Here is a 126,199-nt window from a genome sequence, read left to right on the forward strand (position 1 = left end):
TTGCTATAAATCAAATAAAAGACACCTTAAAGATGAAATATAAAACATACAGTATATAGAATAATTCTTTTTATAAGTGTCAGAAAAAAATGTATAGCACCGTGGTACCGTGTTAGCCAGAAAAATCCACATTGTGGCAAACACCCGTGACCAAAGTACTTCAGGAGCGACACCCCCACTGGCCAACAAAAAGAATCGCCAGAGCTGCTCTTATCAGTAGGCCGGGCAGAGTGCTCTGCGCCTCACTTCTAACCTTGAGCAGTAAAATCATAGATTACAAGAGTGGAGACTTCTTAGTAACTCTTGTGATTAAATTATCATACGTTCAGGTTGATTCAATATATGATCTTATACAGGTTATACTTATCCCCACTCGGCCTGTTCAACAGAAATTGCAGGGGAGACTCCACTTGTCCTAAATGTCAGAGTGAAGGGGCTGACTTTTTTCACCTATTGTGGGAATGCCCAGTAGTTTTAGATTTCTGGGAATCAATTAAGAACTATGTAAAGAGGAGGAAAAAATTGGAGTTGGGGGAGGATGTAGGTAAAATTTTGCTGTTGGGGTTCGGACATGATGGGAGGAGTGGTACTCTAATGAACAAACTTACAGCCCTGGCTAAGGTTTTAATAGCGAGGAATTGGTTTAGCGTTCGTGCCCCGGTGTTAGAGGAATGGATTGAGCTAACGGAAAGAATATATAATTATGAGGAATGCAGAGCAAAACTCATTTCCCCCAGGGCTTTTAAAAACCATTGTAATATTTGGGAAAGATGGAAAACAGTGTAACCCTATCACCTCTTTTGTATTGGTGTTGTGAATTATTTTTTGTTGAAGGGTTGTTTTTTTTTTATTTATTTATTTATTTTTTTTTTATTTATTTATTTTATCTCTCTCTCGTCTTTTCGCTCCTCGTCTCTCTTGCTAGGGTGGGGGGTTGGGGTGGTTTTTTTTTTTTTTTTTTTTTTTTGGGAGGGGGGCGGGGAATATGATGGTTTAATTATTATTTTTTTGTTGTAATTACTGTTAGGGTTATATTTGTAAGGAAAAAAAGGAATGTTTGGTACTTTTTATGTATCTATGTAGAAGTTAATAAAAGATATAAAGAAAAAAAAAAAAAAAAAAAAAAATTATCATACGTTGGGGACCACACACAAAGAAAATCTGCTTACAATATATTGGGATAGATATATCTAAAAAAAATTTTTTTACATAAAGTTACATAGAACTATGTAAGTTATGACAACAAAGTTACTCCGGACTCTCATACTATCGGGTTCTTAATAAGTGCACAAAATTCTGCGTTTGATCTTTACCAATTAACCCTTTCCTCTTGACATTCCTAATAAAACGTGCTTTTTCTCTCTGACTCCTCCTGACACTTCTGTACAACAATCTTATAAACTAATAGGTCTTATAGACCCTGCTCTTTCAAACAGTCTCATTGCTTTTTCTTTGAACAAACCTTTGTCTAACTTTCCTAACCATCAGGTAATAACATTCATTAATAAATGGAGAGGCGGAGCATGAGGCGGTGCTAGTGTTGGTGGGACATTGCACCGAGTTGCAGTGGGACATTTTTGAGAAACTCGAGTCAGGTTGCCTTGAGATGGGTAGCTGGTGTAAATGGCCGATGATTGTTAATTTAGTAAAAGTGTGGAAGAAATTACAAGAGCTCTTAAGTATTGACGGTTTTCTGGACTTAACCCCCTTATGGAAAAACAAAATATTGGAGGGTGGAATCGGAATGGGTGTTTTAGAAAAGCTAAATAAGAAAGGGGTAAGAACCATTAAGGATGTACTAGTAGAAGGGAAAGTAAAAGAGTGGGCCTTGTTGAGGATGGAGTACAAGCTAGCGGAAACAGATTGGTTTGAGTACGCTAGAGTCAGAAATATGATTATGGCCACTTTAAAGATAAGAGAGCTGGTAGAGACAGCGGACCCCCTAATAACTAAACTGAGAAATGAAGAGATCAGAAAGTCCAGTACAGCTTTCCTGTATAAGTACTTAGTCGTTAGGGAAGGTAATATTTAAGAGTCAAAAGGGGTGCACGTGGCGGCATGACATGAACGCACGGCCGTCGTCCCTCCCCTTGTCCGACTCACCCCTGAAGCTCCAGTGGCCTGTGGGGACCGAGATACAGCGGGACCATGGCGTTGTGACCTGCCGGGTTGAAGGCGGCGGTCGGTATTCCCCCCATTTGCGGTGGCTGTCCTGGATGTCGGCCGGGATCTCTGGATGGCGGTGGCCTGGATGGAGCCGGCGCGGCGTTGTTGTGGTGACGCCGCGGCGTGCCGGCATGACGAGGAGGACGTGGGAGCCGGGTGATTGGATGGGACGTGATGGGAGGACCCAGCCAGTGTGGTGGTCAGGTGACTCGACAGCTGCAGCGGTTTATCGCCGAACAGCATAAAAAGTCACATGGCCGCAGCGGTGAGGAGACCACGGCGTCTTGCCATCTTGAACTCTCGCAGGCAGCAAACAGAGGTCTGCTGTGGCCAGCAAGGACCTACGGGCTGAGACATTTCTACGCTGCGGCCGGTGGCTTACTCTCGGTCCGTCAGACCAGCACATCAGCCATAAGGTACCAAGGGGACTTAAAAACCTCAGCATGTGTCTGCTCAGAATAGGGGGGCATAGCTTCCTTCCTCACCAAAGCCATATTTGGTTATAAGAGCCTACATAACCTCCACATTCAGTGGGGGGATGGACCTATGGCGAAAGAAACATGGCATTAATGGATCCTTGGCTTGGCCTTTTTCATAAAATGCTGACTGCAATAACCTCTCTCTGGCTAAGGGGCGCCCTCTTTTATCAAATGGATTCTGGCTGTATGTGCGATAATATGGGTCTTTTTTCCTTTTTAAATTTCCAGGCCTGGCCGCCGAACTGTTATCCCTAAGCAGGGCTATCTGCATCGAGGCGAGGTAGGCTGACTACCTAATGCTCTGAGGTACAGATTTTATTGTAATGAGTGCCATGACACAGCATAGCAATTTACACAACTTTTATGACTACATCCAATCCCTCCTTTAATACATGCAGATTGCTGCTGGAACCCTGGGAGGTAGCTGTACCCTTAGGCTCGCATACTGGGAGAAGATGTGGAGGAATAAGGCTCATTTATATTGTCGCACAACTAGAGTAAAGAACTTTCCACTACAGTGAGCGAGACCTATTGGATGTATAAGCAGTCCGGACCTTACACCCTCCCTTCTTCTTTTTTTTTTTTTTTAACAAACTTGTTTGGCCCGGGTGGAGCTCTAACAACTACGATCTACAAACTAGCCCTTTTACGGCCCTTTTACTATATGCCCATCTATTCCGGCCCTGTTGGTACTTGAATAACTGGAATCTGATAAAAGGACCTTTTCCCGTACTATGCTATCCTGAAAACCTTTCTGTTTAATCAATAACTCAGTGTCTAAAGGGTTGCTGTAATAATTCAGTAACGCTGGTTGACATGCTATATGGGAATGAGAGAGATTTGGGTATAACTTGATATCGCAGTGGTTTATGTGGAATATCGGATAAGTTCTCTGCCCACTTAATAAATTAGTGTTTTAAGGGGTGCTGTAATGCATGCTATATGCTAATTTGGGCATAATCTGATGTTATAATGGTTTATGTGAAATATCTGATAAGCTCTCTGCATACTTAATAATTCAGTGTCTAAAGGGTTTCCGTAAATAACTCCGGTTGATATGCTATATGGTAATGAGAGAGATTTGGGCATAATCTGATGGTATGGCCCTAGTAGGTTTTTTAATATATAGCTTTATTGCAGTGAGAGACACACCTAAATAACAGGGTTTTTGATGGCATTCTAATTATAGGGGGCTAGCAAAACGGATCCTACTTTCTACTGAGGTACTCTAATAAGATCCTCCTTTAGCTAACAACTGGGTTCCCCTTTGTTGTCACTACAAAAATTGATCTCACTTCTTACTGAATTTAATAAGCCCTCCAACCATTTAATAACTTGGTCTTTGTTCAGGTGCTCTTCGTGTGCAATTACAGATCCCCTGGGGGTGGCGGCCGTCTGACGCTCGGGTTGTTTTTGTACGGCGTGGGCGCCGGACTGCCGACACCCACCGGACTGGTATAGTAGCTGACCAATCACCCTCGGAGCCACATAGGGAATATGGCATCTAGAGGGTATAACAAAAAGACAGGGGGCGGCCGCCTCTCGGACGCAGGGACAGGAGGTTTGGATAAGTTCCTTAAATCACCTGTCCAACCTTCCCAGCCTGCCGCTAAAACTCGTAATCAGAAAGGGGCCTCACCCAAAACTAACGTTCCTGGCTCTGGATATGCGGCATTACAGATAGAGGCAGAGGCTGATACAGAGGGGGCTGGAGATATATCCGCAGGAGTGTTAGATAAAATCTTAGAAGAAGTCCAAAAATGTAATAATGGTTTGTCAGAAGTGAAAGAGCAGATTGAGAGCCTAGTTATGGACTCTTCCATAATTAGGGACGAATTAAATAAAATCCGTGATAGAGTATTGGGTATGGAGAAAGCAGTCCCGGGGTTGGAAGGCCAAATGCAAGACGCAGGGAAAAAACTAGACACACTAATAAAAGAAAATGCAGCATTACAGGACAAGCTTACGGATCTGGAGGATAGATCAAGGCGGTCCAATATCAGAATCCTAGGGCTCCCTGAGGGAAGTGCTCTATACGGATGATCTTCTCCTGTTTGTACGGGAACCAGCAAAGACTATCCCCTTAATAATGGAGAGATTAAATGAATTTGGTAGGGTTGCTGGGTTAAAGGTAAACTGGAGCAAATCTTCCCTATTGAACATTGGGCATGGGGGTGTACGCCCGATTTCGGGCTGAAGGTGGTTGCATCTGAGCAGGGATTTAAATAGCTTGGTATCTGGATCTCAGCTGAAGTAACCAGATTCACAGAACTAAACCTTAAACCTTTGTTGCATAAAATGGAAAAAAAGTAGAAATTTGGGCCAGATTGCCTTTATCGATGGCCGACCGGTTGGCTTTGATAAAGATGGTCCTCCAACCACAGATCCTTTATAAGTTACTGTTCCCTTTACTTTCTTGTGTATGGTCCTGGGTTTATCTATGGATCTTTTGGGTAAAAAACTGTTGATTACCAAACTGTTACAGTCGGCACGGGTCATCCTTATGAGAGCTTGGATTGATCATAAACCCCCGTCGGTCAAGGAATGGGAAAATTTAATTAAACAGACTCAGCAATATGAAAAGGTCTATTATTATCGCACTTTAAAGGTCCGAAAGAATTTCCACTTTATATGGGACTCTTGGGAATAATGATACTGTCACGGCCGCGGCGGCTTCCCGCGTTCCGGGTCGCCGCCGCGACCGCCTCCTGTCCCATGCAGCCGCCGGGGTCCTTTTGTAGGGACCCGGCGCTGCTGCTAGTTCGGCCCCTGGGGCGCCTCACCTCTCCTCCGTTCCTGTCTCCGTCTGTGCTGGCCGGCGCGCGCGTCCCCGCCTCCTAGGGCGCGCGCGCGCCGGCTGTCTCAGATTTAAAGGGCCAGTCCGTCCCTAATTGGTAGTTGCACCCAATCACTCCCTATAAATCCCAGCATGCCCTGTCCCTCGTGTTGGAGCCTCTACATGCTTCCCATAGCGTTTGGCCCAGCTCCCTGTTGTTCCTGTCCTTAGTCCTTGTCCCTATCCTTGCCCGCTGCCTTCCCATTGTTCCTGAGTCCTGTCCGCCACCTGCGAGCACGCCTTCTGTCCTCTGCCTGTGCGATCTCCTGCCTACTGCTCCTGCCACGCCTCGCCTGCCATCACCAGCAACCAAGCCAGGGGTAGCGACCTGGGGGTCGCCCGCCGCAGCAAGTCCATCCCGCCTTGCGGCGGGCTCTGGTGAAAACCAGCGGCCCCTTAGACTCCGCTCCCTGGTGAGGTTAGTGCCATCGCTGGTGACGGTCCAGTGGATCCACTACTCCAGGCGTTACAGTAGGCTCCAACCATGGATCCCGGCGAGGTGCCTGATATCCGTGACGTAGCCCGTGTGGTCGCCCAACAGGCGCAGCAGATCCAGCAACTGACTGCCGCCTTACAGCAGCATACTACAGCCCAGCGCACACCACCTCCTGCTGCTTTTTCTACACTCCGACTGGCTCTCCCAAGCAAATACTCTGGTGACTCCAAGTTGTGCAGAGGATTCCTGACTCAGTGCACTATGCATATTGAACTTTTAAGTAGTCAGTTTCCCACCGAGCGCTCTAAAGTGGCTTTCATCATCAGCCTATTGGAGGGTAGAGCTCTGGCCTGGGCCACGCCGCTGTGGGACCGAGATGACCCTGCTGCTGCCAATCTCCGAACCTTCTTAGTCGAGTTTCGCTCCGTCTTTGAGGAACCTGCCCGTGCTTCTTCAGCTGAAACTGCTCTCCTCAACCTCTCTCAAGGGAGCTCCTCTGTTGGCGACTACGCCATCCAGTTCCGTACCCTGGCGGCAGAATTAGACTGGAATGAGGCCGCTCTAATAGCCACCTTCAAGAAGGGCCTGTCCAGTCGGGTGAGAGACGTGCTTTCCGCCCGAGACCTACCTACCTCCCTGAACGAACTCATCCTACTGGCCACCAGAGTTGATACTCGTTTTTCGGAGAGGGAGGAGGAGGTTCGGCATGAACAAGGACTAAGCCTGTCCCGTCGCCATCACCAGCTGGCGCCGGTCTTCCAGAATCCTGACATTCCGGTGTCCCAGCCCTCTCCAGAGATTCCCATGCAGGTGGAACTGGCTCACCTGACGCCTGATGAAAGAATTCGTCGTCTGGAGCTGAATCTCTGCCTCTACTGCGGTGGTTCGGATCACTTTCGGCTGAGATGTCCCCTACGTCCCCAAACGTCCGGGAAATGCTCGCACCTAGGTCCGGTGGGACAGGTGTCCCTAGGCGTGAATGCTACCTTTCCAAGTTTGTCTATGCCGGTTTCCATCCAGACACCCTCAGGACAAAATCACCAGACTACTGCCTTTCTCGATTCTGGGTCAGCAGGCAGTTTTATTGCGGCAACATTGGTCCAAAGATGGCGGCTACCCGTGATCCAACTAGCCAGGCCCTTGACTATCTCCTCGGTCACGGGCGAGATTCTTACCGACCAGATATATTTCCAGACCGCACCTCTAGTCCTCCAGGTGGGTCCTTTACATCAGGAAAAGATATCCTTCTACGTCCTGCCCCATTCATCCCCCGCCATCCTCCTGGGACTCCCTTGGCTGCAATTACATGCTCCTAAGCTGGACTGGAGAACCGGGGGGATTATCAGTTGGGGTCAGGACTGTTCCAACCAGTGTCTCAAGTCACCTCAGACCAAGTACTCGGTGTCGTCACCTGACCCGCCAAGCCTCTATCCGGCCTACCGGCAGAAGACCAAGACTTGGCGGATGCCTTCTCTGCCGAGAAGGATCTCATCCACAAACCCACATCCCCTCGCCACAGTATACCTCCTGATCGCCTAGTACCAGTCGTCACCTCTACTCTTCAGAGAATACCCCACGGAAAGACCCATGTTCACCCTGCGCTTCGAAGAGGGATTTTGAAGTGGGGACATTCCTCATTGGAGGCCGGGCACCCTGGAGTCCGGGCAACGGATCTCCCGCCACTACTGGTGGCCCAGTTTGTTCCAAGATGTCAAAGACTTTGTGGCTTCCTGTGCCATTTGCAGGCAAGAAAGAGGGGGAGGCCAAAGGGGGGGGTACTGTCACGGCCGCGGCGGCCTCCCGTCCCATGCAGCCGCCGGGGTCCTTGTGTAGGGGGCGCGCGCGTCGGCTGTCTCAGATTTAAAGGGCCAGTCCGTCCCTAATTGGTAGTTGCACCCAATCACTCCCTATAAATCCCAGCATGCCCTGTCCCTCGTGTTGGAGCCTCTACATGCTTCCCATAGCGTTTGGCCCAGCTCCCTGTTGTTCCTGTCCTTAGTCCTTGTCCCTATCCTTGCCCGCTGCCTTCCCATTGTTCCTGAGTCCTGTCCGCCACCTGCGAGCACGCCTTCTGTCCTCTGCCTGCGCGATCTCCTGCCTACTGCTCCTGCCACTCCTCGCCTGCCGTCACCAGCAACCAAGCCAGGGGTAGCGACCTGAGGGTCGCCCGCCGCAGCAAGTCCATCCCGCCTTGCGGCGGGCTCTGGTGAAAACCAGCGGCCCCTTAGACTCCGCTCCCTGGTGAGGTTAGTGCCATCGCTGGTGACGGTCCAGTGGATCCACTACTCCAGGCGTTACAGATACAGATAAGAGTCTTTATTATTTATTTATTTTGGTAAGGGGGTTTATTTTATTTCATTTATTTATTAATTTATTTATCTAATTATTTAATTTTTGCTTATTTCTCCCCCCCCCCCCCCTCTTATCTCCGTTTCCCCTCATCTTCCTCCACGGCATGGGTGGGAAGGGTTGGCTGGATTTTTATAGGGGCTAACAAAGAATCAGACTTAGTTGCATGGTATTAGGGGTTGCAGATAACAGTCCGTATACCCTGAGGGGAATATGCTAACGATAAGATGGACTGAAGAGTGGTGATAGTTTTCTTTTTTTTTTTTTCTTCTTTTTTTTTCTTTTTTCTTTTGGATTTGTATTATGTTTATCATGTATATTTATTGGAATCAATGTACTGCAACTTACTAAACATGTACAAAGAATTGTTAAATGTATATTGTTGAAAATAAAAAATAATTTGAATTAAAAAAAAAAAAGTCAAAAGGGGTGGGAGAAAGAGTTAGAAGGGGTAATTGAATGGCCAAAGGTGTATGGTAATATAAAGACTGTATCTATATCAGGAAAACACCAGATGATACAATTTAACATAGTACAAAGAATTTACTATACCCCATGTTTTATGTGGAAAATTAAGAGAAGAGAGAATAATCTATGTCCGAGATGTGAGTTGGAGGAGGGGTGTTTTATTCATATGCTTTGGGGCTGTAGTAAGTTACACGAGTATTGGAGATAATTATTGAGAAGATTACACGGCTACTAGGGGTAGTGATACCAGAAGAATAGCTAAACAGGCCCTTAGATTGTTGTTCTATGCAAGACTAGTGATAGTAAGAAAGTGGATAGTTAGTGTTCCACCGAATTGGAAAGAATGGGCGAATTGTGTGCGTATATATGAGAAACATTATGGCTTGGAACTTGATGATTTATAGGGAAAATAATAGGAAGTGTGGGTGTTTTTCTTTTTTTTTTTTTCTTTTCTCCTCCTTCTCTTTCACTCTTCTGTTGGCTAGAATTGATTTTCATTGATTTGGGATGGGGGGTGGGGGAGGGTTGGTGGGGTGGAAATTTTATGTGAAGGCTAATTTCCCATTCAGGTGAAGGAAGAAGTTTTATTTTTTTTTTCGCGTGTAAAATATACAAGTTAAGACCGTTATATTGAGTAGTAATTAACGAACGTAGTGTAACCTGTGAGGTACTTGTGGGGCGCCGGGTGTATAGATTTATTGAGGGGTGATTGGTGATGTGGGCGGGGTCGTGGTGTGTCCGCGCTCCTGCTGGGTTGGGGGGGGGGGGGCGGGGCGGGGCGGTCGATCCTACCTGCCAATAGAATTCTGGAAATGGGTTAAGCCATGAAGCCAAGCCGTGAGAGAGTTGATGCTCCAGCTTGGAGGCCATGTAGTTGAATAGCTTTTTTTTTTTAAAGAATTTTAGTATGGAGGGGAATGTGGTTTACCTGTCTATCTGGAGGGGACTATAGTTCATAATATATGGGCGGTAGGAACCTTTGGTTTGGACAGGATTGTCGTTCATTGGATCTGGTGACTCGGATCCGTGAATGACAGGAATGACTGAGAAATGCTCCGTCCCAGGCTAGTGTGGCCCTCGAACAGGGCTGGGCTGGCAAGGGGTGGAGCTTAATGATGGTGGCTGAAGTGTTTAGTTTTTTTCTTTTTTTTTTTTCTTTTCTTCTTCTTGAGTTTTAATGGCATTTATATATCTGTAAATTTTAAGGTGGTGGGTGGGGCGAAGTTGGCTCCGCCTGGCGGGCCTCTCCTGCCCCCGGCGCAGCGGGTGGGCGGACATGCTGGGACCTCGGGGGGCTGTGGAGTAAGATATTGGTAAGAATAGATAGGGTGGAGGAGAAAAAATGTTAGGGTAATTACTAGGTCTGGCGCCATGCAGGTTTAACCACACAGAGAGAGTGAGCAATATGTTAAAGACGAGGAAAAGGGGTAGTGTGTTAGTACTTCTCAATATATTCTAACTCTGTATGGGAAAAGTGGAGAGTGCTCTTTTCTAGTTTTAATGGGGTGGGTGGGGAGGGTAATATAGTAATAATTGGTTTGGGGTGGGGATTATGTATTCGGTTTGTGATGTTTGTTACATAATAAAAAAAAACAGAAGTAATAAAAAAAAACAACAGTTAGTTGTCTAACATCTTCTACCCCACTAGGGATAGTTCCAAGGACCCATTTGCCCTGCATGTTACATATAGGTCTGGTTACCTACCCACAAGGCAAAAATAACTGCGCAGGAGTGTGAGGAGTTTCCCAGGTGTTGGTTGGTGGGGCTAAGGAATGTATCTGCCTTTATATCAAACCTCCTTAAGATCTGCTCTAGGTCTTGCACAGCATCTTTTCATGCCCGTCTCTAACTATCTTCCTTAGCAGTTCAATTTCCCATAGCCCTCCCATAAAGATGATGGGTTCCTCTTTTTAGTGAACATCTGTCCCATTCTCGCACCCAGCCCTAGGTAGCTTATTGGGGATTGTCCAGACCTATCTAGGTCTTATAGGTCTTTGCCGTCCTCCTAAGCGGCGAGAATAATCCACGGGTCTACTGATCCATGGCGCCTACATCTTGTACCGAATCGACAGGGCACAAGCAAGGAGTGGAACTAATACAAGTACTATTTCCACCGGTCACCGAACAGATTGTTTTCACTCCAGGAACCAACTCCTTCAAAGAGTCTATGTTCCTACTGTCTGTGACCTTGCAGCTGTTCTCGATGTTATGCTGTATTACAAGGGTTAAGCAATAATCACAGCCTCCCCATAGGGATGTACAAGTGATCATGTTCGGCAATCCCTTTCCTTAATTCAGCACAAATACAGCAACAGTTTATCTCAATCACACAACAGTTTGCGACGGCAATGCAGCACTTTAACCTTGTCCTATCCTGGGTTACAGAGTTCTTTGTCTAACAAATTAGACCCAGCATTGCAAACATATAGAGATCCGCCCCTCTGAGGCACAGAAAGTCCGTAAGAAAAGAAGTTTTTCTTACCTGCACAGATATATCTGTGCGTCCGAAGACGGATAAATCACCACATCCTGTCTCTCTGTGTTCTGTTTTGCAAGTGGCTGGGTCCCTGCCAAGGGCGCCAAAAATGATAAGACTAAATTTAGATGTTGACCTGACTTTATGGAGACAAATCACTACCCAGGTATAGGATGGTTTCAGATTTAGGGTTTCAGATTTAGAGTTAGCAGCTGCAGTTCTGCTTACACCTTTAAATCACAGACACAGACATCTGATGTACGTATCAGTAGTGTAAGTTTGGGAAGTGCGCCCTTTATTAATTTGTGTTAACTTTTATAGACAGAATATGGGGCGGTACTACTCATGCGCAGTGTATTCATATGAAATATGTAAACTCAACACAGGAGGGGTCTCAAGTCACAAGACTCATACATGTCACACTCTGATAGGTCAAATCCATAGATGGTAGCAGTTTCCTGTACTGCGCAGTCCAGCTGGTATAACGTGTTATTTTCCATAAATTGTTTATAGATTACTGTCTTTCTCTTGCTAGTGTATTGTGGCTACAATGATAAGTTCAAGGAGCTGTGCTCATTGGTGTGCTGCCAGCATTCCTTTCCTTCTTCCAGACCATCTTTCTGTCACCCTCTGATCATCTCCTAATTCAGAGGCCTTTATATACACTCACCGGCCACTTTATTAGGTACACCATGCTAGCAATGGGTGGTCTTCTGCTGCTGTAGCCCATCTGCCTCAAAGTTGGACGTACTGTGCGTTCAGAGATGCTCTTCTACCTACCATGGTTGTAACGGTTGGCTATTTGAGTCACTGTTGCCTTTCTATCAGCTGGAACCAGTCTGCCCAATCTCCTCTGACCTCTGGCATCAACAAGGCATTTCCGCCCACAGAACTGCCGCTCACTGGATGGTTTTTCTTTTTCGGACCATTCTCTGTAAACCCTAGAGATGGTTGTGCGTGAAAATCCCAGTAGATCAGCAGTTTCTGAAATACTCAGACCAGCCCTTCTGGCACCAGCAACCATGCCACGTTCAAAGGCCTCAAATCACCTTTGTTCCCCATACTGATGCTCGGTTTGAACTTCAGGAGATTGTCTTGACCATGTCTACATGCCTAAATGCACTGAGTTGCCGCCATGTGATTGGCTGATTAGAAATTAAGTGGTAACGTGCAGTTGGACAGGTGTACCTAATAAAGTGGCCGGTGAGTGAGTGTGTGTGTATATATATATATATATATATATATATATATATATAATATAGTGTGTAGTTATACAGGTATGGTGCAAGTATGTAAAATCACATCACCTAGCCTTATCACCCAGCTCATCCGGCCCCATCACTTACACTTAGAGGCCGCAGGCAGCTACTCACCTATGGCATAAAGGAGGGACTGACATCTGGTAAGAAGTGATGAAGTGTCCCCAAGTAGAATCGACCTCCTTCCCATCAGCCTTTCTCTTTGTTCACTTTTCTAATTCTGTGTGCTACAGAGGCCTGGATGGGTCAGATATTCCATATGTAACCCCTAGGGAGAATTTATGGGGAGCAGCAGCCACAGTTTTTGAGAGAGGCATCGAAATATATATATATATATATATATATATATATATATATATATATATGTATATACTGTACATGACCCTTGTTCCTCTGAGTTTGTATCTTTGTGTGTGTCAGGTTCCTATAAGGTGTCAGGACGTCACCGTCTATTTCTCCATGGAGGAGTGGGAGTATGTAGAAGGACACAAGGATCTGTACAAGGAGGCCATGATGGAGGATCAGCCGCCCCTTCTCATCAATGACCCCCCAAGGCTGGAGAAGGCGGGAGACATGATGGCGGCCAGGATATTAGAGCTCACCCTAGAGATAATCCACCTGATCACCGGAGAGGTGAGCCATGCGTCACATCCCCTCCCTCTTATCCCTATAGATAATACAGGGAGATGACTGGAGAGGGGAAGGATTGTTAGACTCTCTGTAGTGATCAGTGTCTCACCATACACAGGATTACACAGTAGTGAAGAAGTGGTGTGGTGAGTGTGTGGCGCCCCCTGTGTCAGGAGGCTGGAGCAGCAGCCCCATCACAGATCCTCCACCTCCATCACTGATCCATGAGCAGAAGATCCTAGAACTGACCACCAGGATGACTGAGCTCCTGACTGGAGAGGTGAGCAATGCTGCTGGGAATGCTGGGACATATAACACCAAGGTGGGAGGTGTCTGGAGGATGACGCCATCATTGTGTGTGTCAGGTTCCTATAAGGTGTCAGGACGTCACCGTCTATTTCTCCATGGAGGAGTGGGAGTATGTAGAAGGACACAAGGATGTGTACAAGGAGGCCATGATGGAGGATCAGCCGCCCCTCACATCACCGGGTAAGAGGAGACCTACTGATTATAGAGGAGACCAGGGGGGAGGGGCACCGAGACCCCCATCATCCCTCATCACATATACACAATGTACTCAGTCCCTGTGTCTTCCCTACAGATGGATCCAGGAGGAGAAATCCAGCAGAGAGATGTCCCCGTCCTCTGTATTCCCAGGACTGTCCAGAGGGAAATCACAGGATTAAAGAGGAAGAAGAAGAAGAAGAGAGGATGAGGAGCGATCCCCGATGTATGAGTGAGGTGAAGGAGGAGGAGACGCCGGGAGCTGCTACCCCAGGTATGGTATAATGGAGGTACACAGGGAGGTGACAGGGATATAAGGGGGGGCCCCACCTTACAGCTACATTACAGTAACCCTTCAGGCCCCGGTGACCCCCTGTGTATATATGTATAGTGCAGTATAGTGAGGGAGGTGACAGGGATATAAGGGGGGGGCTCCACCTTACAGCTACATTACAGTAACCCTTCAGGCCCCCCCCCTGTGTATATATGTATAGTGCAGTATAGTGAGGGAGGGGACAGGGATATAAGGGGGGGCTCCACCTTACAGCTACATTACAGTAACCCTTCAGCCCCCCCCTGTGTATATATGTATAGTGCAGTATAGTGAGGGAGGTGACAGGGATATAAGGGGGGGCTCCACCTTACAGCTACATTACAGTAACCCTTCAGCCCCCCCCCCCTGTGTATATATGTATAGTGCAGTATAGTGAGGGAGGTGACAGGGATATAAGGGGGGGCTCCACCTTACAGCTACATTACAGTAACCCTTCAGGCCCCCCCCCCCCCCCCCGTGTATATATGTATAGTGCAGTATAGTGAGGGAGGTGACAGGGATATAAGGGGGGGCTCCACCTTACAGCTACATTACAGTAACCCTTCAGGCCCCGGTGACCCCCTGTGTATATATGTATAGTGCAGTATAGTGAGGGGGGTGACAGGGATATAAGGGGGGGCTCCACCTTACAGCTACATTACAGTAACCCTTCAGCCCCCCCCCCCCCCCCCTGTGTATATATGTATAGTGCAGTATAGTGAGGGAGGTGACCGGGATATAAGGGGGGGCTCCACCTTACAGCTACATTACAGTAACCCTTCAGCCCCCCCCCCCCCCCCCCCTGTGTATATATGTATAGTGCAGTATAGTGAGGGAGGTGACAGGGATATAAGGGGGGGCTCCACCTTACAGCTACATTACAGTAACCCTTCAGCCCCCCCCCCTGTGTATATATGTATAGTGCAGTATAGTGAGGGAGGTGACAGGGATATAAGGGGGGGCTCCACCTTACAGCTACATTACAGTAACCCTTCAGCCCCCCCCCCCCCTTTTTATATATGTATAGTGCAGTATAGTGAGGGAGGTGACAGGGATATAAGGGGGGGCTCCACCTTACAGCTACATTACAGTAACCCCCCCCCCCCCTGTGTATATATGTATAGTGCAGTATAGTGAGGGAGGTGACAGGGATATAAGGGGGGGCTCCACCTTACAGCTACATTACAGTAACCCTTCAGCCCCCCCCCCCCCCCCCTGTGTATATATGTATAGTGCAGTATAGTGAGGGAGGTGACAGGGATATAAGGGGGGGCTCCACCTTACAGCTACATTACAGTGACCCTTCAGCCCCCCCCCCCCCCCCCTGTGTATATATGTATAGTGCAGTATAGTGAGGGAGGTGACAGGGATATAAGGGGGGGCTCCACCTTACAGCTACATTACAGTAACCCTTCAGCCCCCCCCCTGTGTATATATGTATAGTGCAGTATAGTGAGGGAGGTGACGGGGATATAAGGGGGGGCTCCACCTTACAGCTACATTACAGTGACCCCGCTGTTACGTATAGTGAGGGAGGTGACGGCACGTATATTTCTCTTCTTGTACATGAGATTTGTCTTTGATGCGCAGTATATTCCTGTAGATCGGAGCCGGGGTGGTTTTTATCCCATAGAATCGGGGGGAAGGTAAATGCACATTGTGATGAGGTTTATAATGACAGAGCGAGGGAATCTAAGAAGTAGGAATAAAAACCAAGAGTGAGTGCCGAGAGTAAGGTTCCGTTCACACTATGGAATTTTCAGGGACTGCGCGGACTCTGCTTGAAGTTCCGCCTGTCGCATTCGTTCACTAGGATGTCTCACGTGACATGTCAATTCTTTGGGCAGATGGCGGAGCGGGTGTGAGACATCCTAGTGAACGAACACGACTGGCAGAAGTTCCAGTGGAGTCTGCTGTGCTTGAAAATTCTGTAGTATGAACAGACCCTTAGGGTAAGATACATCAGAGTGATGTTACCGAGTATTAGGGAAGATGCCGCCTCTCCTCTCCATGTCAGAACAGCAGGGATGGGGAGGGTTGTACTTACCCGGATACTCATGTGCTCATGGCTCTGGCTTAAATACAAAAGAGAATAAATTCCTCACTGTAAAGAGTCATTTTATGGTTTATTTCCTGGGAAAATTTTTCTGGGGCGGCACAGCTCCAGACCAAGTGGCCAGTGATCCAACAGCCGTACCGGGACCAACACTAATGTAGCATTACAACACGAGGCATGGTAACACATTGGTCTCCTACTCTAGCCAACATGTTTCAGAGGTGTCAATTCTTCCTCATGGCAAGTTCTCCTCCCTACTGAACCCCCTGAATGTTAGACATTTGTCAATGTTGTGGGGGGGGATTACAGTTTTATCAATTTAATTTTTGATTCAAACAGAGAATCCCAGTAATGCGGCTGAGGGAAACTCTGAATTATTAAATTATAAAGTAAAAGATGAAGAAGTGGAGCAGCACTCCTCAGGAGAAACCCGCCGGGACCTTACTGTACATCCAGGAGGTCACAGGACAGATCTATCATATAATCCCCCTAATCATGAGGAACCTTCTCCTGACCCATCACCGGTTGTTACCACAAGGACAGATCAGAAGGAAGGAAAAAAGTTGAATCGTAGTGAATGTGGAAAAGCGCTTACAAAAAGCTCAGATATTTTAACACAGAGAAGTCACACAGGGGAGAAGCCATATTCATGTTCACTATGTGCAAAATGCTTTACAGATAAGTCGGAGCTTGTGTCACATGAGAGACTGCACTCAGCAGAGTATCCCTATTCATGCTCAGAATGCTGGAAACATTTTTCCAAGAAAGCGGATCTTGTTAAACATCAGGAAACTCACTCAGGAAAGCAAGCATATGGATGTTCTGAATGTGGGAAATATTTTATATCTAAATTACGTCTTGATACTCATAAGGAACGTCACGCAGTAGGGAAGAAACATTCATGTTCAGAGTGTGGCAAATGTTTTCCATTTAAATCAGCTCTTGTCATACATGAGAGAACTCACACAGGAGAGAAGCCGTTTTCATGTTCAGAATGTGGAAAATGCTTTTCATATAAATCGCATCTTGTTAAGCATCAGAGAGTTCACGTAGGAGATAACCTGCCATAACATTCTTTATGGGAGAAAATGATTTACAAACAAATAAAATTTTGATCTTCTCAGAGAATTCACACTGTGACTATATACCTGTGTCTGGATTTTCTTGTTCATGAGAATAAAGACAATGTTTATCTAAATGTTTTTCTATTTTCCATAAACTTTTTCTTTCCTCCATGACTTGGTTCTTCCTCCGGCTAGAGTGGACGTTATACTGTGATTGTTGTGTGTTATATGGCGCTTCTAGATACTCCGCGTACCAGGGAATTATCGGCTTTCAGTGTAACCTGACAACCTGTTAGTAGCACATAATCGCTTTTATGGGTCACTGCTGGGTGACAGAGAGAATCCCTCCTCCATCTAATCACTAATAGGCTGCAGCCGTGATTGCAGAAGGTCGGGGGATAATCCACTGGTGTCAGAAAATTATACAGATTTGTATCTTCGTTCTGTTTACAAATCCCCAGTCTTCCAGTACTTATCAGCTGCTATACGCCCTGCAGAAAGTTGTGTATTCTCTCTAGTCTGACACAGTGCTCTCTGCTACCACCTCTGTCCATATCCATGAGCAGGAGGCATACGCTATATACTGGGCAGGAGGTATACACTATATACTGAGCAGGAGGTATACACTATATATTGAGCAGGAGGTATACACTATATACTGAGCAGGATGTATACACTATATACTGAGCAGGAGGTATACACTATATACTGAGCAGGAGGTATACACTATATACTGAGCAGGAGGTATACACTATATACTGGGCAGGAGGTATACACTATACTGAGCAGGAGGTATACACTATATACTCAGCAGGAGGTATACACTATATACTGAGCAGGAGGCATACACTATATACTGGGCAGGAGGTATATTCTATATACTGAGCAGGAGGTATACGCTATATACTGAGCAGGAGATATACACTATATACTGAGCAGGAGGAATACACTATGTGCTGAGCAGGAAGCATACACTATATACTGAGCAGGGGGTATACACTATATACTGAGCAGGAGGCATACACTATATACTGGGCAGGAGGTATACACTATATACTGGGCAGGAGGTATACACTATATACTGAGCAGGAGGCATACGCTATATACTGTGCAGGAGGTATACACTATATACTGATCAGGGGGTATACACTATATACTGTGCAGGAGGTATACACTATATACTGAGCAGGGGGTATACACTATATACTGAGCAGGAGGCATACACTATATACTGGGCAGGAGGTATACACTATATACTGAGCAGGAGGTATACACTATATACTGAGCAGGAGGCATACACTATATACTGAGCAGGAGGCATACATACCTCCCAACTTTTGCTGAGAGGAAAGAGGGACAGTCACGGCAATGCACCGCACCCCTATAGCCACGCCCTCCCCATAACCACGCCCCCATAGCCACACCCTCATATCCACGTCACCTATTACCATTATATAAAAAACAAATATCACCATATCATGACTTATACCCTCCATACCATTACTACATAACATCCACTATATAAAGACCAGTACCTCACTACACTGACCCATATGGATGTAGATACAAATGGTGCACAGGCTCTGCACACCATCTACATGATTACAGTACAGCTACATTCAGTGACTCACAGGGGGCGTCTTCTCTGATTGGAATTGCTCACTTTTTCTCTTCTTCTCCATCTGGTACAGTCCATCATGAAAACCACTCCTGGCAATGCCTCGTCCCTGAAGAATCTGCCAGACTAATATTTTAGGCTTTTTGCTTTTGCACCATCCTCACCATCTATACAAAGTCCCCATCTATATTGCTCTGCACTGTAACACTGCTCACTCTATGCCACCCTGTAGTGTTTAGGCCTACTGTGGACCCTCAAATAGTACTTAGGCCCCTCTGTGCCCTCATATAGTAGATACACCACCTCTGTGCCCTCATATAGTAGATACCCCACCTCTGTGCCCTCATATAGTATATACCCCACCTCTGTGCCCTCATATAGTATATACCCCACCTCTGTGCCCTCATATAGTATATACCCCACCTCTGTGCCCTCATATAGTATATACCCCACCTCTGTGCCCTCATATAGTATATACCCCACCTCTGTGCCCTCATATAGTATATACCCCACCTCTGTGCCCTCATATAGTAGATACGCCCCCTCTGTGCCCTCATATAGTAGATACACCCCCTCTGTGCCCTCATATAGTATATACACTCCCTCTGTGCCCTCATATAGTAGATACCCCACCTCTGTGCCCTCATATAGTAGATACACCACCTCTGTGCCCTCCATAAGGAGATAAGCACAGGGGGCACAGAGCTGGTGGAGATAAGCACGGGGGCACTGAGAGCTGGTGGAGATAAGCACGGGGGCACAGAGCTGGTGGAGATAAGCACAGGGGCACAGAGCTGGTGGAGATAAGCACAGGGGGCACTGAGAGCTGGTGGAGATAAGCACAGGGGCACTGAGAGCTGGTGGAGATAAGCACAGGGGCACTGAGAGCTGGTGGAGATAAGCACGGGGGCACAGAGCTGGTGGAGATAAGCACGGGGGCACAGAGCTGGTGGAGATAAGCACAGGGGCACTGAGAGCTGGTGGAGATGGGCACAGAGCTGGTGGAGATAAGCACAGGGGCACAGAGAGCTGGTGGAGATAAGCACAGGGGGCACAGAGAGCTGGTGGAGATAAGCACAGGGGGCACAGAGCTGGTGGAGATAAGCACAGGGGCACAGAGCTGGTGGAGATAAGCACAGGGGGCACTGAGAGCTGGTGGAGATAAGCACAGGGGCACTGAGAGCTGGTGGAGATAAGCACAGGGGCACTGAGAGCTGGTGGAGATAAGCACAGGGGCACAGAGCTGGTGGAGATAAGCTCAGGGGCACAGAGAGCTGGTGGAGATAAGCACAGGGGGCACAGAGCTGGTGGAGATAAGCACAGGGGGCACAGAGCTGGTGGAGATAAGCACGGGGGCACAGAGCTGGTGGAGATAAGCACAGGGGCACTGAGAGCTGGTGGAGATAAGCACAGGGGTACAGAGCTGGTGGAGATAAGCACAGGGGCACAGAGCTGGTGGAGATAAGCACAGGGGCACAGAGAGCTGGTGGAGATAAGCACAGGGGGCACAGAGCTGGTGGAGATAAGCACAGGGGGCACAGAGCTGGTGGAGATAAGCACAGGGGGCACAGAGCTGGTGGAGATAAGCACAGGGGCCACAGAGCTGGTGGAGATAAGCACAGGGGGCACAGAGCTGGTGGAGATAAGCACAGGGGCACAGAGCTGGTGGAGATAAGCGCGGGGGCACAGAGCTGGTGGAGATAAGCACAGGGGCACAGAGCTGGTGGAGATAAGCACAGGGGCACTGAGAGCTGGTGGAGATAAGCACAGGGGCACAGAGCTGGTGGAGATAAGCACAGGGGGCACTGAGAGCTGGTGGAGATAAGCACAGGGGGCACTGAGAGCTGGTGGAGATAAGCACAGGGGGCACAGAGCTGGTGGAGATAAGCACAGGGGGCACAGAGCTGGTGGAGATAAGCACAGGGGCACAGAGCTGGTGGAGATAAGCACAGGGGCACAGAGCTGGTGGAGATAAGCACAGGGGCACAGAGCTGGTGGAGATAAGCACGGGGGCACAGAGCTGGTGGAGATAAGCACGGGGGCACTGAGAGCTGGTGGAGATAAGCACAGGGGCACAGAGCTGGTGGAGATAAGCACAGGGGGCACAGAGCTGGTGGAGATAAGCACAGAGCTGGTGGAGATAAGCACAGGGGCACAGAGCTGGTGGAGATAAGCACAGGGGCACAGAGCTGGTGGAGATAAGCACAGGGGCACTGAGAGCTGGTGGAGATAAGCACAGGGGGCACAGAGCTGGTGGAGATAAGCACAGAGCTGGTGGAGATAAGCACAGGGGCACAGAGCTGGTGGAGATAAGCACAGGGGGCACAGAGCTGGTGGAGATAAGCACAGGGGCACTGAGAGCTGGTGGAGATAAGCACAGGGGCACTGAGAGCTGGTGGAGATAAGCACAGGGGCACAGAGCTGGTGGAGATAAGCACAGGGGCACAGAGCTGGTGGAGATAAGCACAGGGGCACTGAGCTGGTGGAGATAAGCACAGGGGCACAGAGAGCTGGTGGAGATAAGCACAGGGGCACTGAGAGCTGGTGGAGATAAGCACAGGGGCACAGAGCTGGTGGAGATAAGCACAGGGGCACAGAGCTGGTGGAGATAAGCACAGGGGCACTGAGCTGGTGGAGATAAGCACAGGGGCACAGAGAGCTGGTGGAGATAAGCACAGGGGCACAGAGAGCTGGTGGAGATAAGCACAGGGGCACAGAGAGCTGGTGGAGATAAGCACAGGGGCACAGAGCTGGTGGAGATAAGCACAGGGGCACTGAGCTGGTGGAGATAAGCACAGGGGCACAGAGAGCTGGTGGAGATAAGCACAGGGGCACAGAGCTGGTGGAGATAAGCACAGGGGCACAGAGCTGGTGGAGATAAGCACAGGGGGCACAGAGGGGGGAAGGAGGGGGGATAAGCACCATGCACAGCTGAGGGACACCTGACAGACCCCCCTCCCCGGAGCACTCACCACTGCTCTCCCTCGCTCCAGGCTGATGCAGGTCATGTGCTCTGGACCCCGGCAGCCTCCTCCTCCGGCCCCAGCTCTCACTGCCAGGTACTGATACTGTATAGGGGGCGCACCATAGACCTGTGATAATCCGGCCCTGGGAGCTATGGGGGAGAGAGCGGCCTCTTGTGGCCGGAGGCAGAATGACGCCTTCAGCCACAAGAGTTTTAGCAGAGCAGGAAGCTGATGTTTCCAGTGCCAGTGTGCGGGGGCGGCGGGACACACGGGGGCTGTACCGGGACAGCGGGACGTGACCCCAAAATCGGGACCGTCCCGCTGAATCCGGGACAGTTGGGAGGTATGGGCATACACTATATACTGAGCAGGGGGCATACACTATATACTGAGCTGGAGGCATACACTATATACTGAGCAGAAGGCATACGCTATATACTGAGCAGGTGGTATACACTATATACTGAGCAGGAGGCATACGCTATATACTGAGCAGGAGGCATACGCTATATACTGGGCAGGAGGTATACACTATATACTGAGCAGGAGGCATACGCTATATACTGAGCAGGAGGCATACGCTATATACTGGGCAGGAGGTATACACTATATACTGAGCAGGAGGCATACTCTTTATACTGAGCAGGAGGCATACACTATATACTGAGCAGGAGGCATACGCTATATACTGGGCAGGAGGTATACACTATATACTGAGCAGGAGGCATACACTATATACTGAGCAGGAGGCATACACTATATACTGAGCAGGAGGAATACACTATGTGCTGAGCAGGAAGCATACACTATATACTGAGGAGGGGGTATACACTATATACTGAGCAGGAGGAATACACTATATACTGAGCAGGAGGAATACACTATATACTGAGCAGGAGGAATACACTATGTGCTGAGCAGGAGGCATACGCTATATACTGAGCAGGAGGTATACACTATATACTGAGCAGGAGGCATACGCTATATACTGAGCAGGAGGCATACTCTATACTGAGCAGGAGGCATACTCTATATACTGAGCAGTGGGTATATGCTATATACTGAGAAGGAGGTATAAACTATATAGATGAGTATATAGACAAGTATATAGTCTTCCCTACAGATGTATCCATGAGGAGAAATCCAGCAGAGAGATGTCCCTGTGTGCTGTCTCACCACAGGTCTTGCTATTGGTTACACCCTTCGCAAAGGTGTGTACTTTTAAGTGTAAGTGGTAATGTAGCAGTACCAGAGTTTTGCCACAAGATGTCGTTATTGCAAGTATGTATATCCAGATATTGCACAGCTGTAGGTACCAAAGGGTTATTCAGGGCCATTTCTACAACTGGGCGGGCCGGGCCACCCGGCAGTGCCCTACAGCGCCCTACAGCGCCCAGCCCCCGCGCACTCATGGAATCCCTCCAGTAAGTCGCCGGGGTATCCCCCAGCAGGTGCAGCGACGCCATCACTGCCCCTGCCGGAGGATCCCTCAAATATCATTTCCAGGTTACATCCGGGGGTTGGAAGTTGGTGGTCCTTGCAGCGCCAAGGAGGCAGGCGGCAGGGCCGACATCTCACAGTGCTCTGGGGTCTGCGGTCCGTTGCACCGCCCTCCGGAGGGGGGGTGTGTGCAACGGACCGCAGACCCCAGAGCCTGCCTCCTCGGCGCACAGACCACCAACCCTCCGGATGTAGGGGGGACATTATTACTATATGGGGACAATGTAGGGGGTCATTAATATTAGTAGATGGGACATTGCAGGGGACATTATTACTATATGGATACAATGCAGGGGGCATTATTACTATATGGGATACAATGCAGGGGACATTATTACTATATGGAGGGCACAACAGGAGACATTAATACTATATAGCGGAAAATGCAGGGGGATATTATTAGTATGTGGAGGACAATGCAGGGGACATTATTACAATATGGGGGCACAGCAGGGACATTATTGCTATATGTGGGCACAATAGGAAATATATGGGGGGTACAGCAGGAGACATTATTACTATATTGGGACACAATAGGAAACATTAATACTATATAGAGGGCACAGCAGGGGATCCTACATACAGGGGGTCACCCGCATACCTACTGACTTTAGTGCACATAACAGCAGAATCACTACAGTTTGGGAGCCTATAAGAGAGGAAAAATGAAGGAAGTTGCTGGAAGTGCGGAACCTGAGATGTTTGTCAGGTTCTGAAGAGATGAATTGTAGCTGCAAGAAACTGTCATGGAGGCCGGGGCCGAATGAAGAAGAAAAGGAAAGTGACGCCTCAGATCAAAGAAGACGTCACCTGTGAGTCACTGAATGATGTTTTTGTATTCAGTAGAATATTATCTGGTAGGGGTGCCGCACTGCTCTATGCCGCAATACACACACTGCTTCTTCCTAGTAACCCAAATCCTGATAAAAGCTTTTATCAAGATTCACCCTGTTGCCAAAATGCCCTAGAAACTGCCCTGGGGTTATTGTTTTGTTTATGTGTCACATGGATCTGTGTCACATGGATCTTCTCACCTATCATCTCTCTCTTTACTTTTACACACGCACTCCTCACCCACTCACAGCACAGTTTACACATGCTGTAGGAAGGAAGTCACATGGGCAGAGGAAGTGTGAGGTCTTTTGCCTTGGATTCTGTAGGGGAAGGATGCTCTGCACAGTTTCTCTTCAAGTTACCTTATTCTACACTATGCAGTGTTTAGCTCCTACTAGAAAGGACAAGTCAGGGATCATCCTAACCCACACTGTGGACCAGAGGAGCACAGTGCAGGACAGTATCCACACAGAAGTAAAGGAACTGATCCGGATAGAGTAAAGTTTCTAGAAGCCTATGCACTCGATCTCGCAATGCAGGTGTAATCAGAGAATTCTGACCACTCTGCTCATCCCAGGTAACAAGTACTGGGGCTTGTGTCACCCTCTAGGACAGGTCACCTGACACTGGTGGGCAATAGGTGGTGCAAACACTAAAGAGTCAAAACACAGGCACAAGTATTCTCCTTATTCTACCTCTGAAGTTCTGGCAGAGCACAGTACTACTTGGGTTGGGACTCTCTTGACATCCTCCTCTATACTCTTCTGAACTCTCTACCTCTCAGCACGCAGCTCAGTCAGCACGGCTGTATCTTCTCTAACACTCTCAGTACAGATTTGGTCTATCATTTGTAAAGTATTATACCAAGGTAAAGCTGTATTATCCGCTGCCTATACCAAGTATCTTCACAGTAAACAAGATTATATTTATTCTAAAGAGACTCTGTGATTCTTCACTAAGCACTGACACAGTAATCACTTCCTTGGATCATCTCCCCTTTCTGTGGGTGGCAGTGCCAATAGTCCGGGTGTGTCACTACTCCACTCCGGACCACCATGATAATTGCCCAAGGGACCCCGCAACAACCCGGCAGGTCACTGACCATTGGGCAAAAATGTATTGCCAGCCCACTGAAATAAAAGCAGGTGTGCCAGCATACCTGTGTGCCCAACCGGCACTGGCGTCACAACAAATTACCACCGGGCAGAGCTAACCACTACATCAGTAGAGTCACGTTGTTCCACCTAACTTGTGACCGTCCGTCTGTCCCTGCTCACCGGCGGGGCAGTCACCACACCCATCCTCTGTATTCCCAGGACTGTCCAGAGGGAAATGTCCCAGAAAATCATCAGGTAGATGAGGCTGATCTCATACCACATCTCTATAGCGCCCCCCGGAGAGTTATTCGGTGTCTGTGCTTCCTATGTAATACATGAGCTGTCATTCGGATTCCTGTCAGTGTGACCATGTGGGGGCGCTATTGCTTGTGCCGCTATAGATAGTTCCCTATAGAGAGCGGATTAGTGATGAGCGAATAGTGAGGTATTCGAATATTCGATCCCATTAAAGTCTATGGGAACAAGTATTCGATCAGTGAAAAACATCTATTTGACCATTTGGAGGGTGAAACCGGAAGCTGGGGGATTTGAACGCTTATCGAATATTTATCGAATATTCGCACGAATATCGAATATCTCACTATTCGATCGAATATCTATTTGATCGAACAGTATTCGCTCATCACTAGAGCAGATTGATTAACTATCTGAGGACTGAGGGGCAGTCGTCTTCTCATGTAGGTTGTAGCTGACTCCTCCCACCCATGTGACTGATCACATGACTGTGACATCACTAAAGGTCCTTTACACACCCGGAATCTTCCTTTTACAGAGAGGTAAGTGATGAGAATTTTTATACTGAGTATTGTCTATATATTATATATACAGTTTATATCTATAGTGTGTGTATTATATATAGTGTATATCTATAGTGTGTGTATTATATATAGTGTATATCTATAGTGTGTATTATATATAGTGTATATCTATAGTGTGTGTATTATATATAGTGTATATCTATAGTGTGTATTATATATAGTGTATATCTATAGTGTGTGTATTATATATAGTGTATATCTATAGTGTGTGTATTATATATAGTGTATATCTATAGTGTGTATTATATATAGTGTATATCTATAGTGTGTGTATTATATATAGTGTATATCTATAGTGTGTGTATTATATATAGTGTATATCTATAGTGTGTGTATTATATATAGTGTATATCTATAGTGTGTATTATATATAGTGTATATCTATAGTGTGTGTATTATATATAGTGTATATCTATAGTGTGTATTATATATAGTGTATATCTATAGTGTGTATTATATATAGTGTATATCTATAGTGTGTATTATATATAGCGTATATCTATAGTGTGTGTATTATATATAGTGTATCTATAGTGTGTATTATATATAGTGTATATCTATAGTGTGTGTATTATATATAGTGTATATCTATAGTGTGTGTTATATATAGTGTATATCTATAGTGTGTATTATATATAGTGTATATCTATAGTGTGTGTATTATATATAGTGTATATCTATAGTGTGTATTATATATAGTGTATATCTATAGTGTGTATTATATATAGTGTATATCTATAGTGTGTGTATTATATATATAGTGTATATCTATAGTGTGTATTATATATAGTGTATATCTATAGTGTGTGTGTATTATATATAGTGTATATCTATAGTGTGTATATTATATATAGTGTATATCTATAGTGTGTATTATATATATAGTGTATATCTATAGTGTGTATTATATATAATGTATACCTATAGTGTGTGTATTATATATAGTGTATATCTATAGTGTGTGTATTATATATAGTGTATATCTATAGTGTGTATTATATATAGTGTATATCTATAGTGTGTGTATTATATATATAGTGTATATCTATAGTGTGTATTATATATAGTGTATATCTATAGTGTGTGTATTATATATATAGTGTATATCTATAGTGTGTATTATATATAGTGTATATCTATAGTGTGTATTATATATAGTGTATATCTATAGTGTGTATTATATATAGTGTATATCTATAGTGTGTGTATTATATATAGTGTATATCTATAGTGTGTGTATTATATATAGTGTATATCTATAGTGTGTGTATTATATATAGTGTATATCTATAGTGTGTATTATATATATAGTGTATATCTATAGTGTGTATTATATATAGTGTATATCTATAGTGTGTATTATATATAGTGTATATCTATAGTGTGTATTATATATAGTGTATATCTATAGTGTGTATTATATATAGTGTATATCTATAGTGTGTGTATTATATATAGTGTATATCTATAGTGTGTGTATTATATATAGTGTATATCTATAGTGTGTGTATTATATATATAGTGTATATCTATAGTGTGTATTATATATAGTGTATATCTATAGTGTGTGTATTATATATATAGTGTATATCTATAGTGTGTATTATATATAGTGTATATCTATAGTGTGTATTATATATAGTGTATATCTATAGTGTGTATTATATATAGTGTATATCTATAGTGTGTGTATTATATATAGTGTATATCTATAGTGTGTGTATTATATATAGTGTATATCTATAGTGTGTGTATTATATATAGTGTATATCTATAGTGTGTGTATTATATATAGTGTATATCTATAGTGTGTATTATATATATAGTGTATATCTATAGTGTGTATTATATATAGTGTATATCTATAGTGTGTATTATATATAGTGTATATCTATAGTGTGTATTATATATAGTGTATATCTATAGTGTGTATTATATATAGTGTATATCTATAGTGTGTGTATTATATATAGTGTATATCTATAGTGTGTGTATTATATATAGTGTATATCTATAGTGTGTATTATATATAGTGTATATCTATAGTGTGTATTATATATAGTGTATATCTATAGTGTGTATTATATATAGTGTATATCTATAGTGTGTATTATATATATATAGTGTATATCTATAGTGTGTTTATTATATATAGTGTGTATATCTATAGTGTGTGTGGTATATATAGTGTATATCTATAGTGTGTATTATATATAGTGTATATCTATAGTGTGTGTATTATATATAGTGTATATCTATAGTGTGTGTATTATATATAGTGTATATCTATAGTGTGTATTATATATAGTGTATATCTATAGTGTGTATTATATATAGTGTATATCTATAGTGTGTATTATATATAGTGTATATCTATAGTGTGTATTATATATAGTGTATATCTATAGTGTGTATTATATATATATAGTGTATATCTATAGTGTGTGTATTATATATAGTGTATATCTATAGTGTGTATTATATATATAGTGTATATCTATAGTGTGTGTATTATATATATATAGTGTATATCTATAGTGTGTGTATTATATATAGTGTATATCTATAGTGTGTGTATTATATATAGTGTATATCTATAGTGTGTGTATTATATATAGTGTATATCTATAGTGTATATTATATAGAGTGTATATCTATAGTGTGTGTATTATATATAGTGTATATCTATAGTGTGTATTATATATAGTGTATATCTATAGTGTGTATTATATATAGTGTATATCTATAGTGTGTGTATTATATATAGTGTATATCTATAGTGTGTATTATATATAGTGTATATCTATAGTGTGTGTATTATATATAGTGTATATCTATAGTGTGTATTATATATAGTGTATATCTATAGTGTGTATTATATATATAGTGTATATCTATAGTGTGTATTATATATATAGTGTATATCTATAGTGTGTATTATATATAGTGTATATCTATAGTGTGTGTATTATATATAGTGTATATCTATAGAGTGTGTATTATATATAGTGTATATCTATAGTGTGTGTATTATATAGTGTATATCTATAGTGTGTGTATTATATAGTGTATATCTATAGTGTGTGTATTTTATATAGTGTATATCTATAGTGTGTATTATATATAGTGTATATCTATAGTGTGTGTATTATATATAGTGTATATCTATAGTGTGTATTATATATAGTGTATATCTATAGTGTGTATTATATATAGTGTATATCTATAGTGTGTATTATATATAGTGTATATCTATAGTGTGTGTATTATATATATAGTGTATATCTATAGTGTGTGTATTATATATAGTGTATATCTATAGTGTGTGTATTATATATAGTGTATATCTATAGTGTGTGTATTATATATAGTGTATATCTATAGTGTGTGTATTATATATAGTGTATATCTATAGTGTGTGTATTATATATAGTGTATATCTATAGTGTGTATTATATATAGTGTATATCTATAGTGTGTGTATTATATATAGTGTATATCTATAGTGTGTGTATTATATATAGTGTATATCTATAGTGTGTGTATTGTATATCTATAGTGTGTGTATTATATATAGTGTATATCTATAGTGTGTGTAGTATATATAGTGTATATCTATAGTGTTTATTATTATATATAGTGTATATCTATAGTGTGTGTATTATATATAGTGTATATCTATAGTGTGTATTATATATAGTGTATATCTATAGTGTGTGTATTGTATATATAGTGTATATCTATAGTGTGTGTATTATATATAGTGTATATCTATAGTGTGCTAATCATTTAGGGTTTTTCCACACCGTTCCTTCATTTGTTGGGATCAGATGGAGTAAACGATTGTAGTAACGACTATCGTCCTGTGTAATATGGTGAATGGGTTCAGGTAGATCTCGATTGCGATTATCGTTAATTGTTAAAAATTGCTTTGTCTAATAGGACCCTAAGAGAAGGGGTGAGAGAGGGTAGCCCACGTGCCCCCCAGCATAGCACAACACCCGCTCACCACCCCGGCTAGGCTGAGACCCCCATATCACTGGCACCACTGAAGAAGGCGCTGCAAGCCCGGGAGTACTGCCACCACATCCACATTACATATAAGCCGGCCCTGTTCTTGGGATTATATCGGCCCAGAAACCAGCCATGATGCATTAGTGTCAGACTGAGAAGATGGACGTGGGGATTAATGGACTGATATAATAGAACAGCCCAAGATAAAATTTTATATTTAATTGCCTTGAGGGCGCACTAAACAAGATACTATGTACATGCTAAATATATATATATATATATATATATATATATATATATATATATATATATATATATATATACACACACACACAGTGATCAGATATGCAAAAACCAGTAGTGATACAAGCAGATACTCCGTACTGGGCCTTAGTTGCTAAGCTGACACATTGGAGCTGTGTGATGATGGTGGTTTCCAGTTTTCCACAACACAATGCACAGCGTGACCTCCCTCAGAAGAAGAATAAGTTAATAGGTCAAACTCTATTTCATATCCCTCATACACTATATATAGTATATACTACAGGAGCTATATACTATATATAGTATATACTACGTGACCCTTGTATCTTTGTGTTTCTCAGGTTCCTATAAGGTGTCAGGACGTCACCGTCTATTTCTCCAGGGAGGAGTGGGAGTATGTAGAAGGACACAAGGATCTGTACAAGGAGGCCATGATGGAGGATCAGCCGCCCCTTCTCATCAGTGACCCCCCAAGGCTGGAGAAGGCGGGAGACATGATGGCGGCCAGGATATTAGAGCTCACCCTAGAGATAATCCACCTGATCACCGGAGAGGTGAGCCATGCGTCACATCCCCTCCCTCTTATCCCTATAGATAATACAGGGAGATGACTGGAGAGGGGAAGGATTGTTAGACTCTCTGTAGTGATCAGTGTCTCACCATACACAGGATTACACAGTAGTGAAGAAGTGGTGTGGTGAGTGTGTGGCGCCCCCTGTGTCAGGAGGCTGGAGCAGCAGCCCCATCACAGATCCTCCACCTCCATCACTGATCCATGAGCAGAAGATCCTAGAACTGACCACCAGGATGACTGAGCTCCTGACTGGAGAGGTGAGCAATGCTGCTGGGAATGCTGGGACATATAACACCAAGGTGGGAGGTGTCTGGAGGATGACGCCATCATTGTGTGTGTCAGGTTCCTATAAGGTGTCAGGACGTCACCGTCTATTTCTCCATGGAGGAGTGGGAGTATGTAGAAGGACACAAGGATGTGTACAAGGAGGCCATGATGGAGGATCCGCCCCTTACATCACCAGGTAAGAGGAGACCTTCCTGGCCCAGTCGCCCCCGGCAACCAATCAGATTACATTTTTCATTTCTCACAGACTCTTTGGAAAATGAAAGGTGGAATCTGGTTGCCAGGGGCGATTGAGCGGCTCTACTTTACACCAGGGTGATAAATCTCCCATAGTTCATTCAGTCACTCTGCATCTTCCCTATAGATGGATCCAGGAGGAGAAATCCACCAGCAGAGAGATCTCCCCGTCCTGTATATTCCCGGGATTGTCCAGCGGATCAGCACAATGTCCCCCTGGATCAGCAGGTAGATGAGACGTCTGTATCTCCTCTATAGATGGATGGGATGGCGCTGTATACTATACATCCCCAGCAGCAGAGCAGTATACGCTCTATGGCTGGGGTCGCGGATACTGATGGCGGTGTACCGATAAGGCACTTGTCACGGCGGCCAGGAGTAGGATGTACCGACACGTGGCCGGTAATGGGCTGGTGTAGTGCAGGTGTTTGTGCAGAGGAACCACAGAGCCCAGCACATAAACTTAACCACTTGTAAACCTTACTGTAGAGAATTGTCTTAACCCCTCAGTGACCGCCCATACGCCAGTTACTAATGGGCCTTATCCTGATATGCCCCCTGTGGCGGCAGAGCGGGGGATCAGCTGTCAGTGTGACCGCTGATCTCCCCTGTAACTACCTGGAGCGGACATTCTTCCACATTTACAGTACATACATATATAGTAGTGTGTCAATGTATTGTATCAGTGATCAAAGATGATTGTGTAGTATTACACTAGTGTACAGTAATGGAGTGTAAAATTAAGAAAAAAAGTGCAACAAGACACAATAAAGCCCCCTAATAATAAAAATGCATTACATTCCCTATAAGCAATAAACGTTACATAAAAACTGCTCAAAAACACAAATCCTATACGTTTGGTATCGCCACGTCCATAACGGCCGATCTATAAAACTATATCATTATATCGCACGACACACGCTGTAAAAAATAGCCATATTTTATCAATCTGCTTTAGAAAATACTTCATAAAAGAGATCAACAAGTCAATAAAATAAGCCCCAAACCAGCTCTGTCGCACAAACATAAGAACGCTATGGATCTTGCAATGTGGAGACAGTTTTTTGGGTTTTTGATAGGAATAAAGTTTCTATTACGCCAAAGTGGTAATAGTAAAAAAAAACCTACACAAATTTGGTATTGTCGTAACCGTAGTGACCCAGAGAATACGTTTATTATTAGGGACCGCTGATACAGATTTTTACAGCAGTCACTAATGGGCTGTATTCTGCTGCCATCAGCTCTTTACGGCGCTGGTAAGGCCCGCAGCCCCCTCCTCTAACCTACCGGAGGTGACTGCGGGGTTGAGGCCAAGTGTCGGGTCTGTCCCAGCCTGTCCCTATGCTGTAACCGCCACGCATGACCTGTAACCACCCCGCATTACCTGTAACCACCCTGCATTATCTGTAACCACCTCGCATTACCCATAACCGCCCGCATTACCTGTAACCGCCCGCATTATCTGTAACCGCCCCGCATTACCCGTAACCACCTCGCTTTACCCATAACCGCCCGCATTATCTGTAACCACCCTGCATTATCTGTAACCGCCCCGCATTACCCGTAACCGCCTGCATTATCTGTAACCGCCCGCATTATCTGTAACCGCCCGCATTATCTGTAACAACCCTGCATTACCCGTAACCGCCTGCATTATCTGTAACCACCTCGCATGACCTGTAACCACCCCGCATTACCCGTAACTGCCCCGCATTACCCGTAACCGCCTGCATTATCTGTAACCACCCTGCATTATCTGTAATCGCCCCGCATTACCCGTAACCACCTCGCATTACCCATAACCGCCCCGCATTACCCGTAACCACCCCGCATTACCCGTAACCGCCTGCATTATCTGTAACCGCCCGCATTATCTGTAACAACCCTGCATTACCCGTAACCGCCTGCATTATCTGTAACCACCTCGCATGACCTGTAACCACCCTGCATTACCCGTAACCGCCTGCATTATCTGTAACCACCCTGCATTATCTGTAACCGCCCCGCATTACCCGTAACCGCCTGCATTATCTGTAACCGCCCCGCATTACCCGTAACCGCCTGCATTATCTGTAACCGCCCGCATTATCTGTAACAACCCTGCATTACCCGTAACAGCCTGCATTATCTGTAACCACCTCGCATGACCTGTAACCACTCCGCATTACCCGTAACCGCCTGCATTATCTGTAACTGCCCCGCATTACCCGTAACCGCCTGCATTACCTGTAACCACCCCAGATTACCTGTAACCACCCCGGATTACCTGTAACCACCCCGGATTACCTGTAACCACCCCACATTACCTGTAACCACCCCAGATTACCTGTAACCACTCCGCATTACCTGTAACCACTCCGCATTACCTGTAACCACCCCGGATTACCTGTAACCACCACAGATTACCTGTAACCACCCCGGATTACCTGTAACCACCCCGGATTACCTGTAACCACCCCGGATTACCTGTAACCGCCCCGCATTACCTGTAACCACTCCGCATTACCTGTAACCACCCCGGATTACCTGTAACCGCCCCACATTACCTGTAACCGCCCCACATTACCTGTAACCACCCCGGATTACCTGTAACCACCCCGGATTACCTGTAACCACTCCGCATTACCTGTAACCACCCCGGATTACCTGTAACCACTCCGCATTACCTGTAACCACCCCGGATTACCTGTAACCACTCCGCGTTACCTGTAACCGCCGCGCATTACCTGTAACCACTCCGCATTACCTGTAACCGCCGCGCATTATCTGTAACCACCCCGCATTACCTGTAACCACTCCGCATTACCTGTAACCACCCCGCATTACCTGTAACCACTCCGCATTACCTGTAACCACCCCAGATTACCTGTAACCACTCCGCATTACCTGTAACCACTCCGCATTACTTGTAACCACTCCGCATTACCTGTACCCACCCCGCATTACCTGTACCCACCCCGCATTACCTGTACCCACCCCACATTACCTGTAACCACCCCGGATTACCTGTAACCACCCCGCATTACCTGTAACCACCCTGCATTACCTGTAACCACCCCGCATTACCCGTAACCACTCCGCATTACCTCTAACCACCTCGCATTACCTGTAACTATCCCGCATTACCCGTAACCACCCCAGATTACCCGTAACCACTCCGCATTACCTCTAACCACCTCGCATTACCTGTAACCACCCCACATTACCTGTAACCACCCCGGATTACCTGTAACCACCCTGCATTACCTGTAACCACCCTGCATTACCTGTAACCACCCCGCATTACCCGTAACCACTCCGCATTACCTCTAACCACCTCGCATTACCTGTAACCATCCCGCATTACCTGTAACCACCCCGCATTACCTGTAACCACCCCGCATTACCTGTAACCACCTTGCATTACCTGTAACCTCCCGCATTACCCGTAACCGCCCCGCATTACCCATAACCACCCCAGATTACCTGTAACCGCCTCGCATTACCCGTAACCGCCCCGTAACCACCACAGACTGCCGTGACCTTCCTGATTGCCCGTTAACACCTCCAGATTGACCGTAACCACAACCACACCAGATTGTCCATAAACATCTCCAGTTTACCCGTAATCACCCTAGATAGCCACAGACGGCCCATAACCACCCCAGATTGCCAGTAACCACCCCAGATTGCCACAGACTACCTGTCACCACCCCAGATCACCTGTAATCTCGATTATTTATTTTTTTAGCATCTGCGCTATAACTGTGTGCCAATACAGTGGTTTATGCCCACATATGGGGTACGTTTCTACTCAGGAGAACCTGTGTTACAGATTTTGGGGTGCCTTTTCTCTCCTGTTCCTCGTGATATTGAGAAATTCCAAACTAAACAAACATATTAATGGAAAAATTTTATTTTTTTCATTCATACTGTCTAATTTTGAATACTTTCCTCTCATACCTGTAAAAATGCTCACCACACCCCAAGATGAATTCTTTGAGGGGTCTACTTTCCAAAATGGGGTGACCCATGGGGGGGGGGTTCACCCTGCTGACACTACAGGGGAGGTGCAAACCTGGTGCTCAGAAACTTCTTCAGAAAAATCTGCACTGAAAATGTTAATTGGCGCTCCCTTCCTTCTGAGCCCGGCTGTGTGCCCATAGAGTGGTTTATGCCCACATATGGGGTACCATTGTACTCAGGAGAACCTGCGTTACATATATTGGGGTGCCTTTACTCTCATGTTGCGTGTGAAAATGAAATACTTCAATCTAAACAAATATATTATTGGGTTAAAAATGCTCATTATACCCCTAGATTCTTTAAGGTGTCTAGCTTCCAAAATGGGGTCACTTATGGGGGTTTCCAGTATAAAGCCTAGTAAAACAAAAAAAAGAACTGGTCCCTAAAAAAATCAGTTTTGGAAATTTCATGAACATTTGATAATTTGCTGATACATTTCTAAGCCCCGTAACACCCTAAAAAAGTAAAATATGTTTACAAAATGAAGCCAGAATAAAGAGGACATATTGGTAATGTGCCTTGGTAACTAGTTTATGTCATATGACTTTCTTTTTTTCTTTTTTTTTTTTTTTTTAGAAGCAGAGCATTTTAAAGTAAATAAAGTGCAAATGTTTCTAATTTTTCATATTTTTCACAAAAAACACTCAAGATGGTGACCAAATTTTACCAATATCATAAACAACCATATGTTATGAAAAAACAGTCTCAGAATCGCTAGCATACGTTAAAGCATCTCTGAGCTATAAGCGCATAAAGTGAGACAGGTCAGGTTTTGAAAAACGAGCGTTGGCCATTAAGGCCAAAATAGGCTTGGTCGATAAGGGGTTAAAGATACAGTACACTGAATAAAGTCTTTCTTAAGTAAAGGTACTATATACAGAAAATACTTTTATAGACTGGGATCCCTTGAATAAGCTGGGTACTTGAAATTGGATACTCTATAAATCCCAGTGTCTCTGGATACCTGGATAAATTGACTTTATTTACTTGAAGTTGTAGCTAGCGGTGATCAGTAGGATGAGGAGATAGGGGCCCTATTCAGACCCATAGGCACTCCGCTGAGGGAGCTTTAAAAATACGGTACCTACGCCCATGGGTATGAACATCTTCCTAATGCTGTCTGCGAGTACTGAGTGACACAAGATCAGGGATGTAGGCCCCACTTAGTGGGTACAGCTAGCCATTGGGGAGACCCCTAAGGAAACCTATCAAGAGCAGTAGAGTTTTCAGCTTGAATTGCACTTACCTTACTACTGACTGAATTATGTCTAGTTATCAGGATGAAGAAGGATAGCTGCCCAATGTGGATAGGGTTTTCCTGTTTACTTCTACCGTAGCCTCACTGTGAGGTGCATTAGCTGGATATGACTAGGATAGGTGCTTGAAGCAGAATAACAAAGTCTTCCACAGAAATAGTCCTGCAAATGGGTCCTGGCCGCCAGGCCAGGCCCTGGAATAGGCTGCAGCAAGAGCTTTCTCTTGTGTGTCGTGAGTGTGATAGTAGGGTACACCCCAGAGTCATGTGGTACAGTGAAGACTATGAGGGTGATGTGCGTCCATGACAGTGAGCATCTCCTGACTATGGAACTATCCCTGATGACAAATCCTCACACAGATCTTTCTTTGCTTTGGTGACTTGTTTCTTGTCGTCCTCTCTAATGTTATAGTGAGAGATCAGTGATTACCCCTGACTATAGTCACACCGGCCCGGACCCTCCATCTATACCATATGGGTTATCACCCATCAGGTTTATATCCAATCACACATAGTTACACATAGTGATATATCAGTCACCGTACTCACCTGTAACCAGACGTTTTCTCTGACAGACAATGGTCAGTGACCCCCCAAGGCTGGAGAAGGCGGGAGACATGATGGCGGCCAGGATATTAGAGCTCACCCTAGAGATAATCCACCTGATCACCGGAGAGGTGAGCCATGCGTCACATCCCCTCCCTCTTATCCCTATAGTTAATACAGGGAGATGACTGGAGAGGGGAAGGATTGTTAGACTCTCTGTAGTGATCAGTGTCTCACCATACACAGGATTACACAGTAGTGAAGAAGTGGTGTGGTGAGTGTGTGGCGCCCCCTGTGTCAGGAGGCTGGAGCAGCAGCCCCATCACAGATCCTCCACCTCCATCACTGATCCATGAGCAGAAGATCCTAGAACTGACCACCAGGATGACTGAGCTCCTGACTGGAGAGGTGAGCAATGCTACTGGGAATGCTGGGACATATAACACCAAGGTGGGAGGTGTCTGGAGGATGACGCCATCATTGTGTGTGTCAGGTTCCTATAAGGTGTCAGGACGTCACCGTCTATTTCTCCATGGAGGAGTGGGAGTATGTAGAAGGACACAAGGATGTGTACAAGGAGGCCATGATGGAGGATCAGCCGCCCCTCACATCACCGGGTAAGAGGAGACCTACTGCCCATTACTGCCGGCACAGGCTGCCACTGGCAGACATGTTGTAGACTTATTACTGACATGTTGAGAAGCTGTCATGATATGTTCTCCACCCTGTTCCCCCTGCAACCTCCATGCTCCAGAGAAGGATGAGCCGGTAAGCAGCAGAATGTGGAATCTTTCTCGTTAACGACTGAAACCTGAACGGTTGGACTGGATTATCTGGTGTTTAGAGGAAAGCTAATGACTAGGGATGAGCGAATTTAGAGACTAGCGGAGTCAAGCGCGAGCCTAGTGACGCACTAGTCTCTAAATTCGCTCATCCCTAGTCATTAGCTTTCCTCTAAACACCAGATAATCCAGTCCAACCGTTCAGGTTTCAGTCGTTAACGAGAAAGATTCCACATTCTGCCGGCTACCGGTCCATCCCGTGCAGCGCTCCCATCCCAGGGAATGCAGAGGGTAAGCAGTGATCTATACTATATTGCTGCTTACCTCAGGGTGGTAAACAGGAGTCCCTGCTTCTCATCGGCTTCACCTCAAATCACAAAATGAAACAATTCTCTCATCTCTAGTGAGAAGCAGAAGTGTACAGTATATAGAGGAGTATACGGGAGGTCTTATATTCAGTCCCTGTGTCTTCCCTACAGATGGATCCAGGAGGAGAAATCCAGCAGAGAGATGTCCCCGTCCTCTGTATTCCCAGGACTGTCCGGAGGGAAATCACAGGATTAAAGAGGAAGAAGAAGAAGAAGAGAGGATGAGGAGCGATCCCCGGTGTATGAGTGAGGTGAAGGAGGAGGAGACGCCGGGAGCTGCTACCCCAGGTATGGTATAATGGAGGTACACAGGGAGGTGACAGGGATATAAGGGGGGGCTCCACCTTACAGCTACATTACAGTAAGCCTTCAGGCCCCCCCCCTGTGTATATATGTATAGTGCAGTATAGTGAGGGAGGTGACAGGGATATAAGGGGGGGCTCCACCTTACAGCTACATTACAGTAACCCTTCAGGCCCCCCCCCCCCCGTGTATATATGTATAGTGCAGTATAGTGAGGGAGGTGACAGGGATATAAGGGGGGGCTCCACCTTACAGCTACATTACAGTAACCCTTCAGCCCCCCCCCCCCCCTGTGTATATATGTATAGTGCAGTATAGTGAGGGAGGTGACAGGGATATAAGGGGGGGCTCCACCTTACAGCTACATTACAGTAACCCTTCAGGCCCCGGTGACCCCCTGTGTATATATGTATAGTGCAGTATAGTGAGGGAGGTGACAGGGATATAAGGGGGGGCTCCACCTTACAGCTACATTACAGTAACCCTTCAGGCCCCGGTGACCCCCTGTGTATATATGTATAGTGCAGTATAGTGAGGGAGGTGACAGGGATATAAGGGGGGGCTCCACCTTACAGCTACATTACAGTAACCCTTCAGCCCCCCCCTGTGTATATATGTATAGTGCAGTATAGTGAGGGAGGTGACAGGGATATAAGGGGGGGCTCCACCTTACAGCTACATTACAGTAATCCTTCAGGCCCCCCCCCCCTGTGTATATATGTATAGTGCAGTATAGTGAGGGAGGTGACGGGGATATAAGGGGGGGCTCCACCTTACAGCTACATTACAGTAACCCTTCAGGCCCTGGTGACCCCCTGTGTATATATGTATAGTGCAGTATAGTGAGGGGGGAGGTGACAGGGATATAAGGGGGGGCTCCACCTTACAGCTACATTACAGTAACCCTTCAGGCCCCCCCCTCCTGTGTATATATGTATAGTGCAGTATAGTGAGGGAGGTGATAGGGATATAAGGGGGGGCCCCACCTTACAGCTACATTACAGTAACCCTTCAGGCCCCCCCCCTGTGTATATATGTATAGTGCAGTATAGTGAGGGAGGTGAGGCCAAGATGTAGAGGTTGGACTTCTGCTGTTAGAGGATAGAGGTCCCGGTACGGATAATAAGAGGCCAGGTATCTGTCTGCCATCAGTCTTCTATGTGTCTGTGATGTCGCTGGTGCCAGTGCTGAGCATTAAGATCACAGGAGTAGATTGGAAATGAGCAGGAAATCTATCCCCTGGCAAAAATTATGGAATCACCGGCCTCACCGGACTAAAGTCATGTCACATGGCAACATTCTGGCTTTAAGAAACACTAACAGAAGTCAAGAGATAAAAATGTGGTAGTCAGTAACGTTTAATTCTTTAGACCTGGCAGAGGGAAAAAAATTATGGAATCACCCTGTAATTTTTCATTCCCACAACTTAACACCTGCATCGAATTAGGTCTGCTGGTTACTCTGCATCTAATAAGCAGCGATTATACCCCGGAGAGCTGCTGCACCAAGCGGACCGACATGAACCCTGGCTCCAACACACGAGATGTCAGAGGAAACAAAGTAGAGGATTGTCAAACTCTTACAAGAAGGTAAATTATCACACAACGTTACAAAAGATGTTGGTTGTTCTCAGTCAGCTGTGTCTAAAATCTGGACCAAATACAAACAACGTGAGACGTTTGTTAAAGGCAAAGATACTGGTGGACCAAGGAAGAGACCAAAGCGACAAGACAGAAAACTTACAGCAATATGTCTCACAAACAGAATTTACATCAAAACAGTTAAGGAAGGAATAGGAGGAAACTGGAGTCACCGTCTGACCGAACTGTAAGAAATCGCCTGAAGGAAACGGGAAAAGCTAAACGAAAGCCGACATTACCACCGAAACAGAAAAGAACAAGGTTCCAATGGGCTACGGAGAAGCAATGGAAGACTGGATGAAGGTCATGTGATGAATCGCCAATCTGCATTGGGCAAGGTGATGATGCTGAGATGAGATGTATAAAGATGAGGCCTGAAGAAGACCTGCAGATGTCCCCAGTCATTGCTGAGATGGGGCTGCATGTCAGGTATTGGCAATATGGCCGCCATGACAGCTTCAAGAATTGCACAAGTTTACGTTGATATTCTGGACACTTTTCTTATTCCATCACTTGAAAGGATGTTTGGGGAGGATGATGATGCATCTTCCATAGAGCAAAAACTGGGAAAACATTTTTTGAAAAAAGACACATCAGGTCAATGTCCTGGCCGGCAAATAGTCTGGATCTCAATCCAATTGAAAATCTTTGAAGTTGAAGAAAATGGTCCATGACAAGGCTCCCACCTGCAAAGCGGATCTGGCGACAGCAATCAGAGAAGGTTAGATCCAGATTGATGAGCAGGACTGTTTGGCACTGATTCAAGCCCCTATTCCACGGGCCGTTCCCCCCTCGCTGCCGCCACTATTCCACGCGGCAGCAGCGAGCCGGTGAGTCCAGGCAGCACATAGCATACAGCAGCGGTCTGGTGCTGCCTCCTATTCCACAGAGCAACGGCAGCAGCGAGCCGGTGAGTCCGGGCAGCACATAGCATACAGCAGCGGTCTGGTGCTGCCTCCTATTCCATGGAGCAACGGCAGCAGATCGTTGCTGTACGTGTCATTTGTCTTTCAACATGTTTGAAAGACAAATGACGCAATGATCAGCCGACATGAACGATGTTGGATGATTGTTGACTTCTATTCCACGGGGCGATTATTGTCCGATATCTGCCAAATATGGCCGATAATCGTTCCATGGAATAGGGCCTTAAGTCCAGGCCTCAGAGACTGCACACTGTCATAAAAGCCAGAGGGGGTGCAACAAAATACTAGTCATGTGTTGAAGTATTTTTTTGTTTGTTTTTCATGATTCCATAATTTTTTCCCCAGAATTGAGTGATTTCCTTATTTTCCCCTCTGCTAGGTCTAAAAAAATTAAACGTTACTGACTACTACATTTTTATTTCTTGACTTCTGTTGGTGTTTCTTAAAGCCAGAACGTTGCCATGTGACATGACTTTAGCTTTCTGTCATTTCTGCAATCTTCTTTTTTTCTACAAAATGAAACAACTGAATGAACATCCTCCGAGGCCAGTGATTCCATAATTTTTGCCAGGGGTTGTATTAGGATGAGGGAGGTCTACTCCTTCCTGCTCGACCCCCCCCCCCCCCCCACAATGACTGTGCATGTTCTCAGTATAATAAGATGTCATTTATCCCATTTGAATAGAAAATTGATCACATATTTTTTTCCCAACCGTAAACAGAATTTCCCAGTGATGCGACTGATGGAAACTTCATGTCACCAGTAAATTGTAAAGAAGAAGATGAAGAAGTCTTTCAGCTCCCCTCAAGAGAAACCCGCCGGGCCATTAATGTGTATCCAGGACGTCGCACTATAAGTCTATCGTATAATCTCCATAATCATGCGGAACCTTCTCCTGACCCATCACCGATTGTTACCACGAGGACAGATCTATCATATAATCCCCCTAATCTCAGGAAACCTTCTGATCCATCACCGGTTGTTACCACGAGGACCGATCTATCGTATAATCCCCCCGATCTCAGGAAACCTTCCCACCCATCACAGCGTATTAACACAAGTATAGATCTATTGTATAATCCTCCCAATCGTGAGGAACCTTCTCCTGACCCATCACCGGTTGTTACCACGAGGACCGTTAAAAAAGACGGGAAAAAGTTTCATTGTGATGAATGTGATAAAGAGTTTACAAAACACTCAGATTTCTTAATGCACAGAAGTCGTCACAATAAGAAGTATTCATGTTCACTATGTGGGAAATGTTTTACAGATGACTCTGAGCTTGTGTCACATGAGAGAATGCACACAGCCGAGTATCCATATAAATGCTCACGGTGTGTGGAACGTTTTGCTCAAAAATCTGATCTTGTTAAACATCAGTTATCTCACTCAGAAAAGAGGCCGTATCTGTGTACTGAATGTGGGAAATATTTTACATCTAAATCAGGTCTTGTTATCCATAAGAGATGTCACAAAAGAGAAGAGAAGTCATATTCATGTTCAGAATGTGGGAAATGTTTTAAAGGAAACTCAAGGCTCGTGTCTCACCAGGCAACTCACAAAAAAGAGAAGTCTTATCCATGTCCTGAATGTGGTAAATGTTTTAAAGAAAAATCAGAGCTTGTGTCTCATGAGGCAACTCACCCAAAAGAGAAATTGTATCCATGTCATGAATGTGGGAAATGTTTTATAGAAAAATCAGAGCTAATGTCTCACGGAGCAACGCACGAAAATGAGAAACCATATTCATGTTCAGAATGCTGTAAACGTTTTGCCGATAAATCATATCTTCTTATACATAACAGAATTCATAAAGAGGAGAAGCCATATTCATGTTTAGAATGTGGAAAATGTTTTGAAAATAAATCATTTCTAATTATACATAATAAAATTCACGCCGGAGAGAAGCCACATTCATGTTTGGAATGTGGAAAATGTTTTAAAAATAAATTAAGGCTTTTTAGACATAAAATAATTCACACAGACGAGAAGCCTTATTCATGTTTGGAATGTGGGAAATGTTTTACAACTAAACCAAGGCTTTTGAGACACAAAATAATTCACACAGAGGAGAAGCCGTATTCATGTTCGGAATGTGGAAAATGTTTTCCAAGTGACTTTAATCTTCTTAGACATAAAAGAATTCACACAGGGGTGAAGCCATATTCATGTTCAGAATGTGGAAAATCTTTTACACATAAATGTGATCTTGTTTCACATTACAAAATCCACACTGGAGAGAAGCCATATGCATGTTCAGAATGCGGGAAATCTTTTACAGAAAAGAAATATTTAAGTAGACATAACCGAATACACACAAGAGAGAAGATGTATTCATGTTCAGAATGTGGAAAGTGTGTTACAAGAAAATCAAGTCTTGAGAGACATCAGAGAATTCACACAGGAGAGAAGCCATATTCATGTTCAGAATGTAGGAAATGCTTTGCATATAAACCACATCTGGTTAGACATGAGAGAATCCACACAGTAAAGAAGCCATATTGATGTTCAGAATGTTGGAGAGTTCACATAAGAGAGACGCTGCCATGACATTCACAAAGTGAAGGGACTGTATATACTTGTGTCTGGCATTTTATATTCAAGAGGATAAGCTCCTTCTAGTGAGATTCGGGATACAAAGTCCATGAGGAAAGGAGTGAGGAGGCGGTGACAGGAGAGGAGAGAGAAGTATAAAGAGAGGAAGAACTTACCGACAGCAGAGAAATCTGTAAGAAGAATCTGAGAGGAAGAGACTGACGCAAAGTGACAGGAGGGAGAGGAAGACACTGAAGCAAAGTGACAGCGGAGGCAAAAGTCACAGGAGGAAGAGGGAGAAGGGACTGAAGCAAAGTGACAGCGGAGGCAAAACTCACAGGAGGAAGAGGGAGGAGGAGGAAGAGACCGAAGCAAAGTGATAGCAGAGGCAAAAGTCACAGGAGGAAGAGGGAGGAGGAAGGGACTGAAACAAAGTGACAGTGGAGGCAAAAGTCACAGGAGGAAGAGGGAGGAGGAAGAGACCGAAGCAAAGTGATAGCAGAGGCAAAAGTCACAGGAGGAAGAGGGAGAAGAGGAGGGAAGAGGAAGGGACTGAAGCAAAAGTCACAGGAGGAGGGAGAAGGAAGGGACTGAAGCAAGGCTTTTAACACTTTGACCAAATAAAGACAATGTTTTACCTATAAATGTTTTTCTCATTTCCATAAACTTTTTCTTTCCTCCATGACTTGGTTCTTCCTCCGGTTGGAGTGGACGTTCTACTGTGATTATTGGTTATATAGTGTTTCCAGATACTCAGCGTACCAGGGAATGATTGGCTTTCAGTGTAACCTGATAACCCCATCCTCTTGAATCCCCCCTCCTCCTCTGTCTGATCACTTAAAGGGGTTATCCAGCGCTACAAATACATGCCCACTCTCTTTCAGAGACAGCGTAGCTCTTGCCTCCAGGTCAGGTGTGGTTTGCAATTAAGCTCCATCCACTTCAATGGAACTGAGCTACAAAACCTGCACCCAAACTGGAGACAAGAGCGGTTCCAATCCTGGAAGAAAGTGGCCATGTTTTTGTAGTACTGGATGAGCACTTTAAAGGGGTTATCCAGCGCTACAAAAACATGGCCACTTTCCCTCTACTGTTGTCTCCAGTTTGGGTGGGGTCTTGAAACTCAGTTCCATTGAAGTAAATGGAGCTTAGTTGCAAACTGCCAACAAAACACAGTAATCACTGAACTCAAGGAGAACAGCGAAAAAAATTCCAATGAAGTACTCAATCAAGAGTCTCCACTGATGCCCCCAAAAATTTAAATATGCAAAACAAGAGTCCGTGGAGCCTCAGTTACGAGTTTCAAAACACGGGATAGCCAGATATCTCTAGCCTGTTGCCAACATATTTAAATTTTTGGGGGCATCAGTGGAGACTCTTGATTGAGTACTTCATTGGAATTTTTTTCGCTGTTCTCCTTGAGTTCAGTGATTACTGTGTTTTGTTGGTTGATTTTTCATTGCCCCAACTAGCCAGAATCCTACCCCACACTGACGAGGGGCAAAAACCCCGAAACGGCTGTCTGTGGGTGGAAGCCTGCCTTTGCAAGCCCTTGTCATGATCGCAATACTCGCACCTTGAGTTAGACATTGACAAAAGGGGCCACCCTGTTGTTTCCCTGTCTATGTTCCAATACTCGCAACCGAGTGGGACTTAAGGGGTTATTTATCAGGGTGGTGTGGTGCTCTTCCCATCTTGGAGGCACCCCGTTGGCAACAGGCTAGAGATATCTGGCTATCCCGTGTTTTGAGACTCGTAACTGAGGCTCCACGGACTCTTGTTTTGCATATTTAGTTGCAAACTGCACCTGAACTGGAGACAACAGTAGGGGGAAAAGTGGCCATGTTTTTTAAATGCTGTGCCAGTGATTGCAGCATGTCAGCAGGTAAGGATAAAACTTACCTGAAATTTAATTTTCCTGGTGTCCATGGGTGGCACTGAATAGGTTAAAGTTTCCATCTAGAAACAAGGCAGAAGACATGGTCATTAGCATAAATGAGCTAAACAGCATCACCTGTATAAAAGTAGATGGGAAACACCAGACACTTGAGTTTGTTAGGGGTGGGATATGTGCTGCCTATAGACAACAGGGAAATGTCAGGTAAGTAACAAATGTTATCCTTCCTGGTGCTCCTGCAGCAGCACTGAATGGGACATAAAAAGCAATACTAAGGCGAGTTCCTGCTCACAGCACTTTGCAACACTCTCTGACTTGTCCAATCTATGATGATGCCCATAAGGCGGTTCGACAAATTTCCTGTAAGAGGGTATATCCATATTCGGGCCACGAGGTTGCAGTTGCTCCTTTTGAGTGAGCTCTCACTCCTTTAGGGGGTTGCATGGAAATTGATGGCTCCTTACTAAGAGTTAGAGGTCTTCTCTTTAACGTGCTTTTCCAGTCCAGGGCTTCCTCTACTAACAGAACTAATCTGAGAGTCAAAAGAGCGTTTGACGCCTGGTGTAGCAGGACTCAGGTTTCATCCACGTCACCATCTATTGAAGAGATTCTACAGTTCCTGCAGAATGGTTTTGACAAAGGTTTAAGTCCTACCACTATGAAAGTTGATGTGTCTGCCCTGTCCGCTCTTCGAGGTAGAAGGCTATCTCAGGAGATCCTCATCCCGAGGTTCATAAAGGCTACGCAGCGCATCAGACGTACTGTCACGAATCCAGCTCCCAAATGGGACTTGGGACAGGTCTTGGATGAGCTCTGTAAGCCTCCGTTCTCAAGGTGTGCTTCGTGGTGCGAAATCCAGGCCCTAGGGTCAGTGGAGCCCTACTTACTTTTTTTTACAGGATCGAGTGGTTCTGACAACCCTGCTTCCTTTAACCCCTAAGGTTCCTTACTTAAAAAATATTATTGCCCCTCCCCCGGTAGGCGCTGGCACGTATACTAACCGCAGCTGATTGGTGTTCCACGGCGCCGTTCACATCCGCCTCTGCTGTGACTCCTCTTCTCTGTCCTGTCATTATACACCGGATCTAACACGCTTCCATGCATTCTCTATGGAAGCGTGTGACTTCCGCTGTTCAATTACAAGGCAGAGAAGAGGAGTCACTGCAGAAGCTGAAGAGTGAGCGCGCGCCGGATTTGAACGGCGCCATGGAACACCAATCAGCTGCGGTGAGTATACGTGCCAGCGCCTACCGGGGGGAGGGGCAATAATAATTTTTTGTGAACTGATTATTTAACTATCCAAAGACTGAGGGGCAGTCGTTTCTTCTCGTGTAGGTTGTAGCTGACTCCTCCCACCCATGTGACTGATCACATGATTGTGACATCATCAAAGGTCCTTTACTACCTTCAGCAGTACAGTATGACTCCTCCCACATGACTGATCACATGATTGTGACATCATCAAAGGTCCTTTACACACCCGGATTTTCCTTCTACGGAGAGGTTAGTGATGGGACCTGAGATTTTTATTCATTGTTATATAGTGTATATCTATAGTGTGTGTATTATATATATTGTATATCTATAGTGTGTGTATTATATATAGTGTATATCTATAGTGTGTGTATTATATATGGTGTATATCTATAGTGTGTGTATTATATATAGTGTATATCTATAGTGTGTGTATTATATATAGTGTATATCTATAGTGTGTATTATATATAGTGTATATCTATAGTGTGTGTATTATATATATAGTGTATATCTATAGTGTGTGTATATATAGTGTATATCTATAGTGTGTGTATTATATATAGTGTATATCTATAGTGTGTATTATATATAGTGTATATCTATAGTGTGTATTATATATAGTGTATATCTATAGTGTGTGTATTATATATATAGTGTATATCTATAGTGTGTATTATATATAGTGTATATCTATAGTGTGTGTATCTATAGTGTATATCTATAGTGTGTGTATATATAGTGTATATCTATAGTGTGTGTATTATATATAGTGTATATCTATAGTGTGTATTATATATAGTGTATATCTATAGTGTGTATTATATATAGTGTATATCTATAGTGTGTATTATATATAGTGTATATCTATAGTGTGTATTATATATAGTGTATATCTATAGTGTGTGTATTATATATAGTGTATATCTATAGTGTGTGTATTATATATAGTGTATATCTATAGTGTGTATTATATATATAGTGTATATCTATAGTGTGTGTATTATATATAGTGTATATCTATAGTGTGTGTATTATATATAGTGTATATCTATAGTGTGTGTATTATATATAGTGTATATCTATAGTGTGTGTATTATATATAGTGTATATCTATAGTGTGTGTATTATATATAGTGTATATCTATAGTGTGTGTATTATATATAGTGTATATGTATAGTGTGTGTATTATATATAGTGTATATCTATAGTGTGTATTATATATAGCGTATATCTATAGTGTGTATTATATATAGTGTATATCTATAGTGTGTATTATATATAGTGTATATCTATAGTGTGTGTATATATAGTGTATATCTATAGTGTGTGTATTATATATAGTGTATATCTATAGTGTGTATTATATATAGTGTATATCTAGAGTGTGTGTATTATATATAGTGTATATCTATAGTGTGTATTATATATAGTGTATATCTATAGTGTGTAATATATATAGTGTATATCTATAGTGTGTGTATTATATATAGTGTATATCTATAGTGTGTGTATTATATATAGTGTATATCTATAGTGTGTATTATATATAGTGTATATCTATAGTGTGTGTATTATATATATAGTGTATATCTATAGTGTGTGTATTATATATAGTGTATATCTATAGTGTGTGTATTATATATAGTGTATATCTATAGTGTGTGTATTATATATAGTGTATATCTATAGTGTGTATTATATATAGTGTATATCTAGAGTGTGTGTATTATATATAGTGTATATCTATAGTGTGTATTATATATAGTGTATATCTATAGTGTGTAATATATATAGTGTATATCTATAGTGTGTGTATTATATATAGTGTATATCTATAGTGTGTGTATTATATATAGTGTATATCTATAGTGTGTGTATTATATATATAGTGTATATCTATAGTGTGTGTATTATATATAGTGTATATCTATAGTGTGTGTATTATATATAGTGTATATCTATAGTGTGTGTATTATATATAGTGTATATCTATAGTGTGTGTATTATATATAGTGTATATCTATAGTGTGTATTATATATAGTGTATATCTATAGTGTGTATTATATATATAGTGTATATAGTGTGTGTATTATATATAGTATATATCTATAGTGTGTGTATTATATATAGTGTATATCTATAGTGTGTATTATATATATATATAGTGTATATCTATAGTGTGTGTATTATATATAGTGTATATCTATAGTGTGTGTATTATATATAGTGTATATCTATAGTGTGTATTGTATATATAGTGTATATCTATAGTGTGTAGTATATATAGTGTATATCTATAGTGTGTGTATTATATATAGTATATCTATAGTGTGTATTATATATATAGTGTATATCTATAGTGTGTATTATATATAGTGTATATCTATAGTGTGTGTATTATATATATAGTGTATATCTATAGTGTGTGTATTATATATATAGTGTATATCTATAGTGTGTGTACACTCACCGACCACTTTATTAGGTACACCTGTCCAACTGCACGTTACCACCTAATTTCTAATCAGCCAATCACATGGCGGCAACTCGGTGCATTTAGGCATGTAGACATGGTCAAGACAATCTCCTGCAGTTCAAACCGAGCATCAGTATGGGGAAGAAAGGGGATTTGAGGGCCTTTGAACGTGGCATGGTTGTTGGTGCCAGAAGGGCTGGTCTGAGTATTTCAGAAACTGCTGATCTACTGGGATTTTCACGCAAAACCATCTCTAGGGTTTACAGAGAATGGTCCGAAAAAGAAAAAACATCCAGTGAGCGGCAGTTCTGTGGGCGGAAATGCCTTGTTGATGCCAGAGGTCAGAGGAGAATGGGCAGACTGGTTCGAGCTGATAGAAAGGCAACAGTGACTCAAATAGCCAACCGTTACACCCAAGGTAGGCAGAAGAGCATCTCTGAACGCACAGTACGGCCAACTTTGAGGCAGATGGGCTACAGCAGCAGAAGACCACACCGGGGGCCACTCCGCTCAGCTAAGAACAGGAAACTGAGGCTACAATTTGCACAAGCTCATCGAAATTGGACAGTAGAAGATTGGAAAAACGTTGCCTGGTCTGATGAGTCTCGATTTCTGCTGCGACATTCAGATGGTAGGGTCAGAATTTGGAGTCAACAACATGAAAGCATGGATCCATCCTGCCTTGTATCAACGGTTCAGGCTGGTGGTGGTGGTGTCATGGTGTGGGGAATATTTTCTTGGCACTCTTTGGGCCCCTTGGTACCAATTGAGCATGGTTGCAACGCCACAGCCTACCTGAGTATTGTTGCTGACCATGTCCATCCCTTTATGACCACAATGGACCCAACATCTGATGGCTACTTTCAGCAGGATAATGCGCCATGTCATAAAGCTAGAATCATCTCAGACTGGTTTCTTGAACATGACAATGAGGTCACTGTACTCCAATGGCCTCCACAGTCACCAGATCTCAATCCAATAGAGCATCTTTGGGATGTGGTGGAACGGGAGATTGGCATCATGGATGTGCAGCCGACAAATCTGCGGCAACTGTGTGATGTCATCATGTCACTATGGACCAAAATCTCTGAGGAAGCTTCCAGCACCTTGTTGTATCTATGCCACCAAGAATTGAGGCAGTTCTGAAGGCAAAAGGGGGTCCAACCCGTTACTAGCATGGTGTACCTAATAAAGTGGCCGGTGAGTGTATATAGTGTATATCTATAGTGTGTGTATTATATATAGTGTATATCTATAGTGTGTATTATATATAGTGTAAATCTAAACCAGAGGGCCAACTAAGAGAACCAAGCCACATAATATTCTGTATTTACAGTGTTGTTCAGATAATTGTTTAGTGTGAATGCAGGCAACAATTGTAAAATGTTTTGTGTGTCGTTGATCACATCTTTTGAGCTGAACCTAAAGTCTTACTAATCGTTCAGTGTAATTTCGCACAGTTCCTTCATTTGTTGGGATCAGATGGAGTAAACGATTGTAGTAACGACTATCGTCCTGTGTAATATGGTGAATGGGTTCAGGTAGATCTCGATTGATATTATTTATTATTATTGTTAAAAATTGCTTTGTCTAATAGGATCCTAAGAGAAGGGGTGAGAGAGGGTAGCCCACGTGCCCCCCAGCATGGCACAACGCACGCTCACCACCCCGGCTAGGCTGAGACCCCCATATCACTGGCACCACTGAAGAAGGCGCTGCAAGCCCGGGAGTACTGCCACCACATCCACATTACATATAAGCCGGCCCTGTTCTTGGGATTATATCGGCCCGGAAACCAGCCATGATGCATTAGTGTCAGACTGAGAAGATCGACCAGCAGAGAGACCTCCCCAACCTCTATATTCCCAGGATTGTCCTCCCAGTAGGTAGATGAAGCTGAGATGTCTTTAAATCCTCTATAGGTGGATGGTGATTGAGCTGTATACTTTATATCTAATCACACATAGTAACACATAGTGATATATCAGTCACCGTACCCTCCTGTAACCAGACGTTTTCTCTGACAGGCGATGGTCCTTCTCATCAATGACCCCCCAAGGCTGGAGAAGGCGGGAGACATGATGGCGGCCAGGATATTAGAGCTCACCCTAGAGATAATCCACCTGATCACCGGAGAGGTGAGCCATGCGTCACATCCCCTCCCCCTCTTATCACTATAGATAATACAGGGAGATGACTGGAGAGGGGAAGGATTGTTAGACTCTCTGTAGTGATCAGTGTCTCACCATACACAGGATTACACAGTAGTGAAGAAGTGGTGTGGTGAGTGTGTGGCGCCCCCTGTGTCAGGAGGCTGGAGCAGCAGCCCCATCACAGATCCTCCACCTCCATCACTGATCCATGAGCAGAAGATCCTAGAACTGACCACCAGGATGACTGAGCTCCTGACTGGAGAGGTGAGCAATGCTGCTGGGAATGCTGGGACATATAACACCAAGGTGGGAGGTGTCTGGAGCATGACGCCATCATTGTGTGTGTCAGGTTCCTATAAGGTGTCAGGACGTCACCGTCTATTTCTCCATGGAGGAGTGGGAGTATGTAGAAGGACACAAGGATGTGTACAAGGAGGCCATGATGGAGGATCAGCCGCCCCTTCTCATCAATGACCCCCCAAGGCTGGAGAAGGCGGGAGACATGATGGCGGCCAGGATATTAGAGCTCACCCTAGAGATAATCCACCTGATCACCGGAGAGGTGAGCCATGCGTCACATCCCCTCCCTCTTATCCCTATAGATAATACATCAATATGCAAAAATTTCCGCAGAGCCTCGGTTACGAATCTCAAAACAAGGGACCAGCCAGATTTCCCTCAATCCCTCCCCCGAAACAGCTGTCTGTGGATGGTAACTTGGAGCTGATATTTCCCTGGTCGTATAATCAGACTCGTAATTGAGTCGGATATTGACAGAAAGGGCCACTGAATATGGTGGTTTTGTTGGTGGTCTCCTTACAGAAGCCATCACCTTGCTAGGTCCTTCCCTTGAGGGATATCTGGCTACTCCCATGTTTTGAGACCTGTAACTGAGGCTCTGCAGACTTTTTTTGCTTATTGATGTTTCCCAGAAGGCAATGCACCTAGGATTTTACTGAATTGAGCATTTTAACCATCAGCCGATAGTCTTTTCTTTGGCTGCTCTCCCTGAGATTAGGAATCTGTTGCCATATAGATAATACATAAGGATGACTGGAGAGGGGAAGGATTGTTAGACTCTCTGTAGTGATCAGTGTCTCACCATACACAGGATTACACAGTAGTGAAGAAGTGGTGTGGTGAGTGTGTGGCGCCCCCTGTGTCAGGAGGCTGGAGCAGCAGCCCCATCCCAGATCCTCCACCTCCATCACTCATCCATGAGCAGAAGATCCTAGAACTGACCACCAGGATGACTGAGCTCCTGACTGGAGAGGTGAGCAATGCTGCTGGGAATGCTGGGACATATAACACCAAGGTGGGAGGTGTCTGGAGGATGACGCCATCATTGTGTGTGTCAGGTTCCTATAAGGTGTCAGGACGTCACCGTCTATTTCTCCATGGAGGAGTGGGAGTATGTAGAAGGACACAAGGATCTGTACAAGAAGGCCATGATGGAGGATCAGCCGCCCCTCACATCACCGGGTAAGAGGACACTTACTGCCCATTACTGCTGACACAGGCTGCCACTGGCGGCCATGTTCTGGCTTTAATATTGTCATATTGGGAAGCTGTCATAATTCGTGTTGAGTGGACACGTGTATATTCGGGTTTCAAAGCTCATTTTAAACTTGGGGGGGGGGGGGGGGAGGGCAGCAGTGAGGATACGGAGCATGCGATGGGGTGATGATGAGGTTCCAGACCCAATACAGACTGAAGCCCATGAGAGTCTGGATGAAGAGGTGGTGGACGCGCAGCCCAGCCACCCAGTGGCCCTTAACCAGTTGGTCGCTTGGTACAGGGCACACCAAAGCCAGCCTAGAGGAGCTCACTGATGTGGCGTCTTTTCTGGTATAGGGCTGACAACAAGACATAGGTTCACAGGTTTTGCCACCAGGAAGGGGCGGAGGTCTGAATAATAAATAAAAATGGTTAAGAACAGGTAACTGCTGGGGTAGGGAGAGCTAAAACAAAACACAAACAGAGGGCGCTTCCTGGTGCAATATAGTCAATTTCAGAAAAAAAGCGAGCAATAGAAACCCCCAAGAGGGATAGACTGTACACTCACCTACTAGGGTTGTGCTGGATAGGCACAACGCTAGTAAACGCATAAGCTGCACCACCGCAGCACACAGGAGGGACCACAACGGAACGTTGAGTGGAAATAGCCAGGAAAAGTTATCTGCCAGGACCCAGCAGATAGTGGATTGTCCTCTCACATACGGGCGCGGGTGGTTAGGAGCGGCAGACTCCGACTATGATTGTTGGGGACGCAGTGAACAAGATTGCAGGGATGAATGCCGCTCGAAGTAAACCATGAAAGAATATTTATTTGTAGCAACGCGTTTCTGCCCTCTAATCCGAGAGGGCCTTTCTCAAGCTCTAACCAACATCTTACAAGTGTAGCCTTATATAGCAGCAAACAGGAAAAAAGTACTTCCGGCCGATCTACACACATCAAAAATACATAACAAGATTGCAAACAGATCATAAAGAAGTCATAAAACTATATTACATACCAAACTTCATTACCATGTGGAGTCGCGCACCCGCTTCGTACGCCAAGCACCGGTCTCTGGGTGCGTACGGAAAACCGGAAGTGACGTCTCGGCACTGGAATACGCAAACTCCGTAAGTATACGCTAAAGGGATAAGTAAACAGCGTAGTGAATATCATGTGGTCCAAAGACGGATCATGTGAATATAAGGATAAAACAATGTTACATTCATCCTAAACACAAATAAATAAATAAATAGATGCAATATAATACAATAAATAGCAATAGCAGCAACAAAGATAAATGGCTGAGCAAGTGCAACGACAATAGGTTATATCGCTACACGTGCTCAATCATTTTATTTAAACCCTCTGGAGATAAACATCGCAATTTGTATATCCAGTAGGACTCCCTTCTGTTTAGCCGGATTATTTTATTATCATCATTAGTTTTTATTTGTTCTATAGGTATAATGGAAATTTTACTAAAATCTTGCGCATGCGATAATGTAAGATGGCGAGAGACACTATGTTTTAAAAACCCTTTGGCTGTGTTGTGGCGATGGGAATTTAATCTCTTATGAAGAGGTTGTGTGGTCCGACCTATATATTGGACTCCACACTGGCAATTCAATAAATAAATAACAAACTGGGACGAACAGGTGAGTTGCTGGTTAATTTTACATTTTTTCTCCCGTGACATTTGACTTGAACTCACTGACACCATGCTGTATATTATCGCAACATTTACACATGCTCCTCCCACATTTCCAGACCCCCAATTTGCCTCTGGAAATGTTACCCATATTTTTATTATTTTCATTGCTACCTTCTCCTTTTCTTATAGGGTTCTTCACTCTGCTAGGGGCAACTAGATTTCTCAGGGTTTTCCCCCTTCGAAAGGTAAGTTTAGGATTTTTAGGAATCAATTTTTTTTAAAACTGGATCGTTTAGTAATAAATGCCAGTGTTTCTCCAAGGTTTTTCTTATCAATTGATTGCTGTTATTAAAAAACGTAATAAAATTGGATCTCATATCAATTTTCTTGAGCTCTTCATTCCTTTTTTTCTTAGACACCAGCAAATCCTCCTGTTTCGTTTTTCCTAATTTTTGGAAGGCTCCTTTAATTAGTTTTTTTGGGAAGCCTTTTTCTAGAAAACGTTCATTTAAAATTTCTGCTTGAGCATTAAAATCCTCTTTAAAAGTGCAATTTTTTCGTATTCTATGAAATTGACTAAACGGTATGTTTTATGTAACCACTTCTTAAAGTGTGTGCTTTTAAAATTCAGGAAGTTATTCGAGTCCACGGTTTTAAAGTGTGTTTTGGTGCATAAGGTGCCCTCTTTATGAAAAACCACCAGATCTAAAAACACTGTGCTTATTGAGTCAATATTGGGGGTAAACTGTAGACCCCAATTATTACCGTTTAAAAATTCTACAAACAATGATGCTGATTCTCTGGTACCTTTCCAAATTAAGAACAAATCGTCTCTGTACCGCCTGAATCTCATACATTTAGTTAAAAATTCTTTCTGTGCATCATTAATTTTTAACTAAATGTATGAGATTCATTTTAACCCATAATGTTTTTTTATTTCAAGATCTTGTGTATCATCAGACCAGGGGGACAGCGATGGGGACTCGGGCTGCACCCAGTTATGCAAATTTATTTATGGGGCGGTTCGAGTCCCAATACATCGACGGATCCCCCTGGTCAAAAGATCATATAATTTTTTATAGGCGGTACATAGACGATTTGTTCTTGATTTGGAAAGGCACCAGAGAATCAGCATCATTGTTTGTAGAATTTTTAAACGGTAATAATTGGGGTCTACAGTTTACCCCCAATATTGACTCAATAAGCACAAGTGTTTTAAGTGTTTTTAGATCTGGTGGTTTTTCATAAAGAGGGCACCTTATGCACCAAAACACACTTTAAAACCGTGGACTCGAATAGCTTCCTGAATTTTAAAAGCACACACTTTAAGAAGTGGTTACATAACATACCGTTTAGTCAATTTCATAGAATACGAAAAAATTGCACTTTTAAAGAGGATTTTAATTCTTAAGCAGAAATTTTAAATGAACGTTTTCTAGAAAAAGGCTTCCCAAAAAAACTAATTAAAGGAGCCTTCCAAAAAATAGGAAAAACGAAACAGGAGGATTTGCTGGTGTCTAAGAAAAAAAGGAATGAAGAGCTCAAGAAAATTGATATGAGATCCAATTTTATTACGTCTTTTAATAACAGCAATCAATTGATAAGAAAAACCTTGGAGAAACACTGGCATTTATTACTAAACGATCCAGTTTTAAAAAAATTGATTCCTAAAAATCCTAAACTTACCTTTCGAAGGGGGAAAACCCTGAGAAATCTAGTTGCCCCTAGCAGAGTGAAGAACCCTATAAGAAAAGGAGAAGGTAGCAATGAAAATAATAAAAATATGGGTAACATTTCCAGAGGCAAATTGGGGGTCTGGAAATGTGGGAGGAGCATGTCTAAATGTTGCGATAATATACAGCATGGTGTCAGTGAGTTCAAGTCGAATGTCACGGGAGAAAAATGTAAAATTAACCAGCAACTCACCTGGTCGTCCCAGTTTGTTATTTATTGAATTGCCAGTGTGGAGTCCAATATATAGGTCGGACCACACAACCTCTTCATAAGAGATTAAATTCCCGGCTAAACAGAAGGGAGTCCTACTGGATATACAAATTGCGATGTTTATCTCCAGAGGGTTTAAATGAAATGATTGAGCACGTGTAGCGATATAACCTATTGTCGTTGCACTTGCTCAGCCATTTCTCTTTGTTGCTGCTATTGCTATTTATTGTATTATATTGCATCTATTTATTTATTTATTTGTTTTTAGGATGAATGTAACATTGTTTTATCCTTATATTCACATGATCCGTCTTTGGACCACATGATATTCACTACGCTGTTTACTTATCCCTTTAGCGTATACTTACGGAGTTTGCGTATTCCAGTGCCGAGACGTCACTTCCGGTTTTCCGTACACACTCAGAGACCGGTGCTTGGCGTACGAAGCGGGTGCGCGACTCCAAATGGTAATGAAGTTTGGTATGTAATATAGTTTTATGACTTCTTTATGATCTGTTTGCAATCTTGTTATGTATTTTTGATGTGTGTAGATCGGCCGGAAGTACTTTTTTCCTGTTTGCTGCTATATAAGGCTACACTTGTAAGATGTTGGTTAGAGCTTGAGAAAGGCCCTCTCGGATTAGAGGGCAGAAACGCGTTGCTACAAATAAATATTCTTTCATGGTTTACTTCGAGCGGCATTCATCCCTGCAATCTTGTTCGCTGCGTCCCTAATAATCACGGTCAAGTCGGAGTCTGCCGCTCCTAACCAACTAACTACTGGGGTAGGGAGAGGTAACTACTGGGGTAGGGAGAGGTAACTACTGGGGTAGGGAGAGGTAACTACTGGGTTAGGGATAGGTAACTACTGGGGTAGGGAGAGAGGTAACTACTGGGGTAGGGAGAGGTAACTACTGGGGTAGGGAGAGGTAACTACTGGGGTAGGGAGAGGTAACCACTGGGGTAAGGAGAGGTAACCACTGGGGTAGGGAGAGGTAACTACTGGGGTAGGGAGAGAGGTAACTTCTGGGGTAGGGAGAGAGGTAACCACTGGGTAGGGAGAAGTAACTACTGGGGTAGGGAGAGAGGTAACTACTGGGGTAGGGAGAAAGGTAACTACTGGGGTAGGGAGAGAGGTAACTACTGGGGTAGGGAGAGGTAACTACTGGGGTAGGGAGAGAGGTAACTACTGGGGTAGGGAGAAAGGTAACCACTGGGGTAAGGAGAGAGGTAATTAATGGGGTAGGGAGAGAGGTAACCAGTGGGGTATGGAGAAGTAACTACTGGGGTAGGGAGAGGTAACTACTGGGGTAGGGAGAGAGGTAACTACTGGGGTAGGGAGAGGTAACTACTGGGGTAGGGATAGGTAACTACTGGGGTAGGGAGAGGTAACTACTGGGGTAGAGAGAGGTAACCACTGGGGTAGGGAGAGGTAACTACTGGTGTAAGGAGAGGTAACTACTGGGGTAGGGAGAGGTAACTACTGGGGTACGGAGAGGTAACTACTGGGTTAGGGATAGGTAACTACTGGGGTAGGGAGAGAGGTAACTACTGGGGTAGGGAGAGGTAACTACTGGGGTAGGGAGAGGTAACTACTGGGGTAGGGAGAGGTAACCACTGGGGTAAGGAGAGGTAACTACTGGGGTAGGAAGAGAGGTAACTACTGGGGTAGGGAGAGGTAACTACTGGGGTAGGGAGAGGTAACCACTGGGGTAAGGAGAGGTAACTACTGGGGTAAGGAGAGGTAACTACTGGGGTAGGGAGAGGTAACTACTGGGGTAGGGATAGGTAACTACTGGGGTAAGGAGAGGTAACTACTGGGGTAGGGAGAGGTAACTACTGGGGTAGGGAGAGGTAACTACTGGGGTAGAAATGGGTAACCGCCGGAGTAGAAAGAGGTAACTACTGGGGTAGGGAGAAAGGTAACTACTGGGGTAGGGAGAGGTAACTACTGGGGTAGAAATGGGTAACCGCCGGAGTAGGGAGAGGTAACAGTTGAGTTAGGGAAACTGTGTCTGCAAGAACTTCACGATACCTTTCATCTCTGTGACGTCCATACTCACAAGGAACAAAAGCAATCAAGCTAGTGGTGGGCCCGGCTGATTCTAGAGGCGCAACCAACAAGTCCAGAAAGACGACCTACATAGAAAGCGACTGTGTCACTTGACATCTTTAATGGTTCACTATTCAAAAGCATCAAGACCAGATTAAACACAAAGACCATTACTAGCCTGAATGAACCACGTGCACCCCCCAATCTTTAGGCCAGCCTAGAAACCCCAGCAATGGCTGACATGTAGGCCCCGAGCAGCTATAGCAGTCACATATGCCGATAACCGAAATCATACAAGGGTAGAAGGTGCCCGAGCTGGAAACAATGGAATACAATAGGGCCAATGTCACTTAGGGGGCACAGCTGGGGTTGCTATGGCAACAGTGATGCATAATTGTTTGCTGTTTGGCGACTTTCAACAAACTTTATTGTAGAACAACAAACAAATACACAAACAGACGTGTTACTGGTCATGTATGCGTTCCTATTGACTGTTTTCTCATCTCTAGTCATGATATGTTCTCCTGAGGGAAGGCTTAGAGAGCCCGGGGCGCTCCGTCCTTACATAGTCTGCATGGTGCTATACACTGGACACAATGGGGGAGATTTATCAAACTGGCTCAGTCGCCCCTAGCAACCAATCAGATTCCACCTTTCATTTTCCAAAGAGTCTGTGAGATATGTAAGGTGGAATCTGATTGGTTGCCGGGGGCGACTGAGCCAGTCTCACTTTACACCATGTCTGATAAATCTCTCTCTACGTACTGAGCAGGAGTATAGAGGAGTATACGGTATATAGAGGAGTATACGGGAGGTCTTGTACTCAGTCCCTGTGTCTTCCCTACAGATGGATCCAGGAGGAGAAATCCAGCAGAGAGATGTCCCCGTCCTCTGTATTCCCAGGACTGTCCGGAGGGAAATCACAGGATTAAAGAGGAGGAAGAAGAAGAAGAGAGGATGAGGAGCGATCCCCGGTGTATGAGTGAGGTGAAGGAGGAGGAGACGCCGGGAGCTGCTACCCCAGGTATGGTATAATGGAGGTACACAGGGAGGTGACAGGGATATAAGGGGGGGCTCCACCTTACAGCTACATTACAGTAACCCTTCAGCCCCCCCCCCCCGTGTATATATGTATAGTGCAGTATAGTGAGGGAGGTGACAGGGATATAAGGGGGGGGCTCCACCTTACAGCTACATTACAGTAACCCTTCAGGCCCCGGTGACCCCCCGTGTATATATGTATAGTGCAGTATAGTGAGGGGGGTGACAGGGATATAAGGGGGGGCTCCACCTTACAGCTACATTACAGTGACCCTTCAGCCCCCCCCCCTGTGTGTATATATGTATAGTGCAGTATAGTGAGGGGGGTGACAGGGATATAAGGGGGGGCTCCACCTTACAGCTACATTACAGTAACCCTTCAGGCCCCCCCCCCCCCTGTGTATATATGTATAGTGCAGTATAGTGAGGGAGGTGACAGGGATATAAGGGGGGGCTCCACCTTACAGCTACATTACAGTAACCCTTCAGGCCCCGGTGACCCCCTGTGTATATATGTATAGTGCAGTATAGTGAGGGGGGTGACAGGGATATAAGGGGGGGCTCCACCTTACCGCTACATTACAGTAACCCTTCAGCCCCCCCCCCCGTGTATATATGTATAGTGCAGTATAGTGAGGGGGGGAGGTACACAGGGATATAAGGGGGGGCTCCACCTTACAGCTACATTACAGTAACCCTTCAGCCCCCCCCCCCCCCGTGTATATATGTATAGTGCAGTATAGTGAGGGAGGTGACCGGGATATAAGGGGGGGCTCCACCTTACAGCTACATTACAGTAACCTTCAGGCCCCCCCTGTGTATATATGTATAGTGCAGTATAGTGAGGGAGGTGACAGGGATATAAGGGGGGGCTCCACCTTACAGCTACATTACAGTAACCCTTCAGGCCCCCCCCCCCTGTATATATATGTATAGTGCAGTATAGTGAGGGAGGTGACAGGGATATAAGGGGGGCTCCACCTTACAGCTACATTACAGTAACCCTTCAGGCCCCCCCCCCCCCCCCCTGTGTATATATGTATAGTGCAAGTATAGTGAGGGAGGTGACAGGGATATAAGGGGGGCTCCACCTTACAGCTACATTACAGTAATCCTTCAGGCCCCCCCCCTGTGTATATATGTATAGTGCAGTATAGTGAGGGAGGTGACAGGGATATAAGGGGGGGCTCCACCTTACAGCTACATTACAGTAACCCTTCAGGCCCCCCCCCCCCCCTGTGTATATATGTATAGTGCAGTATAGTGAGGGAGGTGACAGGGATATAAGGGGGGGCTCCACCTTACAGCTACATTACAGTAACCCTTCAGGCCCCGGTGACCCCCTGTGTATATATGTATAGTGCAGTATAGTGAGGGAGGTGACAGGGATATAAGGGGGGCTCCACCTTACAGCTACATTACAGTAACCCTTCAGCCCCCCCCCCTGTGTATATATGTATAGTGCAGTATAGTGAGGGGGGAGGTAACAGGGATATAAGGGGGGGCTCCACCTTACAGCTACATTACAGTAACCCTTCAGCCCCCCCCCCCCCCGTGTATATATGTATAGTGCAGTATAGTGAGGGAGGTGACCGGGATATAAGGGGGGGCTCCACCTTACAGCTACATTACAGTAACCCTTCAGGCCCCCCCTGTGTATATATGTATAGTGCAGTATAGTGAGGGAGGTGACAGGGATATAAGGGGGGGCTCCACCTTACAGCTACATTACAGTAACCCTTCAGGCCCCCCCCCCCTGTATATATATGTATAGTGCAGTATAGTGAGGGAGGTGACAGGGATATAAGGGGGGCTCCACCTTACAGCTACATTACAGTAACCCTTCAGGCCCCCCCCCCCCCCCCTGTGTATATATGTATAGTGCAGTATAGTGAGGGAGGTGACAGGGATATAAGGGGGGGCTCCACCTTACAGCTACATTACAGTAATCCTTCAGGCCCCCCCCCTGTGTATATATGTATAGTGCAGTATAGTGAGGGAGGTGACAGGGATATAAGGGGGGGCTCCACCTTACAGCTACATTACAGTAACCCTTCAGCCCCCCCCCCCTGTGTATATATGTATAGTGCAGTATAGTGAGGGAGGTGACAGGGATATAAGGGGGGGCTCCACCTTACAGCTACATTACAGTAACCCTTCAGGCCCCGGTGACCCCCTGTGTATATATGTATAGTGCAGTATAGTGAGGGAGGTGACAGGGATATAAGGGGGGGCTCCACCTTACAGCTACATTACAGTAACCCTTCAGGCCCCCCCCCCCTGTGTATATATGTATAGTGCAGTATAGTGAGGGGGGTGACAGGGATATAAGGGGGGGCTCCACCTTACAGCTACATTACAGTAACCCTTCAGCCCCCCCCCCCCTGTGTATATATGTATAGTGCAGTATAGTGAGGGAGGTGACAGGGATATAAGGGGGGGCTCCACCTTACAGCTACATTACAGTAACCCCTCAGGCCTCCCCCCCCTGTGTATATATGTATAGTGCAGTATAGTGAGGGAGGTGACAGGGATATAAGGGGGGGCTCCACCTTACAGCTACATTACAGTAACCCTTCAGCCCCCCCCCCCCCGTGTATATATGTATAGTGCAGTATAGTGAGGGGGGTGACAGGGATATAAGGGGGGGCTCCACCTTACAGCTACATTACAGTAACCCTTCAGCCCCCCCCCCCCCCGTGTATATATGTATAGTGCAGTATAGTGAGGGAGGTGACAGGGATATAAGGGGGGGCTCCACCTTACAGCTACATTACAGTAACCCTTCAGGCCTCGGTGACCCCCCGTGTATATATGTATAGTGCAGTATAGTGAGGGGGGGTGACAGGGATATAAGGGGGGGCTCCACCTTACAGCTACATTACAGTGACCCTTCAGCCCCCCCCCCTGTGTGTATATATGTATAGTGCAGTATAGTGAGGGAGGTGACAGGGATATAAGGGGGGGCTCCACCTTACAGCTACATTACAGTAACCCTTCAGGCCCGGTGACCCCCTGTGTATATATGGTATAGTGCAGTATAGTGAGGGGGGTGACAGGGGATATAAGGGGGGGCTCCACCTTACAGCTACATTACAGTAACCCTTCAGCCCCCCCCCCTGTGTATATATGTATAGTGCAGTATAGTGAGGGAGGTGACAGGGATATAAGGGGGGGCTCCACCTTACAGCTACATTACAGTAACCTTCAGGCCCCCCCCACCCTGTGTATATATGTATAGTGGCAGTATAGTGTAGGGGGGTGACAGGGGATATAAGGGGGGGCTCCACCTTACAGCTACATTACAGTAACCCTTCAGGCCCCCACCCCCCCTGTGTATATATGTATAGTGCAGTATAGTGAGGGAGGTGACAGGGATATAAGGGGGGGCTCCACCTTACAGCTACATTACAGTAACCCTTCAGGCCCCGGTGACCCCCTGTGTATATATGTATAGTGCAGTATAGTGAGGGGGGTGACAGGGATATAAGGGGGGGCTCCACCTTACAGCTACATTACAGTAACCCTTCAGCCCCCCCCCCCGTGTATATATGTATAGTGCAGTATAGTGAGGGGGGAGGTGACAGGGATATAAGGGGGGGCTCCACCTTACAGCTACATTACAGTAACCCTTCAGCCCCCCCCCCCCCCGTGTATATATGTATAGTGCAGTATAGTGAGGGAGGTGACAGGGATATAAGGGGGGGCTCCACCTTACAGCTACATTACAGTAACCCTTCTGCCCCCCCCCTGTGTATATATGTATAGTGCAGTATAGTGAGGGGGGGTGACAGGGATATAAGGGGGGGCTCCACCTTACAGCTACATTACAGTAACCCTTCAGCCCCCCCCTGTGTATATATGTATAGTGCAGTATAGTGAGGGGGGTGACAGGGATATAAGGGGGGGCTCCACCTTACAGCTACATTACAGTAACCCTTCAGGCCCCAGTGACCCCCTGTGTATATATGTATAGTGCAGTATAGTGAGGGAGGTGACAGGGATATAAGGGGGGCTCCACCTTACAGCTACATTACAGTAACCCTTCAGGCCCCCCCCCCCTGTATATATATGTATAGTGCAGTATAGTGAGGGAGGTGACAGGGATATAAGGGGGGCTCCACCTTACAGCTACATTACAGTAACCCTTCAGGCCCCCCCCCCCCCCCTGTGTATATATGTATAGTGCAGTATAGTGAGGGAGGTGACAGGGATATAAGGGGGGGCTCCACCTTACAGCTACATTACAGTAATCCTTCAGGCCCCCCCCCCTGTGTATATATGTATAGTGCAGTATAGTGAGGGAGGTGACAGGGATATAAGGGGGGGCTCCACCTTACAGCTACATTACAGTAACCCTTCAGCCCCCCCCCCCTGTGTATATATGTATAGTGCAGTATAGTGAGGGAGGTGACAGGGATATAAGGGGGGGCTCCACCTTACAGCTACATTACAGTAACCCTTCAGGCCCCGGTGACCCCCTGTGTATATATGTATAGTGCAGTATAGTGAGGGAGGTGACAGGGATATAAGGGGGGGGCTCCACCTTACAGCTACATTACAGTAACCCTTCAGCCCCCCCCCCCCTGTGTATATATGTATAGTGCAGTATAGTGAGGGGGGTGACAGGGATATAAGGGGGGGCTCCACCTTACAGCTACATTACAGTAACCCTTCAGGCCCCCCCCCCTGTGTATATATGTATAGTGCAGTATAGTGAGGGAGGTGACAGGGATATAAGGGGGGGCTCCACCTTACAGCTACATTACAGTAACCCTTCAGGCCCCCCCCCCCCTGTGTATATATGTATAGTGCAGTATAGTGAGGGGGGGTGACAGGGATATAAGGGGGGGCTCCACCTTACAGCTACATTACAGTAACCCTTCAGCCCCCCCCCCCCGTGTATATATGTATAGTGCAGTATAGTGAGGGAGGTGACAGGGATATAAGGGGGGGCTCCACCTTACAGCTACATTACAGTAACCCTTCAGGCCCCGGTGACCCCCCGTGTATATATGTATAGTGCAGTATAGTGAGGGGGGTGACAGGGATATAAGGGGGGGCTCCACCTTACAGCTACATTACAGTGACCCTTCAGCCCCCCCCCCTGTGTGTATATATGTATAGTGCAGTATAGTGAGGGAGGTGACAGGGATATAAGGGGGGGCTCCACCTTACAGCTACATTACAGTAACCCTTCAGGCCCCGGTGACCCCCTGTGTATATATGTATAGTGCAGTATAGTGAGGGGGGTGACAGGGATATAAGGGGGGGGCTCCACCTTACAGCTACATTACAGTAACCTTCAGCCCCCCCCCCCCCTGTGTATATATGTATAGTGCAGTATAGTGAGGGAGGTGACAGGGATATAAGGGGGGCTCCACCTTACAGCTACATTACAGTAACCCTTCAGGCCCCACCCCCCTGTGTATATATGTATAGTGCAGTATAGTGAGGGGGGTGACAGGGATATAAGGGGGGGCTCCACCTTACAGCTACATTACAGTAACCCTTCAGGCCCCCCCCCCCTGTGTATATATGTATAGTGCAGTATAGTGAGGGGGGTGACAGGGATATAAGGGGGGGCTCCACCTTACAGCTACATTACAGTAACCCTTTCAGGCCCCCCCCCCCCCTGTGTATATATGTATAGTGCAGTATAGTGAGGGAGGTGACAGGGATATAAGGGGGGGCTCCACCTTACAGCTACATTACAGTAACCCTTCAGGCCCCGGGGCCCCCTGTGTATATATGTATAGTGCAGTATAGTGAGGGAGGTGACAGGGATATAAGGGGGGGATCCACCTTACAGCTACATTACAGTAACCCTTCAGCCCCCCCCCCCTGTGTATATATGTATAGTGCAGTATAGTGAGGGAGGTGACAGGGATATAAGGGGGGGCTCCACCTTACAGCTACATTACAGTAACCCTTCAGGCCCCCCCCCCCCTGTGTATATATGTATAGTGCAGTATAGTGAGGGAGGTGACAGGGATATAAGGGGGGGCTCCACCTTACAGCTACATTACAGTAACCCTTCAGCCCCCCCCCCCTGTGTATATATGTATAGTGCAGTATAGTGAGGGAGATGACAGGAATATAAGGGGGGGCTCCACCTTACAGCTACATTACAGTAACCCTTCAGGCCCCCCCCTGTGTATATATGTATAGTGCAGTATAGTGAGGGGGGGTGACAGGGATATAAGGGGGGGCTCCACCTTACAGCTACATTACAGTAACCCTTCAGGCCCCCCCCCCTGTGTATATATGTATAGTGCAGTATAGTGAGGGAGATGACAGGAATATAAGGGGGGGCTCCACCTTACAGCTACATTACAGTAACCCTTCAGGCCCCCCCCCTGTGTATATATGTATAGTGCAGTATAGTGAGGGGGGGTGACAGGGATATAAGGGGGGGCTCCACCTTACAGCTACATTACAGTAACCCTTCAGGCCCCCCCTGTGTATATATGTATAGTGCAGTATAGTGAGGGAGGTGACAGGGATATAAGGGGGGGCTCCACCTTACAGCTACATTACAGTAACCCTTCAGCCCCCCCCCCCCCTGTGTATATATGTATAGTGCAGTATAGTGAGGGAGGTGACAGGGATATAAGGGGGGGGCTCCACCTTACAGCTACATTACAGTAACCCTTCAGGCCCCCCCCCTGTGTATATATATGTATAGTGCAGTATAGTGAGGGAGGTGACAGGGATATAAGGGGGGGCTCCACCTTACAGCTACATTACAGTAACCCTTCAGGCCCCCCCCCCCCCTGTGTATATATGTATAGTGCAGTATAGTGAGGGGGTGACATGGGATATAAGGGGGGGGCTCCACCCTTACAGCTACATTACAGTAATCCTTCAGGCCCCGCCCCCCTGTGTATATATGTATAGTGCAGTATAGTGAGGGAGGTGACAGGGATATAAGGGGGGGCTCCACCTTACAGCTACATTACAGTAACCCTTCAGCCCCCCCCCTGTGTATATATGTATAGTGCAGTATAGTGAGGGAGGTGACAGGGATATAAGGGGGGGCTCCACCTTACAGCTACATTACAGTAACCCTTCAGCCCCCCGGACCCCCCTGTGTATATATGTATAGTGCAGTATAGTGAGGGAGGTGGACAGGGATATAAGGGGGGGCTCCACCTTACAGCTACATTACAGTAACCCTTCAGCCCCCCCCCCCCCTGTGTATATATGTATAGTGCAGTATAGTGAGGGGGGTGACAGGGATATAAGGGGGGGCTCCACCTTACAGCTACATTACAGTAACCCTTCAGGCCCCAGTGACCCCCTGTGTATATATGTATAGTGAGGGAGGTGACAGGGATATAAGGGGGGGCTCCACCTTACAGCTACATTACAGTAACCCCTCAGGCCTCCCCCCCCTGTGTATATATGTATAGTGCAGTATAGTGAGGGAGGTGACAGGGATATAAGGGGGGGCTCCACCTTACAGCTACATTACAGTAACCCTTCAGGCCCCCCTTCCTGTGTATATATGTATAGTGCAGTATAGTGAGGGAGGTGACAGGGATATAAGGGGGGGCTCCACCTTACAGCTATATTACAGTAACCCTTCAGGCCCCCCCCCTGTGTATATATGTATAGTGCAGTATAGTGAGCGGGGGTGACAGGGATATAAGGGGGGGCTCCACCTTACAGCTACATTACAGTAACTCTTCAGCCCCCCCTGTGTATATATGTATAGTGCAGTATAGTGAGGGAGGTGACAGGGATATAAGGGGGGGCTCCACCTTACAGCTACATTACAGTAACCCTTCAGGCCCCCCCCCCCCCCGTGTATATATGTATAGTGCAGTATAGTGAGGGAGGTGACAGGGATATAAGGGGGGGCTCCACCTTACAGCTACATTACAGTAACCCTTCAGCCCCCCCCCCCTGTGTATATATGTATAGTGCAGTATAGTGAGGGGGGAGGTGACAGGGATATAAGGGGGGGCTCCACCTTACAGCTACATTACAGTAACCCTTCAGCCCCCCCCCCCTGTGTATATATGTATAGTGCAGTATAGTGAGGGAGGTGACAGGGATATAAGGGGGGCTCCACCTTACAGCTACATTACAGTAACCCTTCAGGCCCCCCCCTGTGTATATATGTATAGTGCAGTATAGTGAGGGAGGTGACAGGGATATAAGGGGGGGCTCCACCTTACAGCTACATTACAGTAACCCTTCAGCCCCCCCCCTGTGTATATATCTATAGTGCAGTATAGTGAGGGAGGTGACAGGGATATAAGGGGGGGCTCCACCTTACAGCTACATTACAGTAACCCTTCAGGCCCCCCCTCCTGCATATATATGTATAGTGCAGTATAGTGAGGGAGGTGACAGTGATATAAGGGGGGGCTCCACCTTACAGCTACATTACAGTAACCCTTCAGCCCCCCCTCCTGCATATATATGTATAGTGCAGTATAGTGAGGGAGGTGACAGGGATATAAGGGGGGGCTCCACCTTACAGCTACATTACAGTAACCCTTCAGCCCCCCCCCCCCCCTGTGTATATATGTATAGTGCAGTATAGTAAGGGAGGTGACAGGGATATAAGGGGGGGCTCCACCTTACAGCTACATTACAGTAACCCTTCAGGCCCCCCCCCTGTGTATATATGTATAGTGCAGTATAGTGAGGGAGGTGACAGGGATATAAGGGGGGGCTCCACCTTACAGCTACATTACAGTAACCCTTCAGCCCCCCCCCCCTGTGTATATATGTATAGTGCAGTATAGTGAGGGAGGTGACAGGGATATAAGGGGGGGCTCCACCTTACAGCTACATTACAGTAACCCTTCAGGCCCCCCCCCCCGTGTATATATGTATAGTGCAGTATAGTGAGGGAGGTGACAGGGATATAAGGGGGGCTCCACCTTACAGCTACATTACAGTAACCCTTCAGGCCCCCCCCCCCCCCCTGTGTATATATGTATAGTGCAGTATAGTGAGGGAGGTGACAGGGATATAAGGGGGGGCTCCACCTTACAACTACATTACAGTAACACCTAAGGCTACTCCTTCCTGCTGCCCCCCCCCCCTCCCATGACTGTGCATGTTCTCAGTATAATAAGATGTCATTTATCCCATTTGAATAGAAAATTGATCACATATTTTTTTCCCAACCATAAACAGAATTTCCCAGTGATGCGACTGATGGAAACTTCATGTCACCACTAAATTGTAAAGAAGATGAAGATGTCTTTCAGCTCCCCTCAAGAGAAACCCGCCGGGCCATTAATGTATATCCAAGACGTCGCACTATAAGTCTATCGTATAATCTCCATAATCATGCAGAACCTTCTCCTGATCCATCACCGGTTGTTACCACAAGGACCGATCTATCGTATAATCCCCCCGATCTCAGGAAACCTTCCCACCCATCACAGCGTATTAACACAAGTATAGATCTATTGTATAATCCTCCTAATCGTGAGGAACCTTCTCCTGACCCATCACCGGTTGTTTCCACAAGTACTGACCAGACAGACGGGAAAAGGTTCCATTGTGGTGAATGTGGGAAATCTTTTACAAAACACTCAGATTTCTTAATGCACAGGAGTCGTCACAATAAGAAGTATTCATGTTCACTATGTGGGAAATGTTTTACGGATGACTCTGAGCTTGTGTCACATGAGAGGCTGCACTCAGCGGAGAATCCATATAAATGCTCACAGTGTGGAAAACGTTTTGCTCAAAAATCAGATCTTGTTAAACATCAGGAATCTCACTCAGAAAAGAGGCCGTATCTGTGTACTGAATGTGGGAAATATTTTACATCTAAATCAGGTCTTGTCATGCATGAGAGATGTCACAAAAAAGAGAAGCAATATTCATGTTCAGAATGTGGGAAATGTTTTAAAGAAAAATCTGAGTTTATATCTCATGAGGCAGCTCACAAAAAAGAGAAGTCTTATATATGTCCTGACTGTGGGAAATGTTTTATAGAAAAATCAGAGCTTGTTTCTCATAAGGCAACTCACCCAAGAGAGAAGTCTTATTCATGTTCTGAATGTGATAAATGTTTTGTAAGTAATTTGAGGCTTCTTAGACATAAAAGAGTTCACACAGGCGAGAAACCATATTCGTGTTCAGAATGTGGGAAATGTTTTGCAAATAAATCATATCTTCTTATACATGAGAAAATCCACACGGAGGAGAATCCATACTCATGTTCAGAATGTGGAAAATGTTTTGCCAATAAAGCATATCTTGTTATGCATCAGAGAAATCACACAGAAGACAATCCATATTCATGTGCAGAATGTGGGAAATCGTTTACATGTAAAACTCATTTGGTTGTACATGAGAGAATTCACTCAGGAGAAAAGCTACATTCATGTTCAGAATGTGGGAAATGTTTTATGACTAAAATGATTCTTCTTAGACATAAAAAAATCCACACAGGGGAGAAGCCATATTCATGTTCAGAATGTGGGAAGTGTGTTACAAGAAAATCAAGTCTTGTTAAACATCAGAGAATTCATACAGGGGAGAAACCGTATTCATGTTCAGAATGTGGGAAATGCTTTACATATAAACCACGACTGGTTAGACACCAGAGAATTCACACAGGATACAATCCACATTCATGTTCAGAATGTGGGAAAAGTTTTTCAAGTAGTTCAAGTCTTTTAAACCATCAAATAATTCACACAGGAGAGAAGCCCTATTCATGTTCAGAATGTGGGAAATGCTTTACATATAAATCCCATCTTGTTTCTCATCAGAGAGTTCACATAAGAAAGAAGCAGCCATGACATTCTGTATGGGGAAAACGATTTACAGAGAAATCAAATGTTGAATTTGCAAAGTGAAAAAAATTGTATATACTTTACTTCTGTGCTTGAGAGGATAAGCTCCTTCTAGTGAGATCCGGGATATAAAGTCCATGAGGAAAGGAGTGAGGAGGCGGTGACAGGAGAGGAGAGAGATGTATAAGGAGAGGAGGAAATTACTGACAGGAGAGGAGAGAGATGTATAAGGAGAGGAGGAAATTACTGACAGGAGAGGAGAGAGATGTATAAGGAGAGGAGGAAATTACTGACAGGAGAGGAGAGAGGAGTATAAGGAAAGGAGGAAATTACTGACAGGAGAGGAGAGAAGTATAAGGAGAGGAGAGAGATGTATAAGGAAAGGAGGAAATTACTGACAGGAGAGGAGAGAAGTATAAGGAGAGGAGGAAATTACTGACAGGAGAACAGAGAGAGAAGTATAAGGAGAGGAGGAAATTACTGACAGGAGAGGAGAGAGATGTATAAGGAGAGGAGGAAATTACTGACAGGAGAACAGAGAGAGAAGTATAAGGAGAGGAGGAAATTACTGACAGGAGAGGAGAGAGATGTATAAGGAGAGGAGGAAATTACTGACAGGAGAGGAGAGAGAAGTATAAGGAGAGGAGGAAATTACTGACAGGAGAGGAGAGAGATGTATAAGGAGAGGAGGAAATTACTGATAGGAGAGGAGAGAGATGTATAAGGAGAGGAGGAAATTACTGACAGGAGAGGAGGAAATTACTGACAGGAGAACAGAGAGATGTATAAGGAGAGGAGGAAATTACTGACAGGAGAACAGAGAGATGTATAAGGAGAGGAGGAAATTACTGACGAGAACAGAGAGATGTATAAGGAGAGGAGGAAATTACTGACAGGAGAGGAGAAAGGAGTATAAGGAGAGGAGGAAATTACTGACGAGAACAGAGAGATGTATAAGGAGAGGAGGAAATTACTGACAGGAGAGGAGAGAGAAGTATAAGGAGAGGAGGAAATTACTGACGAGAACAGAGAGATGTATAAGGAGAGGAGGAAATTACTGACAGGAGAGGAGAGAGATGTATAAGGAGAGGAGGAAATTACTGACAGGAGAGGAGAGAGAAGTATAAGGAGAGGAGGAAATTTCTGACAGGAGAACAGAGAGAAGTATAGGGAGAGGAGGAAATTACTGACAGGAGAGGAGAGAGGAATATAAGGAGAGGAGGAAATTACTGACAGGAGAGGAGAGAGGAATATAAGGAGAGGAGGAAATTACTGACAGGAGAACAGAGAGAAGTATAAGGAGAGCAGGAAATTACTGACAGGAGAACAGAGAGATGTATAAGGAGAGGAGGAAATTACTGACAGGAGAGGAGAGAGAAGTATAAGGAGAGGAGGAAATTACTAACAGGAGAGGAGAGAGATGTATAAGGAGAGGAGGAAATTACTGACAGGAGAACAGAGGGAAGTATAAGGAGAGGAGGAAATTACTGACAGGAGAGGAGAGAGATGTATAAGGAGAGGAGGAAATTACCAACAGGAGAGAAATCTGTAAGAAGAATCTGAGAGGAAGAGACTGAAGCAAAGTGACAGCGGAGGCAAAAGTCACAGGAGGAAGGAGAGCAATCCGCCTATTATTATGGTACACTATCCTGGACTATATGTGTTAACATAGGCTCCGGGATAATATATATATATATATATATATATATAGTGTGTATATCTGTATGTGTGTATATATATATATATATATATATATATCTATATATATATATGTTTATTTACATCTGTAGTTTTTTTTTACAATTTGACAAATAAAGACAATGTTTTACCTATAAATGTTTTTCTATTTTCCTTAAACCTTTGCTTTCTTCCCTGACTTAGTTCCTACGGCTGAGGGGACGTTTTAGACGTAAACTTTGGTTAGGTGATGGGAAACACAAAAGAAAAGCAATTCTGCGTGTGCATCAGCAAAGTTCCTTAGTTTTGTCCCTTTCCGCCATGACAGCGGTCGCCTAAGATCTCGGCTAGAGATGAGTGGGCCGAGGCTCAGCTCCGTATCGGCATTTGAATCCCGCTGTCTTCCCGTTCTGTGGGGGAGGAGCAGACAGGCTAGGGATACAGCATAGGTCACAGACTGTACCCTTGTTTACCATACGGGGCTCAGGCCGACTCCTCCTCCCCCACAGAACGGGAAAACAGTGGGATACAGACCTGAAACTCGGCCCGATTCCCTCATCTCAAATCTCGACCAGCAGCCATTATCGCAGTGACCGGCTGGTGACAGGCCCTGAGTGGTCCAGACCACGTAAAAATGATAGCACCCGGTATATTTCTCCCCCTGACGTCCCACAGGGCTCGGCACCGCTGTGACACGTCCTTGCTCCCCCCTGAACCGAACCAGGAAGTGAAAGCGGCAGCCAGGCGGAGTGTGAGATATGAGATCACTGCATTAAAGGGGTACTCCACTCAAACATAACTTCTGATATGTTGCTGCCCATGGTGAGACTAACAATTCCTTCCAGTCTTACTATTATCTATTCGGTCTCCTTCCCCCAGTTCTCAGCTGCACTACAATACTTGGGACATCATTAGGGTTAACTAGAAAACTGGGGGCATTATAAGGGTTAACCAAATGGAGAACAACAGCATGCAGCTATAAGGAGGTCCCAGAGAGTGGAGGCAGACATGCAGCTACTGTATAAGGAGGTCCCAGATAGTGGAGGCAGACATGCAGCTATAAGGAGGTCCCAGATAGTGGAGACAGACATGCAGCTATAAGGAGGTCCCAGATAGTGGGGCAGACATGCAGCTATAAGGAGGTCCCAGATAGTGGAGGCAGACATGCAGCTATAAGGAGGTCCCAGATAGTGGAGGCAGACATGCAGCTATAAGGAGGTCCCAGATAGTGGGGGCAGACATGCAGCTATAAGGAGGTCCCAGATAGTGGAGGCAGACATGCAGCTACTGTATAAGGAGGTCCCAGATAGTGGAGACAGACATGCAGCTATAAGGAGGTCCCAGATAGTGGGGCAGACATGCAGCTATAAGGAGGTCCCAGATAGTGGGGCAGACATGCAGCTATAAGGAGGTCCCAGATAGTGGGGCAGACATGCAGCTATAAGGAGGTCCCAGATAGTGGAGGCAGACATGCAGCTATAAGGAGGTCCCAGATAGTGGGGCAGACATGCAGCTATAAGGAGGTCCCAGATAGTGGGGGCAGACATGCAGCTATAAGGAGGTCCCAGATAGTGGGGCAGACATGCAGCTATAAGGAGGTCCCAGATAGTGGAGGCAGACATGCAGCTATAAGCAGTGGCGGATTATAATGTGGGCGGTTCGGGCGGCCGCCCGGGCCCGAGGCTCCGGGGGGCCCATGCCACGCCGCCCACATTATAATGCGCCCACGCCGCTGCATTGTTTTGCTTGCGGTCACAAGAGTCCGGCTGATGCGTGGCTGCCGGGGGTGTCCCGTCCTATCCCCCGGCAGCGAGCGCATCAGAGAGCTCCCCGTGCGCTTGCCCCGGGGCGGACAGGACGGGGAGCACAGCGGCACACCTCCCCGGCAGGCATATGGTGGCGGGGCGGACCGGACGGAGGAGCAGAGCGGCACACCTCCCCGGCAGGCATATGGTGGCGGGGTGGACAGGACGGGGAGCACAGCGGCACACCTCCCCGGCAGGCATATGGTGGCGGGGCAGACAGGGAGCAGAGCGGCACACCTCTCCGGCAGGCATATGGTGGCGGGGCGGACAGGACGGGGAGCAGAGCGGCACACCTCCCCGGCAGGCATATGGTGGCGGGGCGGACGGGGAGCAGAGCGGCACACCTCCCCGCCAGGCATATGGTGGCGGGGCGGACAGGATGGGGGAGCAGAGCGGCACACCTCCCCGGCAGGCATATGGTGGCGGGGCAGACGGGGAGCAGAGCGGCACACCTCTCCGGCAGGCATACAGCGTTGGGGCGGACGGGGGATCAGGAGGTGTGTCGCAGGGCGGGGTGAACGGGACCGTAGACAGACAGGGAGCAGAGTGCATACCTCCCATACGGTGGTGGGGGAGGACGGGGAGCGGAGTGGAGAGCCCAGGGGAGCGGGTGGCGTGTAGCAGGGGAAACAAGCAGAACGGGGAGCAGAGCGGCAGGCATATGGCGGCAGGGGCGAACAGGGAGTGGAGTGGACAGGCCGGGGGAGCAGGAGGCATGTAGCAGGGGAAATGAGCACAACAGGCAGCAGAGAGGTGGTAGAGGCGGACGGGGAGCAGAGCGGAGAGGCCGGGGGGGGGGGGGGGGGGGGGGGCAGAGAGGTGATACGGTAAGCCAATTCTATGTCGCAGGGGGAAATGATGGAACGGCACAATCATTCTATCATTTCACAGGATCTGATCAAGTCCCCGATTCTATAATTTCACTGCAACATATAGAGAAACAAGTAAAAGTACATAGTGCACCTGCATATTCCGAGCTGTAGAAGTATACTCCAAATAGCAATGTAGAGAGCCGAGTCATGAAGGTAAAATACCTACTGCCTCCTCCTCCATCTTACCCAATGCACATTTTGCGTCACATCACTTTGTCAAGGGACTTGACAAAAAATGTAATAAAAAACATAACTGTACAATTAAAAAAAACATAATTTGTAGTTAGCAACAAGTCCGTTTAATTCTTCTTTTCATCCAAAAGTAATCATCAGTCAGCATGAACACCCCTGCAAGTGAATATAACAAAATGAGTACAAAGTCCAGCAGAAGGATACGGAGCCACATAGTCGTCAGGATTTTCCTTGTAGCTATAATTTCCAAAATTTACATTAAGCACGGGAGCACTTTCTGTCTTTCCCTGCCTGACATCTTCCCCTGCCTGACATCTTCCCCTGCCTGACATCTTCCCCTGCCTGACATCTTCCCCTGCCTGACATCTTCCCCTGCCTGACATCTTCCCCTGCCTGACATCTTTTACCTCCCCGATCTGGGACCTCCTTATAGCTGCATGTTTGCACTGTGATCATTGGGTTGTTTAGTGGCTTTGGCTGTTGCTTCATTGTTTGCAATCTTTCCATTGTGGCCGTATTTGATTGTCTTATTGGTTTACATCTGCATTTCTGTGAGCTGTTTGTTATGTGCAATATATCGGGATACTTGGAAGTCCTAAATATCTTTTGGGTCTGTTGGCAGGATGAGGGTTATTTTCCTCCAGAGGGGACCTAGGGACCTTGTGTACCATATCAGGTTCCATTGTAATGTTTAATTGTTTTTAACTTTTTGGGTCCTTGTACTTTTTTTGTATATTCTATACTTTTGAATAAAGATATTTGTGTACTATTTCAGTGGATTTGTACAATATTGGGGGCATCATTAGGGTTATCTATAATATTGGGGCATCATTAGGGTTATCTACAATATTGGGGGCATCATTAGGGTTATCTACAATACCGGGAGCATCATTAGGGTTATCTACAATATTGGGGGCATCATTAGGGTTATCTACAATATTGGGGGCATAATTAGGGTTATCTACAATACCAGGAGCATCATTAGGGTTATCTACAATATTGGGGGCATCATTAGGGTTATCTACAATATTGGGGGCATAATTAGGGTTATCTACAATACCAGGAGCATCATTAGGTTTATCTACAATACTGGGGCATCATTAGGGTTATCTACAATACCGGGAGCATCATTAGGGTTATCTACAATATTGGGGCATCATTAGGGTTATCTACAATACCGGGAGCATCATTAGGGTTATCTACAATATTGGGGGCATCATTAGGGTTATCTACAATATTGGGGGCATCATTAGGGTTATCTACAATATTTGGGGCATCATTAGGGTTATCTACAATACCAGGAGCATCATTAGGGTTATCTACAATACCGGGGGCATCATTAGGGTTATCTACAATACCGGGGGCATCATTAGGGTTATCTACAATATTGGGGGCATCATTAGGGTTATCTACAATACCGGGAGCATCATTAGGGTTACCTACAATACCGGGGGCATCATTAGGGTTATCTACAATATTGGGGGCATCATTAGGGTTATCTACAATATTGGGGCATCATTAGGGTTATCTACAATATTGGGGGCATCATTAGGGTTATCTACAATACCAGGAGCGTCATTAGGGTTATCTACAATATTGGGGGCATCATTAGGGTTATCTACAATATTGGGGGCATCATTAGGGTTATCGACAATATTGGGGGCATCATTAGGGTTATCTACAATATTGGGGCATCATTAGGGTTACCTACAATACCGGGAGCATCATTAGGGTTATCTACAATACCGGGGGCATCATTAGGGTTATCTACAATACCGGGAGCGTCATTAGGGTTATCTACAATACCGGGAGCATCATTAGGGTTATCTACAATACTGGGGGCATCATTAGGGTTATCTACAATATTGGGGGCATCATTAGGGTTACCTACAATACTGGGGGCATCATTAGGGTTATCTACAATATTGGGGGCATCATTAGGGTTATCTACAATACTGGGGGCATCATTAGGGTTATCTACAATATTGGGGGCATCATTAGGGTTATCTACAATATTGGGGCATCATTAGGGTTATCTACAATACTGGGGGCATCATTAGGGTTATCTACAATACCGGGAGCATCATTAGGGTTATCTACAATACCGGGAGCATCATTAGGGTTATCTACAATACCAGGAGCATCATTAGGGTTATCTACAATACCGGGGGCATCATTAGGGTTATCTACAATATTGGGGGCATCATTAGGGTTATCTACAATACCAGGAGCATCATTAGGGTTATCTACAATATTGGGGGCATCATTAGGGTTATCTACAATATTGGGGGCATCATTACGGTTATCTACAATACTGGGAGCATCATTAGGGTTATCTACAATACCAGGAGCGTCATTAGGGTTATCTACAATATTGGGGGCATCATTAGGGTTATCTACAATATTGGGGCATCATTAGGGTTATCTACAATACCAGGGGCATCATTAGGGTTATCTACAATACTGGGGGCATCATTAGGGTTATCTACAATATTGGGGGCATCATTAGGGTTATCTACAATACCGGGGGCATCATTAGGGTTATCTACAATATTGGGGCATCATTAGGGTTATCTACAATATTGGGGCATCATTAGGGTTATCTACAATATTGGGGGCATCATTAGGGTTATCTACAATACCGGGGGCATCATTAGGGTTATCTACAATATTGGGGCATCATTAGGGTTATCTACAATATTGGGGCATCATTAGGGTTATCTACAATACCAGGAGCGTCATTAGGGTTATCTACAATATTGGGGGCATCATTAGGGTTATCTACAATATTGGGGGCATCATTAGGGTTATCTACAATATTGGGGCATCATTAGGGTTATCTACAATACCGGGGGCATCATTAGGGTTATCTACAATATTGTGGGCATCATTAGGGTTATCTACAATATTGGGGCATCATTAGGGTTATCTACAATATTGGGGGCATCATTAGGGTTATCTACAATATTGGGGGCATCATTAGGGTTATCTACAATATTGGGGGCATCATTAGGGTTATCTACAATATTGGGGGCATCATTAGGGTTATCTACAATATTGGGGCATCATTAGGGTTATCTACAATATTGGGGGCATCATTAGGGTTATCTACAATACTAGGGGCATCATTAGGGTTATCTACAATATTGGGGGCATCATTAGGGTTATCTACAATATTGGGGGCATCATTAGGGTTATCTACAATACCAGGAGCGTCATTAGGGTTATCTACAATACCGGGAGCATCATTAGGGTTATCTACAATATTGGGGCATCATTAGGGTTATCTACAATATTGGGGGCATCATTAGGGTTATCTACAATATTGGGGGCATCATTAGGGTTATCTACAATATTGGGGGCATCATTAGGGTTATCTACAATATTGGGGCATCATTAGGGTTATCTACAATACCAGGGGCATCATTAGGGTTATCTACAATACTGGGGGCATCATTAGGGTTATCTACAATATTGGGGGCATCATTAGGGTTATCTACAATACCGGGGGCATCATTAGGGTTATCTACAATATTGGGGCATCATTAGGGTTATCTACAATATTGGGGCATCATTAGGGTTATCTACAATATTGGGGGCATCATTAGGGTTATCTACAATACCGGGGGCATCATTAGGGTTATCTACAATATTGGGGCATCATTAGGGTTATCTACAATATTGGGGCATCATTAGGGTTATCTACAATACCAGGAGCGTCATTAGGGTTATCTACAATATTGGGGGCATCATTAGGGTTATCTACAATATTGGGGGCATCATTAGGGTTATCTACAATATTGGGGCATCATTAGGGTTATCTACAATACCGGGGGCATCATTAGGGTTATCTACAATATTGTGGGCATCATTAGGGTTATCTACAATATTGGGGCATCATTAGGGTTATCTACAATATTGGGGGCATCATTAGGGTTATCTACAATATTGGGGGCATCATTAGGGTTATCTACAATATTGGGGCATCATTAGGGTTATCTACAATATTGGGGGCATCATTAGGGTTATCTACAATATTGGGGCATCATTAGGGTTATCTACAATATTGGGGGCATCATTAGGGTTATCTACAATACCAGGGGCATCATTAGGGTTATCTACAATATTGGGGGCATCATTAGGGTTATCTACAATATTGGGGGCATCATTAGGGTTATCTACAATACCAGGAGCGTCATTAGGGTTATCTACAATACCGGGAGCATCATTAGGGTTATCTACAATATTGGGGCATCATTAGGGTTATCTACAATACCGGGAGCATCATTAGGGTTATCTACAATATTGGGGGCATCATTAGGGTTATCTACAATATTGGGGGCATCATTAGGGTTATCTACAATACTGGGGGCATCATTAGGGTTATCTACAATATTGGGGCATCATTAGGGTTATCTACAATACTGGGGGCATCATTAGGGTTATCTACAATATTGGGGCATCATTAGGGTTATCTACAATACCGGGAGCATCATTAGGGTTATCTACAATATTGGGGCATCATTAGGGTTATCTACAATACCGGGAGCATCATTAGGGTTATCTACAATATTGGGGGCATCATTAGGGTTATCTACAATATTGGGGGCATCATTAGGGTTATCTACAATACTGGGGGCATCATTAGGGTTATCTACAATATTGGGGCATCATTAGGGTTATCTACAATACTGGGGGCATCATTAGGGTTATCTACAATACCGGGGGCATCATTAGGGTTATCTACAATATTGGGGGCATCATTAGGGTTATCTACAATACTGGGAGCATCATTAGGGTTATCTACAATACCGGGGGCATCATTAGGGTTATCTACAATACTGGGAGCATCATTAGGGTTATCTACAATACCGGGAGCATCATTAGGGTTATCTACAATACCGGGAGCATCATTAGGGTTATCTACAATATTGGGGGCATCATTAGGGTTATCTACAATACCGGGAGCATCATTAGGGTTATCTACAATACCGGGAGCATCATTAGGGTTATCTACAATATTGGGGGCATCATTAGGGTTATCTACAATATTGGGGCATCATTAGGGTTATCTACAATATTGGGGGCATCATTAGGGTTATCTACAATACCGGGGGCATCATTAGGGTTATCTACAATACTGGAAGCATCATTAGGGTTATCTACAATATTGGGGGCATCATTAGGGTTATCTACAATACCGGGGGCATCATTAGGGTTATCTACAATATTGGGGGCATCATTAGGGTTATCTACAATATTGGGGCATCATTAGGGTTATCTACAATACCGGGGGCATCATTAGGGTTATCTACAATACCAGGAGCATCATTAGGGTTATCTACAATATTAGGGCATCATTAGGGTTATCTACAATACCGGGGGCATCATTAGGGTTATCTACAATATTGTGGCATCATTAGGGTTATCTACAATATTGGGGCATCATTAGGGTTATCTACAATATTGGGGCATCATTAGGGTTATCTACAATACTGGGGGCATCATTAGGGTTATCTACAATACCGGGGGCATCATTAGGGTTATCTACAATACCGGGGGCATCATTAGGGTTATCTACAATATTGGGGGCATCATTAGGGTTATCTACAATATTGGGGGCATCATTAGGGTTATCTACAATATTGGGGGCATCATTAGGGTTATCTACAATACTGGGAGCATCATTAGGGTTATCTACAATACTGGGGGCATCATTAGGGTTATCTACAATATTGGGGCATCATTAGGGTTATCTACAATATTGGGGCATCATTAGGGTTATCTACAATATTGGGGCATCATTAGGGTTATCTACAATATTGGGGGCATCATTAGGGTTATCTACAATACCGGGGGTATCATTAGGGTTATTTACAATACTGGGAGCATCATTAGGGTTATCTACAATACCGGGAGCATCGTTAGGGTTATCTACAATATTGGGGGCATCATTAGGGTTACCTACAATACCGGGAGCATCATTAGGGTTATCTACAATATTGGGGCATCATTAGGGTTATCTACAATATTGGGGGCATCATTAGGGTTATCTACAATACCAGGAGCGTCATTAGGGTTATCTACAATATTGGGGGCATCATTAGGGTTATCTACAATATTGGGGGCATCATTAGGGTTATCTACAATACCGGGGGCATCATTAGGGTTATCTACAACACTGGGAGCATCATTAGGGTTATCTACAATACCGGGAGCATCATTAGGGTTATCTACAATACCGGGGGCATCATTAGGGTTATCTACAATACCGGGAGCATCATTAGGGTTATCTACAATATTGGGGGCATCATTAGGGTTATCTACAATATTGGGGCATCATTAGGGTTATCTACAATACCGGGAGCATCATTAGGGTTATCTACAATATTGGGGGCATCATTAGGGTTATCTACAATACCAGGAGCGTCATTAGGGTTATCTACAATATTGGGGGCATCATTAGGGTTATCTACAATATTGGGGCATCATTAGGGTTATCTACAATACCGGGGGCATCATTAGGGTTATCTACAATACTGGGAGCATCATTAGGGTTATCTACAATACCGGGAGCATCATTAGGGTTATCTACAATACCGGGGGCATCATTAGGGTTATCTACAATACCGGGAGCATCATTAGGGTTATCTACAATATTGGGGCATCATTAGGGTTATCTACAATACCAGGAGCGTCATTAGGGTTATCTACAATATTGGGGGCATCATTAGGGTTATCTACAATACCGGGGGCGTCATTAGGGTTATCTACAATATTGGGGCATCATTAGGGTTATCTACAATATTGGGGCATCATTAGGGTTATCTACAATACCAGGGGCATCATTAGGGTTATCTACAATATTGGGGCATCATTAGGGTTATCTACAATATTGGGGCATCATTAGGGTTATCTACAATATTGGGGGCATCATTAGGGTTATCTACAATATTGGGGGCATCATTAGGGTTATCTACAATATTGGGGGCATCATTAGGGTTATCTACAATACCAGGAGCGTCATTAGGGTTATCTACAATATTGGGGGCATCATTAGGGTTATCTACAATATTTGGGGCATCATTAGGGTTATCTACAATACCGGGAGCATCATTAGGGTTATCTACAATATTGGGGGCATCATTAGGGTTATCTACAATATTGGGGCATCATTAGGGTTATCTACAATACTGGAAGCATCATTAGGGTTATCTACAATACCAGGAGCATCATTAGGGTTATCTACAATATTGGGGCATCATTAGGGTTATCTACAATATTGGGGGCATCATTAGGGTTATCTACAATATTGGGAGCATTATTAGGGTTATCTACAATATTGGGGCATCATTAGGGTTATCTACAATACCGGGGGCATCATTAGGGTTATCTACAATATTGGGGCATCATTAGGGTTATCTACAATATTGGGGCATCATTAGGGTTATCTACAATATTGGGGGCATCATTAGGGTTATCTACAATACTGGGAGCATCATTAGGGTTATCTACAATATTGGGGGCATCATTAGGGTTATCTACAATACTGGGGGCATCATTAGGGTTATCTACAATACCGGGAGCATCATTAGGGTTATCTACAATACCGGGAGCATCATTAGGGTTATCTACAATATTGGGGGCATCATTAGGGTTATCTACAATACTGGGGGCATCATTAGGGTTATCTACAATATTGGGGGCATCATTAGGGTTATCTACAATACCGGGAGCATCATTAGGGTTATCTACAATACCGGGAGCATCATTAGGGTTATCTACAATATTGGGGCATCATTAGGGTTATCTACAATACCGGGGGCATCATTAGGGTTATCTACAATACCAGAAGCATCATTAGGGTTATCTACAATACCGGGAGCATCATTAGGGTTATCTACAATACTGGGGGCATCATTAGGGTTATCTACAATACCGGGGGCATCATTAGGGTTATCTACAATATTGGGGCATCATTAGGGTTATCTACAATACCAGGAGCATCATTAGGGTTATCTACAATATTGGGGGCATCATTAGGGTTATCTACAATATTGGGGCATCATTAGGGTTATCTACAATATTGGGAGCATCATTAGGGTTATCTACAATACCAGGAGCGTCATTAGGGTTATCTACAATATTGGGGGCATCATTAGGGTTATCTACAATATTGGGGCATCATTAGGGTTATCTACAATACTGGGGCATCATTAGGGTTATCTACAATATCGGGGGCATCATTAGGGTTATCTACAATACCGGGGGCATCATTAGGGTTATCTACAATACTGGAAGCATCATTAGGGTTATCTACAATATTGGGGGCATCATTAGGGTTATCTACAATACTGGGGGCATCATTAGGGTTATCTACAATATTGGGGGCATCATTAGGGTTATCTACAATATTGGGGGGATTATTAGGGTTATCTACAATATTGGGGCATCATTAGGGTTATCTACAATACCGGGGGCATCATTAGGGTTATCTACAATATTGGGGGCATCATTAGGGTTATCTACAATACTAGGAGCATCATTAGGGTTATCTACAATATTGGGGCATCATTAGGGTTATCTACAATACCAGAAGCATCATTAGGGTTATCTACAATATTGGGGGCATCATTAGGGTTATCTACAATACTGGAAGCATCATTAGGGTTATCTACAATATTGGGGCATCATTAGGGTTATCTACAATATTGGGGCATCATTAGGGTTATCTACAATATTGGGGGCATCATTAGGGTTATCTACAATACCAGGAGCATCATTAGAGTTATCTACAATACCGGGAGCATCATTAGGGTTATCTATAATATTGGGGGCATCATTAGGGTTATCTACAATACCGGGGGCATCATTAGGGTTATCTACAATACTGGGAGAATCATTAGGGATATCTACAATACCGGGGGCATCATTAGGGTTATCTACAATATTTGGGGCATCATTAGGGTTATCTACAATACCGGGAGCATCATTAGGGTTATCTACAATACCGGGGGCATCATTAGGGTTATCTACAATATTGGGGGCATCATTAGGGTTATCTACAATATTGGGGCATCATTAGGATTATCTACAATACCGGGGGCATCATTAGGGTTATCTACAATACTGGGGGCATCATTAGGGTTATCTACAATATTGGGGCATCATTAGGGTTATCTACAATACTAGGGGCATCATTAGGGTTATCTACAATATTGGGGGCATCATTAGGGTTATCTACAATACTGGGGGCATCATTAGGGTTATCTACAATATTGGGGGCATCATTAGGGTTATCTACAATACCGGCGGCATCATTAGGGTTATCTACAATACTGGGGGCATCATTAGGGTTATCTACAATACTGGGGGCATCATTAGGGTTATCTACAATATTGGGGCATCATTAGGGTTATCTACAATATTGGGGGCATCATTAGGGTTATCTACAATATTGGGGGTATCATTAGGGTTATCTACAATACTAGGGGCATCATTAGGGTTATCTACAATATTGGGGGCATCATTAGGGTTATCTACAATACTGGGGGCATCATTAGGGTTATCTACAATATTGGGGGCATCATTAGGGTTATCTACAATACCGGCGGCATCATTAGGGTTATCTACAATACTGGGGGCATCATTAGGGTTATCTACAATACTGGGGGCATCATTAGGGTTATCTACAATATTGGGGCATCATTAGGGTTATCTACAATATTGGGGGCATCATTAGGGTTATCTACAATATTGGGGCATCATTAGGGTTATCTACAATACTGGGGGCATCATTAGGGTTATCTACAATACTGGGGGCATCATTAGGGTTATCTACAATATTGGGGGCATCATTAGGGTTACCTACAATACTGGGGGCATCATTAGGGTTATCTACAATACTGGGGGCATCATTAGGGTTATCTACAATACCGGGGGCATCATTAGGGTTATCTACAATACTGGGGGCATCATTAGGGTTATCTACAATATTGGGGCATCATTAGGGTTATCTACAATATTTGGGGCATCATTAGGGTTATCTACAATATTGGGGGTATCATTAGGGTTATCTACAATACTGGGGGCATCATTAGGGTTATCTACAATACTGGGGGCATCATTAGGGTTATCTACAATACTGGGGGCATCATTAGGGTTATCTACAATATTGGGGGGATTATTAGGGTTATCTACAATATTGGGGGGATTATTAGGGTTATCTACAATACCGGGAGCATCATTAGGGTTACCTACAATATTGGGGCATCATTAGGGTTATCTACAATATTTGGGGCATCATTAGGGTTATCTACAATACTGGGGGCATCATTAGGGTTATCTACAATATTTGGGGCATCATTAGGGTTATCTACAATACCGGGAGCATCATTAGGGTTACCTACAATATTGGGGCATCATTAGGGTTATCTACAATATTGGGGCATCATTAGGATTATCTACAATACCGGGGGCATCATTAGGGTTATCTACAATACTGGGGGCATCATTAGGGTTATCTACAATATTGGGGGCATCATTAGGGTTATCTACAATACTAGGGGCATCATTAGGGTTATCTACAATATTGGGGGCATCATTAGGGTTATCTACAATATTGGGGCATCATTAGGGTTATCTACAATACCGGGAGCATCATTAGGGTTATCTACAATATTGGGGCATCATTAGGGTTATCTACAATACTGGGGGCATCATTAGGGTTATCTACAATATTGGGGGCATCATTAGGGTTATCTACAATATTGGGGGCATCATTAGGGTTATCTACAATATTGGGGCATCATTAGGGTTATCTACAATACTGGGGGCATCATTAGGGTTATCTACAATACTGGGAGCGTCATTAGGGTTATCTACAATACCGGGGGCATCATTAGGGTTATCTACAATACCGGGGGCATCATTAGGGTTATCTACAATACCGGGAGCATCATTAGGGTTATCTACAATACCAGAAGCATCATTAGGGTTATCTTCAATACCGGGGGCATCATTAGGGTTATCTACAATACCGGGGGCATCATTAGGGTTATCTACAATACCAGAAGCATCATTAGGGTTATCTACAATACTGGGGGCATCATTAGGGTTATCTACAATATTGGGGCATCATTAGGGTTATCTACAATATTGGGGCATCATTAGGGTTATCTACAATACCGGGGGCATCATTAGGGTTATCTACAATACCGGGGGCATCATTAGGGTTATCTACAATATTGGGGGCATCATTAGGGTTATCTACAATATTGGGGGCATCATTAGGGTTATCTACAATACTGGAAGCATCATTAGGGTTATCTACAATACTGGGGGCATCATTAGGGTTATCTACAATATTGGGGGCATCATTAGGGTTATCTACAATATTGTGGGTGTCATTAGGGTTATCTACAATACTGGGGGCATCATTAGGGTTATCTACAATACTGGGGGCATTATTAGGGTTATGTACAATACCGGGAGCATCATTAGGGTTATCTACAATACTGGGGGCATCATTAGGGTTATCTACAATACTGGGGGCATCATTAGGGTTATCTACAATATTGGGAGCATCATTAGGGTTATCTACAATACTGGGGGCATCATTAGGGTTACCTACAATACCGGGGGCATCATTAGGGTTATCTACAATACCAGGGGCATCATTAGGGTTATCTACAATATTTGGGGCATCATTAGGGTTATCTACAATATTTGGGGCATCATTAGGGTTATCTACAATATTTGGGGCATCATTAGGGTTATCTACAATATTGGGGGCATCATTAGGGTCATCTACAATACCGGGGGCATCATTAGGGTTATCTACAATACTAGGGGCATCATTAGGGTTATCTACAATACTGGGGGCATCATTAGGGTTATCTACAATACCGGGGGCATCATTAGGGTTATCTACAATACTGGGGGCATCATTAGGGTTATCTACAATACTGGGGGCATCATTAGGGTTATCTACAATACTAGGGGCATCATTAGGGTTATCTACAATACCGGGAGCATCATTAGGGTTATCTACAATACTGGGGGCATCATTAGGGTTATCTACAATACCGGGAGCATCATTAGGGTTATCTATAATATTTGGGGCGTTATTAGGGTTACCTACAATCACTACAAGTACTTACCATCTTATTAGTGCAGTGACATCATGTCTCCATTTATATCAATAATATTTTGAAGTGAACATACTATGAAAATTGCAGAATAACTATTGTTGTAAAACCTGATTGGCGCCACTGAGCAGATTCCAACAGCGCTGTCTATTTCTCCGACCGCCATACGGTTCCTCCGACCCCTTCTGCTCTGTACGTATGTGAATGTGCCCTGGAGGCGGCCCAGCACCCCCACTGCACGGATAGCCCCTTGTCTCAGCGAGGCGTCTCCTTAGGACGCACACCCTCCTCCTTGGCGTCTCCTGTGCAGTCGGGGCATATCAGCAGGTAAATGACGGACCGTTACGCTTTAATAGAACGGACAATTCCGCACACAGCCACACCTGGTATGTTACCTTCTTTTAGGGATTGGGATTTTTATTGAGGGGGGGGGGTTATATTTCTAAACATTTTTTCTCTCATTTTATTGTGCCGTATTATTGGGAGGAGCAGAAGAGAATCTATGAGAATGATTCTACGGGACTAGAGGTCAGCAAATCTTTAAAAAAAATCTGATTCACCGTGTAGTGGCTGTAACAGTGAGGATAGTGGAATATAGCAGACTGTGCCGGATGTCAGCTGCAGCAGCAGGGGGGTGGTCATTTACACACAGGGCTTACTGGTGCCTCATTGTATATATATGTATGTGTGTGTATGCATATATGTGTGTGTGTGTCCCTGTCAGTGGTGTATGTGTATGTGTGTATACAGTGGTGCCTTGGATTAGGAGCATAATTCGTTCCGGGACGGCACTTGTAATCCAAATTCACTCTTATACCAAAGCAAATTTCCCCATAAGAAATCATTGATCTGCAGACAATTGGTTCCACACCCCACATATACTGATTATTATTCTGAATAACATGTAGAACAGATGAAATAATGAGAATCCGCTAGATGTGTGATATATAAGTTACTGTACAGTATAGCAGCATGTGGTATATAATGTATAGTAACTGTATAACCCTGATAACACAGCAGCAGCTGGATATGTGATATATAAGTTACTGTACATTATAGCAATCAACATGTGGTGTATAATGTATAGTAACTGTATAACCCTGATAACACAGCAGCTGGATATGTGATATATAAGTTACTGTATAGTATAGCAGCATGTGGTGTATAATGTATAGTAACTGTATAACCCTGATAACACAGCAGCTGGATATGTGATATATAAGTTACTGTACAGGATAGCAGCATGTGGTATATAATGTATAGTAACTGTATAACCCTGATAACACAGCAGCAGCTGCATATGTGATATATAAGTTATTGTACAGTATAGCAATCAACATGTGGTGTATAATGTATAGTAACTGTATAACCCTGATAACACAGCATCTGGATATGTGATATATAAGTTACTGTATAGTATAGCAGCATGTGGTGTATAATGTATAGTAACTGTATAACCCTGATAACACAGCAGCTGGATATGTGATATATAAGTTACTGTACAGGATAGCAGCATGTGGTATATAATGTATAGTAACTGTATAACCCTGATAACACAGCAGCAGCTGCATATGTGATATATAAGTTATTGTACAGTATAGCAATCAGCATGTGGTGTATAATGTATAGTAACTGTATAACCCTGATAACACAGCAGCTGGATATGTGATATATAAGTTACTGTATAGTATAGCAGCATGTGGTGTATAATGTATAGTAACTGTATAACCCTGATAACACAGCAGCTGGATATGTGATATATAAGTTACTGTACAGTATAGCAGCATGTGGTGTATAATGTATAGTAACTGTATAACCCTGATAACACTGCAGCTGGATATGTGATATATAAGTTACTGTACAGTATAGCAATCAGCATGTGGTGTATAATGTATAGTAACTGTATAACCCTGATAACACAGTAGCTGGATATGTGATATATAAGTTACTGTACAGTATAGCAGCATGTGGTATATAATGTATAGTAACTGTATAACCCCGATAACACAGCAGCTGGATATGTGATATATAAGTTACTGTACAGTATAGCAATCAGCATGTGGTGTATAATGTATAGTAACTGTATAACCCTGATAACACAGCAGCTGGAAATTTGATATATAAGTTCAATTAAAAACAACTGAAACACAGTCGCGCTCCTATTATAGTACACTCGTAACAGAACGATATGTTTACTAGTGTATGTACTGCTGCGAGCTACAACTAGTGGTACTGCTTCCACTCATAAAAATATTAAGTATAAAAAATCTGTGTTGTGCCGCGCTAAGTACTAAAACTCCAACTGATATTACTTATAAAACATAAATAGCGTTTGAAACATAAAGCTCACCAGTTTCCGTGCATGGGCTGGCTTGGATGTGAAGTTCTATAAGTCCGTACTCCTGCACGTCCGTGGATTGGCTGGATTGTATATCATATAGGTCCGTGTTGTTGCACATCCGTAATGTAGCTATATTGGCATGTCATCGGGATCCAAAGCACTTGAATGAAAATAGAAGAATCCTGTCTTCTTGCAAGGCGCGCCCCGGCCGGTGGCGTGTAGGCACTTGCTGGGAGAAAACCTGAGCGAGAGTCCTTCTGTGACGTCACAGATTCTACGGGTCGCTTCGTAAGGCAAAAACTACCTCGACGCGTTTCAAAGGATACACCCTTCTTTCTCAAGAGGATCTTGCACTTCTCCGTGATTCCCCTTTATAGGTACGTGTTCTCTTCTCAGGTATTAACCCTTTCAAGTAACTTTTACAAAAATGCAAATAGTTCAAACTCCGCATTGAGTCCTACCGGTTGCATACTATTAAATAGAAAGATATATTCACTTTCTTTTCGAGACATTTTGTGAATATAATTACCTCCCCGTCGATCTGCTTTCACTAGTTCCAATGCCCCGAACATGGAGCCACCTATTTGGCCCTTATGATGTTTTCTAAAATGCCGTGATAGTGGATGACCATCAAATTGTCTTTTGATATTATACATATGTTCAGATATTCTTTTCTGTAATGTTCTTTCGTTCTCCCTATGTATATTTTATTACAAGGGCATTTTAAAAAGTAAATTACCCCTCTTAGTTTTGCATGTGATGTGGCCTTTGATGTTGTGAGTTACATCGTGATGGACAAATTTCTTCATTCGTTTAACATTTGTCATACTGGTGCAGCAATTGCACTTCCTACAGGGGTAAAAACCTTCTTCATATGATATTCCCCCCTTAATACCATTATTACGGGAATCCCTCATTTGTAAAACAGTGGGGGCTATTTTATTTCCCAAACTGTTTGCTTTACGATAGATCATTCTAGGTTTGTCTGGGATAAATTCCCCTATGATTTTATCCTGTGATATATAAGTTACTGTACAGTATAGCAGCATGTGGTGTATAATGTATAGTAACTGTATAACCCTGATAACACAGCAGCTGGATATGTGATATATAAGTTACTGTACAGTATAGCAATCAGCATGTGGTGTATAATGTATAGTAACTGTATAACCCTGATAACACAGCAGCTGGATATGTGATATATAAGTTATTGTACAGTATAGCAATTAGCATGTGGAGTATAATGTATAGTAACTGTATAACCCAGATAACACAGCAGCTGGATATGTGATATATAAGTTACTGTACAGTATAGCAGCATGTGGTATATAATGTATAGTAACTGTATAACCCTGATAACACAGCAGCTGGATATGTGATATATAAGTTACTGTACAGTATAGCAATTAGCATTTGGTATATAATGTATAGTAACTGTATAACCCTGATAACACAGCAGCTGGATATGTGATATATAAGTTACTGTACAGTATAGCAGCATGTGGTATATAATGTATAGTAACTGTATAACCCTGATAACACAGCAGCAGCTGGATATGTGATATAAGCTACTGTACAGTATAGCAATCAGCATGTGGTGTATAATGTATAGTAACTGTATAACCCTAATAACACAGCAGCTGGATATGTGATATATAAGTTACTGTACAGTATAGCAGCATGTGGTATATAATGTATAGTAACTGTATAACCCTGATAAGACAGCAGCAGCAGCTTGTAGATATAGGATGGAGCTAAAGATCCCCATAATGCACTAGCAGGGGCGGATTAACTTTACCATAGGCCCCGGGCTGTTCACCAAGCCTGGGCCCCCCACCCCACTGTAACTATGGCAGCACTAGCCTGGCGTTCATAGTACAGGATAGATAATGTCATGATGTCCTGATTTGTGCAAAATTGCCATAAAAAAAAGTGATTTTTTTGCAAATCATGGCAGAAGTGTAGCCAGGAGACAGTACACCATTGAAAGTATAAGTCTTTTTGGGTGGTCATGGGCCCCCCAGGAGCTCAGGGCCCCGGTCTGCCGCCCAAAACGCCCCTATTATAATCCACTACTGTGTAGTAGCGTAGTACAACAGGCTAGAATAGAGAAGCAGGGCTGCGGTAAGAGGTCTGTGTGGTCACATGACAGCAATGGGGAAGGGTGTGTGTGTTGAGCATTGACCAATCAGGAAGTGAAAATCACAGAGCTGTGATGAAGGACAGTGACAGAAACTTTTCTATGCAGCAATGTATATAGCTGAGTGTAAGTGCAGGCACATTATAGCAGCAGTGTGTATAGCTGTTTGTAAGTGCAGGCACATTATAGCAGCAGTGTGTATAGCTGAGTGTGAGTGCAGGCACATTATAGCAGCATTGTGTATAACTGAGTGTAAGTGCGGGCACATTACAGCAGGAATGGAGAGGATGAGAAACAAGGGCTGACAGAGAATGCAGGGAGCAAAAAAGAATGAGCAGGGCAGATGTGGGCACATACATGCAGCACTCTCTGTCCGGGGAGAGAGGGGTTACAGCTATGGAGAGATTACCCCCACAGTCCTGTCCCCTGATGTAAGCCCCAGACTGAAGTGGATCTGCTATGATTTGGAAGGTGAGGGAGACTTCCTGGGACAGAGTACAGGGCTGTAGACCCCGGTAGGAAGACCATGCCCCTCCCCCCACTCCCACCCAGTACAGGGAGCTCTTACACCAAAGCAATGCTCTTACACCAAGTCACAATTTAGAAAAACTGTGATCTCTTAAAGCAAAACGCTCTTAATCCAAGTTACTCTTAAACCAAGGTACCACTGTATATATATAGGCAGTAAATATGTGGAGCACTATGAAACTAGTGTATGTAAGCCACCCTGTGTGATACTAGCGTATCTAAGCCATGTTGTGTGATTCCAGTGTTAAAAACAGTGGCGGAACTACCGCCGTAGCCGCTGCTACAGGGCCCGCCTTATCAGGAGGCCCGGTGCCCGATCCTGTAATGGACCGAGCCCCCTGAGAAGACACTCGCAGCACCCGACCGCCGACCCCCGTCCTCAGCGTCCCCTGCGGCACCCGCCCCCTCCTTCCCCTGTCTTGCGCAGGGCCATTTTGGGCGACCGCACGGGGCGCCGACAGCTAGGGGGTGCTGGTGGCACTCTCTGCACCCACTTAGCTGCGGGCACCCCCAGCTGCCCGCCCGCTCAGCCCATCACCTGCCCCTCTGCCCCATCACCTGGCAAGACTGCCCTCCAATCACCTGCCCGCCTGCCCGTAGCTCCGCCACCCACCGATAGCTCCGCCCCCAGCCCGCCCGTAGCTCCGCCCCCCGGACCGTTCATAACTCCGCATCCTGTATGTCAGTGTAATGGAGGTCACACAGCTCTCCCAGCATCCTGTATGTCAGTGTAATAGAGGTCACCCAGCTTTCCCAGTATCCTGTATGTCAGTGTATAATAGAGGTCACCCAGATCTCCGCATCCTGTATGTCAGTGTAATGGAGGTCACCCAGCTTTCCCAGCATCCTGTATGTCAGTGTATAATGGAGGTCACCCAACTCTCCGCATCCTGTATGTCAGTGTAATAGAGGTCACCCAGCTTTCACAGTATCCTGTATGTCAGTGTAATGGAGGTCACACAGCTCTCCCAGTATCCTGTATGTCAGTGTATAATTGAGGTCACCCAGCTATCCCAGCATCCTGTATGTCAGTGTGTAATGGAGGTCAAACAGCTTTCCCAGCATCCTGTATGTCAGTGTATAATGGAGGTCAAACAGCTTTCCCAGCATCCTGTATGTCAGTGTATAATGGAGGTCACACAGCTCTCCCCTAATCCTGTATGTCAGTATAATGTAGGTCACCCAGATCTCCGCATCCTGTATGTCAGTGTAATGAAGGTCACCCAGCTTTCCCAGCATCCTGTATGTCAGTGTATAATGGAGGTCACCCAACTCTCCGCATCCTGTATGTCAGTGTAATAGAGGTCTTTTTGTAATAGAGGCGCTTTTATCAAGATTCGCCCTGTTGCCAAAATTATCTAGAAACTGCCCTGGTCCTGCAGCTCCCGCCCCCATCCTCAGCGTCCCCTGCGGCCCCCATCCTCAGCGTCCCCTGCGGCACCCGTCCCCTCCTTCCCCTGTCCTGCGGCTCCCGTCCTCAGCGTCCCCTGCGGCTCCCACCCTGTTCTGTGTCCCCCTGCGGCCTCCGTTTTCCGTCCCGTGTCCCCCTGCAGCCCCCGTTCCCGTTCTGTGTCCCCCTGCGGCCTCCGTCCCGTGTCCCCCTGCAGCCGCCGTTCCCGTTCTGTGTCCCCCTGCGGCCTCCGTCTCTGCGGGGTCCCTGTCCCCTACCATCACCATCAGTGCCCCCACAGACCAGAGAGAAGAGGAAGGCAGGCACAGAAGCCACACAGGACCAGAGGACAGAGCAGGAACCAGGACAGGTGGGATTACCCCAGAGAACTACAACCCCCACTATGTCCTGCTAACAGTTCATGATAGGAGATGTAGTTTTACAGCCTGTGGACATTCAAGTAGCAGAACTACAACCCTCATCATTTCCTATTGACGGTTCATAGTGGGGATAGAAGTTCTGCAGGGGATTAGAGGTTGACATAGTATAGGAGGGGGAAGGCAGTGGCACAGTAGAACTACTTCTCCCAGCATGCTGTGTGGTAATATGCAGGACTACATCCCCCAGCTTGGTGTATAGGGTGGGCTGTAGAACTACATCTCCCATCATGGTGTGGGGTAATATACAGGACTACATCTCCCCGCATGGTGTGGGGTAATATACAGGACTACATCTCCCAGCATGGTGTGTGGTAATATACAGGACTACATCTCCCCGCATGGTGTGTGGTAATATACAGGACTACATCTCCCAGCATGGTGTGTGTGGTAATATACAGGACTACATCTCCCAGCATGGTGTGTGTGGTAATATACAGGACTACATCTCCCAGCATGGTGTGTGGGGTAATATACAGGACTACATCTCCCAGCATGGTGTGTGTGGTAATATACAGGACTACATCTCCCAGCATGGTGTGTGTGTGGTAATATACAGGACTACATCTCCCAGCATGGTGTGTGGGGTAATATACAGGACTACATCTCCCCGCATGGTGTGTGGGGTAATATACAGGACTACATCTCCCAGCATGGTGTGTGGTAATATACAGGACTACATCTCCCAGCATGGTGTGTGTGTGGTAATATACAGGACTACATCTCCCCGCATGGTGTGTGGGGTAATATACAGGACTACATCTCCCAGCATGGTGTGTGGTAATATACAGGACTACATCTCCCAGCATGGTGTGTGGTAATATACAGGACTACATCTCCCAGCATGGTGTGTGTGGTAATATACAGGACTACATCTCCCAGCATGGTGTGTGTGGTAATATACAGGACTACATCTCCCAGCATGGTGTGTGTGGTAATATACAGGACTACATCTCCCAGCATGGTGTGGGGTAATATACAGGACTACATCTCCCAGCATGCTGTGTGTGGTAATATACAGGACTACATCTCCCAGCATGCTGTGTGTGGTAATATACAGGACTACATCTCCCAGCATGGTGTGTGGTAATATACAGGACTACATCTCCCAGCATGCTGTGTGTGGTAATATACAGGACTACATCTCCCAGCATGGTGTGTGGTAATATACAGGACTACATCTCCCAGCATGGTGTGTGTGGTAATATACAGGACTACATCTCCCAGCATGGTGTGTGGTAATATACAGGACTACATCTCCCAGCATGGTGTGTGGTAATATACAGGACTACATCTCCCAGCATAGTGTGGGGTAATATACAGGACTACATCTCCCAGCATAGTGTGGGGTAATATACAGGACTACATCTCCCAGCATGGTGTGTGGTAATATACAGGACTACATCTCCCAGCATGGTGTGTGTGGTAATATACAGGACTACATCTCCCAGCATGGTGTGGGGTAATATACAGGACTACATCTCCCAGCATGCTGTGTGTGGTAATATACAGGACTACATCTCCCAGCATGCTGTGTGTGGTAATATACAGGACTACATCTCCCAGCATGGTGTGTGTGTGGTAATATACAGGACTACATCCCCCAGCATGCTGTGTGTGGTAATATACAGGACTACATCTCCCAGCATGGTGTGTGTGGTAATATACAGGACTACATCTCCCAGCATGGTGTGGGGTAATATACAGGACTACATCTCCCAGCATGGTGTGTGTGGTAATATACAGGACTACATCTCCCAGCATGGTGTGTGGTAATATACAGGACTACATCTCCCAGCATGCTGTGTGTGGTAATATACAGGACTACATCTCCCAGCATGGTGTGTGTGGTAATATACAGGACTACATCTCCCAGCATGGTGTGTGGTAATATACAGGACTACATCTCCCAGCATGCTGTGTGTGGTAATATACAGGACTACATCTCCCAGCATGGTGTGTGGGGTAATATACAGGACTACATCTCCCAGCATGCTGTGTGTGGTAATATACAGGACTACATCTCCCAGCATGCTGTGTGTGGTAATATACAGGACTACATCTCCCAGCATGGTGTGTGGGGTAATATACAGGACTACATCTCCCAGCATAGTGTGTGATAATATACAGGACTACATCTCCCAGCATGGTGTGTGGTAATATACAGGACTACATCTCCCAGCATGATGTGGGGTAATATACAGGACTACATCTCCCAGCATGGTGTGTGGTAATATACAGGACTACATCTCCCAGCATGCTGTGTGTGGTAATATACAGGACTACATCTCCCAGCATGCTGTGTGTGGTAATATACAGGACTACATCTCCCAGCATGCTGTGTGTGGTAATATACAGGACTACATCTCCCAGCATGGTGTGTGTGGTAATATACAGGACTACATCTCCCAGCATGGTGTGTGTGGTAATATACAGGACTACATCTCCCAGCATGCTGTGTGTGGTAATATACAGGACTACATCTCCCAGCATGGTGTGTGTGGTAATATACAGGACTACATCTCCCAGCATGCTGTGTGTGGTAATATACAGGACTACATCTCCCAGCATGCTGTGTGTGGTAATATACAGGACTACATCTCCCAGCATGGTGTATGGTAATATACAGGACTACATCTCCCAGCATGGTGTGTGGTAATATACAGGACTACATCTCCCAGCATGGTGTGTGGTAATATACAGGACTACATCTCCCAGCATGGTGTGTGTGGTAATATACAGGACTACATCTCCCAGCATAGTGTGGGGTAATATACAGGACTACATCTCCCAGCATGCTGTGTGTGGTAATATACATGACTACATCTCCCCGCATGCTGTGTGTGGTAATATACAGGACTACATCTCCCAGCATGGTGTGTGGTAATATACAGGACTACATCTCCCAGCATGGTGTGTGTGGTAATATACAGGACTACATCTCCCAGCATGGTGTGGGGTAATATACAGGACTACATCTCCCAGCATGGTGTGGGGTAATATACAGGACTACATCTCCCAGCATGGTGTGTGGTAATATACAGGACTACATCTCCCAGCATGGTGTGTGGTAATATACAGGACTACATCTCCCAGCATAGTGTGTGGTAATATACAGGACTACATCTCCCATCATGGTGTGTGGGGTAATATACAGGACTACATCTCCCAGCATGGTGTGTGTGGTAATATACAGGACTACATCCCCAAGCATGCTGTGTGTGGTAATATACAGGACTACATCTCCCCGCATGCTGTGTGTGGTAATATACAGGACTACATCTCCCAGCATGGTGTGTGGTAATATACAGGACTACATCTCCCAGCATGGTGTGTGTGGTAATATACAGGACTACATCTCCCCGCATGGTGTGTGGTAATATACAGGACTACATCTCCCAGCATGGTGTGTGTGGTAATATACAGGACTACATCTCCCAGCATGGTGTGTGGTAATATACAGGACTACATCTCCCAGCATGCTGTGTGTGGTAATATACAGGACTACATCTCCCCGCATGCTGTGTGTGGTAATATACAGGACTACATCTCCCAGCATAGTGTGGGGTAATATACAGGACTACATCTCCCAGCATGCTGTGTGTGGTAATATACAGGACTACATCTCCCAGCATGGTGTGTGGTAATATACAGGACTACATCTCCCAGCATGCTGTGTGTGGTAATATACAGGACTACATCTCCCAGCATGGTGTGTGGTAATATACAGGACTACATCTCCCCGCATGGTGTGTGGTAATATACAGGACTACATCTCCCAGCATGGTGTGTGTGGTAATATACAGGACTACATCTCCCAGCATGGTGTGTGGTAATATACAGGACTACATCTCCCAGCATGGTGTGTGGTAATATACAGGACTACATCTCCCAGCATGGTGTGTGGTAATATACAGGACTACATCTCCCAGCATGCTGTGTGTGGTAATATACAGGACTACATCTCCCAGCATGCTGTGTGGGATAATATACAGGACTACATCTCCCAGCATGGTGTGGGGTAATATACAGGACTACATCTCCCAGCATAGTGTGTGTGTGGTAGTATACAGGACTACATCTCCCAGCATGCTGTGTGTGGTAATATACAGGACTACATCTCCCAGCATGGTGTGGGGTAATATACAGGACTACATCTCCCAGCATGGTGTGGGGTAATATACAGGACTACATCTCCCAGCATGGTGTGGGGTAATATACAGGACTACATCTCCCAGCATAGTGTGGGGTAATATACAGGACTACATCTCCCAGCATGGTGTGTGGTAATATACAGGACTACATCTCCCCGCATGGTGTGTGGTAATATACAGGACTACATCTCCCAGCATGGTGTGTGGTAATATACAGGACTACATCTCCCAGCATGGTGTGTGGTAATATACAGGACTACATCTCCCAGCATGGTGTGTGAGGTAATATACAGGACTACATCTCCCCGCATGCTGTGTGTGGTAATATACAGGACTACATCTCCCAGCATAGTGTGTGGTAATATACAGGACTACATCTCCCAGCATGGTGTGTGGTAATATACAGGACTACATCTCCCAGCATGGTGTGTGTGGTAATATACAGGACTACATCTCCCCGCATGGTGTGTGGTAATATACAGGACTACATCTCCCAGCATGGTGTGTGTGGTAATATACAGGACTACATCTCCCAGCATGGTGTGTGGTAATATACAGGACTACATCTCCCAGCATGCTGTGTGTGGTAATATACAGGACTACATCTCCCCGCATGCTGTGTGTGGTAATATACAGGACTACATCTCCCAGCATAGTGTGGGGTAATATACAGGACTACATCTCCCAGCATGCTGTGTGTGGTAATATACAGGACTACATCTCCCAGCATGGTGTGTGGTAATATACAGGACTACATCTCCCAGCATGCTGTGTGTGGTAATATACAGGACTACATCTCCCAGCATGGTGTGTGGTAATATACAGGACTACATCTCCCCGCATGGTGTGTGGTAATATACAGGACTACATCTCCCAGCATGGTGTGTGTGGTAATATACAGGACTACATCTCCCAGCATGGTGTGTGGTAATATACAGGACTACATCTCCCAGCATGCTGTGTGTGGTAATATACAGGACTACATCTCCCAGCATGGTGTGTGTGGTAATATACAGGACTACATCTCCCAGCATGCTGTGTGGTATTATATACAGGACTACATCTCCCAGCATGCTGTGTGTGGTAATATACAGGACTACATCTCCCAGCATGCTGTGTGGGATAATATACAGGACTACATCTCCCAGCATGGTGTGGGGTAATATACAGGACTACATCTCCCAGCATGCTGTGTGGGGTAATATACAGGACTACATCTCCCAGCATGCTGTGTGTGGTAATATACAGGACTACATCTCCCAGCATGGTGTGTGTGGTAATATACAGGACTACATCTCCCAGCATGCTGTGTGGTATTATATACAGGACTACATCTCCCAGCATGCTGTGTGTGGTAATATACAGGACTACATCTCCCAGCATGCTGTGTGGGATAATATACAGGACTACATCTCCCAGCATGGTGTGGGGTAATATACAGGACTACATCTCCCAGCATAGTGTGTGTGTGGTAGTATACAGGACTACATCTCCCAGCATGCTGTGTGTGGTAATATACAGGACTACATCTCCCAGCATGGTGTGGGGTAATATACAGGACTACATCTCCCAGCATGGTGTGGGGTAATATACAGGACTACATCTCCCAGCATGGTGTGGGGTAATATACAGGACTACATCTCCCAGCATAGTGTGGGGTAATATACAGGACTACATCTCCCAGCATGGTGTGTGGTAATATACAGGACTACATCTCCCCGCATGGTGTGTGGTAATATACAGGACTACATCTCCCAGCATGGTGTGTGGTAATATACAGGACTACATCTCCCAGCATGGTGTGTGGTAATATACAGGACTACATCTCCCAGCATGGTGTGTGGTAATATACAGGACTACATCTCCCAGCATAGTGTGGGGTAATATACAGGACTACATCTCCCAGCATAGTGTGTGTGTGGTAGTATACAGGACTACATCTCCCAGCATGCTGTGTGTGGTAATATACATGACTACATCTCCCCGCATGCTGTGTGTGGTAATATACAGGACTACATCTCCCAGCATGGTGTGTGGTAATATACAGGACTACATCTCCCAGCATGGTGTGTGGTAATATACAGGACTACATCTCCCCGCATGGTGTGTGGTAATATACAGGACTACATCTCCCATCATGGTGTGTGGTAATATACAGGACTACATCTCCCAGCATGGTGTGTGGTAATATACAGGACTACAGTGTGTGTCTGTGTTTTTTTTTGGGGGGGGGGGTCCCGCTGGAGTTGTCTTTTAACTATTCGAGGACTGAGAAGCAGTCGTGTCTTCTCATGTAGGTTGTAGCTGACTCCTCCCACCCATGTGACTGATCACATGACTGTGACATCACTAAAGGTCCTTTACTGTCTTTAGCTGTACAATATGACTCCTCCCACATAACTGATCACATGACTGTGACATCATCAAAGGTCCTTAAGACAACCGGGATCCTCCTCCTATAGAGAGGTTAGTGATGAGAAGTGAGATTTGTATTCATTGTTATATAGTGTATATCTATAGTGTGTATTATATATAGTGTATATCTATAGTGTGTATTATATATAGTGTATATCTATAGTGTGTGTATTATATATAGTGTATATCTATAGTGTGTATTATATATAGTGTATATCTATAGTGTGTGTATTATATATAGTGTATATCTATAGTGTGTATTATATATAGTGTATATCTATAGTATTATATATAGTGTATATCTATAGTGTGTATTATATATAGTGTATATCTATAGTGTGTGTATTATATATAGTGTATATCTATAGTGTGTATTATATATAGTGTATATCTATAGTGTGTGTATTATATATAGTGTATATCTATATTGTGTGTATTATATATAGTGTATATCTATAGTGTGTATTATATATAGTGTATATCTATAGTGTGTGTATTATATATAGTGTATATCTATAGTGTGTATTATATATAGTGTATATCTATAGTGTGTATTATATATAGTGTATATCTATAGTGTGTGTATTATATATAGTGTATATCTATAGTGTGTATTATATATAGTGTATATCTATAGTGTGTGTATTATATATAGTGTATATCTATAGTGTGTGTATTATATATAGTGTATATCTATAGTGTGTGTATTATATATAGTGTATATCTATAGTGTGTGTATTATATATAGTGTATATCTATAGTGTGTATTATATATAGTGTATATCTATAGTGTGTATTATATATAGTGTATATCTATAGTGTGTGTATTATATATAGTGTATATCTATAGTGTGTGTATTATATATAGTGTACATCTATAGTGTGTATTATATATAGTGTATATCTATAGTGTGTATTATATATAGCGTATATCTATAGTGTGTGTATTATATATAGTGTATATCTATAGTGTGTATTATATATAGTGTATATATATATAGTGTGTATTATATATAGTGTATATCTATAGTGTGTGTATTATATATAGTGTATATCTATAGTGTGTGTATTATATATAGTGTATATCTATAGTGTGTATTATATATATAGTGTATATCTATAGTGTGTATTATATATATAGTGTATATCTATAGTGTGTGTATTATATATAGTGTATATCTATAGTGTGTATTATATATATATAGTGTATATCTATAGTGTGTGTATTATATATAGTGTATATCTATAGTGTGTATTATATATAGTGTGTATATCTATAGTGTGTATTATATGTAGTGTATATCTATAGTGTGTGTATTATATATATATATAGTGTATATCTATAGTGTATATTATATATAGTGTATATCTATAGTGTGTATTATATATAGTGTATATCTATAGTGTGTATTATATATAGTGTATATATATATATAGTGTGTATTATATATAGTGTATATCTATAGTGTGTGTATTATATATAGTGTATATCTATAGTGTGTGTATTATATATAGTGTATATCTATAGTGTGTGTATTATATATAGTGTATATCTATAGTGTGTATTATATATATAGTGTATATCTATAGTGTGTGTATTATATATAGTGTATATCTATAGTGTGTATTATATATATATAGTGTATATCTATAGTGTGTGTATTATATATAGTGTATATCTATAGTGTGTATTATATATAGTGTGTATATCTATAGTGTGTATTATATATAGTGTATATCTATAGTGTGTGTATTATATATATATAGTGTATATCTATAGTGTATATTATATATAGTGTATATCTATAGTGTGTATTATATATAGTGTATATCTATAGTGTGTATTATATATAGTGTATATCTATAGTGTGTGTATTATATATAGTGTATATCTATAGTGTGTGTATTATATATAGCGTATATCTATAGTGTGTGTATTATATATAGCGTATATCTATAGTGTGTGTATTATATATAGCGTATATCTATAGTGTGTGTATTATAGCGTGTGTATTATATATAGCGTGTGTATTATATATAGCGTGTGTATTATATATAGGGTATATCTATAGTGTGTGGCAGATATCTGTGCTCCCAAACCATGCCTCTCTTACATTCCCTCCCCCTCAGTTTAGACCCACTGGGGCAAACTCCTGACATCATACAATGCAGTCTCCCGGCTCGATGCTCCACTGAAAAACTAAAATTTTGCAGAGACAAGAACCACCTTGTGACTGTGGCATTTCTCTCTTTGGACCTACTCATCCAAGTGAGGGGTGAGTGGTCAGTTATCAGACGGAACCGTCGCCCCAACAAGTAATATCTTAGTGCCTCTAAGGCCCACTTTATCGCCAGACATTCCATTTCTACGATGCTGTAATTTTTCTCGGCTGGTGTGAGTTTTCTGCTCAGGTAGGTAACTGGATGTTCCTTTCCGTTCACCTCCTGTGACAGAACAGCTCCCAGCCCTACCTCTGATGATTCGTCTGCACAATAAATTCTTTCTTAAAGCTTGGCGTAATGAGGACGAGGGATCCACACAACGCCAATTTCAAAGCCTGAAAAGCGCTTTCTGCTTTTGCATTCCACCGCACCATGACTGACCCTTTACCTTTCAAAAGGTCGGTCAGGGGAGCGGACACTGTGGCGAAGTTGGGTATAAACCGCCTGTAATACCCAACAATGCCCAAGAATGCCCTGATCTGTTTGCTGCTCACAGGTTGAGGCCATCCCTGGATAGCATCGACCTTGTTGACCTGGGGCTTAATTACACCTCGTCCAATCACATACCCCAAGTAGCACGTCTCCTCCATCCCAACAGCACACTTCTTGGGGTTTGCAGTGAGGCCAGCTGCCCTTAGAGAGTCCACTACGGCCTGTACTTTGGCCAAGTGACTCTCCCAGCCATAGCTGAAGATGATAATATCATCCAGATATGCTGATGCGTATCTCCTGTGAGGCTTCAGCACTATGTCCATTAGGCGTTGGAACGTCGCGGGGGCCCTGTGAAGTCCGAACGGTAACACGACATACTGGAAAAGACCCTCAGGGGTGATGAAGGCTGTCTTTTCTTTAGCGCTCTCAGTTAGGGGTACTTGCCAGTATCCCTTGGTGAGATCAAGCGTAGTGAAATACCGAGCGCTTCCCAGTCTTTCAATAAGCTTGTCTACACGTGGCATGGGATGGGCGTCAAATTTGGAAACTTTGTTTACCTTTCTAAAATCTTTACAAAAACAAAGAGTCCCATCTGGTTTGGGAATCAGAACAATGGGACTGGCCCATTCACTTTTGGACTCTTCTATGACGCCTAACTGTAGCATGTTCCGTACCTCTTCTGCAATGGCCTGCCGACGTGCCTCAGGGACTCGGTATGGTCTTAGACGAATTTTTACCCCTGGCTCTGTGACAATGTCATGCTTGATTACAGACGTGTGCCCAGGTAATTCCGAAAACACGTCTGCATTCCTGGCTACAAATTCCCTAGCCTCTTGGCGTTGTCCTTTTGTGAGGGTTTCCGAAATTGTCACCTCCGCACCGACCACCGCAGGCGTAACTGTAGCCTTAGGGGGTAGTACAGAAGGAAGATTAGCTGGAGACCTTTCTGTAAGCAGACTCTCCCTGTCCTTCCAAGATTTCAGCAAATTGACATGGTACACCTGCTCGGGCTTCCTCCTATTAGGCTGACGTACCCTGTAGTTAACTTCCCCCACCTTCTCGATTATCTCATAGGGTCCCTGCCGCTTGGCAAAAAATTTGCTTTCCACGGTGGGAATTAGAACCAAAACCCGGTCGCCAAGGTTAAAGGTCCTTACTGTGGCGGACCCGTTGTAGACCCTTTGAGCAGCCTCCATGTGCTACTTAACAATGGGCATAATGGCCCCATCCTGTCCTGCATACCAGCAATGTGGTCTATAATACTTTTATGTGGGGGGTGGGTTCCTGCTCCCAAGTCTCCTTTGCAATATCCAGCAGGCCTCTGGGATATCTGCCATAGATCAACTCAAAGGGAGAAAACCCAGTAGAGGCCTGTGGTACCTCCCGAATGGAAAACATTAAATAGGGTAACATTACATCCCTGTCCCTCCCATCCTTGTCCACCACCTTTTTCAGCATACTCTTCAAGGTTTTATTAAACCTTTCTACTAGTCTGTCTGTCTGAGGATGGTATACAGAGGTGCGTAGCTGTTTTATGTTGAAGAGTTTACACAGTTCTCTGGTGACTTTGGACATGAAAGGGGTACCCTGATCCGTAAGGAATTCCTTGGGTAGTCCCACTCGGCAAAACATGGCAAATAGCTCCTTGGCTATCAGCTTTGCCAATGTGTGCCGCAGTGGGATGGCCTCAGGATAAAAGGTAGTATAGTCCATTACTACCAGTATATGCTGGTGCCCCCGAGCAGACCTAACCAATGGACCTACCAAGTCCATGGCGATCCTTTCAAATGGGACCTCGATGATGGGTAGAGGTATCAGCGGATTTTGAAAATGTCCCATGGGTGCATGTATTGACATTTGGGGCACGACTCACAGTAACGTTTAACCTCACTGTATACCCCTGGCCAATAGAATCGCTGCAAGATGCGATCCAGCGTTTTTGTGGTACCTAGGTGTCCACCAAGCACATGTTTATGAGCCAAGATCAGAACCGTTTGGCGATAAGGCTATGGTACCAGTAATTGCTCACAGGTCTAACCCCCCAACTTATCAACTCGGTATAGTAGGTCTTGGTCAACCATAAAGTGGGGAAATATTTGATCAGCATTGGCGTGCTGTGGCACCCCATTCACTACCACAACATTTTCCCTGGCCCGGAGCAGTGTGGGGTCCTGGAGCTGTGCGGTGCCAAAGTTGTCACGGGATACCTCCAAATCCGACAACTGTGGCCCGGTCACTGACTCCTCAGTCTCGCCTGCCGTTACCTCTAGGGGAAATACAGAATTAACATTATTTTCTTCACAGGTCACCCCTACGGCAGGTACCCCAGAGTCTGGGTCATTGGGCTCAGGGTCTAGGTCTTGTCCTCTCTGTTTGGGGGGTACTCTAGGCAGCGGGCTACCCGACCTTTGATTTCTCCGCCACAGAGTCCAGAACAAGGGGAAGTCCCGTCCCAAAATAAGGTCATGGGGCAAGTTCATGACAACCCCTACCTCATGTAGTCTCTCTCCACACGAGGTCTGGATGGCAACAGCCACGGTGGGATAGACTTTTACATCTCCATGAATACACAGGACCCCTAATGTGTGGCCCGTTACAGACCCAGGGTCGACATGGGACCCATTAATTAGTGTCACCCGACTTCCAGAGTCCAGCAGGGCCAGGACCTAGGTGGCATAGGTGGCACTCATCAACAGAGCCTGGAATGGCAGCCGTAAAAACCGGGGCTGCATAAAGGGACACCCTCCGTGCAGAGCTGCAGTCCATAGGCTCAGTTACGTGGGGGCAATTGGCTGCAATATGGCCAGGCTCCTGGCAGGACCAACAGATGGGAGCCTCCCCCTCCTCCTCCCCTTGGGTATCTCCCAGACATAGGGATTTGATCTTGCCCGGGAACTAGCAGATACCATGGGCCTTTGGGGCTTGGGGTTGGCCGGGGACTGAGAGGCCTTCTTCGTCAGAGCTTGGGTAGCCCAGTACCTCTGGTAACGCCTCTTGGTACCTCCAGCTATGGACTCTTTGAGCCCGAAGGTGTAGATCAACTCCTAAGTGGGCTAAGATCTCGGCTTTCACCGTTGCATAATCCCGGGCTTCCTGCTCGTTTAGGTCAAAGTAGGCCTGCTGTGGCTCTGCGATGAGAAAGGGGGCCAACACCTCAGCCCAGTATTGCTGCGGCAGCCTTTCGCGGGTGGCCACTATTTCGAAGCCCATCAGGAATGCCTCTACGTCATCCTCGGACGTCATCTTTGTCATGGCTTTCCAGACTTCCCTCCTGGCGTCATGTTCCGGCATCGCTGCACCCAGCTTTTGTTGTGCAGCCGCTAGTGCTGTCATCTGCTGTGCTAGCAGTCTGTTAGTTTCTTGCTGCTGTAAGTTGGACTGAACCAGCTGCTTAATTAGCTCCTCCATGGTTGTGGCTTTTTGCTTCAGCGCACCATACCTGCTCCGAGCCACCATATGTGGGGAATAGCTCTGATCGATCCTAGGTAGCAGTGCAGTAAGCAGGGACACAGACAGGGTAACGTCCAATTTAAATGTTTTTATTTCACACTTAGCGTCACATGACTATACATGGGACCAGCTATCCAGCCCACGGGTACAAATAAAGTATGGTGTGGCCCATGCAATCCCTTCAGTATTCCAGCAGACAGTTCTCCAGGTCTGGCCCCACTCAGCACTGCAGTGAGCTTCTTTTTAAGGCCCTGATGACCCCCAGCTGTGGGCTATGGAAGCCCAGGACCAAAGTCCGGGTGGAGTGAGCGTCCCACTGCCAACCTCACTCACTCCAGAAAAAGCAGGTCCCAGTACGTATTTTTACCATCTGTCTATGTTAGCTATGGCCAACACAGACAACCAGGCTATCAATCCTGCTTTACCTGTGTCTGGGTTAACCCCTTGGTTCCCAGAGACACACCCAGGGCTTACCAGACACAGTTTAACCACTTCAGTGGCAGATATCTGTGCTCCCAAACCATGCCTCTCTTACAATATATATATATATATATATATATATATATATATATATATATATATATTAGTATTGTATTTATATATCTAGTGTGTTAGTCTTAGTTGTCCCGGCTGTGGGTTTCTCCTCCTCAGTTGTCCCGGCTGGGGGTTTCTCCTCCTCAGTTGTCCCGGCTGTGGGTTTCTCCTCCTCAGTTGTCCCGGCTGTGGGTTTCTCCTCCTCAGTTGTCCCGGCTGGGGGTTTCTCCTCCTCAGTTGTCCCGGCTGGGGGTTTCTCCTCCTCAGTTGTCCCGGCTGGGGGTTTCTCCTCCTCAGTTGTCCCGGCTGGGGGTTTCTCCTCCTCAGTTGTCCCGGCTGGGGGTTTCTCCTCCTCAGTTGTCCCTTTGGTTGTTGTTCCTTTGGTGTTTGTGGTCTTCCCTTAGTCTCCTCACTGCTCTTACTGAGGGAAGGAGCTTGTTGTATCTGGAGATACACTGCCCCATCCATCCTTCCTTCCATACGCTGCTGGTATCTGTAGACGACTCTTTACAAAATGCACCAATACAAAATGTTTGGAGGAGCTGAAACTCAGTTTTGTCCCCCATGACAGCCCCGAAGCAAGAATGATGTGGGGAAGATGGGGAGGGGGACACAATCCCAGCTGTAGCGTCTGCAAACCTGGTCAAGACCCCCAGGAAACGTCTGACCTTTGTGACTGCAAACTGCACCAAATAGGAACCTCTCTTCTTCTATTTTACAAATCTTTATATCATGGAATAAACTGGGGATAATTATCAGGTACATGAGACGTCTGTAAATCCTCTATAGGCGGATGGGATGGAGCTGTATACTATATATCTAATCACACATAGTTCCACATAGTGATATATAACACTGTACCCACCTGTAACCAGACGTTTTTCTTGACAGACGATGGTCAGTGACCCCCTAAGGCTGGAGAAGGCGGGAGACATGATGGCGGCCAGGATATTAGATCTCACCCTAGAGATAATCCACCTGATCACCGGAGAGGTGAGCCATGCGTCACATCCCCTCCCTCTTATCCCTATAGATAATACAGGGAGATGACTGGAGAGGGGAAGGATTGTTAGACTCTCTGTAGTGATCAGTGTCTCACCATACACAGGATTACACAGTAGTGAAGAAGTGGTGTGGTGAGTGTGTGGCGCCCCCTGTGTCAGGAGGCTGGAGCAGCAGCCCCATCACAGATCCTCCACCTCCATCACTGATCCATGAGCAGAAGATCCTAGAACTGACCATCAGGATGACTGAGCTCCTGACTGGAGAGGTGAGCAATGCTGCTGGGAATGCTGGGACATATAACACCAAGGTGGGAGGTGTCTGGAGGATGACGCCATCATTGTGTGTGTCAGGTTCCTATAAGGTGTCAGGACGTCACCGTCTATTTCTCCATGGAGGAGTGGGAGTATGTAGAAGGACACAAGGATGTGTACAAGGAGGCCATGATGGAGGATCAGCCGCCCCTTCTCATCAATGACCCCCCAAGGCTGGAGAAGGCGGGAGACATGATGGCGGCCAGGATATTAGAGCTCACCCTAGAGATAATCCACCTGATCACCGGAGAGGTGAGCCATGCGTCACATCCCCTCCCTCTTATCCCTATAGATAATACAGGGAGATGACTGGAGAGGGGAAGGATTGTTAGACTCTCTGTAGTGATCAGTGTCTCACCATACACAGGATTACACAGTAGTGAAGAAGTGGTGTGGTGAGTGTGTGGCGCCCCCTGTGTCAGGAGGCTGGAGCAGCAGCCCCATCACAGATCCTCCACCTCCATCACTGATCCATGAGCAGAAGATCCTAGAACTGACCACCAGGATGACTGAGCTCCTGACTGGAGAGGTGAGCAATGCTGCTGGGAATGCTGGGACATATAACACCAAGGTGGGAGGTGTCTGGAGGATGACGACATCATTGTGTGTGTCAGGTTCCTATAAGGTGTCAGGACGTCACCGTCTATTTCTCCATGGAGGAGTGGGAGTATGTAGAAGGACACAAGGATCTGTACAAGGAGGTCATGATGGAGGATCAGCCGCCCCTCACATCACCGGGTAAGAGGAGACCTACTGATTATAGAGGAGACCAGGGGTGAGGGGCACCGAGACCCCCATCATCCCTCATCACATATACACAATGTACTCAGTCCCTGTGTCTTCCCTACAGATGGATCCAGGAGGAGAAATCCAGCAGAGAGATGTCCCCGTCCTCTGTATTCCCAGGACTGTCCGGAGGGAAATTACAGGATTAAAGAGGAAGAAGAAGAAGAAGAAGAGAGGATGAGGAGCGATCCCCGGTGTATGAGTGAGGTGAAGGAGGAGGAGACGCCGGGAGCTGCTACCCCAGGTATGGTATAATGGAGGTGACAGGGATATAAGGGGGGGCTCCACCTTACAGCTACATTACAGTAACCCTTCAGCCCCCCCCCCCCCGTGTATATATGTATAGTGCAGTATAGTGAGGGAGGTGACAGGGATATAAGGGGGCGCTCCACCTTACAGCTACATTACAGTAACCCTTCAGGCCCCCCCTGTGTATATATGTATAGTGAGGGAGGTGACAGGTATATAAGGGGGGGCTCCACCTTACAGCTACATTACAGTAACCCTTCAGGCCCCGGTGACCCCCTGTGTATATATGTATAGTGCAGTATAGTGAGGGAGGTTACAGGGCTATAAGGGGGGGCTCCACCTTACAGCTACATTACAGTAACCCTTCAGCCCCCCCCCCCCCCGTGTATATATGTATAGTGAGGGAGGTGACAGGGATATAAGGGGGGGCTCCACCTTACAGCTACATTACAGTAACCCTTCAGGCCCCCCCCCCCCCCCTGTGTATATATGTATAGTGCAGTATAGTGAGGGGGGTGACAGGGATATAAGGGGGGGGCTCCACCTTACAGCTACATTACAGTAACCCTTCAGGCCCCGGTGACCCCCTGTGTATATGGGAGGTGACCCCCGCTGCTATGTATAGTGCAGTATGGGAAGCTCTACTTACTGGGCCCTGGGGCAGTAAAGCGGTGACTGCTCCTCTGATGCTCCAGATAGGGTGTTAGGACTATATGACATGATGTGGCTGATTATCGCTCTGTGTAATAAAGACAACAGTGATCGCTGTGGTTGCAGCACCTGGGGTAGAAGTGGCCCCAACTCTCGGCCCCCAGACACTGCCGCTCTGTCTCCACGTGTTGCTGCTCTCTGGAGGGGGAATTAAGGTGTGGTGCACCCCAATGGGGAATCAGTCCAAAGAGTCAGCTGTCACAGTAAACATGCCATAGACTTGTATTGAGTTTCCATACAAGTCTATAGGAATGACCTAGCAGTTTCTTCCTAGACATAACATTGAAAAGGTCAACATGTCTGTTTTTTACCTCTAAAAACTGTTCTCTACAGACATTGGAAAAGCAGCACCCTCCAAACCTCCCGTGTCATAGTCCGGCTTACCCTGCAGGGTCCGCTGCGACCACAGTCAACACCTTATAATAGACATAGGAAATAAAGTGATGGCCTTCCAGTATAGCGAATGTCCCTCACTCCTGGGCATTACACTGTGATGGACAGACTGATGATATTACATCTACTGTGTGTAATATACAGCAACATGTATCCCCCATATAACTAGTATAAATGACCACAGCCACAGGGGTAATCAACAACTAAACAGGCAGGTACCATACAAACCAGAGGGCGAGATTCAGCCAAAATACAACAAGCTGATTAATATCTGTAACATGGAAGAAAAAATCTGCATATAAACCACATAAAAGCAGACGGCCAATGAAAGCCAAGCCCGCCCCCTATATGTATCTACTCATAGAAATGCAAAAAACATGGAGGTTTAGATGCCGTATCCTCCAGACCCAGAGGGGAGGAGGCGGAAAATGAATATAAAGGAGGGAGCGATGATCAGGATCTATGCGTTTCCATGGTGGGTAAAAAAAATAATAATAAGCTAATCATTTTTATTTCAAACAGAGAATCCCAGTGATGCGGCTGACGGAAACTCTGAATTATCATTAAATTATAAAGTAGAAGATGAAGAAGTGGAGCAGCACTTCTCAGGAGAAACCCGCCGGGACCTTACTGTACATCCAGGAGGTCACAGGACAGATCTATCATATAATCCCCCTAATCATGAGGAACCTTCTCCTGACCCATCACAGGTTGTTACCACAAGGACAGATCAGACAGACCGGAAAAGGTTTCATTGTGGTGAATGTGGGAAAGAGTTTACAAAAAACTCAGATCTCGTAACACACAGAAGAAGTCACACAGGGAAGAAGTATTCATGTTCACTATGTGGGAAATGTTTTACAGATGAGTCTGAGCTTGTGTCACATGAGAGACTGCACACAGCGGAATATCCATATTCATGTTCAGAATGTGGGGAACGTTTTGCTCAAAAAGCTGTTCTTGTTAAACATCAGGAATCTCACACAGAAAAGGGTCCATATCCGTGTCCTCAATGTGGGAAATATTTTAGATCTAAAACCAGTCTTTACACACATGAAATACGTCACATAAAAGAGAAGTCATATTCATGTTTAGAATGTGGGAAACGTTTTATAGAAAAATCGGAGCTTGCGTCTCACAAGGCAACTCACACAAAAGAAAAGTCTTATCCATGTGCTGAATGTGGGAAATCTTTTACAAAAAAATCAGAGCTTTCGTCTCATAAGGCAATTCACATAAGAGACAAGTCTTTTCCATGTTCTGAATGTGGGAAATATTATATATCAAAATCAAGTCTTGTTGCACATGGGAAAAGTCACACAAGAGAGAAGCAACATTCATGTTCAGAATGTGGTAAATGTTTTACAACTAAAGCGTATTTAAATACTCATAAGAGAATCCACACTGGAGAGAAGCCATATGCATGTCCAGAATGTAAGAAATGTTTTTCAAATAAATCGTATCTTGTTCTGCATAAGAGAAGTCACACAGGAGAAAAGCCATACTCATGTTGTGAATGTGGAAAATCATTTTCAAGTAAATCAAGTCTTGTAATGCATGAAAGAACTCACACAGGAGAAAAGCCATATACATGTTCTGAATGTGGGAAATTTTTTATATCTAAAGCTAATCTGGAAACGCATCGGAGAAGTCACACAGGAGAGAAAACACATTCTTGTTCAGAATGTGGGAAATATTTTTCATGTAAATCAAGTCTTGTTAGACATCAGATAATTCACATAGGAGAGAAGCCCTATTCATGTTCAGAATGTGGGAAATGCTTTGCATATAAATCACATCTTGTTGCTCATCAGAAAGTTCACGTAGAAGAGAAGAGGCCATGACATTCTTTATGGGGAAAATTATTTAAAAAGAAATTAAATGTTGAATCCACAAAATGAAGAGACTGTATATACCTGGATGTCGTGTCCAAGAGGATAAGCTCCTTCTAGAGAGATCCGGGATACAAACTCTGTGAGGAAAGGAGTGAGGAGGCGTTGACAGGAGAGGAGAGAGATGATTGAACAGGGCTGGAGTTCAGGTTAGAACCTTCGGCATTTGACTCCTGCTGCCTTCCCGTTCCATGGGGAAGATGGAGACAGCCCGAGTACCACCTGGAAAACAGGGATACAGCCTATGTCCCAGGCGGTACTCAGGCTGTCTCCACCTTTCCCATTGAACGGGAAGGCAGCGGGAGTCAAATGCCGAAGGTTCGAGTTCGAACGATCATCTCTTCAGGAGAGCAGGAAATTACCAACAGGAGAGAAATCTGAGAGGAAGAGACTGATGCAAAGTGACAGCGGAGGAAAAAGTCACAGGAGGAAGAGGGAGGAGGGAGAGGAAGGAGAAGGGAGAGGAAGAGACTGAAGCAAAGTGACAGCGGAGGCAAAAGTCACAGGAGGAAAAGGGAGAAGAGGAGGAGGAAGATGGAGAAGAGGAAGGAGAAGGGAGAGGAAGAGACTGAAGCAAAGTGACAGCGGAGGCTAAAGTCACAGGAGGAAGAGGAGGAGGAAGAGGAGGGAGAGGAAGGAGAAGGGAGAGGAAGAGACTGAAGTAAAGTGACAGCGGAGGCAAAAGTCACAGGATGAAGAGGGAGAAGAGGAGTATTGAAGAGACTGAAGCAAAGTGACAGCGGAGGCAAAAGTCACAGGAGGGGGAAGAGGGAGAAGAGGAGGGAGAGGAAAGAGAAGGGAGAGGAAGAGACTAAAGCAAAGTGACAGCCGAGGCAAAAGTCACAGGAGGGAGAGGAGGAGGAAGAGACTGAAGCAAAGTGACAGCGGAGGCAAAAGTCACAGGAGGAAGAGGAGGAAGAGACAGAAACAAAGTGACAGTGGAGGAAAAATTTATAGGAGGGAGAGGAAGGAGAAGGGAGAGGAAGAGACTGAAGTAAAGTGACAGCGGAGGCAAAAGTCACAGGAGGAAGAGGAAGAAGAGGAGGGAGAGGAAGGAGAAGGGAGAGGAAGAGACTGAAGCAAAGTGACAGCGGAGGCAAAAGTCACAGGAGGAAGAGACTGAAGCAAAGTGACAGCGGAGGCAAAAGTCACAGGAGGAAGAGGGAGAAGAGGAGGAGGAAGAGGGAGAAGAGGAGGAGGGAGAGGGACAGGAGAGCAATCTGCTTAATTTTATTATTATATGCTTCTCCCCATACGTTATTCTGGACTCTATGTGTGACTACAGGCTTTATATACAAACACACACACACACACACACACACACACATATATGTATACACACACACATACACATCACTGTAGGTTTTTTACACTTTGACCAAATAAAGACAATGTTTATCTATAAATCTTTTTCTATTTTCCATACAATTTTCTTTCCTCCATGACTTGGTTCTCCCTCTGGGTAGAGGGGACGTTATACTGTGATTGTTGGTTATATCTCTCTTCCAGACACTCCGCGTACCAGGGAATTATCGGCTTTCAGTGTAACCTAACAACCCAGCAGTAGTATATAGTAGTAGTATATATAATGGTAGATATTAGTAGTATATATATAATAGTATATAGTAGTAGTACATATAGTATATATTTATAGTAGTATATATAATGGTATGATGAGGTAAGAGAAAACAAGTTCCGCACTCACCGGATCCGATGCAATCAGGCAAATCTTTATTGTGTGGACTTACACATAGCGGGGAGGGGATGGAATAGGGTGCTCAAAGCGCCTCTTGCAGCGACGGCCGTTTCAGGCTATACCAGCCTATCTTCTAGCCTAAAAGTACTCTGATTTGCCTGATTGCATCGGATCCGGTGAGTGCGGAACTTCTTTTCTCTTACCTCAACATTGACTGTTTGCTGGCTTCTGCTCCGAGCACCCCGGGAATACGGCATCGTTATATGTAGCCTCCTATACGGCAATATATCCACCTTCATGTACTAGGGCATATTATTTACCGCTGTGCTGGTTACCTGTTTTTTCTTTGTGGCAAATATATAAGTATATATATTGTAGTAGTAGTAGTAGTAGTATGTAATCACTTTTTGGGGCTCCGCTGGGAGAATCCTTCCTCCTCCTCTAATGGCATAGACAGTGCAGCAGTGATTGCAGCAGATCGGTGGTTTTCTCTCCAGTGTCGGTGCCGCAGTGTGATATATATCACTGCGGATACAGATGGAGTGAGCACATTAGTCATGTATGTAACATACAGTGGTTGTAACAGATTTTTTTGGGATTCCTTTCAGGTTGATGAGAACATAAGCAGGGACACCTGTTAGGGGATCAGCGCACTGTCCATACAGGCCACCACTCAGGAGCTATAGAAGCAGGGACCTGATAGGAGTCCCTGTACACTGAGCAGGGAGCCATAAACTGTACAGCTCGCTGTTTAGCAGCATCAGCACAGGGCTTACCCAGGCAAATGCCAGAGCCCAAGTGCCTCCAGGGGCCCAAAGAGAGAGGGGGGCCCAGAAAGAGAGAGGAGCCCGGTGTGCTGATGTTCAGCCTGATCACTGTAGTGCAGGGTGAGGGGCTGGACATCAGAAGACACAGGAGACGGAGACAGACCTGGAGCGACTGTTAGTGGTGTGTCAATTGATTGTGCATAGAGGATGGATGGATGTATGAGGGGCCCGCTGAGGCTCTGTCACCCGAGGGCCCGATAAAACTTGCAGCCGGCCCTGCTGTGCAGTTATAGGGGACCTTCCATCGAGATTGTAAACAAAGGATCCAGGGAGCAAATCGAGAGTAAAATACAAGAGAAAACCCCCTCAAGGCTCGGCCCACAACCAGAGAGCGCAGGCTCAAGGCTCGGACCACAACCAGAGAGCGCAGGCTCAAGGCTCAGCCCACAATCAAAAAATGCAGGCTCAAGACTCGGCCCACATCCAGAGCGCGCAGGCTCAAGGCTCGGCCCACATCCAGAGAGCGCAGGCTCAAGGCTCGGCCCACATCCAGAGAGCGCAGGCTCAAGGCTCGGCCCACATCCAGAGAGCGCAGGCTCAAGGCTCGGCCCACCTACAGAGAGCGCAGGCTCAAGGCTCGGCCCACCTACAGAGCGCAGGCTCAAGGCTCGGCCCACCTACAGAGAGCGCAGGCTCAAGGCTTGGCCCACAACCAGAGAGCCCAGGCTCAAGGCTCGGCCCACAACCAGAGAGCACAGGCTCAAGGCTCGGCCCACAACAAGAAAGCGCAGACTCAAGGCTCGGCCCGCAAAATAAAACGCAGACTAAAGGCTCGTCCCACAACAGAAGAGCGCAAGCTCAAGGCTCGGTCCACAACCAGAGAGCGCAGGCTCAAGGCTTGGCCCACAACCAGAGAGCGCAGGCTCAAGGCTCGGCCCACAACCAGAGAGCACAGGCTCAAGGCTCGGCCCACAACAAGAAAGCGCAGACTCAAGGCTCGGCCCGCAACCAGAGAGCGCAGGCTCAAGGCTCGGCCCACAACCAGAGAGCGCAGGCTCAAGGCTCGCCCCACATCCATAGAGCGCAGGCTCAAGGCTCGGCCCACATCCAGATAGCGCAGGTGTAACTCTTCCTTAATGGAGGAATTTGGGCAAAAAACAGGTGACTCGCTCAATCTGCTGAGTAATGTTGGATAAGGAAGGAACCTTAAGGGTAAAAGGCAACTAAGTCCTAAAAGATAGCACGATCTGGTTCAGTGGCTCCTAATGCCTGGACACACTCCTGCGTATAACAGATGTAACAGCTCCTAGGAAGCACCTTGAGTGCACAGTTATTTTAATTCAACCAAAGATAAGAACTCAAAACGGAGCCTTGCATGGTGATCCAGGACAAGTCCCAGATCCCACTTGGAAGCTGGATCCATGACAGTCGCTTTAATCCTCTGCGTAGCTGTAATAAATCTCATGTACTTTGACGGTAGCAGCTTTAGCCCATTCTCAAACCCATCCTGGAGAAATCGAAGGATCGCCTCAGTTGAGGGTGATATGGAAGGTTTGATCCTTCTCACACCAGGATAGAAAACCTTCTTGAACCTCCGAAAGGTTCTATTTGTGGCTTCTGCATTTAATAGCAGAAGCATGTTGACCACCGATTCTGAAGAGCCTGAGCTCATCAGTAGGGGCCTGTCAGGATTAATGAGACCTGATCCTGTATTGTCTTTTTACAAAAACTTCTACTGGTTATCGTCCCCAGTAGTTTTAGGGAGTTAAAACCACGCATTCTGGTTTTACTCAAAATGGCCATGGGACCAATATAATATCTGGTGATTTGCCAGAACATCTTCTTGTCCAGAGACCATTCCATTATATCATGGCTTTAGCCTTTTACATTAAGGCGTTGCAAATTCCCTTGTTGCTGGATAGATCTCTTGGTCCATGCAAAAAAATAACAGTAAATGCTGCTGATCACCTGCCCCAATGCACCATTGTAGATGGGTTCTGGATCTTACTCCGATAGCTTCCTCACAGATGGATATGCACCACTGTAGATGGGTTCTGGATCTTACTCCGATAGCTTCCCCATAGATGGATATGCACCACTGTAGATGGATTCTGGATCTTACTCCGATAGCTTCCCCATAGATGGATATGCACCACTGTAGATGGATTCTGGATCTTACTCCGATAGCTTCCCCATAGATGGATATGCACCACTGTAGATGGGTTCTGGATCTTACTCCGATAGCTTCCCCATAGATATATATGCACCACTGTAGATGTGTTACTTACTCCGATAGCTTCCCCACAGATGGATATGCACCACTGTAGATGGGTTACTTACTCCGATAGCTTCCCCACAGATGGATATGCACCACTGTAGATGGGTTCTGGCTCTTACTCCGATAGCTTCCCCACAGATGGATATGCACCACTGTAGATGGGTTCTGGCTCTTACTCCGATAGCTTCCCCACAGATGGATATGCACCACTGTAGATGGGTTCTGACTCTTACTCCGATAGCTTCCCCACAGATGGATATGCACCACTGTAGATGTGTTCTGAATCTTACTCCGATAGCTTCCCCATAGATGGATATGCACCACTGTAGATGTGTTCTGGATCTTACTCCGATAGCTTCCCCATAGTTGGATATGCACCACTGTAGATGTGTTCTGGATCTTACTCCGATAGCTTCCCCATAGATGGATATGCACCACTTGTCACGGCCGTGGCGGCGTCCCGTGCTCCGGGCCGCCGCGACCTCTCCATGCAGCTGGCGGGGTCCATGTGCAGGGACCCGGCGCTGCTACGAGTTCGGCCCCGGGGGGCGCCTTACCTCGCCCCGCTCCTGTCACCCGCTGTGCCGGCCGACGCGCGCGTCCCCGTCCCCTAGGGAGCGCGCGCCGGCTGTATCAGATTTAAAGGGCCAGTCCGCCCCTAATTGGAAGTTGCACTAATCACTTCCTATAAATTCCAGCCCTGCCCCATTACAGGTGTTGGAGCCTCTACATGCTTCCCATAGCGTTTGGCCCATCTCCCTGTTGTTCCTGATTCCTGTCTGCTACCTGGTCCCTAGTCCTTGTTCCTGATTCCTGTCCGCTACCTGGTCCCTAGTCCTTGTTCCTGATTCCTGTCCGCTACCTGGTCCCCTGTCCTTGTTCCTGGTTCCTGCTCCTCTGTCACACTATCGCTCCTGTGTTCAGCCTGTCACCTGCGGCTACGCCTACAGACCTCTGCCAGCACCATCTCCTGCCTACTGCTCCTGCCACGCCTCGCCTGCCGTCACTAGCAACCAAGCCAGGGGTAGCAACCTGGGGGTCGCCTGCCGCAGCAAGTCCATCCCGCCTTGCGGCAGGCTCTGGTGAAAACCAGCAGCCCCTTAGACTCCGCTCCCTGGTGAGGTTAGTGCCATCGCTAGTGACGGTCCAGTGGATCGACTACTCTAGGCGTTACAGTAGGCTCCAACCATGGATCCCGGCAAGGTGCCTGATATCCGCGAAGTAGCCCGAGTGGTCGCCCTACAGGCGCAACAAATCCAGAAACAGTTGCAGCAGATCCAACAACTGACTGCCGCCTTACAGCAGCATACTACAGCCCAGCGCACACCACCTCCTGCTGCTTTTTCTACACTTTCGACTGGCTCTCCCAAGCAAATACGCTGGTGACTCCAAGTTGTGCAGAGGATTCCTGACTCAATGCACCATGCATATTGAACTTTTAAGTAGTCAGTTTCCCACCTAGCACTCTAAAGTGGCTTTCATCATCAGCCTATTGGAGGGTAGAGCTCTGGCTTGGGCCACGCCGCTGTGGGACCAAGATGACCCTGCTGCTGCCAATCTCCGAACCTTCCTGGCTGAGTTTCGCTCCGTCTTTGAGGAACCTGCCCGTGCCTCTTCAGCTGAGACTGCTCTCCTCAACCTCTCTCAAGGGAGCTCCTCTGTTGGTGACTACGCCATCCAGTTCCGCACCTTGGCGGCAGAATTAGACTGGAATGAGGCGCTCTGATAGCCACCTTCAAGAAGGGCCTGTCCAGTCGGGTGAGAGACGTGCTTTCCGCCCGAGACCTACCTACCTACCTCCCTGAACGAACTCATCCTACTGGCCACCAGGGTTGATGCTCGTTTTTCTGAGAGAGAGGAGGAGGTCTGGCATGAATGGCGAGTAAGCCTGTCCCGTCGCCATCACCAGCTGGCGCCGGTCTTCCAGAATCCTGACGTTCCGGTGTCCCAGTCGACTCCTGAGATTCCTATGCAGGTGGAACGGGCTCACCTGACGCCTGATGAAAGAATTCGTCGTCTGGAGCTGAATCTCTGCCTCTATTGCGGTGGTTCGGATCACTTTCGGCTGAGATGTCCCCAACGTCCTCAAGCGTGCGGGAAACGCCAGCACCTAGGTCCGGTGGGAGAGGTCTCCCTAAGTGTGAATGCCACCTCTACAAGGTTGTCTGTGCCAGTCTCCATCCAGACACCTCAGGACAAACTCACCAGACTACTGCCTTTCTCGATTCTGGGTCAGCAGGCAGTTTTATTGCAGCTACATTGGTCCAAAGATGGCGGCTAACCGTGACCCCACTAGCCAGACCCCTGACTATCTCCTCGGTCACGGGCGAGATTCTTACCGAGCATGTGCACTACCAGACCGCACCTCTAGTCCTCCAGGTGGGCACTTCACATCAGGAAAAGATCTCCTTCTACGTCCTGCCCCATTCTTCTTCCACCATCCTCCTGGGACTCCCTTGGCTGCGATTACATGCCCCTAAGCTGGACTGGAGAACCGGGGAGATTCTTAGTTGGGGTCAGGACTGTTCCAACCAGTGTCTGAGGTCACCTCAGCCCAAGTACTCTATGTTGTCACCCGACCCCGACAAGCCTCTATCCGGCCTACCGGCGGAATACCAAGACTTGCCTGATGCCTTCTCTGCCGAGGAGGCGGACTCTCTACCATCTCATCCGGCGTACGATTATCCCATAGACTTCCTTCCTGGAACTTCTCCACAAGGTCGGGTGTATCCTCTCTCCGTACTCGAGACTGAGGCCATGTCCTCTTACATCCGGGAGAACTTACAGAAGGGTTTCATCCGCAAATCCACATCCCCTCGCCACATAGGGATGGACTTCATCACTGATTTGCCTCCATCTGCAGGCAAGAAAGAGGGGGAGGCCAAAGGGGGGGGGTACTGTCACGGGGGGGGTACTGTCACGACCTCTCCATGCAGCTGCCGGGGTCCATGTGCAGGGACCCGGCGCTGCTACGAGTTCGGCCCCGGGGGGCGCCTTACCTCGCCCCGCTCCTGTCACCCACTGTGCCGGCCGGCGCACGCGTCCCCGCCGGCTGTCTCAGATTTAAAGGGCCAGTCCGCCCCTAATTGGAAGTTGCACTAATCACTTCCTATAAATTCCAGCCCTGCCCCACTACAGGTGTTGGAGCCTCTACATGCTTCCCATAGCGTTTGGCCCAGCTCCCTGTTGTTCCTGATTCCTGTCTGCTACCTGGTCCCTAGTCCTTGTTCCTGATTCCTGTCCGCTACCTGGTCCCTAGTCCTTGTTCCTGATTCCTGTCCGCTACCTGGTCCCCAGTCCTTGTTCCTGGTTCCTGCTCCTCTGTCACACTATCGCTCCTTTGTTCAGCCTGTCACCTGCGGCTACGCCTACAGACCTCTGCCAGCACCATCTCCTGCCTACTGCTCCTGCCACGCCTCGCCTGCCGTCACTAGCAACCAAGCCAGGGGTAGCGACCTGGGGGTCGCCTGCAGCAGCAAGTCCTTCCCGCCTTGCGGCGGGCTCTGGTGGAAACCAGCAGCCCCTTAGACTCCGCTCCCTGGTGAGGTTAGTGCCATCGCTAGTGACGGTCCAGTGGATCCACTACTCCAGGCGTTACACCACTGTAGATGTGTTCTGGATCTTACTCTGATAGCTTCCCCATAGATGGATATGCACCACTGTAGATGGGTTCTGGCTTTTACTCTGATAGCTTCCCCATAGATGGATATGCACCACTGTAGATGTGTTCTGGCTCTTACTCTGATAGCTTCCCCACAGATGGATATGCACCACTGTAGATGTGTTCTGGATCTTACTCCGATAGCTTCCCCATAGATGGATATGCACCACTGTAGATGGGTTCTGGCTTTTACTCTGATAGCTTCCCCATAGATGGATATGCACCACTGTAGATGTGTTCTGGCTCTTACTCTGATAGCTTCCCCACAGATGGATATGCACCACTGTAGATGGGTTCTGGATCTTACTCCGATAGCTTCCCCATAGATGGATATGCACCACTGTAGATGGGTTCTGGCTTTTACTCTGATAGCTTCCCCATAGATGGATATGCACCACTGTAGATGGGTTCTGGCTCTTACTCCGATAGCTTCCCCATAGATGGATATGCACCACTGTAGATGGGTTCTGGATCTTACTCCGATAGCTTCCCCACAGATGGATATGCACCACTGTAGATGGGTTCTGGCTCTTACTCCGATAGCTTCCCCACAGATGGATATGCACCACTGTGGATATGTTCTGGCTCTTACTCCGATAGCTTCCCCACAGATGGATATGCACCACTGTAGATGTGTTCTGGCTCTTACTCCGATAGTTTCCCCATGGATGGATATGCACCACTGTAGATGGGTTCTTGAGCTTACTCCGATAGCTTCCCCACAGATGGATATGCACCACTGTAGATGGGTTCTGGATCTTACTCCGATAGCTTCCCCATAGATGGATATGCACCACTGTAGATGTGTTCTGGATCTTACTCCGATAGCTTCCCCATAGATGGATATGCACCACTGTAGATGTGTTCTGGATCTTACTCCGATAGCTTCCCCATAGATGGATATGCACCACTGTAGATGGGTTCTGGCTCTTACTCCGATAGCTTCCCCATAGATGGATATGCACCACTGTAGATGGGTTCTGGATCTTACTCTGATAGCTTCCCCATAGATGGATATGCAGCACTGTAGATGGGTTCTGGCTCTTACTCCGATAGCTTCCCCATAGATGGATATGCACTACTGTAGATGGGTTCTGGCTCTTACTCCGATAGCTTCCCCATGGGTAGATATGCTGAAGTGGACTAGAGCTCACTTACCGCTCTCATCTCTCACATGTTGGATGGCTGCCACTTCTGTTAGGAACAAAGTTTTCTTCGCCTGCCTCTCCTGAATAGGGGCGCCTCACCCTGTGTTGGATGGATCAGTGGTTACCTGCACCCACTTTGAGGGTGAGATTGGTCTGCCACTGACTGAGAAAAACATCACTTCAAGAAGGCCCTTGTATCTGTGGATATAAACAATCACCCAATGTCGGCTGTTTATGCTTTGGTCCCATACTGACAGCATCTGCCGCAAGAGGATGCATATGCGATCTATTCTGTTGCGTCGCTTACAGACGTCATGAGACCTGACATACTCATCTTTAGGTGAATGGACACCAACTGGGGAGTTCTGAGAACCCCGACCACTTGTGTCAATCTCTCTGGTGGAAGAGACAAGGTTACAGACTGGCCATCTTCTTATGTACCCCAGGAATTGTTACGGGTTGGTGACAATTTAGTGGTGTAAGTTTTTGACAATTAAGAACATTCATGCAGGAAGGAGACAACGGTGACCTCGGATTCTCTCCAGATGGCGACTACAGCCGATATAACACAGAAGTTGTCCCATCTATTTCCCTTCTTATCTTAGGATAGGTATACGTATATACCAGGCACGTAATCTTATATAGATATATGTATATACCAGGCAGTAATCTTATATAGATATATGTATATACCAGGCACGTAATCTTATATAGTTATATGTATATACCAGGCACGTAATCTTATATAGATATACGTATATACCAGGCACGTAATCTTATATAGATATATGTATATACCAGGCAGTAATCTTATATAGATATATGTATATACCAGGCACGTAATCTTATATAGATATATGTATATACCAGGCAGGTAATCCTATATAGATATATGTATATACCAGGCAGTAATCTTATATAGATATATGTATATACCAGGCACGTAATCTTATATAGATATATGTATATACCAGGCACGTAATCTTATATAGATATATGTATATACCAGACAGTAATCTTATATAGATATATGTATATACCAGGCAGTAATCTTATATAGATATATGTATATACCGGGCACGTAATCTTATATAGATATATGTATATACCGGGCACGTAATCTTATATAGATATATGTATATACCAGGCAGTAATCTTATATAGATATATGTATATACCAGGCACGTAATCTTATATAGTTATATGTATATACCAGACAGTAATCTTATATAGATATATGTATATACCAGGCACGTAATCTTATATAGATATATGTATATACCAGGCAGTAATCTTATATAGATATATGTATATACCAGGCAGTAATCTTATATAGATATATGTATATACCAGGCACGTAATCTTATATAGATATATGTATATACCAGGCAGTAATCTTATATAGATATATGTATATACCAGGCACGTAATCTTATATAGATATATGTATATACCAGGCAGTAATCTTATATAGATATATGTATATACCAGGAAGTAATCTTATATAGATATATGTATATACCAGGCAGGTAATCTTATATAGATATATGTATATACCAGGCAGTAATCTTATATAGATATACGTATATACCAGGCAGGTAATCTTATATAGATATATGTATATACCAGGCAGTAATCTTATATAGATATATGTATATACCAGGCAGTAATCTTATATAGATATATGTATATACCAGGCAGGTAATCCTATATAGATATATGTATATACCAGGCAGTAATCTTATATAGATATATGTATATACCAGGCAGTAATCTTATATAGATATATGTATATACCAGGCACGTAATCTTATATAGATATATGTATATACCAGGCAGTAATCTTATATAGATATATGTATATACCAGGCAGTAATCTTATATAGATATATGTATATACCAGGCAGTAATCTTATATAGATATATGTATATACCAGGCAGTAATCTTATATAGATATATGTATATACCAGGCAGTAATCTTATATAGATATATGTATATACCAGGCACGTAATCTTATATAGATATATGTATATACCAGGCAGGTAATCTTGTATAGATATACGTATATACCAGGCAGGTAATCTTATATAGATATATGTATATACCAGGCACGTAATCTTATATAGATATACGTATATACCAGGCAGTAATCTTATATAGATATATGTATATACCAGGCAGTAATCTTATATAGATATATGTATATACCAGGCACGTAATCTTATATAGATATATGTATATACCGGGCAGTAATCTTATATAGATATATGTATATACCAGGCACGTAATCTTATATAGATATATGTATATACCGGGCAGTAATCTTATATAGATATATGTATATACCAGGCACGTAATCTTATATAGATATATGTATATACCAGGCAGTAATCTTATATAGATATATGTATATACCAGGCAGTAATCTTATATAGATATATGTATATACCGGGCACGTAATCTTATATAGATATATGTATATACCAGGCAGTAATCTTATATAGATATATGTATATACCAGGAAGTAATCTTATATAGATATATGTATATACCAGGCACGTAATCTTATATAGATATATGTATATACCAGGCACGTAATCTTATATAGATATATGTATATACCAGGAAGTAATCTTATATAGATATATGTATATACCAGACAGTAATCTTATATAGATATATGTATATACCAGGCAGTAATCTTATATAGATATATGTATATACCAGGCACATAATCTTATATAGATATATGTATATACCAGGCAGTAATCTTATATAGATATATGTATATACCAGGAAGTAATCTTATATAGATATATGTATATACCAGGCAGGTAATCTTATATAGATATATGTATATACCAGGCACGTAATCTTATATAGATATATGTATATACCAGGCAGTAATCTTATATAGATATATGTATATACCAGGCAGTAATCTTATATAGATATATGTATATACCGGGCAGTAATCTTATATAGATATATGTATATACCAGGCAGTAATCTTATATAGATATATGTATATACCAGGCAGGTAATCTTATATAGATATATGTATATACCAGGCAGTAATCTTATATAGATATATGTATATACCAGGCACGTAATCTTATATAGATATATGTATATACCGGGCAGTAATCTTATATAGATATATGTATATACCGGGCAGTAATCTTATATAGATATATGTATATACCGGGCAGTAATCTTATATAGATATATGTATATACCAGGCAGTAATCTTATATAGATATATGTATATACCGGGCAGTAATCTTATATAGATATATGTATATACCGGGCAGTAATCTTATATAGATATATGTATATACCAGGCAGTAATCTTATATAGATATATGTATATACCAGGCAGGTAATCTTATATAGATATATGTATATACCAGGCAGTAATCTTATATAGATATATGTATATACCAGGCAGTAATCTTATATAGATATATGTATATACCAGGCATGTAATCTTATATAGATATATGTATATACCAGGCAGTAATCTTATATAGATATACGTATATACCAGGCACGTAATCTTATATAGATATATGTATATACCAGGCACGTAATCTTATATAGATATATGTATATACCAGGCAGTAATCTTATATAGATATATGTATATACCAGGCAGGTAATCTTATATAGATATATGTATATACCAGGCAGTAATCTTATATAGATATATGTATATACCAGGCATGTAATCTTATATAGATATATGTATATACCAGGCAGTAATCTTAGTGAATGTAAAGGGAGCTCAGGTGATCTCAGACAGAAGAGCTGTAAACTGGAGATGCAAAGAAATATGCAGTCTTGTAGGCAGGTAATAGAGTAACATGTGGTGGCGGTATATACTGACACTGTATAGTGTGTACAATGCAGTAATAGAGTAACATGTGATGGCGGTATGTACTGACACTGTATAGTAAGTGTGTACAGTGCAGTAATAGAGTAACATGTGATGGCGGTATATACTGACACTGTATAGTGTGTACAGAGCAGTAATAGAGTAACGTGATGGCGGTATATACTGACACTGTATAGTAAGTGTGTACAGAGCAGTAATAGAGTAACACGTGATGGCGGTATATACTGACACTGTATAGTGTGTACAGTGCAGTAATAGAGTAACATGTGACAGCGGTATATACTG

General features: G+C 45.0%; 3 protein-coding genes and 1 long non-coding RNA gene across 4 annotated transcripts; all 4 read left to right on the top strand.

Moving 5' to 3' along the window:
• The first annotated feature begins 1,744 nt into the window (after positions 1 to 1,744).
• On the top strand, positions 1,745 to 44,275 carry LOC138793973 (zinc finger protein 585A-like). The gene is made up of 13 exons (XM_069972737.1): positions 1,745 to 1,882; positions 2,473 to 2,582; positions 2,874 to 2,925; positions 3,996 to 4,100; positions 12,890 to 13,102; positions 13,218 to 13,240; positions 13,681 to 13,877; positions 16,312 to 17,021; positions 30,510 to 30,722; positions 37,100 to 37,201; positions 37,317 to 37,344; positions 38,332 to 38,508; positions 41,812 to 44,275. The coding sequence occupies exons 1-13, from the start codon at positions 1,745 to 1,747 to the stop codon at positions 43,593 to 43,595; spliced, it is 3,852 nt and encodes a 1,283-aa protein (XP_069828838.1). The 3' UTR covers positions 43,596 to 44,275.
• Positions 44,276 to 52,837: 8,562 nt separating this feature from the next.
• LOC138792205 (zinc finger protein 665-like) lies at positions 52,838 to 72,181 on the top strand. The gene is made up of 4 exons (XM_069969347.1): positions 52,838 to 52,892; positions 56,864 to 56,986; positions 59,407 to 59,583; positions 68,760 to 72,181. Exons 1-4 carry the CDS (start codon positions 52,859 to 52,861, stop codon positions 70,382 to 70,384), a joined length of 1,959 nt encoding a protein of 652 aa, XP_069825448.1. The 5' UTR covers positions 52,838 to 52,858; the 3' UTR covers positions 70,385 to 72,181.
• A 28,299-nt stretch (positions 72,182 to 100,480) lies between these two features.
• LOC138793360 (uncharacterized) lies at positions 100,481 to 108,105 on the top strand. The gene is made up of 3 exons (XR_011363245.1): positions 100,481 to 100,529; positions 102,609 to 102,754; positions 108,009 to 108,105. It is a non-coding gene; the product is annotated as an uncharacterized lncRNA (long non-coding RNA).
• Positions 108,106 to 108,511: 406 nt separating this feature from the next.
• On the top strand, positions 108,512 to 112,672 carry LOC138793974 (zinc finger protein ZFP2-like). The gene is made up of 4 exons (XM_069972738.1): positions 108,512 to 108,685; positions 108,801 to 108,828; positions 109,284 to 109,463; positions 111,095 to 112,672. The coding sequence occupies exons 1-4, from the start codon at positions 108,512 to 108,514 to the stop codon at positions 112,414 to 112,416; spliced, it is 1,704 nt and encodes a 567-aa protein (XP_069828839.1). The 3' UTR covers positions 112,417 to 112,672.
• The last annotated feature ends 13,527 nt before the right edge of the window (positions 112,673 to 126,199 follow it).

Source organism: Dendropsophus ebraccatus, chromosome 5 (assembly GCF_027789765.1).
Source record: "Dendropsophus ebraccatus isolate aDenEbr1 chromosome 5, aDenEbr1.pat, whole genome shotgun sequence".
NCBI classification, from domain to species: Eukaryota; Metazoa; Chordata; class Amphibia; order Anura; family Hylidae; genus Dendropsophus; species Dendropsophus ebraccatus.

Coding starts and splice junctions, on each gene's coding strand:
- LOC138792205 (XM_069969347.1), top strand. CDS start 52,859: ATGATGGAGGATCAGCCGCCCCTCACATCACCGG. Junction 52,893..56,863: donor GCCGCCCCTCACATCACCGG/GTAAGAGGACAC, acceptor TTATCCCTTTAG/CGTATACTTACGGAGTTTGC. Junction 56,987..59,406: donor CCAAATGGTAATGAAGTTTG/GTATGTAATATA, acceptor TCTTCCCTACAG/ATGGATCCAGGAGGAGAAAT.
- LOC138793974 (XM_069972738.1), top strand. CDS start 108,512: ATGGAGGAGTGGGAGTATGTAGAAGGACACAAGGATGTGTACAAGGAG. Junction 108,686..108,800: donor TCCACCTGATCACCGGAGAG/GTGAGCCATGCG, acceptor CACCATACACAG/GATTACACAGTAGTGAAGAA. Junction 108,829..109,283: donor AGTAGTGAAGAAGTGGTGTG/GTGAGTGTGTGG, acceptor TCTTCCCTACAG/ATGGATCCAGGAGGAGAAAT.
- LOC138793973 (XM_069972737.1), top strand. CDS start 1,745: ATGGGTGTTTTAGAAAAGCTAAATAAGAAAGGGGTAAGAACCATTAAG. Junction 13,878..16,311: donor GCCGGGAGCTGCTACCCCAG/GTATGGTATAAT, acceptor TGATTCAAACAG/AGAATCCCAGTAATGCGGCT. Junction 17,022..30,509: donor TTAAGCATCAGAGAGTTCAC/GTAGGAGATAAC, acceptor TGTGTTTCTCAG/GTTCCTATAAGGTGTCAGGA.